The 136,984-nt window shown below is 35.9% G+C and overlaps 16 protein-coding genes, 1 long non-coding RNA gene and 1 other non-coding gene across 41 annotated transcripts; 11 read left to right on the top strand and 7 right to left on the bottom strand.

The window, feature by feature from the left end:
• Positions 1–2,022: 2,022 nt before the first annotated feature.
• LOC113727988 (ribosomal lysine N-methyltransferase set10-like) lies at positions 2,023–9,851 on the bottom strand. Of its 4 annotated transcripts, none has more exons than XM_072076472.1 (16): positions 9,508–9,842; positions 9,298–9,388; positions 8,708–8,882; positions 8,527–8,632; positions 8,166–8,248; positions 6,607–6,633; positions 6,361–6,500; positions 6,086–6,199; positions 5,768–5,848; positions 5,601–5,665; positions 4,799–4,855; positions 4,566–4,637; positions 4,190–4,417; positions 3,333–3,448; positions 3,057–3,152; positions 2,023–2,297 (listed from the first exon to the last, which is right to left on the bottom strand). In XM_072076472.1, exons 1-16 carry the CDS (start codon positions 9,556–9,558, stop codon positions 2,156–2,158), a joined length of 1,644 nt encoding a protein of 547 aa, XP_071932573.1. In that variant the 5' UTR covers positions 9,559–9,842; the 3' UTR covers positions 2,023–2,155. The 4 variants fall into 4 exon arrangements, 3 of the variants coding, with proteins under 3 accessions (XP_071932573.1, XP_027108225.1, XP_071932574.1); XM_027252424.2 differs by having other exon boundaries at positions 4,169–4,417; positions 9,508–9,830; XR_003457947.2 differs by lacking the exon at positions 2,023–2,297 and adding an exon at positions 3,554–3,678 and having other exon boundaries at positions 3,119–3,152; positions 4,169–4,417; positions 9,508–9,847.
• Positions 9,852–10,903: 1,052 nt separating this feature from the next.
• LOC113723743 (uncharacterized) lies at positions 10,904–15,755 on the bottom strand. Of its 9 annotated transcripts, none has more exons than XM_072076471.1 (5): positions 15,369–15,746; positions 15,190–15,260; positions 13,262–13,356; positions 12,953–13,178; positions 12,331–12,888 (listed from the first exon to the last, which is right to left on the bottom strand). In XM_072076471.1, the coding sequence occupies exons 1-5, from the start codon at positions 15,395–15,397 to the stop codon at positions 12,440–12,442; spliced, it is 870 nt and encodes a 289-aa protein (XP_071932572.1). In that variant the 5' UTR covers positions 15,398–15,746; the 3' UTR covers positions 12,331–12,439. The 9 variants fall into 9 exon arrangements, with proteins under 9 accessions (XP_071932568.1, XP_071932569.1, XP_071932570.1 ...); XM_072076464.1 differs by having other exon boundaries at positions 13,262–14,577; positions 15,369–15,745; XM_072076466.1 differs by having other exon boundaries at positions 13,262–13,795; positions 15,369–15,745.
• An 816-nt stretch (positions 15,756–16,571) lies between these two features.
• On the top strand, positions 16,572–20,606 carry LOC113727987 (uncharacterized). Of its 2 annotated transcripts, none has more exons than XM_027252422.2 (6): positions 16,572–17,079; positions 17,916–18,050; positions 18,133–18,223; positions 18,481–18,575; positions 19,861–20,028; positions 20,115–20,606. In XM_027252422.2, exons 1-6 carry the CDS (start codon positions 16,713–16,715, stop codon positions 20,273–20,275), a joined length of 1,017 nt encoding a protein of 338 aa, XP_027108223.1. In that variant the 5' UTR covers positions 16,572–16,712; the 3' UTR covers positions 20,276–20,606. The 2 variants fall into 2 exon arrangements, with proteins under 2 accessions (XP_027108223.1, XP_027108224.1); XM_027252423.2 differs by having other exon boundaries at positions 19,972–20,028; positions 20,115–20,511.
• Positions 20,607–25,958: 5,352 nt separating this feature from the next.
• LOC113727985 (zinc finger CCCH domain-containing protein 48-like) lies at positions 25,959–28,751 on the top strand. 2 transcript variants are annotated; one of them, XM_027252419.2, is made up of 5 exons: positions 25,970–26,109; positions 26,853–27,666; positions 27,797–27,943; positions 28,051–28,328; positions 28,447–28,751. In XM_027252419.2, exons 2-5 carry the CDS (start codon positions 26,869–26,871, stop codon positions 28,598–28,600), a joined length of 1,377 nt encoding a protein of 458 aa, XP_027108220.1. In that variant the 5' UTR covers positions 25,970–26,109; positions 26,853–26,868; the 3' UTR covers positions 28,601–28,751. The 2 variants fall into 2 exon arrangements, with proteins under 2 accessions (XP_071932564.1, XP_027108220.1); XM_072076463.1 differs by having other exon boundaries at positions 25,959–27,666.
• A 1,473-nt stretch (positions 28,752–30,224) lies between these two features.
• LOC113727986 (zinc finger CCCH domain-containing protein 48-like) lies at positions 30,225–34,557 on the top strand. Of its 2 annotated transcripts, none has more exons than XM_072076462.1 (9): positions 30,225–31,969; positions 32,080–32,175; positions 32,262–32,351; positions 32,516–32,617; positions 32,780–32,926; positions 33,679–33,798; positions 33,910–33,969; positions 34,078–34,160; positions 34,274–34,557. In XM_072076462.1, the coding sequence occupies exons 1-9, from the start codon at positions 31,436–31,438 to the stop codon at positions 34,422–34,424; spliced, it is 1,383 nt and encodes a 460-aa protein (XP_071932563.1). In that variant the 5' UTR covers positions 30,225–31,435; the 3' UTR covers positions 34,425–34,557. The 2 variants fall into 2 exon arrangements, with proteins under 2 accessions (XP_071932563.1, XP_027108221.2); XM_027252420.2 differs by having other exon boundaries at positions 30,227–31,969; positions 34,078–34,181.
• Positions 34,558–41,407: 6,850 nt separating this feature from the next.
• LOC113727984 (SPX domain-containing membrane protein At4g22990) lies at positions 41,408–50,608 on the top strand. 6 transcript variants are annotated; one of them, XM_072076459.1, is made up of 13 exons: positions 41,408–41,600; positions 41,927–42,126; positions 42,818–42,890; positions 43,235–43,330; positions 43,972–44,092; positions 44,267–44,578; positions 44,777–44,881; positions 45,636–46,090; positions 46,602–46,909; positions 47,092–47,261; positions 47,919–48,109; positions 49,493–49,626; positions 50,242–50,608. In XM_072076459.1, exons 4-13 carry the CDS (start codon positions 43,278–43,280, stop codon positions 50,478–50,480), a joined length of 2,088 nt encoding a protein of 695 aa, XP_071932560.1. In that variant the 5' UTR covers positions 41,408–41,600; positions 41,927–42,126; positions 42,818–42,890; positions 43,235–43,277; the 3' UTR covers positions 50,481–50,608. The 6 variants fall into 6 exon arrangements, with proteins under 6 accessions (XP_071932560.1, XP_027108216.2, XP_027108214.2 ...); XM_072076461.1 differs by lacking the exon at positions 42,818–42,890 and having other exon boundaries at positions 41,409–41,600; positions 45,636–45,827; positions 45,933–46,090; XM_027252415.2 differs by lacking the exon at positions 42,818–42,890 and having other exon boundaries at positions 43,238–43,330.
• Positions 50,609–51,157: 549 nt separating this feature from the next.
• LOC113727983 (ATPase GET3A) lies at positions 51,158–56,108 on the top strand. Its single transcript, XM_027252411.2, has 7 exons — positions 51,158–51,744; positions 52,051–52,175; positions 53,360–53,510; positions 54,580–54,690; positions 55,031–55,169; positions 55,270–55,385; positions 55,641–56,108. Exons 1-7 carry the CDS (start codon positions 51,484–51,486, stop codon positions 55,815–55,817), a joined length of 1,080 nt encoding a protein of 359 aa, XP_027108212.1. The 5' UTR covers positions 51,158–51,483; the 3' UTR covers positions 55,818–56,108.
• Positions 56,109–57,307: 1,199 nt separating this feature from the next.
• TRNAL-AAG (transfer RNA leucine (anticodon AAG)) lies at positions 57,308–57,388 on the top strand. Its single transcript has one exon. It is a non-coding gene; the product is annotated as a tRNA-Leu (tRNA).
• A 1,119-nt stretch (positions 57,389–58,507) lies between these two features.
• On the bottom strand, positions 58,508–60,677 carry LOC113727982 (ubiquitin-related modifier 1 homolog 2-like). The gene is made up of 6 exons (XM_027252410.2): positions 60,538–60,677; positions 60,359–60,429; positions 60,168–60,216; positions 59,144–59,219; positions 58,951–59,033; positions 58,508–58,743 (listed from the first exon to the last, which is right to left on the bottom strand). Exons 3-6 carry the CDS (start codon positions 60,188–60,190, stop codon positions 58,626–58,628), a joined length of 300 nt encoding a protein of 99 aa, XP_027108211.1. The 5' UTR covers positions 60,191–60,216; positions 60,359–60,429; positions 60,538–60,677; the 3' UTR covers positions 58,508–58,625.
• Positions 60,678–61,554: 877 nt separating this feature from the next.
• On the top strand, positions 61,555–66,068 carry LOC113727981 (peroxisome biogenesis protein 16). The gene is made up of 8 exons (XM_027252409.2): positions 61,555–61,970; positions 63,434–63,491; positions 63,940–64,156; positions 64,253–64,548; positions 64,637–64,905; positions 65,301–65,368; positions 65,504–65,565; positions 65,684–66,068. Exons 1-8 carry the CDS (start codon positions 61,902–61,904, stop codon positions 65,743–65,745), a joined length of 1,101 nt encoding a protein of 366 aa, XP_027108210.2. The 5' UTR covers positions 61,555–61,901; the 3' UTR covers positions 65,746–66,068.
• Positions 66,069–70,752: 4,684 nt separating this feature from the next.
• LOC113724682 (uncharacterized) lies at positions 70,753–71,985 on the top strand. Its single transcript, XM_027247560.1, has one exon. It carries the CDS (start codon positions 70,753–70,755, stop codon positions 71,983–71,985), a length of 1,233 nt encoding a protein of 410 aa, XP_027103361.1.
• Positions 71,986–74,309: 2,324 nt separating this feature from the next.
• LOC113727978 (uncharacterized) lies at positions 74,310–77,812 on the top strand. 3 transcript variants are annotated; one of them, XR_003457946.2, is made up of 4 exons: positions 74,310–74,562; positions 74,915–75,587; positions 75,687–76,642; positions 77,407–77,812. XR_003457946.2 is itself a non-coding variant. In XM_027252407.2 (3 exons), the coding sequence occupies exons 2-3, from the start codon at positions 74,981–74,983 to the stop codon at positions 76,559–76,561; spliced, it is 1,482 nt and encodes a 493-aa protein (XP_027108208.2). In that variant the 5' UTR covers positions 74,310–74,562; positions 74,915–74,980; the 3' UTR covers positions 76,562–76,676. The 3 variants fall into 3 exon arrangements, 1 of the variants encoding a protein (XP_027108208.2); XR_003457945.2 differs by having other exon boundaries at positions 77,387–77,812; XM_027252407.2 differs by lacking the exon at positions 77,407–77,812 and having other exon boundaries at positions 75,687–76,676.
• Positions 76,909–77,499, bottom strand: LOC113727979 (uncharacterized). The gene is made up of 2 exons (XR_011839665.1): positions 77,360–77,499; positions 76,909–77,104 (listed from the first exon to the last, which is right to left on the bottom strand). It is a non-coding gene; the product is annotated as an uncharacterized lncRNA (long non-coding RNA).
• Positions 77,813–79,501: 1,689 nt separating the features above from the next.
• Positions 79,502–89,608, bottom strand: LOC113727977 (phospholipase D gamma 1-like). The gene is made up of 10 exons (XM_027252406.2): positions 87,068–89,608; positions 85,574–85,690; positions 84,370–84,564; positions 83,279–83,527; positions 83,111–83,179; positions 82,875–83,022; positions 82,069–82,217; positions 81,616–81,792; positions 81,017–81,214; positions 79,502–80,136 (listed from the first exon to the last, which is right to left on the bottom strand). Exons 1-10 carry the CDS (start codon positions 88,751–88,753, stop codon positions 79,843–79,845), a joined length of 3,282 nt encoding a protein of 1,093 aa, XP_027108207.1. The 5' UTR covers positions 88,754–89,608; the 3' UTR covers positions 79,502–79,842.
• Positions 89,609–91,484: 1,876 nt separating this feature from the next.
• LOC113727976 (subtilisin-like protease SBT1.1) lies at positions 91,485–94,981 on the bottom strand. Its single transcript, XM_027252404.2, has 2 exons — positions 94,860–94,981; positions 91,485–93,884 (listed from the first exon to the last, which is right to left on the bottom strand). Exon 2 carries the CDS (start codon positions 93,872–93,874, stop codon positions 91,556–91,558), a length of 2,319 nt encoding a protein of 772 aa, XP_027108205.1. The 5' UTR covers positions 93,875–93,884; positions 94,860–94,981; the 3' UTR covers positions 91,485–91,555.
• Positions 94,982–98,831: 3,850 nt separating this feature from the next.
• LOC113727975 (subtilisin-like protease SBT4.14) lies at positions 98,832–104,992 on the bottom strand. The gene is made up of 11 exons (XM_072076458.1): positions 104,818–104,992; positions 104,636–104,736; positions 104,401–104,498; positions 104,127–104,270; positions 102,533–102,638; positions 101,380–101,893; positions 100,917–101,014; positions 100,601–100,825; positions 100,366–100,474; positions 100,062–100,275; positions 98,832–99,829 (listed from the first exon to the last, which is right to left on the bottom strand). Exons 1-11 carry the CDS (start codon positions 104,920–104,922, stop codon positions 99,279–99,281), a joined length of 2,265 nt encoding a protein of 754 aa, XP_071932559.1. The 5' UTR covers positions 104,923–104,992; the 3' UTR covers positions 98,832–99,278.
• A 1,891-nt stretch (positions 104,993–106,883) lies between these two features.
• LOC113727974 (CRS2-associated factor 1, mitochondrial-like) lies at positions 106,884–111,282 on the top strand. The gene is made up of 5 exons (XM_027252400.2): positions 106,884–107,524; positions 108,560–108,687; positions 109,091–109,316; positions 109,397–109,524; positions 110,570–111,282. The coding sequence occupies exons 1-5, from the start codon at positions 106,969–106,971 to the stop codon at positions 110,777–110,779; spliced, it is 1,248 nt and encodes a 415-aa protein (XP_027108201.1). The 5' UTR covers positions 106,884–106,968; the 3' UTR covers positions 110,780–111,282.
• A 4,105-nt stretch (positions 111,283–115,387) lies between these two features.
• LOC113727973 (lysophospholipid acyltransferase LPEAT2) lies at positions 115,388–125,166 on the top strand. 3 transcript variants are annotated; one of them, XM_027252399.2, is made up of 14 exons: positions 115,388–116,005; positions 117,870–118,050; positions 118,232–118,291; positions 119,304–119,467; positions 119,596–119,659; positions 120,487–120,555; positions 121,319–121,414; positions 121,810–121,854; positions 122,069–122,139; positions 123,003–123,069; positions 123,504–123,554; positions 124,296–124,406; positions 124,507–124,554; positions 124,645–125,166. In XM_027252399.2, the coding sequence occupies exons 1-14, from the start codon at positions 115,569–115,571 to the stop codon at positions 124,813–124,815; spliced, it is 1,635 nt and encodes a 544-aa protein (XP_027108200.1). In that variant the 5' UTR covers positions 115,388–115,568; the 3' UTR covers positions 124,816–125,166. The 3 variants fall into 3 exon arrangements, with proteins under 3 accessions (XP_027108200.1, XP_071932558.1, XP_071932557.1); XM_072076456.1 differs by lacking the exons at positions 119,304–119,467; positions 119,596–119,659 and having other exon boundaries at positions 115,417–116,005; XM_072076457.1 differs by lacking the exons at positions 123,504–123,554; positions 124,296–124,406; positions 124,507–124,554; positions 124,645–125,166 and having other exon boundaries at positions 122,798–123,068.
• Positions 125,167–136,984: the final 11,818 nt, after the last annotated feature.

Here is a 136,984-nt window from a genome sequence, read left to right as displayed (position 1 = left end):
ACTGTTATCCATTGGCATATTAAAGTATCATTTTTCCATCAAATACCAGCTCTTTAGTACCCATTTTTCCATAAACAAATTTATTTATTGGATAAAATGAAAATAAACCCGTTTTTCAATAAAACATCAGCTATTTATTGGAAATAGTATTTTTTCGAAAACGGGTATATTTTTATTTTATCGGATAAATAAATTCGTTTATGAAAAAATAGATGTTAAAGAGCTGGTATTTGATGGAAAAATGATACTTTAGGATACCAATGGATAACAGGTAAAACACATTCACAGATTTGATATTTTAAATAATTCACAGATTTTAGATGGTTTGGCAGATTACCAGAACTAGAATTGAGCAATGATTCGCGGGTCTGTACGAAAAGTTCAGTAAACTTGAGATTTTAAGAGGGTTAGGCAGATTACCAGAACTAGAATTGAGCAATGATGGTGGTTTAGTCCAAATAGAACATGCATCTAACTGTTAAAGAACAGAATTGGCCTTATTCCATTTGCATTTCTGGTCCTTTTGGTCATTATTTGGTCATCAAAGACGAGGTCAAGAATGAAAATGAATGCTAATTTTATGAGAAATCAGGCTTGATAATAATAATATGTATTATCCCTCAATTCTCAAAATACCAAGGATATACTCCGCAGCAGATCTCGCGTGCCTACCTTACTTTGACTAAAATAAAATCAAGAAGAATATATGGAATTGACTAATTGAGTGTAATCTTGAGAAAAGTATACTCAAGCAAGAACGTTATTGTTTTGAAAATATCACCAACATATCTGAATTGATTGAGTGACGCTAAATCATTTAACCAAAACTTATTCCAAAAAATAAGTGATAAGTAATTTACTTATCACTTAATGTGATATATAGTCAAATATATTGGTGTTTAATAATTTAGCATTTCAAATTTTAGTTTTTAGGTCTGAATTTTATCAGACGCACCCTTAATCTATATTAAAGTCCACTATAGTGTCTATATATTTTTTTTCTTCTTCCACCAGTTTGCAACTTTCAACGCACTAGATTTAGAATGGTGCAGGAAATTAGAAATGAATGGTTGATTTTACCTGCAACTTGGCCCTTATTGTCTTTGGCAAAACAAATGAACGCAAAAATGTCCAACGTGATTCCCTGTGTAAAAGAGTGTTGTCTTGTGCATGGAGCAGAGTAGTCCAAGAGTCGCAGTTCCAATTTGTTGAGGCAGAAGAAAAGTGCCAATGAAGCTGCAGGGGAAACTTTGATGCTAAGAAGCAGATGAAGAAATTGACCCACTTTTCACAAACTGCCATTATGCCATACCTGTTCGTGTTGTTAGGAATTAGGATTGATCTTGAAATCAACGCACAGCACATGGCATGTTATTCTGGCAAACTTTTTTCAATGCTTGAATTTCCCTTCTTTCTCTTCCCATTTGATTGCGATTAGTCTTTTTATCCTTTCCAGTCAAGAAAAGTTACACCGTATACTCGTAGATTCGGACTCATAATCCAATCCGTTTTATTTAGTTTTGTCCTTTTTCCCACCTTCAGCGGGCTAAAGTTTTTCTATCGTCATAATTTTCTGAAAGGTAACTATCTCGGCTTCATATAAAATTTATATAGAATTTTTGAAAAAGACTTTCTTTCGTAAGAAAAGACTTGCTATCTTTGGAACCTGATCCTACACCGCTGCTCAAAACCACCTTGGTGGATCGACTCCGTTACATAGGTGGATTGGATTGCTCCAGGATTCCAAGAGAGACTGGGTCTGGGACAAGAAGAGCACATAGGTGGATTTGATTACAGTCTTCACTCTGGAAGAGCTCTTGGTCTTAAAGGGGCAATAGGGCGATAGCAAACAGAAAACAGGTCCTGTTTGCAACTTAGTAGTGTTGAGCTGAGGAGATCTTGTATAATGATTAAGATTTAAATCTCAGAAATTAAAAATTTTGGGTTGAAATCTTTCTCCCCTCTATCTGTCCTATAATGATGTTTTGTTTAAAAGAGAGAGGGTAAGGAGAAGACACAATGTAGATAAGCAAATCATGTAAATGGAAGGGATGTCACTGCATTTGTTGAAACTAGACATACATGCATTTTGTGAATATCTTGCTACTGTCATTCAAAAAAGAGAGAGGGAGAGAAAAAAAAAAAGAAACTTTTACTAGTTCCCCTCACTAAGCGCTAGATGCAAAGCTTGTTCTGCTTCCTTGAGAAAAAGGCGGGTGAGTTGCTTCTGCCCTCGCCTGTACACTATGCCACACCACCTATTCCTGCTTAGCAGCTCGGAACCATTCTTCTCAATCCTGCAGCAAAATGAAACGAAGACATTAGCTCTAGAATCAATAATCTAGAAAAGCATGCTGACTGGTTTGGAAAGTTGAGGCAAACATTCGTCCGAGCAGTAGCACAAAACCAGATGCTAGTACCGTATAGCAAGCAGTACAGGTGCGCTACAACAGGAGGACTAGCCAAGTATTCCTTGCAGCTAATGGTTTCTTGACATCCTTTGACATAGCAAGACTTCACCAACAGCTAAATAGGTAGGAAAAATAGCAACTTAATCTAATGCTCGCACATTTTCAACATTCATGTCATTTCAACAACCATATCAACACAGCAGGTTCTTTTTGATGAGCTAGTTGTATCTCTGGGACATCAACATTCAGGTTCTGAATACTTGTAGAGTTGAAAAGTAAAATGCCAGGTTCTCGGAAAAAGGGTTCTCCAAATATATTCTCCCTAATTCTTTCTTATATGCTGCTATCAGTCACGCATGAAGCAACATCGGACCCTGTGGAAACCACTTTGTTCTGGGGGAATCACTGAAAAGGTCTCACTACTTTTAATACTGAGACATTTTTCATGTAATAGGAAGAGCATTGACCAAACACGTGATTTAATGGGTTAACAAACTTAAGATGCCGTTTATAGGTTGGAAAAATCAGCAGGCTAAGGGCATAATTGTCTTTCATCATTTAATTGCATGCTCAAGCAAGACAAACTGCAGCGTTCACTCTCATCTTATAATCAAGTCCCAAGTCTGAACACACTTTACATGATACCTTATGCAGTCCTCAGGAACTTCAGCAAAGTGAGACTTCTCTAATAACTCAGTGTCACTATCTTCAGTCCCAGAACCCTCTTCAAGATCCATCAACCTTCACCATACAAAAAAAAAATTATTCAAAGTAATAGTTAAGGTCCAGGAAATTTCAAGCAACAGCAAGGCAAAAGTAAAGAAATCATAGACAAAATTCTTCTCTAATCAATTTTTGCTGTAGCATGGAAAACTGGTAATGCTATTGATGGAATCATATCCAGCAAGTTACAGAAATTACTTCATGTTCAGAAGATCAACAAGCAGTTGCATCGCTCCAGAATCCCCACAAGCCTCCCATATTGCAGCTCGAACTTCTGTGTCAGATGGTTGTCTTTCCCCTTCTGCTCCAACAAGCTACCAAAAATAAGAGAAATAATTACATGTCAAGTAGGGTTAATAAGGTCCAACAAGCATATAGCCCAAAAAATTGTTCATCATATCCCTATTTGAGAAGCTTACATATATATAAAAGTCTCAAGATCACCACAGATAGAAAGAGAAACAACCCAATATCCGGAAAACAAACTCCACTTAATTACTGGCTATCTGTACAATTTCAAGTTAAGTTCAGCCTTCCCAATATCCTGAAGGGAAAGGTAAAGGTCGTAAGCTTCTAATCAATACATTGTTCTAAATGAACAATTTCAATTAACATATACAAAAGAAAATTTTAAATTTTCTTTTCTTTAGAGTTACGATGAGCATATAAGCATTTGCATAGTTCCTTTTAAGACATGTTACTGCTGTAGCTTCTATATTGTCTCTGGACATTGGATTTCTGCAAACAAGGTGCCTGACAATAACTACAACCAATTCTCAGGAGAACTTGGCAGTACTCATTTCTCACGTTCAGGAACATACATGGGGATCATAGCTTAAGAAATTACACAGAGCATAATATTGCTTAAGAATCCATCCAGACAATTCAATCTAGCACTGATCTCACATTGCATGACATGTAGCTTTATATCCCTGGTTCCAATCGACGAAATTGTACTTTGCCTGATAAAAGTATGGAACCACTAATCCAAGATGAATAATTTCAATTATTGACAAGGACTGGACAAAACAAACCTCCTCAAGCAAAGATATGACCTGGTAAAGCTCATTTTCCTTCATGGCTATTGTTCTCAAGGCAGTCAAGAAATCCTCTGGAAATACAAGTGTATTGACATAAGATGGTGACTTGCGCTGACCACTCCAACTATGGCTACAAACCTGACTTCTCAAGTGCTTCTCATTGTTTTCTCCTTGTGGAGTATGTGGAGGGAAAAAACCATGGTTTAACAAACTTCTAGGTAAAAGACATCTCCACTCAGCTTTCTGTTGAATGAGATATAAATTTATCAAAAACACATATTAACACATATAAAACCGCGTAGAAATGAGAATATGTGGATTATGTGCACTTACTCGTGAATATGAATAAAAAATTCTAAGCAAATTTAAGGTACCCAGGCAAATAGCTGACCTGCGCTTCGAGAAGCTGCGCTTTTTGCTCAGAAAAAGTAACATCCTGAATAGCCTCCACAGGATAATTAATCTGTTTTAGCAAGATATATTAATTATATGTAGATTATATATTGTACCCTCTTGGAACAGAATCACAAATCAATGCCTTCTCTTGGCAGCGTTTCAAAATTAATCATCTCATCAAAATTTAGACAGCAGAAAACATACACGAGTAAATTTTTTCATAATTACCATTAGATAGTCATCTGGGTTATCCCTTGTGACAAATCCATACAGATAGAGCAGCTCCTGCAACAAAGTTGAACTCATTAAAAATAATAGAGACCGAATATAAGAGGCTTAAGCTGCTCAAGCTACTGTTTTAGTTAAGCATCCAACCATGAGAACACCATTTGTCAAACACATGGTGATTAACAGTTGATCAATCTATTCTTGTCATTCATAGCTTGTCAAATAACCAGGGATTAAAAGTATCATCACTTTTTGAGATGTATGTCAAAACAAGGTCAATGAGAAGATGACCGGTTTTCAAGTCATTAGCCAAAATTTTGAGCCAGCACACATAGATTGTTCCTAGGATGCCATGAATCAGCGTAGGAAGTATAAATGATTAATTTTATATAATTGGAGGAGGCAGTTGGAGCTTTCAGGTGATGTGATGGTAGTAGTGTAGCACCAGACAGAGCTAACTTGAGCAGAAAGTAGAATTGAACAGTGTTTGACAACAATTAGAGGATTCCAAATTAAACAAAAAGATGGGTAGTGCTTATCATTCCTAACAAGAATAGCAAAACGAGTAGCAAAACCATAAACACTGCTCTCTTCTAGAGCTCCATCAAGCATAGAGGGATATGCCCATGCAATCATGATAAAGAGAAAAAATTAAAGTGACTTCAGTTTCATATATAATTCTTAAGGCACTGTTGAAAGCAGGTTCTTTAAACTATTAACAGTACCACCTGTTCTGCTATTTCATCAGGGCACAGATAATGAAAACTAATGTAGCCCAATTTTTGCAAAAAACACAAAATACCTCATTTCCTTTGTTTCCATAGCTGATGGATATCTCTGTCTCCCTCTGGAAAGAATTCTGTCTAGCTACTCAAATAAAAAAAGACAAGCACCTCACTGGTCAAAGATATTAAAAACTTAATCTAAAGATCCCAGAAGCAGTGCTGGACATAGGGTGAAGGATGCTACCAGAAAGAAGGTACATGGAGAAAGGAATTCCAGTCTCTAATCCTGTTACATCAACTTCCCATGTTGCTAGGGCCTTCAAATCTAAACAGCAGGAGTACCAATAAAAAGGGATGCGTGCAAGTAAAATCCTCAAAATCCAATTTGAAATACATGAAGCTTGCCATACGATAAAAGACATAAGCATTTGCTCCATGTTACTAATTAAAATTTGAAATGTTAATTATTTGCCAACAATTTTACATACTTGATGCATGGCAATTTTTCATGAAAAATAAATACATTAATATACTATATTTATATCAATACATATCATATTACCGTGGTTACAGAAATCTATGCCTGGGACAAGACCTTCAACCCAAGTTGTCTCTCCTAGTTGTTTGGTAGATACAACTCCATCAACTTCACTATCAGCCCCACTTTTTTCGGGTTCTGAGATCAGAGGCTATTTTTAGTGAATCCAGAAATTTACAGTACAAATATGTTGAAAAAGGCACAAATATTTAATCAATAAAGTTCACTTCTGAGGGGGAAAACAATACAAAAGAAGACAAAAGCAATTGATATCAATTTTCAATTAATCAACTACTCACTTAAAATATAATTGGTAGATGGCTCATCCTCTCTGCTGCTACTTGAGATGGCGTCGTCTTGTTTTTCCTCAGCTTCTGGAGATACATAGGACTGGGGAAGAGGAATATTTTGAGCTCGAGTCCAGAAGACAGAATTTGCCCTATGAGATTGTCCCACTTGCAAAGTCAGCATTCCCATTAAATGAGTATAGAGTCCACACAAGGAATATCACAAGAGCAAACACCCATCCTTGGAAAGTACCATACCAAAGGAAGTCATCAAATGTCACCTCACTGCCAAAAGCAATAGGGATCATGTTAGAATTGTTGACAACAATGGAACCAATTTAATATTTCTACTAGAAAGTTTTGTAGGTTACATAACCTACGATTACATGATGCTCACACAGTTGTCAAAATCAATTACCCTGGTAACTCAATACCAAATCAATAGTGAGAAATCACAAAGTCTAGCATAAAGTTGTAATGTGTAATATTGCCAGAGTTCTGGGCTAAAACTTCCAAATGGAGGTATCTACAAAACAAACATGACAAAGTCCTAAGATTTAGTCAACATTTTCACTTAACTTAGGACAGTCTAGCATCCTTCCATAAAGTTTTGGGCTGAAGCTCAATTTTGAATTTGAGCTCAATACGAGCTCAAACTTGAGCTTGAGTCTCATTTGATACTATGTTCGATATGTTCAAGCTCATATTTCAAGGATTGATCTTTTATTTTTAGTTTAATTTTTTCGGTGAATCTTATATATCAGTAATACCTATTACATACTGCATCTAAAACTTAATACGTATTATATATAACATGACAAAAAGTTGCCTTATCAAGCTGACTTTCATAAGTTCAACCACTAAAAGAATAGCCTAATCAAATCTTAATTGTTATTCGAGTTCGTTGAGGTCTGAGGTTGAATCAAGCTCGAACTACCAAAAAGACTTTGGCTTTTCAACAACCCTACAACCAGACCTGACCCACATAGATGCAGCTCAACCTGGAGAACTGATACAGGCATGCTAGCAAGGGAATAATAAAACAAAGAATCTCTGAATGCCAAAAGCTGAGATGAGAATTCCTATTAATCAAGTCATATAATTTCTCCAAATATGCAATATATTGGAGCAATATGGTTTTCAATGCACTGTTTCATACGACATTCGTATCTGAAGAGTAAAGCACAATACAGCTTCAATTTTAGGTTACTATCTGCACTTGAAAATACACTAACACACCTTCATACCCTGGTAGTTTCTTCGGTCAGGCAAAGCATATAGGAGCATGGAGGAACATATTTTTGACCGGCTTCCTTTCTTTGAATATGATTACAAATAATTGAGCAGGAAAACCTTCTCTTCAGGAGCTACTGTTCCTATTTCTACAATGCAATTGTCCTTTTCCAAATTCATCTTGTCCATCTTTTGGTTGAGAAACAGAATTTCTAAGACCTATAGCAATTCTATAGATACCAAATTCACTGGTTTTATAGAGAAGTGATAAGACAACAGTCATGACTATTGGATAAAAGAACTCTACCATAATTTCTCCAATACAACAGACTCCGGAAAAGAGCTCAATATAGCCACAGCATTAAGTGAATATCCTCTGTGGAAAGTTATGGTTCTCTACAGAACAAAATGATCATTTAAACTTCACAATAGTGCAATTTAAACATCAGAGCACCATCCAAATACATGATAAAACAGGCAATTAGAGATATTTGCTTTTTCTAAAATGAGGACAAACTCATTTTAAGGATCTCATCTTTCTTTCTGGAATGCAATATGAACTGATTTGACAACTTCACATATACCTTTCTGGGTAGCCGTCAGCAGTCAAAAGCTTCTCAGCCAAGTTCTTTACTTTCTCATGAAACAGTGACTGCAAATTCTTCTTCTGCAAGACAAATCTGTCTTTAGTAAGGCATGATTACGGAAACTATGAGAAAGCAACCAATCATGTATGGGAAGTAGGTAACTAGAGAAATAATCATCTAGAAGCTACATCTCCATTCAATTCAATCAGTAATGAAGAAATGCAATCAAGTAGATCAAAAGTAAATCAGAACTTCCACCATGGAGTTTATTGTAGGAACGCAAAAAGTCACCTATTTTCTGACAAGAAATCAGGATGCAATGGAAAATGCTTGCATATGTATATCATGGACCCTATACCTGCAACTCAGTTGCTTGATACAACGGTGTCCCCTTCAGCTCTAAAAGCTCTTCATCAGAAAACCAGAGGGAACTCGTGAATGTGGTCGGAAGCAAATCAAAATACCTGACAGAATAAGACAAATGATCACTTCAATGTCATTCTAAAAGTCATTTAATCTCCAGAAAAGGCTGTACATACGGCTTCCAAGAAGAGTTCCTCCGCAGACGTTCCACAGTTAGAAACAAGATAACCAGGAACCTGTCATCCACCGCTTCTTCATCACACATTGCTCTACATTCAGGTCCAAACAATGGATCTTGTAGTACCCTCGTTGGAGTTATTGCTAAATTTAGTGGAACCACCAATAAAATTCCTAGATCCATCCACAACAAGAAATGGTACACATGAAAAGCCTATCGCCTGATATTTTTTTAAAAAAAAATTAAAACAAGAAAATTGAAAGTGGTTTGAAGTTATTACTAGGTTCATTTTCAGCAAGACCAAGATATCATCTGAATCATAACACTAGTCATATTGGTAGATAGTTGAGTCCGTGATAACCAAAAAAATGACAACTTTCCAACTCCCATCAACTTGAAATCGGTGTATATGTTCTATAGGGTCTCAAGTTACAAACTTTATGCTTATTCACTTAACTTCCTTTCTTTTTCTCAGATTTGTCTACGGCCATGAGCAATTAAACCAATCATTTTGAACTTTTGTGACACACTAAAGTACATAGTTTAAGCCTAAAGGAAAATCAGCATACAAAGAAAACAGAAAAATACCATCAGAAACATTGTCTGCAGAAAAAATTCCGAACCCTTTAGTGGAATCACAGTATTTGATATTGCAGCCACGTAGCTGCGCACCATTCACCTAAAAATCACACTTTTACTTTGAATTATCAAATAAATCAATCAATAAATGATATACAATCGGGGATTCTCATGAACAGAAACATTAAAATAGAGAATATTCCAGGTTTTATTAGGGACCTGGAGCCACTGGAGGAAATATTGGAGCTTGGGTTCTTCTGGGCTCGCCATTGCTTTGTTCTAATGAAGAAACTCTCAGTTCATCAGTTGAAACGTGGGTTGGGTTTTAGGCCATATCCACCACGAGAAGCGAGACTGGAGTTGAAACTTGTAAGAGGTTTTAGGCCATCACGCCAGGTGAGAGAAATGGGGTTTACAGATCACAAACGCGCAGCCTTGGCACGAGTTCCTTTATTACTTTAAAATCGCTAGCCCGGGGGGTCTTTTTATAGCTGAAAACGTGATCAAGTTCCTATTTACTGAAAATGAATTGCAAATTCAGATACTCAATATTGGCTTCCCCAACATTTCGGGAGTTTATGAAGGAAGAGAAAAGAAAAGAAAAGATAGCTTAGGAAAGAAAGGAAGAGAAGGGAAAAGATGCATATTTCGTTTGGGAGTTTAATGAAAGAAAAGAAAAGAAATCTCTTTCTCTTATTTGAGAGTTGGAGAGATATGGAAAGAAAGGATTTTATGATAACACAACTTTACATATTTGCCCTTTCTATTTGTAAATCAAAGTCCAAAAATTAGCTTTTTTGTTCCCATAAATAGATTATTTGGACAAGACAAATTTCTAAAACAATTGCATATGCATTCCCACAAGGTGAATAATACAACAAATTTCTTGCTGGATTTCGATTCTCTTGCATGCATGTAAATCGCCTCAAGTTTACCAGTAATTATTCGATTATCTCAATCTTCACTTCTTCACCACTTGATCCATCCTAATGTTTATAAATTTTTATTTGTTGATGGTTAATGCACTGACAAGCATGACGTTTGGCATTTAATATTGAAAGTTTTCATCATTTGATTTTTTTTTTAAAGAAAAATCATTCCAATAAAGGTATTTGAGAGTCAAATATCAAATAAGAACTTGGGACTCTCAAATAGCCAATACGTTTGCAATAGCCTGGGAACTTTGGCTCAACTCCAAATAGCCTGGGAACTTTGGCTCAACTTGGGACTCTCAAATAGCCAATACGTTTGCAATAGCCTGGGGACTTTGGCTCAAGTCCAGAGTAACCACATCCCAAACATATAAACACAGATAAAATATTTTTCTCAAAAAAGAAAGAGACTTTGGTTGTTAGCAAGAACCAATAAGTATGTTTATTGGTTGAAATACAATATTACATCCCAAACATATAAACATAGATAAAATATTTTTCTCAAAAAAGAAAGAGACTTTGGTTGTTAGCAAGAACCAATAAGTGTGTTTATTGGTTGAAAGACAATATTACTAAGTGTGTTTACTCTGGAGTTGAGCTGGTACCATAAAATACATAAACAAGATATACGTGGAATGCAACCCAAGTCAATAAAATGCCATGCAACCAAGTAACTCAAAATATACATAAACCAGGTTTACATGGAATTCAACTAGATTTCTTGTAGCATTCATATTTCCGAAATTCACATGAGCATTTACTCCTGATACAAAATAATTCTATCAATTTCTAAACAAAAATACACCCAATGATCTACATATTTTCAAAACATGAAATGTCCAGTGAGTAATTGGAATCATCTCCAATTTCCAAAACTAGCTTATATCTTCAAAAGTATTTCGAACATCTGATAACATGCTCATGTAGACAAAAGTGGCTAAAATCCATTCATCAATTTGTTCAAAATATTCCTACGCCTTTCCGATGGGCACCCAAAGAAGCTTCTTACTTTCTCGGTGTTTTGACAAAGGAACACATAATAATCATCAATCAGGTCTGTCTCAACTCCAATATTAACAAGTTCATCATAAATCTCTTTCTCTGAATATACCCGTGGCCTAGATTTTTCAAGAATAGTATTACCTTCTCTTAGTGCATCAGCAACATTGTGAAGTGCACCCTTCAAACTTTCAAATTCTTCATCACATGTGACTTTTTTTTTCTTACCTTGTGTTGCTGTTGTTCCTTGAGATTGTTTGTTGTTACATGCCTTTGATCGTTGTGCATCCAACTCCTTACTTGAATTATTGAAGTTCTCTAGACTGATCTCATTTTGACATAGCATGTCGTCAATCTCAATAATACTTTCAAACTGCACTCCATTTGGTTCATTCATCCAACGCATACGTTTCTCTTTCGCTGTTTCATCACCCTGTCCTGTTGCCCTATCTTTAGCAAAAAGTTCTTCTAAGCTGTCATAATGGTTGATAACTTTAGTCTTCCACCTTATAGCTTCAGGTTTTTCCTAAGAACATGAAAGAAATTTGAAAAACAAGCATCATTTCAATGATAAAATAAAAAGCAATAAAGAAAGTAAAACTGTCAAGCTAGCATATACCTGTAGAAGTTGTTCCCAAACTTTAGGTTCAGCGCACCAAGTTTTTGTGAATGGATTCCAAGAAAAACCACTCAATTTTCCATTTCTAAAGAAATCATAGGACTCCTTGAAGTGTTCCTTGAGTGTCTTCAATCGATTCTTCAAATGGCTTTTGGTAAATTCTATTCCAAGTTTCTTCTTCAACTCATTGATAATATTATTGTATGCAGTTGGTGTAAAAGTTCCGTCCACACGAAATCCTTTATAATGCTGATCCAAAAGGGCCTGAATGAAGACTTCATCCATTGCTAGAGTCCATTTCATGTTTTCCTTCATAATGCTTGGATCTTTCTTCATGCTTTTCAAGTACACAAACTATATTTGTAGAAGAAAACATAACAAGAACATAATTTATGTACGTGCAAAATAACAGTTTTATATTAATTCTATTATGAATACATGGTTCTATAGATCCAAAAACATACAAAATCATATTAGACAAAAGAAGATTCATGTGGCAACTTGCATTTATAAACTCACACTACTAATATAAGAGTACAAGTTAACAAAAGAAGGATCACATGACCACTTAAACAAAAGAAATTAGCATCAAGTCAAGTTATCATAGTATATAATCATTCCACATTTGCATTGCTATTTCATTCCTTAAACTCTCTCCTTGAGCATGATCTTTTTCAGCAGATATATCGCCACTTTTTTCCTCCGATGAAGATTGACGTGCCAATTCCTCATCCACTTCATTAATGTACTCCAAGTCAGGATCAAACTCCATGAGAAAATTATGTAATATACAACAAGCAAGCACAATTTGTGATTGTATTTCAACACTATAAGTTGGTTGAGTATCTCCAATGATTGGAAACCTTTTTTTCAAGACACCAAATGCTCTCTCAATTGCATTACGCAATGATGAATGTCGCAAATTGAATAGTTCTCGAAAGTTTTGCGGTTGTTGACTTGAGTATTCCTTCAAGTGATACCTTACATTTCTATAAGGTGTAAGAAGTCCCCTTCTCAACATGAATCCAGCATCAACAAGATAATATTTACCTATACAAATATCAAATAGTTACTACTTAATTAAATGCACTAAGAATAATTAACTAAGTATTACCATTAGGAATGATTAATTTATCTTCTCTAGTGAGCGCATTTTTTATGATCCTCGAATCCGATGCAGTTCCCTCCCAACCGGGTAGAACATATGTGAATCTCATATTCAAAGAACATGCAGCTAGCACATTTTGTGTTGGATGCTCTTTTCTACCACGATATTTTGCCGCATCAACGCTGGACACTTTAACGCGAACATGGGTTCCATCAATTGCACCCACACAATCCTGATAGTTATACACTATGTTAAAATATAATTTCTATATGAATTTACAATTTTTAAAATAAGGTGTCGAAAAATTGATATCACCTTAAAATATGGATAAAATCTTGCACTATTAAGTATTTCCGGAGGAACTTGTTCTCCCGTAGGCTGGTGAAGAAATTGATCCTCCAATGCTATAACTGCTCGTAAAACTCTATGAAAATGACGACTAACAGTTTCTCCGGAACGACGATAAAAGTATGACATTGTGATATTTTTTGAGGGAATTGTTAATATATGGAGAAATTTAACAACTTGCTCTTGCACCGTGGCTCTTTGAGTAGGTTGTAGACCACCATGTGTTTGCAATAAGTCACATAAGTGCCTAAAAGTTTCTAGCCCCATACGGATAACCTTACTCAAATATCCATTTGTACTAAGTTGCATCAATAATTCCTCTCGTACTAAATGGCATTGTGCAGACCGATATCCAATGGGTCGATCAACATAACTTGCATGACTTAGTTTTCGAGCAAGTATCATCTTTATTACATGACAAACAATTTCAGTAGCAATCAATTGTCGCTTCCTTTGTTGAATGTCAAATTCTCCATCGACTTCATTTTGTTCCTTATCCATCTAAAAAGATTTGTAATAGGATACTAAATTTACAAATGAATAGATAATTAAAAAATAGATTTTATTTATTTACAAAGGTTATGGCATCATTATCAAGTACAATGCTAAAACTCTAAATATCAAGTACAATGCTAAAATTCTAAATATCAATAGAAGAAGGAGTTCTCTAATAGTAATGTTTTTAAAGTGTTGACATAATCTATAGTAAATAATAAGAATAATGTAACATCCTAATACATAAAAGATGTTTTTAAATGAAGGTATTGAAACATAAATACTATTTTGTCTATTCAAACTTTATTGAAAAATTCTTCTTGCTCTAAATGAAGTTGATCACGCAATATAAATGATGGTCAGTCCTAGGTTCAGTTCATACATTGCATAGAGAGAGAGAGAGAGAGAGAGAGAGAGATGTTTGTGCATTGTGTCTCTGTGTTTGGGCAGGCTACAGAGAGTTGGTCTCGGTACGGCTTGGTTTGGCTGCATGTGAAGAACCAATATCAAGAAAAGCAATGTGGTGCCTTTGAAGATGTAATGTTCTCTTGGGATTTTGCACGTACATAATTTGTATGACCATTATAGCACTCAATTCTTGTGAAACTTTTTTTTTGCACCGTGAGTATCTATTAACAATGTAGGATTCAAAGTTTTTTTTTTATCTACTATATTGTATACTTGATTAATTTATTTGTAATAACAGAGCAAGGTATGAAAATTTAAAGAATGTGTCAAGTTTGTCGAACTCTGTGGGTTTGAGATAATTGAATTCCGAATTTTTGTACCTACATAAAGACAAAGTTTACATGGTCAGACTTGCAGAAGCTTCGGCAGTTTTAAACTTTACTATTACCAATCCTTACTTTGGACTGTTTTCAAGGCAATTTAAGGCTTATTATATACCCAGGATCGTAACTTGAGCAGGGACAAGCATGAAACCTCTTGGGGATGATGAATAAGGAGATCTCTAATTTTGTTTTTGAACATCAGCCTCCATTCAAAACAATACTTCTAGTATTACTATCTTTGTAATCATTTCAAAGAAACATGCATTATTACAATAACAGGGGCTAACATATTGTTTATGGACTCTGTGTTGATCATTTTACACTTTGAAGCTTACACAGGCAAATAAACAAACATAATGTATGCATTTAAATTTTATATTCATGTATCACCACCGAAACTTACATGTACCATAACCATGCAAGATATAATCACAAATCAATAATATAAAGATCAAGATTTCCCGCAGACAAGAATTTTATACAGAAAGTGAACAAAAAAATTTAGAATATAAACAATAACAATCTACAAAAAAAAATGCTTTTTCCATAATTTTCTAAAGAAGATTGAGCAAAGAAAGAAAGAAAGAAGAAATTGAGTCAAAGAAATACCTGTTATTGAATTGTAGGTGTTGAACGGAAGAAAGCCAAGTGAATCCAGTTGGAAGTATTGAAAGTAAGAACTGAGAAAAAGATGAATCGGTGGTTTTACAAATGACCTTTAGGATATATTGGGAATAATAAATTTTTGTATCAGCTTTTAAGGAACAAAAATGTCATATTAAAAATACCTTTTGCCGCCTAACAAGTTTCCGTCCATTTCTTCCCACTTTTGGGCGGAAAAATTTTCACCAATTGGAAGGGGTCCTATCCGTTCATTTCCCTTCTTTTCTGTCCATGGTAAAACTCCCAAATGAAGGAAATGGTACGGCTTTCTCTCTGGTCACTTTCTTTTCTGTCCTTTTCTCTCCATCCAAAGGAAGCCTTCAGTTGGTTTTGCTGGTCAGTCCACCTTTGGGGCTTCCATGGAACTGATGGCGTGCATATGATCTCAAATTTGAACTGGGTGGTTCAAATTTTATTATGCGTGAATATGAGTTTTTTTTTTTTTTTAAACCGTCTTTGGGCTGGTAGCCACCACCTAACTTGGTGGGGTGGGAGGTAAGAGTTTGGGAGGGGCCCTTGCCTCTCAAACCCTTGCTTCCCATCAAAATGTTACATTTAAGTTGTTTGTTTCAAAAAATTCAGAGGGGTGTGTTATGCACTCATTTTGTCTGGTGATGGTTCAGTCCCCTCCGGATTATTTCTGGACCTCCTTAGGTCCGCTCGCTCTCTCTTAGTGCAGAATAGATTAGGTTATACAACTGTTGTCGTCTCAAAAAAAAAAATGAATACGAGATTTTTTGTCCCACTATTTTGGGATTTATATTGTATTATTTATATATTGCATCCAAAAATATTCTCCTATTACAGTATAAACATCAATCTTGCAAACTGAAAAAATATATATGTCTTGCAATATATAAAATATATTCAAATCATTAATTGACTACATGTTTAAAAAGAAAAGAAAATAGAAACATATATAATTACCACCAAATAGTTGTGGGTATAAAAAAAAAAGTGAAGGATAGTTTCGCCCATTAAATCACAATTTTGCAAAGAAGGAGCGTCAAAAACATTTTCAAAAGTGCGAATATAATTTACCAAAGTTAGAATTACAAGCAACATTTTGTTTGTTTGGATAAAATACTTTTGATAAAATAAATCGTAATTAATATTTACCATACTTTAAATAAAAAATGTGAAAAAGCATATAATTAGCTACCATTAGAGCGTTACATATTTCCTATTTTCTGTTTTCCAAACATTTCCATAAGATAACAAATCCAGAAGTTTTGAGGATGGAATCATATATATCAAAAAAAAAATTTCAACTAAAAAAAAAGGCAAATCTTGTATTTTGACATTTTCCATACTAAAAATATAATCCAAAAAAAAAAGCAAGAAAATTACGCAAAAAGCTAGGCAAGTTACATGCTTCTGTTCCACTGCTCCTCCCCTCCTTACAGTTTCCAGACATTCTGTGGAAATCTGAGTCGTCGTGAACTGCAAGATTCACTTCCATCCAAAAGATGAGGAGGGTTAATTTCAGTGGACTAGCCGCCGTCTTCAGAGCCGCAGGGGGCGTTGCCGCGGTGTCCCCGGCGGCATCTACAAGCGCCACAGCCAGCCACCAATTTGCTCAAGTTGCTCTGTATAGTAGTACTACCAGCAACAACAATTCATATTCCAATGCAAAATCTCGCTGGTTTTTCGGTAATTATTCTGATACGGCTCTGAATTCCGGTTTCGCCGTTGCTGGAGCCGTTGTTTTCTCGGTGGCGGCTTCGTCGTTAACCCAAGAGGTTTATGCTAAAGAACCGTTGCCGCCCGATGTTCGCCCTGATGACGTCGTTCTTTATCAGTATGAAGCTTGCCCCTTTTGTAATAAGGTTAAAGGTGATGTCTTTACTGCTTCTCTATTTTTTTTCTCTTCAAAACCAAAAAAACAAAAAGTTTAGGGTTTATGTTATGGGTTTAAGATGTTGTATTCTAAAAATGGCAGTTTTGATAGAATAAAAATGAAATGATGTGTTTTTAGTTATTGATTTTGATTTAAGCTTTTTTGTACTGGATTTGCACCAATTCTGGTGATCCGCCATGAACTTTATGAAACTTTTGTTAGTAAAGAAATATTACAGAATCTAGAATCCAATCAACCGAATGGTTAAGGGACTATTTTCCTTGTCTTTGAACAAGATTTTGCACCCTTGCCCCTTACGAATTCTGATTTCATTATGGGAAAAACTGGAATAAAAGAGTGTTGTTGTGCATTCAATGAATTTGATGGTGTTGTTCAGAATGTGAATTGGGTGAGTATATATATTTGATGGTGTTGTTCAGAATTTGATGGAGGTGCTCAAGTGTCTGGCAATGAATAATCTATGACCTATTTGACTGTGGATACCTATGAGAGGATACATGATCGTTTGATTGACTTGGAAATCTACTCTAATAGCTGGGTATTCCACAATAGTTTTATGAAATTATTGGAGCCTGGATCAGGCAGCTCTGGTTGTTTGACCCACTGTATTAGGAGTTACACTTTGATTTTGTTCTACCAAGTGCCTAAAGTATGAACAAACATTGAGAAGCGTCAGGGTATAAATCTATATTTTGCTTTCTGAAAGTTAGTTGAGAATTTCTTTCATTAGCTACTTTTGCGTAGCTATGTGTGTTTTGTACTTAGTCGCTGCTTTGCTATTCTGATGTTTTCTTGCATTCTGTTATTGCAGCATTTCTCGACTACTATGATATTCCTTACAAAATCGTGGAAGTAAATCCTCTCAGCAAAAAGGAAATCAAATGGTCCGCTTACAAGAAAGTGCCTATACTTATGGTAGATGGCGAACAGATGGTTGATTCATCAGGTCTTTAGAGCTTTAATCTTAATATCTCTCTGTTGTTTACTCAGTAGTTCAAAATTTTTGAATAAGATCTCTTTGTATGCAGCAATTATTGATAAATTGTTCCAGAAAACTCATCCTAATGTACCTGTCAAACCAAGTCCAGAGGCTGATGATGAAGAGAAGAAGTGGCGCGAGTAAGGGTTCTTTTGATTTCTTTTGACTTCGGTGGATGCAGTTCTCAGAACTTGCTTTTTGCTACTCTTCAGACATGCTACTTCTTGTGAAATTGGATAATTTGGCTGAATTGTTTAATGCCCACCAGCTAATGAGTTGAGCTTTGCCGTACAATAGAAATGTTCTTGTGTTTCTCTTTATATATCTTAAAACTGTTTTAATTTCATACCTTTTTGCTTGAAGATCTGATGTCATGTATGCAATTGGATCCCTGTAGGTGGGTGGATAACCACTTGGTGCATATGTTGTCACCAAATATATATCGGAATACTTCAGAGGCCCTTGAGTCATTCGAGTACATTACCAGTCATGGTAAGATTAGTATCAGTTTTCTAAAAGATAATTTGTTAGTCACACGATTTTCTATGACTGAAAGTAGAGTAAGCAGATAAGAGCCCTCCTTTTTATCAGATATTTGTTTCTTTGTCACCTCCATGGAGGGCTTCTGTTCTGAAAATGAAAAACTATTGAAGGGAAAGAAACTTAACTTCGGTTTAATTCTCTCATGAAAAGTAATAGGCTTGTTCTCTTATTGAAGTGGCATGTGCAATTATGTTCACTTGTCTAGGAAAAGCCATGAAATTGTTCACCTAGCATGACATGCACAATGTAAATGCTTGAATTGAATGGTCCTATCTTTCAATGGACAGATGACAATACATCAACCTGTACTGGTCCAATGATATTAGGCCTCCAACTTGCGTGTTCTTGGATCATGTTGTAGTGGACGTTTATTAAGTATTGTATTGAAATCATATGTAGCTTTTATCTGATCGGACAGGTTTCTCTGATGTAGGATTTATAGCATCGATGTAACTGGCTATTTAACTTCAGCACCTCTCTTCTTGGTTTTTTGCATCCTGTTGCTATGTAGCAAGGTGCAAGTCTTCTAGAATTCGATTGTACCAATTAGCTGCAGTATCTCAAAATGAAATACTGATAAACCATTTCTCCTTTTTGGCCATTATATCTGTTCTGTGTTCACTGAACCATTTGAGTCCTGCTTCACATAGATATTTTAAATGAGTCTTAATAATTAGTTTTATTAAATTTGGTTTTTCTACGGATAAACTAACATACAATAATAGAAATATCCTGTACATGACTTTCATCTTTATCCATGAAACTAGTAATGGTAAATTGTGAAATTCTGTTAGGGGCTTTCAATTGCTTGCTCTTTGTTTAGGACATTAAGGATATTGTTATCAATTTATTTTTAATCTGCGTTTCAGTTAGAGCAAGATGGACATTGAATTTAATGGTACTAGCAAAAGAATCTAAAAATTGTCGGGGAGAGAGTATTTGTTACATATGATGAAATAGTATATCACAAGATTGGTAAGATAAGGCAAACTTTAGTCTTTTACTTTTGACACGAATTGGGATGTTCAGAACCACATGCTAGAAGGATTTACTGTTCCATTCATACTTTGACAGAAATTTTTATTGTCTTAAAATGGCTTTGTTGCCAGCATCAAGTAATTGTATGTTATCTTTGTTTTTGCTGAATTGCTTCTGTATTTTTTGCTTGTTTAGTCTTTTTTAATCCTGACCGTGTATATCCTTTCTTTGTGCTTATACTGCTTACTTTGTCTAGGTAATTTTAGTTTTACCGAGAGAATAGCAGCAAAGTATGCTGGAGCTGCAGCAATGTATTTTGTGTCCAAGAAATTAAAGAAAAAATATAATATAAGTGATGAACGTGCAGCCTTGTATGAAGCTGCAGAGACATGGGTTGATGCATTGAATGGCCGCGACTTTTTAGGTTTGTCCGCTTGCTACAATGTTTTTTGGTGACCAATGCCAGATACAACCTGCAAACAAAATCACTGACCACTGTAAATTCCATAGGTGGGGCAAAACCCAATTTAGCTGATCTGGCTGTGTTTGGTGTACTGAGACCCATCCGCTACCTCAAGTCTGGGAAAGACATGGTAGAGCACACGCGTATCGGTGATTGGTACTCGAGAATGGAAACTGCGGTGGGGATACCTTCTAGGATTCAGGCTTAACTGATAGATTTCTCCACCGTAAGTTAAAAAGTGTTTCATCAGCTAGCAATACGTGTCAAAACAGTTTATCTGGGCTGAGAACTGGAGCCAGCCAGTAATTCTTCTTTGGTTCTTATTGAGACGACATTACAATTTTGTTTAATTCTCAGGGAGAGTGGGTGCACTTGTTGAGTTAGGGAATTATTTTTTTTAATCTGTTGATATATAGCATAATGTGCTCAACATATGATTGTGCAGGGAAGGTTGTTTCATTTTTTTTCCCCTCTTGTGCTAAGACATCTGACATCTCATGTTTACTCTGCCAAATTGAGCACTCTTAATTTCCTTGATAGTACTGTTTTTGGGCTACATTGTTTGGAGTCTTCTACTTGTGTAATCCTACGTCAAAACGCATGCTTTTGAGTGTACAGTGTGTCGGTTTTGCCGGGTGTATTTGGCTATACAGTGTGTATCAGCTTTGTTGGTCGTGGAGACATATTGGACTTGTTAATTTGAAATCCAATGCATGGAACTGTTCCATTATCAAACTGAAGTTTCTGAATGCTGAAATTGTCAAAGACAGAGTAGATCTTGTCATCATTTCTCATAACCTCTGGCAGTGTTCCTGTTCCATGCGGGGGAGGTGAATTTTGCTTCAAAATGTTACCCATAGCACAAGAAGCCACCTAATTCACAAATTTGAAAATTTAAAAAAAATATATTATTAATAATTAAACCAAAAGCACCATATGTTTCCTTTCCAGATAAGTAGTGACATTCTGTAGAAAGGTAATTTAAAAGAAATAAAAGAAAAGGCAAATACTAACATGCTAAAAAATACACTAGTATTTAACTTGAGAATGAAGAAATTCACACACGTTTTTTGGTTTCTTCCGTTTGGAATAGTTATTTTTGAAAGTATTTTTAAAATATTTTACAGTATTTTTTATTGTAGATGTTTTTCATGAAGTTTTTGAAGGTAATTCAGGATATATTTTGAAGTATTTTTAAATTTAAAAATTTTTGTATTATTTTTTAATCAACTACCGCTACCATCCCATCCCTCATCCTCCCCCTTCCTCTTCCTCCTCCCTCTTTCTTTCTCCTCATCTCTTTTTTCCTCCCTTTCTTTCCTCCCCTTTTCCCTTCCCCTTCCCCTCCCTTTTCCTGCCACGTCTCACTCCTCCTTTTTCCCTTCTCCCCTATCTAGCCCAGACCCAGATCAAGGCCTTTGGTCATGACATCGTGGCCAGATCATAGGAAGGGGAAGGGAGGGGTGGGGTGTGGCAAGAAAGGGAAAAAGAGAGGAAAGAGGAGGAAGAGGGAGAGAGGGAAAAGAGAAAAAAGAAGGGGATGGTGGCGGTGATGAGTAAGGGTGATGGTGGTAGGTTATGGTAATAAATGGTAGAAAAAAATTGTGTAGATTTTATTTATTTATTTTTTGTGTATATTTGAAGTTTTTTTGATATATTGTATGGATTTGATGTTTTTGAAATTATTATTTTTTGTGTGTTATACAGCATTGTATATGAAAAACTTGTTATTCAAAAAATGAGGAATCCAAATGGATGTATTACATGCTTGTTATTTGACTTATAAAATATTAAGGTGTGCAAGGAGCTAAAAATTGTGTATAAATATTTTTATCTTAACTTAAAAGAGAAAAATAAAATTGCTCTAACAAGCGGCACTATAAAAAAAAACTAAAAAGGAAAAGGGGGAAAAAAGAGTACGTGGAGGCCAAATTTTAAAAGTTTATCCCACTTCCTCCGGCGAATTTCTTAGAATATTTGTCAATTTTGAAAAAGTTCAGAAAATTGGGGGTATTGGGGGAGGATTGCTGAATAAGGAGTCGCTGCAATTGAGAGGCGAGGCTACTAATACAAACACTTTTAATTTTCATATATTTTGGGGTACGTTTGGATTGGTGTTTTTGAGCCTGTTTTTGAAAAACTGTTTTTCACATTCTAAATGTTACAGTAAATATGTATTTCAAAAACAACTTCAAAAACACCAATCCAAACAATATATCAAAAACAACTCCAAATATATTTCAATTATGCATATTTAATTTGTATATTTTAATAAGTATATTTCAATTTGTATATTTCAATTATGTATTTTATATGTATATTTCAATTATATTTTAATATATTTTAATTATATATTTTAATATGTATATTTCAATTATGTATTTTAACATGTATATTCAATTATGTATACTATATATATATATATATATATTATATTAATATAAATATATTTATTTCAATTATGTATAATATTATATATATTATGTCAATTGAAATAAATATTATATATTTATATAAATACATTTATTTATATATAAATTTATAAATATATTTATGCAATTTTGTTTTATAATATATATTAATATGTATATTTCAATTATGTATATTATATATAAATTATATTAATATTAATGTATATTATATATATTATACATTTCTAATATTATATATTTACATATACATATCATAAATATTTTATTTTATTTAAAATATATTTTTATATATTTATAATATATTTACATAAATATTATATGTTATATAAATTATATATAATATAATATATAATATATTATACATTTATATAAATGTATATTTTTATACATAATATATTAATATTTATGTATATTTATAATATACATTTATATTATATATTATATATAATATAATACATTTATACATTTATATTAATATACATAATATTAATACATGTATACATTTATATTAATTATATTAATACATTTCAACATAATATTAAAACATATTTATAATATATTAATTTATACATTTATATAATATTCATTTATAATTTATACATTTTTAATAACATACACTTATACATTTAAATATACATTTATATTATGTATTATATATAATATAATACATTTATACATTTATATTAATATACATAATATTAATTTTACATTTATACATAATATTAATGCATATATACATTTATATTAATTATATAAATACATTTCTACATAATATTAATATATATTTATAATATATTAATTTATACATTTATAATAATATACACTTATAATTTATAATATATTTATAATATTCATTTATAATTTATGCATTTATAATAATATACACTTATACATTTATAAATATATTTGTATTATGTATTATATAGAATATAATACATTTATATATTTTTATATGAATATATAAATATATTTATTTATAAATGTATTATAAATGCATAAATGTATATTTATATAAAAATTATAATTTAAAATTTATACATTTATATAATATTCATTTATAATTTATAATTTATAATAATATACATTTATACATTTGTAAATATAAATGTATTATAAATGCATAAATGTATATTTATATAAAAATATAAAAATTATAATATTCTAAAAATACTCAAAAATATGTTTCAAAAATACCTCTAAAAATAATCCAAAAAAATCTACAGTAAAAGTTTTTCATATAGTTTTTGAAAAACAACCCCAAAAATAACTAATCCAAACGGACTTGTTTTTCAGATTCGAAATGCTACAGTGGTGTTTTTGAAAAACAATCCCAAAAACAGCTAATCCAAACGGAGCCTTGGTTTCATATATTTTGGGTCGGCTTTAAAAAAAAAAAAAAAAAAAAAAAAAAAACCCTTCGCCGCTCAGGAATGAGCGGCCTGAGCGGCGAAGGAATCTTGGTCAAATTGCAGTTGAGCGGCGAAGCTTTGGTCAAATTGCTTTTGTCCTTATGTGCACATTCTAGTTTTTTTTTGCCGGAGCATTCTTCCTACCTTTTTATTATTTCATATGTAATTTTTAATAAGTTCTTTATTATTTCAAATGTAATTTTTAATAAGTGTCGCCGCTCATTCTAGTTTATTTTTTTTGCGAAACATTCTTCCTACCTTTTATTATTTCATATGTAATTTTTAATAAGTTATTTAATATTTAATAAAAGCCAGCGCAACCAAGTTTTTTCCTGCCTTTTTTACGTAACCTTAAATAGGCGTAATTAGGATTTTATGTTTTACATGAAATACTTAAATCATATTACTAAAATTCTATTATAAACCAAAATTATTAAAAATTTAAAATATGATATTAGAATAATGTGAAATTTATAAATTAACATGATAATCGAGTATGCTATTAAATTACTAATAAAATTTACTTAACTCATATTTTTATTATTTATAATATTATTATCGCAATCAATAATGATAAATAATACAATATTTTATAGAATGTAATAATTAGTATATAAACTTAAATAATAATAAATTAGGCATAATTAGAGTTTAGGATTTAAATAATTGGTATGGTATTAAAAACATTCTAAAATTTACCTAAGTCATATTTTTAAAATTTTTAATGGTAATGCTAAATTGAATAATAATAAATAATGCAACATTAAACAATATTTATAGAATGTAATAATTATCAATAAAATGAGAGTTTCGATAATTATTTCACCCATCAACCCGCCTCTTGCCCTTATCTCGCGGAGTGGTAGAACAACTACATTTCTAATGAATTCTCCCATGTGGTAGATCGTGTCCTAATTGTAATCGTTCAGACCTCCGAGGTAGTTCCTTTCCTGCAACCGAGATTTGCAGTTTTATTTTAAAAATATTTTTTTCAGTTAAAAAAATTAATTTTTTACCCAAATAAAGCCTTCTTACTTTAAATAAAAAAAAGAAAATATTTTGGCCGACAACGTCCAATGTGATCAACGGTGGAAAAAAATAAAAAATTTATTAAAAAAATTTTTTTTTGACACCGCAGCTTTGATTTGCGGCATCCAGAAGGAAAAGGAAGCTTTTTCACCTATACAAAAATACATAAATAAATAAAATGCCTCCTGCCGGAGCAAATAATTTGGGCTCAACCAAGAAAGTAAAAAAGTAGTATGGAAAAGTCAAAAAGGTACTCCTGACGTGCAGTTCAATCGTGGTCACGGTTGTTAGTGTCGGCAATCTTTCGCTGCTCATCAGTGTTTTTTAATAAAAAGTAAAAAATTGAACCAAAATAAATAAAAATTAAAACGCTTTTTACTAGTAGCCTCTACTTTCAATTCCGACGACCCCTTATTCAGCAACCACCCCCACGTAACCCCAATTCTCTGAGCTTTTTCAAATTTAACAATTGGAGTGTTTGGATACCTCAATTATTTCAAATAATATTTTGCTTGCATCACAAATACATTTTTCAACCTATCTTTTTATATTTTCAATCATCTTTTTATCTCACATATATCACATCACAAAAAGTGTTACAGTAATTATTCTAAATAATATTTCAAATAATACCCTATCCAAACAAGGTCAATATTCTTAGAAATTTGCTTCCTTCCTCCCATTATGATATTAATGGGATAAAATTAAAAGAGGTGATATGACTATACCACATTACATTTTTCCTCCCCCTTAAATTTTGGAAAGCTAAACGATTACAAAAAGCAAATATGACCTATCTTTTCTACCCTTAAAAAAAAAAAAAAAAAAAACTAGACTTCCTAGGATTTACTTGGGAAGGAAAAAAGAAAAATACAAAAATCCTAATCCTAGGAGACATCGACTACCGAGTAACCGAGATGCCTTGGAAGTTCACCTACTTGAGAAGTCAAATTTAGGAAGCAACAATAGCCTATAAATAAACAAGCCTAGAAGTCATCGATGGTTATTACCTCTGTTCTCATATCGTTCTCTGTCCTTCTATTTCTCTCTCTGAAGATATATATTCTCAGTATTAAGATTTAGGGTAGATTTGGGCGTCTCCGGCTGAAGAAAGATAGGTTTTGTGCAGTGTCGAGTTCGCCGCATAATTGCAATATATCGTATCCAGACAGGTTTGCTATCTCTCGCGCGAATTTAAACGTTCTTCAATACATCCTTCTGGTCAGTTTGGCTTTTCGGTTTGCATAATTTTCGTTTTCTGATTATTTAATCGGCGCCAATGGGACTTCGGGAATGGATCTGCTATGCTTCGACTTCGATTGCATCGGATTTTCCCGCTTGTCCGCTGTGGATTTCTGAGCTTTTCCATCTTTTACTGTTTAGGGTTTCGTGATTGTAGATAAATATTGGCCTTTTTCAAAACCAAAAAAAAAAAAAAAATTTTTGCTTCGTTTATTTTTCTTGCTGATTTTTTTTGGGCACAACGGTTTAGCTTTACACGGAGTCTAATTGACTGGGGAAATCGGGGGTTTTGACGGTTGGAATTGAATTGAGGCTTCCATCAAAGGGCATAAATTTGGGAGCGAGGATCCGCCTCGCCTTTCCATTAATCTGTGTAGCTTTCCCTGTATCTCTTTAGTATCTAATCAGCCGATGGTGGAGTTTTGGTACTGTGAAGGTGGATTTCTTTTGTTGGATAATTGGTCAGAGGCGAGTTTTGGTTCTTTTAAGCTCTTTAAGCTAAAGAATTTATTTTGTGCATCCGCATGCAAGTTCGGGTTCTACATGAGAATCAGAGATCAAGGATGAAACTTGATATGGGATTTAGTTGTTTTAGTCATTGGTTCTTGAAATTTAGGACTTTGAATTTGGATGGAGTTATTAATACTTGGTGGGTGATCGTCGTTCTCTTCAGATTTTTTTGATTTAGAATGATGGATATCGAGTCCGGAAGCTATGGGAGGACAAACAGACCAGTTTTTGATCGACTTGAAGGACAGCAGTCGCAGCACCTCTATGTCAAGAATCAAGTCTGTAAATTCTGGCTTGCTGGAAAGTGCAACAGGAACCCGTGTAGGTTTCTTCACTCACATTCACCAAACCCACAGCCACAACCTAAACAAATCCCACAGCCACAACCTCAGCAATCAGATGACCCAAATGCTAATTTTGGGAACAAAATTAAATCAACTTGGAGGAACCCCAACATCTCTGCCTCCAAGAATGTGAAAGTTTCTTCTCCTATGAATGTGAAAGCTTCATCCCCTGGAGTGCTGAACTCTGTTGTTAATTGTGGTCATTCGGGTCAGAGGGCTCAGCAAAAGCTATGCCAGTATTGGGTTACAGGAAATTGTGTTCATGGCGATAAATGCAAGGATCTGCACTCATGGTTTTCTGGCTCTGGGTTGGCCTTGTTGACGAAGTTGGAAAGGCACAATAAGGCTGTTACTGGTGTTGCCCTTCCATGTGGTTCTGACAAGCTCTTTTCTGGCAGCAAGGATGAATCTGTGTGCCTTTGGGATTGCAACACTGGCCAGTGTGTTGGTATTGTTAAACCTGGTGGGGAGATTGGATGCTTGATCAGTGAAGGTCCATGGGTGTTTGTGGGTCTGCACAATGCTGTGATGGCATGGAATATCGAGACGCAGACTGAGCTTCTCCTTAGGGGACCAGTTGGCCTAGTTAAGGCCTTGGTTGTGGGTGATGATATGCTCTTTGGTGGTGCACAGGTATATACGTATACTATCATATTTGAACAATCTGTTGTTCAGTAGTTTTTTGCTTCTAGTAATGACAAGTTCTTGACTTAATTGTTGTTCACTACTGAATTTTAAATGCTTGTCAACTTGTTGGTGGCAGGATGGTTCCATATTGGCTTGGAAGTTCAGTTCAGAGTCCAGTTGCCCAGAACTTGTGGCAACTCTAAAGGGCCACAAGCTCGCTGTTCTATCCCTTGTTGTGGGAGCTGGTAGGCTCTACTCAGGGTCCAAGGATGAAACAATAAGAGTATGTGTCATGATACACGAGATTTTGAAGTTAATTCCTGCGTTTCTGAATTATAGAATTGTTGGGCTTATTGAATTTTAATCTTGAATTTCGTGTTCAACTTTCAGATGTGGGACCTAAAAACCTTGCAGTGTCTGCAGACACTAAGTGGTCATACTAATTTTGTGACCTCTCTCATTTGTTGGGACTGCTATCTCTTATCCGGATCATTGGATAATACATTAAAGGTGTGGGCAGCAACTGAAAGTGGAGATGTGCAAGTAGTTTATGAATTTAAGGAAGAAAGTGGTATTCTTGCTCTTAGTGGAATAGAAGATTCACAGTCCAAGCACATCCTGCTTGTTTCATGCAAAGACAATACCGTTCGCCTATACGACCTGCCATCGTGAGTGTCGTCACGTTCATAGATTCTTGATTTATTTGTTTTTTTTTTGGGTGGAAAGATTTTGTTGATGTTCCTTCCTTCATCTGATAAATGGATTCATTGTTTTGAACTTGTACAGATTTTCTGAAAGAGGCAGAGTATTTGCTAAGAGAGAAGTTGAGGCCATTGCCGTAGGTTGTGGTGACCTGTTTTTCACTGGTGATGCTACAGGACAGTTATCTGTTTGGAAGCTGCTTGGAGGGTCATCTGCAGAGGAGGCTAAATCGTCGTGAAAGCCTCTCCTGGAACTGTAATAGAGCTTTCACTTGTAGTTTTAGGAGGGGATTTGATAAGAACACTCTCTCTTTCGGAGAGAATGAATATGTAAAAAACATGGAGACATCCATTTATCTATCAAATGTAAGATATTATCTTTTCGATTAAGTTGTCGAACTTATCACCAGTGGGTCTTTCTTTTTTCCTTTGATGATGATGATGCTACATCCAGATATTAAACCCAACAAAAATGCATCCAACTTTCCAGACTAGCATAAGTTGTTTACTATTAAACTTACAATCCAAATGAAAATAGAAGTGGGTGCAGTGCTATTACTACAAAAAAATAAAATTGATCAATTTCTACCCTTATAATCTGTATTTTTGGTCGCCATGAATAAAATCATCGTTTCGATGAACGAAATAAAAAATATAGGATTATCATTAAATTCTAAAGATTTATAAGTATTTTTTAAATTGATATATTATTGGCAGTAAGTGTAGATCTTGTACAAGTGGTGGCATCGTATTGAGAGAGGAAATGTTACCTATACGTTAGTCTGGCATACCATGCATTTGCTTGCTTCATTTTTTGAATTGCTTTTCATATATATATACACATATACAAGGCTTTCTTTCCTAGCTAGTTTGGGAGTTTATGATAGAAAAGAAAAGAAAAAAAGAAAAATGACATGTTAGAAAGGCAAAGAAAAGAAGAGAAATGATACGATCTTCATTTCAAATCGTTGGGAGTTTAGAAGAGAAATGAACTTATGTAGTTTCATTTGTTTCTAGTTGAAGACAAATGAAAAGAAATGATGGTTAAATAAGTTTCTTTGCAAATATGGCCTTTCCATAAACAAAGTAAATAAGTAGTAATCTTTAGGAAACTAGTTCATTTGCTTCTGCATCCATCTAAAATTATTGCTGATTATAGATTTACTTTATGAGTCAATTTAGTAATAAATAAATAAAGTAGTTATTAGTAAATTTATTGTCAAACCACCATAATTCTCATGCCTTTAATGCTTAAGTCAAGCAAAACTAAAGTGAACGGTAGAAAGTAAAATAAGAATGAGAGAAATTTGATCGCTAACCTGTGAAAGAAAAAGAGTCCTAGATGAGCCACTTACTTCTTTCACAGCGCCAAAAAAGGAAGAAGAAAGAAGGTGGTATTTCGCGAAAAAATCAACTAGAGCAGTTGGTCACCAGAAAAGTTTTAAACCCCCTGTTTGGATGGCTGTGTTTTTTAAAAATTAGTTTTTTAAATACTATTAAAATTTATAAAAAGTATTTTAAAAGGTACTCTAAAAAATAATTTAAATTTTTTTAATATTTAAAGTATATTTTAAAAACTCTTCTACTTTTAAATAACTCAATATTTTCTAAAAATATTTCAAAATATATTATAAAAACTCTTTTACTGTAAAATTTTTTAAAATATTCCTAAAAATAGCTAATTTCATCACATTTATTTAAGATTTTCTAAAAATTTCACTGACAAATGCAAAGTTCTAGGGCGATGAGTTCCCCATTGACCCCTTAGATGATAGATCCACCTATTCACTCGGTGATAGGGCGTATGTGAAAGGATTTTTGTTTAAAAGGGGGATTCATCGGAAATTAAATACATCTGTATGGCCTTTTTAAGGGTAAATTTGTCATATTAGAAAATTGCACTCAAATCATTAAAGAGGAGCGCATTCATCCAATTCCAAATCCCTTCCTTTCTATTCATTCCCTCCCTCCCTCGCAAACTAGCTGTAACTGTCCAACGCGCTTCCCTCTGAAGGAAAGATAGAAACTTTAGGGTGTGTTTGGATTATTTTTTCATCATTTTTCATGGAAAAATTACTGTAACGATTTGATACATGTGAGGAAAAAAGGTGATAGGAATATGTGATCACGGAAAACGATAATATTTTTCGACGAAAACAAGCAATCCAAACACACCCTTAGTTATCAAAGTTGTGAGTTTTCGTCAATTATCTCCGATCGATCGAAGCAAAGGTTTTTAGCGGAGTCGCATTCTGTCAGGGGGCATTTTGAGTTTTTGCATTCGCAGTCTCAGGTTTGCTGTTATCTTTTTCAAGAATCGATACATAAAACGTTGTTTGTATTCATCGCTCAGTTTGCCTTGGTTTTAAGGATGTTAATTTGGAAAGCGGGCCGTTTTTCTTCACTGCTGTGGCCTTGGCGTCCGATTTTCGCACATTGCGGCCTTGGAGTTTTTGGGTTTTCTTGTTTAGGGTTTCGTGATTGTGGATGAATTTTGTCGTATTGTTCTTGGGATATCCGTGATGATTCTGCAGAGATGACCGACTAGATTATCTGGAGTTCTCCTCAAAGATTGGGGAAATTAGGGTTTCTGAGTGATGGGTTTGAATAGTGGTTCTCATCAAGAGCTTACTTTTCAGAATGCTTTTTGGCCATTTTATCTGTTCCTCTTATTGTTTTATGGGCCGGTATTTAGTTCTTAGATTTTGGCGTCTGATTTAGCTGTTATTTGGAATTTTTGGTGCTGCTACGATTGAATTCTCTTCCACTCTGCTCGGTTGATTTAGTGATCAGAGGGGAAAATTAGGATTGGATTGCTTTAGCTTAAGATTTTCTACAGCTATGTGGTATTTTTTGTTTGTGCTTCTGCTATGGAGTCTGCCTGCAACCTGGATAGTTTTGGGATATCCGAGATCAAAGATCAGTGGTTTGGGGTTTTAGTTGGTCTATTGCATCGGATTGTTGCGGCCGGTTCTTTGCCAGAAAGCACAAGTTTTTTTCTTTTAAATGTTCCAAAGAGTTCTTTTTGCCTTTTTGAGTAATTGTGGTTTCTGCAAATTCTTTGCATTAGTATCATGGAAATCAAGACAGAAAGCAGGCCCATTGAGAAGCCAAGAAAAATGGTCTTTAATCGTTCTGGAAGCCTGCACTATGGCACCAATCAAGTCTGTGGTTTTTGGCTTGCTGGGAAGTGCAATAGGAACCCCTGCAGGTTTCGCCATGTAGATTCACTGAAACCACGACAAGACCAGCCCCCACAACGACAAACACAACCAAAGCGACCCCCTCGGACATCATCCAATGGTCAAAGAGGCAATAAGTTTAGATCCACTTGGAGGAATCCCGACCTCTCCAACCCTAAGATTTTAGCAGTTTCATCCACAGAAGGTGTGGGTGCTGAAGGTAAAATGGTTCACGTGACAAAGAATGAGGTTTTGACCTCCAGAAGAGCTTGTTCTGTTGGTGGAAGTTGTCAGAAATCCCAGAAAAAACTATGCCCATATTGGGTCAGTGGTAATTGCGTTGATGGTGAAAAATGCAAGGATTTGCATTCATTATTCTCAGGCTCTGGGTTCTCACTGTTGACAAAGTTACAGAAGCACAGTAAGGTGATTATCTGATGAATTTTTTATTTCTGGATTTTAATTTATTCTTTTCTGTTTTCCTGAAGTATCTTCCATCTTTCGCTTTTAATCAATTTATGAAACTTTTGGCATAGGCTGTTACTGGCATAGCTCTTCCTTCTGGGTCAGACAAGCTCTTTTCCAGCAGTAAGGATAATTCTGTCTGTGTTTGGGATTGCCACACTGGTCAGGTTGGCTTCTGTCCCTTCATCTGTGAAATTGATTCACTTTCTCCTAAATAAGGAGTGCTTCATTGGTATTCTATCTCTTGATGCAGTGTGTTGTGACTGCTGAACTCGGTGGTGAAATTGGATGCTTGATAAGTGAAGGCCCATGGGTATTTGCAGGTTTGCAAAATGCTGCACAGGTATGACCGTCTGAGAGCTTTTCACCAGTATGCCATCATGATCAATTTTTAATATAGCTTTCCTGTTGGGACGTCTCTAATGATCAGGGCCCTGTTTCTGCACAATTATTACTTGGTATATTCACTTGTATTGTATGATAATTGTACGTATGTTCTTGTTGTAGGCATGGAACATCAAAAGTCAGACTGAACTTGTCCTTAGTGGACCAAATGGCCTAGTTCATGCCATGGATGTGGGTGAAGATATGCTTTTTGGCGGAGTGCAGGTACCTACCATCAGTTATTTGAGTTATTCCTAATTTTGCTAGCATTAGTTCCTTAGATTGTAGATTTGATAATTTTCTTAATTTGTATATCTAAGTTTTATATTGCCAAGTGACTAGAGTTAGTGTTGTATTTCTATGTTTGTAATAATTTGTTTGTGGCAGGATGGTTCCATATTGGTGTGGAAGTTCACATCAGTGTCCTGTTCCCCTGAACCGGTGGCTTTTTTAATGGGCCACAGATTTGCTGTGCTCTCGCTTGTTGTGGGAGCTAATTGCCTCTACTCAGGTTCCGAGGATGAAAGCATAAGAGTATGGTCCCCTTTTATGATATTCTCCCTGTTAGAGTACCTTTAATTAAGGATTATCAGTATCAGTAGTTCTTTAGTTGAATCTCTTAGTACTTTTTTGCGATGACATTTTGCATATGGATGCAAATTAATCTATCCTTAGTCTAAAACATAAAGTTTCTCATATATTTGGATGATTGTAGTCCTCTTTAGTTCCAGAAATTTGTGCTTTTCATCCTTTCTCTCGTTTGTTTCATTGCATCTGATTTTTATTGTAGATAACGTTTTATTAGCTGATCTTTGCATGTTGTTTTCGTACTTTATATATGTTATTTCAACCTTGGCATCTTCAAGAAAAATAGTACTGATGAGCTGAAAAATATTGTGACACGTTTGGACCTAGACCAGGTGGATGGTGCAACTGGATTGAAGATTTATGAAATTTGTTTTGTTTCTTATTGGATGTTTAGTTGTTTTCAAGTTCAGAAAAATTAGAACGACCCTTTTCCCCATCATCCCCTTCAGCAATTAGAAAACAACAATGATAATTGAACGTTGTCCTCCTAAGTCTTGTAAATATGTAGGTTTCCCACCCTTCTTCCCCTTCCCCCCAAAAAAAAGGAAAAAAAAATTAAAAGAAAGAAAATAATCCTTAATGTCTGTGGCCGCCATTGGCTATAGTTGCTGACAGTGCACAGGATTTTGTAGTTTGGTGTCTCCTTTACAAAGTTGCACTTTCTTGTCTCATTCACTTCTATGGTTTTTAACTTTCAGGTGTGGGACCTGAAAACTTTGCAGTGTCTGCAAATATTAAATGGACATAAGAATTTTGTCACGTCTGTCCTTTGCTGGGACAAGTTTTTGCTGTCTGGTTCATTGGACAACAGATTGAAGGTGTGTTTTGTTGCCTTTCCGCTTAATAGCCACTTTCTTGATTTAATGATAAAGTTTTATTTTTGTTTACGTGCATTCTTTGATCGTTGGTATACTTTGTGCTTTTTGTAGGTCTGGGCAGCAAATGAAATTGGAGACTTGGAAGTAGTCAATGAAGTGGAAGAAGACAATGTGAGCACATTCTACTTTGGGTGCATCCATAGCAAACTGTATTTTATCTCTACATGAAGCTAATTTTTAATATGAGATCCTAAATGTGATGATTTTCCTCTTATTCAGGGTATACTTGCTCTCTGTGGAATAGAAGATTCACAGTCCAAGCACATCCTGCTTGTTTCATGCAGAGACAATACCGTTCGCCTGTACGACCTGCCATCATATTTGTAGGAAAACTTAAATACCTTTTTTTTTTTTTTTGGGGGTGGGGGGGGGGGGGGGCTCTCATCTGGTTAAATATTTTCTTTACGATTTGCAGTTTTGCTGAGAGAGGCAGAATATATGCACAGGAAGAGGTCCAGACAATTGCAGTTGGTTGTGGCCCCCTGTTCTTCACCGGTGGTGCTGCAGGGGAGCTGTCTGTTTGGAAACTGCATGGAAAGGCAATTGGAAGTGTTGGATCTTCATGAGAGCCCTTAGGTGGCTTTCTTTTTTGGGAATTAAAATTATTGTCGCATATATGGAATTTTATTTACCAAGGTTGTCTAACAGTCTTGTAACGAAATTGTACAAATCAGGCTTTTTTTTATTCTTTTCGTCCTACTTTGATAGTCCCGTTTTCCTTTCAATTGAAGAAAGTAGTTGTATTTTAATTTTTCTAAAATACCCTTATTCAAAATAAGTTGTTATTATTATAAATTTACTTCATTTAATGAGAGTTATTTTTTTTTAATCATCAATTTAAGTTTTCATAAAGTTGTACTCTAATTAATGTGAGGGTATTTTAGAAAAATAATTACTTAAATTGATCGTTTCAATAAAGTTAATTATTTTTTTTAAACTGTGTGAAAAAAAAAAAAACAGAACTATCGAAGTGGGACGGAGAGTATTTACCAACCTGCTTTTATATTCTAATTGTTGAAGTTTCCTTACTTCTGTAAAGCTATATGCTTATTTCGATAACCACTTTATAATTGTATCAAGGCTTCATAGAAAGACAAGTTGGTTAACCCGAATAATGTTTGAGTGTGCAATAAATAGGTGTACCTTTGGGAAAGGGTGAATATTCACATTTCACTATCAGAATCTATTTTCCGTTACTTGCATTCGCAGAATCTATTTTATCGTATAATTTAATAAATGAAAATTATACGAAAAAAATGATAGTAAAAGTGTAATTAACAGAAATGGAAGTGCAAATGACATTTACCTGAGACAGTGAGTGCGAGTAAGGTATTACACTATTTTCTTTTCCTTGCAAAAGTGTTACGTACATTGAAGTATTAGAGATGTCCAAGTATCTCGTCTTAGATTAAGAAGACATTTACCATATGCTTCAGTTTTTACGGTGCAAAAATAAGTGTTGATTTTCCAATAAGGCTTGCTGGGCATTAATATCCCCTGACTAAATAAGTACAGTTTCTAGGAGTTTTCTGCTTCAGAGTTGGTGACAAAAGGTCTGCTTGAAACTTTGACAGATTCAACCCACCTCCTATTCAAAGTTGAACTCCAGCATCCATAGAAACTGGTCAAGATATATACCTTTGCAGTTTCGTGATCAAATCCTAAACGAAATTGTGCTATTCGTAGCAAGCCAGCTGATTCAGTTGATTTTTAGCAGTTGGGTCCGTCCAGCAAGGAAGGTCAGGTCACGTTATCGTATCGTGGCCCCTAAAGAAACCGCCCATCTAAAATACTGACCTACGTTTCCAAACTGCACTCAAACTCTAATCTTCATTGCTCCCCCTTTTAATCTTCTTCCGCCGACAAGAATCAAGATGGCTTCCACGGAAAATACTCAAAAAATGAAGCCCAGAAGAACCACTGCATCGAGATCAACTATATTAGCCCGTGCAGCCTTGTCTTTTTCTGCTGTTCTTCTTGTGATGATCTTATTCTTCAGCACCTTTTCTTTCAGCTTCAGAGAATATGATCATCAGCTTCTGGGGCCAGTCTGTGATGAAATCTACGTAGTTGCAGAAGGAGAAACGCTTCATACCATCAGTGACAAGTGTGGCGACCCTTTCATCATCGAGCAAAACCCTCATATTCAGGACCCTGATGATGTTTTCCCCGGACTCATCATTAAGATCACTCCAGCAACAGCTTCTCCTACCGTGTAATTCATAATCTGCTTCTTTTCCTTTCTATTGTATTTGTCATGATTAAGATTCATGTTGAAAAAGTTTCAGCTGCCTCGATCCTACATATTTACTTTGAATTGGATCCCAAGAGCTAGCTGTATGTGTTACATCAATGGTATTGTTCAACCATTGTCTTCTTGTAAATTGGTGCCTTTTCAAGCTTTTGCTTTGCAGCAGTATGTTACACTTTCTGCTCTTATTCATCCTATCCTATCTTCTGTACATTTTAAACAATTCTTTCCACAGGGTTAGGTAAACTCATGTATGTAAGTTGTTGACCTTGTCCTTTTAATTTTCTTTGTAGAGTTTGTCAGAATTTTCTTTATGTTCATTGAAAGTTGCGGGCCGGATTTGGGGCAGGGACGGTCACACGGTTAAGGGCCAAGATTTGCCCTCAAAATTTTGTGCGGCTGAGATTACACCATGTAACTCGATTTCCGCGTCAAGTGTGGGGCCCACCACTATCTGTTCTGAAAATACATCCTATGAAAAAAAAGTTACATCGTGTTTAACCAATGTTACGCGCAGTGCAAAATGAGGACAACCGGCACAAACGGTTGCAGCGTATCCGTTGCGGGCCATATCAAGCAAAAATTGCTTGCCCTCTCCCATTAAGTAGACAAAAAAGTACTCTAACCCAGTTGGGGCTCAGTTTATTCTCAACTTCTAGTAATTTCTGTCCTAAATATGACAGTTTATTCTTGTCACTCAAAGACAACACAATGTATGTAGCTTCTCGATGGTGTTAAAATGTACTTGTCGCTTGATTAAGCCAAAAGGCCGAGAAAGGTTTAAAGGTGCTTTGTCACAAAGTTAATTGAGTTTCCATTGACTTTTTGGATAGTATTTCGCCGAGCATATGATGATAAAACTTTAGACTAAAAGCACAGTTAAAAACGTTCTACACTTCATCGCGTGTCTCCTTACGACTTGCAAGTAGACTTTGGGGCATAGTAACTTGTTTCTTCTCCTCGTGTCGTCATTCCCACCCAACCCCTACTAATAGAAGAACCCATATAGTGCACCCACCAATGGATTAACAGAATACCGAAATAGGTGCAAAATTTTACAGTATCTTCTTTTTTTAGAGGCTGTTTGGATCGTTATTTTCTAGAGTTTTTATATAAAAAAAATATATTATAACGACTTGATATATCATAGTTATTAAACCCGATTCGAAACTCAATCCGGAGAGGTGGTGATCGGGTCATTGGATCACTGGTTTAACTGCGGGTTGTACAATATATTCTAAATTATAAAAATAACAAAAATTTTTAAGTTGGTGGCTCAACCGGTGGTTTTATTTCGATTCACCAGCTCACCGAGTTGATTAATTTGACCATCGGGTCAGGTCGAGTTTTCTAACTATGTGATATAAGTGAAGTAAACAAGTGATTGGAAAATAGATTCATGGAAAGCGTAAAAAAATTTTTGGAAAACAATGGCAATCCAAAATCTTTTGGATTTAAGAGGGAACTATAATGGACCCTAGGGAGAGGGATGGATTGGATGGTTCGGAAGGAGGGAGTGTAAGTAAAAAGTTTCGAATTTAAAGCCTCCCACTTGTGTTTAAAAAAAAAAAAGAATGGACCCCAAAATACATGACACATATCGAATCTATTGGAGGAAGAAAATTCTTGTGGGATCACTGTCTATCTAGTGACCAGGCTGATGGATCGCCTTTGTCAAAGCAACTATCGTTGGTGACAATAATGACATGGGAATAGTAAACAAACTCTGAGATAAGGTTCTTGTATTTTGTCGGTGGCGTGATGGTAATCTTGTTCTGCAGAAGAGTTTGGGAAGTAAAAAGATGGTTAAAAAATAAATAATTGTCAAAAAAATTGCAATCCAAACATGATATCAAATTTTTTTTTTTCTACAAAAGCATGTAAGTTTGGTGGTAATTTTAGAAGTATTGTAAATAAAGCTACTTCTAGTTTTGGGAAAAAAGTATGTTTTATTTTTCTTGTCTAATTCTAGCTCAGAGTTTTATGTCCTTAAAAATATGGTATCTGGAGCATGGGCTTTTAGCTACATTATACAAAATTTGATATTATGTGAGTGCATCATTACATGCGTTAACTGCCTTCTCAAATTCTAACAAAACAACAGAATAACCATAGCCATATATCGCGGATTACATCTGATGATCAAAATTTTGGGAAAGACGAACAAATTAAATGGTCCTTGAAATGAAAGCTACATCCAGCTATATCATAAAGGAGAATAGTTCAAATATTTCATTTTCACAGAAAATAACTTCTACTCTTCTAATTCATATACTCTCGATCTCGACTCGCGACCGGCTCGAGTTCAAAATATTAAGCTCGTGAGTCGGCTCGTGAGATCGAGTTCGAGAAAACTAAATCAAAGTTCAATTCGATTAGACTAAAAGTCGGCTCGACTCGGCTCGTTTGGAGCCCTAGTGTATGTGTGTCTGCGCGCGCATGTAAGGACTGAAACACTTGTAACCTATAAAGTATGCGTTTGAAGAATAGAGACATTTTATTCTTTCACCTAATAGAAAACGAGAAAATGTGCATGAAACCAAAAAACGCATCATTTTCCTTATTTTCACGGCCAATATGTTTAATTGCTTTAGGGCCACACCTGGCAATTGTTCTTGATCATGTTGAAGTCCTCATATCTCCCGTATGGCATCTGTAACAATTGGGAGAGTTTTACGGTCCCTTTTTGATACTGTATGGATATTTATTTACCGGAGGATGTAGAGGTAAAAATATATATATATATTATACAGGTCGAGAAGGCGACATTCCACTGGTGGCCAAAATCGATATGACTGAACAAGAATCTTGATGCAGAGCCTCAGAGAACAAAGTTAAAACTAAACCATTCCTTTCAATTGTGGTAAATCTGCCGTCGAATTATCTTGCAGTTTTGTGCCAACCACGTTCAAAGTGGTTGCTATCTTTATCGTAACAATCAGTTAGCAATATTCATTAAGCAATCTAATATTGTGTAGGCATTAGACCTAAATTAATGTTAACTTTTTTTTTTTTTCCTTCTTTTGTTTTGGATGAAAAGAATCAAGAAAGTGATTAAAAGTAAGGGGATCGCGAGAGCAAATTAAACATATATATGAGGGCAAATTACATTTTACCCCTTTGTGGTTTAGCGTTTTGTACATAACCCCCATATGGTTTCAAAAACTATACATAACACCCTCATGGTATGAATTAAAGTGTCAAAGTGACGTAAATAGTCATTCGCAACGGAACTTCTAAAAATGTCAAAATTACCCTTATAAGTACATGACACATTAATCCCGTATGATTTTTATATTTACTATATAACTTCCTTATGGTTTAATACTTTACCATATAACCCCCTTATGATTTTCAAAATATACACATAACTCCCCTTGGTTAATAAATAATTTTCAACTTAACATAAGGGTATTTTTGACATTTTAGGTGACTCCGTTACGAATGGTCATTCCCGTCACTTTGACACTTTAATCCAAAGTATAAGGGGGTTATGTATAGCTTTTGAAACCATAGAAGGGTTATGTAAAAAAAGGTTAAACCCCAGGGGCGTAAAGTGGAATTTGCCTTATATATGACAGTGATGGCAACATAGGTGACAAATTTTGTGTATTAGCATCCTACAACACAGAATAGATTTAGGTGCTCATTAATCGAGAGGAGAAATTTTTGTAAGATTGATGCGGTTTCATATTTCTTTCAAATTTTGACCTAATCAAATCCTGAAATCCACCTATTTTCTGACTTTCTATAGCTTAATAAATTAATCATATTGGAGTTGACATAAATCCCAGCTTTGTAATTTAATTTTGTATGCATCTGAAACATTTCCTTGATTGGATTATCATATTCACACTTTCCGTGAATACACTTCTCAGTCACTTTTTATCTCACGTATATCAACTCATTACATTACATTTTTTTAAAAAATAAAAATTTCAAAAAAAAAGTAATCCAAACGGGCTTATAACGTCCTTATAACTTTTTCTGACTAAAAGCCCAAAGGACTTTTCGGCATTTTTACTAACCCTGAATCCCGTGAGAACCCCAAAAGCCGGTATCTCCTTATAACTTGATCCACAAAAAATGACTTTAAATTGTAGGGCTACAGTTTAAAGGGCCAAGCCAACAAGAAACTAGTCGTTTTCCTCGTGCCTAAAAGAATCTTTGAGTGGTGGCTATCTCCATCAGATACCTAGACATAACAATAGATACAAGTGCCCTTCATTGTCACATATTTTTGAAGATCAAGTATGAAGCTTAATAGGCAAACATATATGTCAAGAATAGAGGAAGCTAAGTATTAAAATGGTTAGCTTTATGCTAATATATAAGCATTTCCTAAGCACAGCTAGCTGTGGAAGACAATCCAGAATCCTCTCTTAAAAGTCTTGGTGAAAATGAGATTTCAAGCTATTTTTTAACTATTGATAGTGAAAGCTTCTGCGAAGCACCGATGGAACTTAATTATCTATTATGGTTAAGACATTATGAGACCATATATTATAATAGATTAGTAACATAATGAGGTTTGAATCCGAACCATAATACCTAATTTTAACCTTATATGATGGTGCAAAGAGAATTATGTAATTGATGGTCCCCTAATAGATTGGCATGTTAACAAAAAATTAAAGGACCCTCAAATCTTCAAACCCGCAATGACTTTGCAGTAGCATGCCTCCTCCGAATCATGTCTTGGGATATGACACCCTTCACAGGGAAAAGCCAATGCTACAACAAAGAATTCAACGTTAATTAATTACGCATTAATGAAAATGAATTAAAACTGAACAATTTTAAAGAAGTCATCCGCACAAATAATAGCAGTATCGATAACTTTAGTTTTAAAGCAACTTCAATGACATTACACGACGATGTTGTCGTATAATTACTAATTTTATCATATCTTTCAGTTCCTTCTATTGTTCGTACAAATCAGGGGATCTCTAGTTCATTCAACTCAAGTCGATCTAATTTTTATAAATTCGTACGATCTTTTGATGTAATCGTAAATTCCAGACACAAGTCGGCAAAATCTCCATTCACATCAAAATTATACATTTATACCATTCTTGTATGAATTACAACGAGTTCTTTCTTATCCAAACTCATCATATAACACAAGACTAATAATAACAATAATAATAATTTGTATGGTGTTTCTCACTGAAAACGACTTCTATAGTTCTATTTGCCATCACTCGATCTGGTACAATATTCCTTTGTACGACCGTGCCAATACTTGTACGACCGACCAATTTTCCCTTAAATCACTTGCCTCAGAAAGTGCCCTCCAGCATATGGCCCTTGCTCCATTGCCCATCCCATTCATACCTCCAAAACTCGCACAAACACGCCTAGCTAAGTTACCATCTTCCATGTCCACCAACCACATATTGTCTCTGAAGCTCAGGGAGATGTCTTCTTGAAGTTTTCACGTACTCTGGCTTGAAGATTCGAAGGCCTTCAAATTTCCCATCTCCTGAAGGTACGTACCATACTTGCATTCATGTACTGCTACTGCGTGATTAATTAATTCAAACTCTAACTTGCTCTGCATGTCCATGCAAAATTTACTTAATCTACACCATGTCGACTCCTTGCCAGCCTATCTTGATTGCTAACTTCAGCTACTGTTTGGGTTCCCTCAATTATTGGATTTCCTAAATATGTTACTATATATGCACTATTCTTTCTTTATTTGGACATCACCCCCTCATCATGAATACAGAGACAAGATTGAGCATGATTCTTCCTTCCTTTCATAAATGCCATCATGTTCACCCCATTGTAAATCATGTTCTCTCTATGCAGTACTTACACCTTGCAAAAAGGAATTCCACTTGCAGCTTTTAGTGGATTAACAAGGGGCACCTTATATTGAGCCATATGTGCTAAGGACGATAACTCACCCGCTGAAACTTTGAAAATCGCAATCAAAAAGATTTCTTGGAATTTTATCCTGACCAAAAAGGAAAGCGTGAGCCGGCTTTTGGGGTTCTCACGGGATTCGGGTTAGTATTCTATACCAAAAAGTCGTTGGCTTTGGTAAAAAAAAAAAAAAAAAAAGGAAAGCGTGATTGGAGAAAGATGACAAATGTCTGAGCTGCTTTTCACAATCATTTACTATTGGACAATCTTATGAAATCAATCTGCATTTTTAGAGTAGGAAATTAGGGGCATTGAATTTGGTAGCACAATAAATAAATAAAGACTGAAAATTTAGAAATCAAATTGATATCCGGATTTTGGTTTAGTGTACAAAATTTCAAGAATCCTCATTGCTTAGCCGTTTCCAATGCTTCATATTACAAAGTCATAAATTATTCAAGTAACAAAAATTAGCAGTAAAAACAAATTGAGGATTTAGAAAATGAATTTCTGCTAATAATTTCTTTTATAATTACAAAACCCTCAACCTTTAAAATATTTTAAAAAATTATAAAACCCTCCAAACAACCTTAAAGAATATTTTAAAATATTTTAAAAAATTATAAAACCCTCCAAACAACCTTAAAGAATTACAAAAAAAAAAAAAAAAATCACTGAAGCAAAATTAACTACTTTAAAAAAAAAAAAAAGCAAAGTCGTTTGAAAATTGCTATAGAGTCCTATACGTTGTCACTACTATCACGTGAAATTACGTAAGTTTATGTAAGCATGTCACCGTACCTTTTCTGAGGCTATATTTTCGATATGTCACAGACTCCACACTTCTGTTCCAATTCTACTTACATAAAAAAAAAAAGGTTGCAGGATTGCAAGGAGACTGACTTAGGTGCTGGATTCTTCTCATTTCTGGTTATCTTTCTCTTCTTTTCCATATATACACACTTGCAATTAAGCTTTGTATGGATGTAAAGCATAAATTTTTCCGGGCTTATGAAGTGCAAATTCATGCATGAGCCCCTTTGTTAGTGTGTGAAGTGTGTGTGTGTGTGACACTTCAACGTCAGGCAAGGTCTGCAATAGATTCCTGGCAATTGTGGATTGTTTTCTTGTTCTTGCTATCTACTTGGTTGCCTGATTGATTGAATTGACTTTGCATGTGTTGCATGTACGTTCGTTTATGAAAAAAAAAAAAAGCAGTTTTTGATCACATAACTTTCTTTCTGATTGCAGTAGTTTTTGGGTGTTTACACAAAATTTAAGCTCTTTTTAAGGAATGGTGACATTCGGGAAAACGCTCAGACAGAAACAAATTCAAGAATGGCAAGGGTATGTGTTTGGAATAGTTGTTATTGTGCTTTATAAACATCACGTAAAGGAAGCATTGTAGTTCTTTTATTTTCTTTCTAGTAATTCTTTTTCATCAAAGGATCCATTGTTAGTTTAGATGAACTAGTTACTGTAATTTGTTTTCATTTATTTTTGTTTGAGGTATATCGCAATAAATTATTAGTCAAGTATATTCAGGGCTGTTAGTTCATTTGCATCTACTTCTAATCTGCTCCCGCTTCTGATTCTATTGATTATAACATCTGCCAGGATGTGAATAAAGGGGCATGTCTTATGATTTTAGTTACCCTCTACTCTTTGAAATGTATAGAATGCAGCGTATCAGTTATGGGGTTAATGCCATCCTCAGTCAAATTTCATGGATAAATGGTATGGTTTCTCTATGTTTAGGGGAGTACAAGTATCATAAATGATCACTATCTGTTTCTGCCACAAATTTAGATTTTTAACTAAGACCAATAAATTGTCAGCAGTTTTGTGTACCTTTACTTTTTATCAGAAGTGGTGTTTTACGTCATAAAGACATGCTCAGAATGTATTCAGATTAGTAGCATACTGTTGCAAGTCTTATTGCTATCTGATAATGAAGCCACTATGTGTTTGATATAATGTTTGTTTAGATACTACGTTGACTACAAGTTGTTGAAAGGGAAGGTGAAGCGATATGTTGAGCAAATTGAGGTTTCAGCTGAAAATCCAGAGAATGTTATGAAGGACTTTTCCAGGATTCTGGATAAGCAGGTACGAAGCGTGTCCAATGGAACTTGCCAAGTTGCTTAACTAGGCGATTGAAGTTAATAGCATGACTGTTTTTTAAGAAAAAATCTCCCAAATCAGTGACGATTATGCTAGCAAATCAACATTATTCGATTGGTGTTAATTGAGTTACTGTTTTATCTCTTCTATAAATTTCAGATTGAAAAGATTGTCCTCTTTTTAATGGAACAACAAGGTGAACTTGCAAGAAGATTATCCGGTCTTGGGGAGCAGCATGATAGTCTTATACAACAAGCAGATGGAATAAAAGCATCTGAACTATTGGAAGCTTACAGAAATGTAGCAAATGATCTCCTAAGACTTCTGTTTTTTGTTGAAATGAATGCCACTGCTCTGCGCAAGATTTTGAAGAAGTTTGACAAGCGGTTTGGATATCAGTTCACTAATTATTATGTTAAAACCCGGGCAAATCATCCTTATTCTCAACTGAGACAAGTCTTCAAGCATGTGGTAAATACAACTCTTGTTGTCTTGTCTTTCCCGCTTGCCAAGGCTTTCTCAAAAATCTAGTCGTCAACCTTTATTGTTCTGTCAATGTGATATTTGTTTGAGGGTATAATAGAATGATTCTATGTTGCAGAAATTAGGTATAGCAGTCTATTTATTATGAACATCATCATAACCAGCTAGGAAACACAATTCATGCAGGGCATTTCAGCAGTGGTTGGCACCATATCCCGCAATATTGCTGATCTCCAAGATCTTCATGGCTGCTATACTTCGATTTATGATCAGCCTGATCTGCTCCCTCTGGTATTTCCTTGTTCATTTGTTCAACACAAATCTGTTCAGTTAATCAGATACCTTTGCCATTCATTCATTGTACAACCAACGTCCCAGAAAAATAGTTTTTCTTTTGTGAAATGGTTTTTAAAGAGCTAATGCAATGAAAATAACTATCTTTCTGAATTCTATGCATAACTTGAACATGGATTTTGTCTACAGAAATCTGATTGCACGAATGGATTTATCTACCAAAACCTTAAGCATCATGCACATTAGGATACAGCTTTCCTATTCCAATTACTAATAGATTACATCTAAGGGGAAAAAAATAGGAAAAGAATCCAAGCCACTTCTGGAATATCTGTTTCTATGGTCCAAATCTAGAAAAAAAATTAGCTAATGTGCATCACCATTCAAATTCATTTAACTAGAACAATGAATGATTGCAAATAGAGGGGTGGCAAAACTGTGCCCTTTTTACTTGAAAGGTATATAATTAACTTTTTCTTCATAATTTTGCTACTGATTTAGTGATTATATTGCTTACCATTTTTTATTTCTATTTTGGAAGATTTTCTAGCTTTTTGTTCTCTTGTGGCAGTTTTCTAGCTATGAAGCGTAAAAAGGATATACTTTGAGAAAACATTCCAATCTTGTTGCCATTGTCGTATTCTAGCTACCACTTATCTAGGGTTGTAGTTGTTTTGAAATGATATCATAATGTACTGTGTTTTCATTTCTTTCCTATGTATTTAGATATTTTCCTTGCCATCATTTGCAGGACCCTGTCATTAAATCTATTAAAGCAGCAGTAGACCGGCTAATGGATTCAACAGATTTTCTTCATTACTTGGGAAAGCATGCACTTATCATTCCAGATGAATTATCAAGTTCTTCAGAGGATCATGTGGCTGATGATAGATATCACTTTCTATCTCTTCTTTTGAACTTGGCTAACACATTTTTATATATGGTAAATACCTACATAATTGTCCCAACGGCAGACAACTACTCTATGAACCTTGGAGCTGCAGCAACAGTTTGTGGGGTTATAATTGGATCCATGGCTGTTGCACAGGTGTTCTCTTCAGTATATTTCAGCGCATGGTCAAATAAATCATACGTGAAGCCTCTCCTATTCAGCACCATTGTTCTTCTGATTGGAAACACCTTATACGCCCTGGCTTTTGATCTAAACTCTATATATGTACTTCTAGTTGGGAGATTGTTTTGTGGGTAAGTATATATACTTCTTTGTTCTTGTAGGATTCTTCTCTCACACTTGCACACTGATAGTCAATTGAACACGTACTTTGATTATACCCTTTTTTAGATAGACATGTGACAATGTGATAGCATGATTTCCCTACTTCAGCAATTTACTTTGGGCATGCTTTTCCCTCAAAAATGGTCTTCTGATACATTGAACTTGTGGCCACCTAGTAATAATTATAGATATACCTATGCCAACCTTACTTTTCTAAGATAATACCCAAATAGAGACCTGTGCATCCTTGATTAAGTTGGAAATTACTTTACCCATTAAAATTGACCTATTTTTTTCAATTTCACGTTACAAGAAAAGTATGCTGTTATTTCTTGTGGCAACATTAAAAGTTCTTCTGAATCAACTAGACAAAAAAGGAAAAGTGAAAGAAAGAAAAGAAACCAGTTGTTTACATGCGTTACATTAGTGATTGTGTAAAGAAAAGAAACCAATTTCCAATGGTGAATATTTTTGTCTCAGGTTGGGTTCTGCTAGAGCCATTAACAGGCGTTACATTAGTGATTGTGTCCCTCGTAATTTGCGGATGAAGGCTTCTGCTGCCTTCGTCTGTGCTAGTGCACTTGGAATGGCATGTGGACCTGCCCTTGCTTGTTTACTCCAAACCAATTTTAAGATGTTCAAATTAACATTCAATGAAGTCACGCTACCAGGATGGGTTATGGCATTTGCATGGCTTCTGTATCTGTTTTGGTTATGGATATTCTTTCAAGAGCCCTCAAATGAAAATAAGGAGAATAAGAGTACTGCACAACAGACGATGCGAAGTGGTATGTTACATGACTTGATGAATCTTTATTGTGGTTGTACTTGTACAGTTTTAACTCCATTCTGCTTCCATTATCTTTCCTTCCACAAACAACAGTTACACTTTTTATTGTTCTCATAATGGAATATGAACACTAGCTGTATAGGAACCAAAGGCATTATGGTTTCATTGGTTTGTCTACAGAGAATATATTCATAGAGAACAGTGTTGCTCAGCCATTGATTTTAAGCTTGGAAGAAACGCAAGAAGATGAAGACCGTGAATTTGATGTTTCAGAGGAAGCTGCTGAAGAAAGTCGCAAACCCGTCACTTCCCTGATGTCTGCATACAAGTTGCTAACTCCATCTGTAAAGGTTTGCCTGTTTCCCTTTTATGTCAGACTCATGTCTGGTCAATAGCATACCATGCTTTCACTACATTCTCAGCTTTCAGGAAATAATTGTTATCTATGTGGTTTTTGGGAATCATGTGACGTCTTAAGCTTACACTATGAAAATAAGCGTTTAAAATATTCTAGTCTTATTCATACCCTGTGCTAAGTGTTTCCCTCAAGTTAGGCCGGTAACATCTTCGTATTGTGCCCATGGTTTGCCATCGCGGGTCGCGGTCACGTCACAATCTCGGTTGTTCCACGTCCATCGCGGCATATCGATTGAATATTAGATGACACGCACATTATAGCACATGAAGGTTTTCAAAAATTTTGAAAAAATTACTAAAATTAGAAAATATCGAAAAAGGCACAATTTAAAAAAATATCCGAGTCGACTCCGAATGGATTCGGATATATCGGCCGATATCATGCATCACGGATTCGAATCGGCCAATATCACCCGAGTTAGAGCGAGTCGTCGCCGATATGATAATATCTGCGATTCGGAGATTGATATCGTACCGGTCTCCTCCGTTCTGGTTACGACTCGGTCGATATTGCGAACATGATTGTACACTTTTGAGTATGATTTCCATAGCTAGAATACTGCTTGATATAGTCTTTGCCAACTCTGCAGGTTCAACTATTTATATACTTCATGCTCAAGTATGCGATGGAAATTTTACTGGCTGAATCAAGCGTCGTCACAACATACTACTTCATATGGTCTTCAAGCAAGGTGGCAATTTTCCTGGCATGTCTTGGATTAACTGTTCTTCCGGTGAACATATTCGTTGGAAGCTATCTCAGCAATATATTGGAAGAAAGGTAAGCACACTATTTCTTATAAAAAAAAAAAAGAAAATGGTATATCTCAAATCTGCAAATCTTTATTGTTTTATGTTCGTTTGCAAATTAAAGCACACAAACTTGGGCAAACAAAAACTTAGAGACAGAGAAATGAGAGACAAAAGGCAAAAGGAGGACAAAAGGTTCTCGTTGGTTGGTATGGAAAAAGAAAGACAGAGGACTAAAACATAAGGAGAAAAAGGAAAAGAAAAACACAACGTTTTTGCATGTACATATATGAAGAAGGAACATGGAGAACTGGAAAAGGAAAGCTAAGTGAAATAACATTATCAAATTGTCATTTCAATACATAGGCAGAGGGACTCTTCTCATTAGGGTTCAACCTTGAAACTAATCCCTGCGTTTGGCTAGTAGATGTTTGAAAAATCATTTTCTTAACTCTTAAGCTTCGAATCTAGCATCATGACTTCTATCACCGTTTACATCTGAGAAACTAGCACGAAGATCCTTTGAAGAGATCATAGTTCTGTAAAATTAATTTTGTAGAGCGGACGCCATGAAGCTTTGATGTCTGGCCCGGAAGTATCTTTCCAGTGTATTCACACATGGTGGTCAAGGTCTAATAGATTGTTTCAAAACTTACAAATGTTTACCAGCACATATTGGCCTGGTGTTCACATAACTTGCAGCTAGTTTGTCATTTTTTTCTCTAGCAGACATTTAGATAATAGAGTATTGTTACGCGTATAAACATTTCTTCCTTCCTGGATGGAGAATCTAAAGTTTCTCATTAAGCTTTATAGCAAATTTTACCATTCGGCAATAGTCATCTAATGAATGATGATGCAACAAATCAGAAGAACAATATGATTGACCTTGAACATTTGAAAGCTCTCAGATCACAAGTCTTCAAGCTTTTGGTGACAAGAAAAACTCTGCAAATATTGACTTGATCAATTGATAGAAAATAAACACTCACAATGCCTGCCCGTAAATGTTAGAGAGCAGGAAGTAACTGACACAATTTGGAGGACTTGTGCAATGAGAGACAAATGCAACAAAAGGAAATGACTCTGCAAATGACATTCCATGAATATATGATACCATGGACCTAGCCATTATTCTTGAAGAGTTAATGATGGGTAGTTAATTTTTTCACTTTAAACATACTTAGCTCCATTATTGTCAGTTTAGTTGGAAGTAATATGGAAGGGTAGTTATGAAACCAACAGAGTTCATATATTTGTCCACCTAGATTTTGACAACTAGATGCTACTCTCACTTGCATTGGCTATACTACCATGTATTTGGTAACTGATCATGCATGAACGATATCATTTGCTATACATTTCCATTTCCGTAAATGTAGTATTTTGATTAACTTGATGATTGGAACTACAGGCAAGTTTTACTCGCATCAGAAGTTATGGTATGCTTGGGGATATTATTTAGCTTCAATGTGACGAATCCTTACTCTATTCCTCAGTATGTCTCCTCAGCCCTTGTCACATTTGTATCAGCTGAAGTTCTTGAAGGTAATATGCTTTTTATTCAGCACTCCTGTGCATGGTGAGTGCCAACCTTAAAGCTTAATGTTACGATATTGTTTAACTTTATGGACTTGTGTCATTAGCTAGCTAACTCTCCTTATTTATGCCCAATCCACATAACAACTGACCAGAAACCTAGTGACAAAAAACTACTGATCTCTAAATCATCAGTCTGCGCCTTTAGGAAAGTTACTGTTCATCCCGTAGATGGCATTCAGGGCACGCTGCCAGTTTACTGCAGAAACTTATCCTTGATAACACAAATATGCTCTCAGTTTTGTTTTCCTATGCTCATTTTAGGAACTGAGCGGCCACTTAGGTAACAATGGCAGTTAAGTGCATGAGCTGGCAAGTTCATTGTACAGGGTATTGTTAGATGTTTGTCTTGTAAACAATCCACTGCATTTGTCAGATGATAATATCACTTTAGTGACGGTCTAATGTATGGATGATTGGCCATTAAAGATTAGCAGGCATGTACCTGACTTGATATGTGTGCCAAATCCAACAGTTGATGGCCATAAAACAGCCTGACACAATTTCGGTACTGCACTCAAAATCAAAGTGACAGTTTACTGAATGAGTCCAGCTCTCTTGCAGGTGTTAATCTATCTCTACTGTCTCGAGTTATGTCATCTCGGCTTTCAAAAGGGACCTATAATGGTGGACTTCTATCAACAGAAGCTGGGACTCTAGCGCGAGTAATCGCAGATGGTACAATAACCCTGGCGGGTTACTGGGGAATGAGTAGGCTCTTGAATATCACCCTACTTCCTTCCCTTGCAATTTGCATTTGCTCAATCATAGGCACCTGCTTTACTTACAACTCTATGTACTGATCATCAATCAGCATATACGTATATAGAGGATAACAATATATGCACCTATAACCAAACTTGTAAATGAACAATTATTACTGCAGATCAATGTAATATAGCTTCTAAGCCCCTTGTGGGCTTCTCCCTTACTGCAGAACATCGTTGGAAATTATGTTCCAGGCATGTAAAGTAAGAAACAACTTCATATCAAAAAAAAAAAAAAAAAAAAATGAAAAAAATAGAGAAAGGTATGATAATGTCGGAGCTTCACCAAATTAATGTTCCCATTCATTAAGACAACAAACTTTACTTACTAAATCCCTCTTTGGGTTTGTTTTAGTGCTATTCTTTATCAAACATTGTCTGTTGCTTTACCAACAATTGCAACGAAGGAAAATCATAGAGCATATGTTTCTAAGAAGTGCAAAAGTATCTATACCAACAATTAACAAAAGAGAAATTGTAAGAAAATTGCAATCCGTTTTTGGTTGTTTGGAACATAATTTTCTAACAAATTTTTTTTTGCTTTTTCATGTATACTTTTCAATTACCTTATTAACGCATATATATTAAATTGTTACCGTTTATTTTTTAAAAAAAAAAGACTTCAAAAAAAATAACAATTCAAACGAGATTGATTAACCTATAGTATAGTATAGAAAAGAAAGTAACTTGATTTAGTAATTCTACCACTGTTAAGGGGTTGAGTGCAGAAAGAATCGGGACCCTCAAATTTCATAACGATTTGATCGGTGCCGTGAACCATCTGGCACAGTTCTTTGTCTGATATTGAGGCGGCTCTGTCGTTGTCTGAAGTCGTGGGCAAAGTGGTTTGCAACGTGAAAACGCTCCAAATAAACGCTTGTGCTCTTCTTCTACCCAAATCAACAAAACTTTTTGTTGGTATTAAAATTTTTCTGGGTTTACCATAAATCTCAAGAAAAATAAGAACTTGATGGGAGAATAAGAAGGGGAGGCATAATTGATTGAATAAGCGTTGAATTGTCGGTAAATAGAGTGATAGATGGATTCAAATCAAGAACTACCGGAGGGAACGGTACAGAACATCCTAGACCAGGAAAGTCTCAAGTGGGTTTTTGTGGGAGGGAAAGGTGGAGTTGGAAAGACAACTTGCAGCTCTATATTGTCAATTCTTCTTTCCAGAGTCCGATCTTCTGTGCTTATCATATCTACCGACCCTGCCCACAATCTCAGCGATGCCTTCCAACAAAAATTCACCAAGAATCCTACCCTTGTCAATGGCTTCTCCAATTTGTATGCCATGGTATTTCAATTATTCAATCACACTTTTGGCTTTGAGTTCTTGAACTTTTTCAATTTGTGTTTTTTTTTTGTTTCCTTATTATGTAGATTCCAGATGGAAAATTTCGAATCCTATTCAGTGAGTTTTTATTGATTGCCCTTTTCTTGTTCAGTTAGGTTTTCTATGCTGTAATTGAATGCACACTAAGGACAAAATCGTTTTTTGTAGAATGATGGGGTTCAGGTTTAATTGGTAATTGACGTAAATAATGTGAGGTTCTATTGAACCATTTTTGTTCAGAATTAAATTTGAGGTTTTGGCGTGTAGGAAGTTGATCCAACAGTGGAGAACGAAGAAACAGCTAGTTCAGATGGGATGGACGGTTTTTTGTCAGATCTAGCGAATGCAATTCCTGGAATAGATGAGGCCATGAGTTTTGCAGAAATGCTTAAGTATGTCTTTTTAAAATTGCTGCTAATGTCCTGGGCTTCTACATTCTTCAAACATTTACTGCTGCTATCTCTCTTGCATTTTAATCTAATCAGAAGCTAATTTGTATTTAAGTTCTAGAGATGTTGGATCTACACTTTATTCATTTTGAGATTGTGATGCTACATAATTAATTGGTAGAGGTATAAGAAAGAAGATGTGAACACTATGTTCCCTGAGCCTAAAAACCCTAAAAAAAAGGTTCCTTTTCAGCACTTCTATGCTGTGAGTGGTGGGGAAAAGGGAATACTGGTTCAATGTGCTGAGAGCCATATTAATCTCCTTGTAAGTTTGTTATGCTGCATATATCCTCTAGTGGCTACTGTTCAATTGTTTTTGGGTTTGTAATGAAAAGTTCACGTGCACTGACTACACATCAAAGATTGTATAGAACTGTCTCTGAGAGAGAATGAGTGTTTTAGTTTTCAAAGTTGTTGACTTGTATCTTTACTAGAGTTGATTTTGGGATACAACAAATGATGCAAGATCAATGTACCACTTAACTGCTATGAGTTCTTTTGAGCTATGGAAAATCTTCTGAGCTGGCTGCTGGGTTTGTCAATTCTTATTATCTAGAGCCTATTCCCTACCAGCCAACTTTTTTTGGCGCGGCATGGATGTTGAGATAAAAACTGGACACCTGGACTTTTCATGAGTGTTGGAGGCAGGTTCTTCTATTGAAAAGAGAAACAATCAAGGACAATGATTATAGTTATCTGAATTACGAAATGCCATATCTAAGCAAAAGACATGCTTTCTGTTACTAAGATGTCTGAGCAACTGGTGCTCTCTTCAGTTTTTCAAAATATGTTAAGCAGCATGTGTCACTGGCTTTTAATATGACTGTATTTGCTGATGTTCTTTTTTGTTTTGGGTTATTAGTCACGATTATTTGGGGCATTAAAATATTTGTTACATGTGAATAAGTTTGCCATTATTTATTCCTTTCACTCTTGAAAATAGATTGGCGGACATATCCAGTTTTGAGAATTAAATTACTCAGTAAACTTGATTGATATGTTTCCTTTGATGTGACTGAAGATATTGTTTTACAAATTGTTGTATGACGTGAGTGATGATATTGTTTTATGAATTGTCGTCCATTTCATGTCAATTCCTAACACATCTTGCACATTTTCTTCTTCAGATTAGTGCAAACAATGGATTATTCCGTTATAGTATTTGATACAGCTCCAACTGGACATACACTTCGTCTGTTACAATTTCCATCAACATTAGAGAAGGGTCTGGCCAAGATGATGAGCTTAAAAAGTAAATTTGGTGGTTTGATAAGCCAGGTGTGTTTGTGGTTTGTCTGCAGGCTTAAGTCAACTGAACTTTCTCTTACTGCTTGCTTCATTAGATTGGGTTATCTTGATTTGTTGCTGACTAGATCATAGTTATTGCTTTATGTGTATTGGTGTAAATTTTGGATTTCTATTTAGTTAATTATATTACTATGACTTATCTCAATGATTTTGCAACCAATTTTACTGCTGTCTCAATTATTTATCTCTTCTAGCTTTTTCCATTTTAAGTTGAGACTAAACAAGCAAGCCACATGTTCAAATAGCTAAGCAGCGAGCATGTTGGTTAATATCTTTTTTTTGTTTCACTACATGCAACACTCCGTTTTAGGTAGTTCTGTTGAAGGTTGATGTTGCATGAAAGCCAGAAGGTGAAAGCAGGAACAGGGTGATTTGCAGGAGGAGAGGGAGGAAGGAGAGATGAGAGTAGAAGCTAGCCCTAATGTTTAATCTTGTGATTTAACATCTTGTAGGATTGCATAGCCTCTAAATAGCCTACCAATAGGCATGGGTATTGAGTGAACATAGTCGATATGTTGCTGACAATAAGTATTCAAGTAGTTATAGACATGGGCTATAAGGCAAATAGATGATGCGAGGACATGAGCATTCCCTAACATATGTCCATTATTGAACCCACCGTAAGGTGCAAAAAGCCATTTGTATCGCCGAATCAGGTATGAGAAACTAAGAGAAAAAAGTACCAATTATTGGTTGAAGCATCTGACTGACCAAGAAACCACGTGGTACTAAATAGGCTCCCTCTCTTGTGCTAGCATACATTACAAACTAGAAGCCGTGGGGTGAGGTGTTAAAGGGTGAGTATTTGTTGTATGCCTTCGATTTAGAAGAACAAAGTCCCTTCCTACTATTAAAGGATAAGGTTCAGAAACTTCTGTTTTAGGCCTGTATAATGAAAGTCTACTGCTTCGGCTTGATGTAGATGGTAACTGCTTATGGACCTTTTTTCACTTTTCTCTTGCATTTTTGGTGTGTCTTTCATGTGTGGTTTATTTCACTCATAATGTAATTTATTCATATTAGAAACTATTTATGGCAGATGTCACGTCTCTTTGGTGCTGATGATGAATTCGGCGAGGATGCAATTCTTGGAAAGTTGGAAGGCATGAAAGATGTGATTGAACAAGTCAATAAGCAGTTTAAAGATCCAGTAAGATCTTACTCTTGAGAAGCTTTTCTGTTACCGATGGCTTGTAAATAGCAAATTCCTTCTGCAATAATAGTCATCATGATTGAGCTGCTTCACATTTTGGAGTCAATTTTTGGGCAGAAAAAATAAAATAGTATTGAAAAGCACTTGAGACCATATTAGACTAATGCTTGATTACTATTGCTTTTGCTACTTCCTCTCTCCATCTTGAGTGAACTGGCTTGAGGCAACTGGATGACAGCACACTGTTGCTCATGCATGCTACCTTGTTTTGGCTGCAAGTTTGTGCAACTCTTCCACTTAATTAATCATTCCACTAATGTCTATTTTATTGTCGCAGGACTTAACTACATTTGTTTGTGTTTGCATCCCCGAATTTCTCTCTCTGTATGAAACTGAAAGACTCGTTCAGGAACTCACCAAATTTGAGATAGATACACACAATATTATTATTAATCAAGTACTGTTTGATGAAGAAGGTACTTTTCCATTTTTCAAATGTGTAGTTTTCTTGACTGAATAACATGTTTACTTTGAAAACAATGGCATTCCACTTACGTGTCTGTGTTTATGATTTAGCTGTGGAATCCAAGTTACTAAAGGCTAGGATGCGGATGCAACAAAAGTATTTGGATCAATTCTACCTGCTATACGATGATTTTAACATTACCAAGTTGCCCTTGCTGCCACAAGAGGTATAAAGATTCTCTTTTTCTATTCTTCTTCCTCGATTGTTGAAGTGTCATGACTTTTCTCATCAATTCATTTGACAAGAATTGTCATTATCTAAAATGGCAAAATTGGGAAGTCTGTCATCCTAGATGTTCTGATCAACTTGTAATTGAGAAGATCAAAGCCTGATGCACACTTTTTTGCAGTCATATTTCTTACCAGAAATTATATTTGATTATCTTGTGTGGTCTGACTGAACAAGCAATGAGGTTTTATAGGTTTGTGGGGTTGAAGCACTGGAATCATTTTCACGCCATTTTCTATCACCATATCAACCTTCCCTTGTTCGAGGAACTGTGGAAGAGTTACAGGAGAGGATATCAGCACTGAAAGAACAGTTGAAAGATGCTGAAGCGCAATTAGAAAAAATCAGAAAAGGGAAACAGAAGGTTTGATTGAAAAGAAAAAGAATCAGAAAAGGGTGCATTTATGGGGCAATATCGTCAGTCACAAAAGCATTCTGTGCTTTTGTTGGATTTTTCAGACCGTTCAGATGCATAAACTTTTTTTGATTGTCATTATCTTTATTAAATTGATGCATAAACTTTATTCATATAAGTTATTTGTGCCCTTCAGGCAGAAATACTTTTCATATATTGAATGTGTTGTAGCTTAGCCAAAACAGAATTGTAGATTTTCCATGGACATCAATTTTGATTAAGCATCTCGGCATAATTTTTGTTGCTCGTCCGATGACCACTTGTTGAATGCTTCGTTCTTCTCCTCATTTAACATTTCATGTTGTGTCACGAATTTGTCAGGTTTGGGAAGTTATTTATTATTTCAGCTGTGGAGAAAACATACCCCGTTGTCTATGCCTGGATATTTTTGTTAATTGAAGTTATTTTTCTCCTGGTTTTTCTACTTGCTTCAGTTTACGGCCACAGATCTTCAGATCTATATATGTTGTTAAAGCCTGGTTTTGACGCTTACTTTGGATTGAGAGTGTAAATTAACTAAACTACTCGACCGAGACTTGCGAGTAACTTGGTCAAAGGTTCGGCTCAAATTTGGTATTGATCAAGTTTGAGTCAAGTTCGAGTAATTTGGTCAAAGGTTCGGCTCAAATTTGGTATTGATCAAGTTTGAGTCAAGCTCGAGTTACTCAGTAAAATAATTCAGGCGAGTTGAGCTTGAGTAAGAAAAATTAGGCTCTGAGTACTTGCCGAGTTTCATCGAATAGCGTAATTATAATGTAATTTTTAATTATTTATTTGTAAAATTAATTTGTAGATAAGATAATTATAAAATTATCAAAAAAATTGAGTTTGAGAATTTGATTGAGCTCAAATGAGTTTGATTTGGTTGAACTCAAAGTCGAATAGGATGAAATAAATTCGAACTCGAGTTCAAATTTTAAGAACTCAACAAACTTGACCTCAAGTACTTTTATTTGAGTAGAGTTTGAGTGGTGCATTATTCGATCTCGATTTAAGGTGCAATTGAAAAAACTAGTGTAAAAACTGAAATATGAATTCATTAAGTTATTGAATTGTAAAGTATTAAATTTGATATATTTGAGTGTATATCACATTAAGTAATAAGTAAATCACTTATTGTTTGGAACAAATTTTGATTAAAAAATTCAATGTCATTTAATTAATTCAAATATTTTATTTTTTGTTATCAAATGTGTTTGAACATATTAAGATCTAAATCTATAATTAAAATACTGAATTGAATTATTAAACAGGGCTTCAATATCAGTCTTACTCTTGGTAATGGGGTCTAAAGAAAAACCCTTCAGATTTCTGGGAATTGCTTGGTGTGGTTGGCTTCAGAATGCATGAAAGAAAGGGAAAAAAAAAAAAAAAAAACACTTGGGGTGCTCTACAAGTTAGCAGAATCAGATAATTAGACATTTTCTAATGATTAGAAGCAAGTTGTTGAGATGGCCGAGTTGGTCTAAGGCGCCAGATTAAGGTTCTGGTCCGAAAGGGCGTGGGTTCAAATCCCACTCTCAACAATATGCATTCACATTTTTGTAATTTTGGTCATTTTTAAAATGAATTTTCACACCTCTGTGGAAACTTGTGCAATGAAGAACCTTTTAATCTAGAAGTGGCCAAATGAATTCATATCCACCAATCCATCCATATAAATCAACCTAAATGGATTTAGATGATTCATATAAATTCAATGGTTTTAAATGGATAACCATCTAAATCCAATTATATTGGTGAATTTAAATGGATTATCCATATCATTCATATACATCCACTTAATTTAAAAAATAGAAAACACACACAGTATTTGCAAATATTCATAAAAAAGTGAAATAAAACCTCGTGGAACCATCTATTCTTCTCTTCATAACTTCCTCATATGCCAGATTAATTTTATAAGACCGCCTATTCTTTCTTTCGTAACTTCCAAGTTACCAATAACATTAATTACATTTTATTCGCTTCTAGTTCCTAGACTTTTCAAAATTATATTTTAGTCTCTACTCTTGTTTTTTGAATTAAAGTTTAATCCAACGACTTAGTTGAGCCAATGGGCTCCTTTTTGCATTGCAGGTAGACCTATCCAATGTAAGGAAAGGAAGAACGAGAAAGACCAGCGAAGGACAAATCACCACCCTTCAAATCTTGCGCAGGAGTCATGCTAGTCTTCTCCATGTCGTTCCAACTTATCTGAGATGTCCTCTAAGGGACAATAATTTTCTCTGTATTGCTCAAATTTTATCAGATGCCCCTGAAGGGACAATCTGCAGGAGCTTCTCGTCGTCATTCATGAGTCCTGAACACTAACAAGATGTGATAAAAGCAACCTAAGAGGGGTTTAAACCCCAAAAACTTTCCGATCAATGGACTCTGTTTCTTGGGCTTCAATAAAGAGAAAAGTAGGGAGGAACAATCTACCAACAAGCAAATATACAAGTATTTCATTCTGATAAAAAACCAATTTGAAGGAAAAATAATAATATTTCTAGATGATCATACTAGTGCATTGTCATACAGATGACGCATTCATAATAGTATCCACCTTTGTCTCTTTTTCATAGCTCAGGAAGAGCTCTATAATGCCTGTATTTTTTTTTTCTTGAACAAAACTAGATAGGGGTTGGGGTGGAAGGAACTAATGAACGACATAACAGTCCTGGATTGGCATTCATAAAAGGAGGTCACTACAACAGTTCATGATGGAGATAGTAAATCATTTCTGCTCAACTGCAATAATTACACAATCATCACTGGCAACTATCCACCATGCAATGTTGAAATGAAAACCACGATATCTTTATCTTCCAAATTTGTATCGAGCTGACCGCTTAGCTCCCAATCGCAGTCATTTACAAGGACTAGAACTCCAGGTCTCCTGCATAAAATAAAACCATAGGTTAACCAACAACATCAATGCATTTAAGTCCAACGGCCACCTAAGGGCCGTTAGAAACAATTTCTAGCAGCACCAGAACGTTGTGTTGCAAATCTCGCAGGTGCAACTAGTCCTGCTGGAGTTCCAACTCAGACCATATACTACCAAGTTTTTAAGCCACCATCCAAAAAGAGAAAGCATACTTACACAGAATCTCCTTTCATGAACATTTCCGGCCTCTCCTTGATCAAATTGGTGCGAACCCAAGAGAGCAAGTGTTTCATTGTTAACTGGACAAGAAGGAGAACAAGTACTGTGTGATCATTCTAAACTATTGTTGGAGAAAAGATTCTGTATAATATGTCTTACTATAACATCTATCATCAAGAACGAAATTTACCTTTGACTCTCCAGCTTGTGGTTCAACATTAACATGGTGGATCTTCACAGAATCACAAAGAAGTTCCAGCCCCCCGCTTGGAAACAAAATGGATAGCAAATAAGCATCTTCAAGGTCGTTAAATATTGAGGAAAAATTTTGATCAACCCTATTACAATAAATTCCATTTGTGCCTTTTTTTAAGGACCCTTCTTTTCCATCCCAGAACAAAATTCTGCCACTTAACTAAGCAAGAAGTGAATAGCGATAGAGCTGGAACACCTTGTTAAGGTAGCGAGTGTATGATATGGACATTGAGGTGCTCTAGTGGTAGGGCCACCCAGCCACAAGAATGCAAAAAGAAAAGCAATTCATATTACTTGAACAAATATAACCAGTGTAAATTCTGACCATCTAATCTTAAATGCTCTTTGAGTATATATCTTAGATGAAACTTTAAGCTAGCATCAGAAGCTTGGACCTCTAACTCTCTATTACTACAGCCTAAACTGCCATAGACTTGGCACAATTAATTAATGTGTCCAGCAAAGATGCTGGTTTATTGCCTCATCCCCATTTTATTTAACCATTGGATGATGTACTACGATTGTGCCAAAATTTTGAAAAACAGAATAAGTCATACTTCAGCATAGAAAAGGTTCATTAATTAAGAGGTCACAAAATCTTTTTTTTTTTTTAAAAAAAAAGTGAGCTGCAGCACAACGAGTAGCATATGACCAAGTCACAAAAGGGCTAGAAAGACTAATGAAATGAAACTTTTGATTTTCTCCTACCAAACAATTGTCTCTTCATACAAATCTTTACATGCAAAGGATTATCAGATGTTTTTGTGAGATTCTCACGAAAAAGGAAAAGTCACTTATCGCATTAATTTGGCAAGAAATCAACTAAAAGATGGACAAAAAAATCAATTTTGAAGTTGTATAGAAGTAAACAAGTACTCTTGACAAAAATTAAACACCCTAAACTGAAGAAATAAATATGTAGACAGATAAAAAAGAACAAAGAACAGAAGAAATATTACCCAAATTCAAGGGTCAGCTTCATCTCCAACTAACAATATTTGAGCAAATCTGCGACAAGAATTTTCCTTCAGAGACAATTAAAAAAAAAAAAGGAGCGAAAAGAAAGAGTCCTTCCTTTAACGATCAAACAACAAAACAAGTTGCTAGATCTAAAACCAGAAAATAAAATAGGTAAGAGAACTGTGTATACCAGAATAAACTCCTTCGCTGAAGAAGATAATCCTCCTCAAGAAAGAAAAAAAAAAAAAAAAAAACCTGCAGCTGAAGAAAAAGCTAAATCAAATTTCCCACAACCATTGCAACCAACAAAAACAGAGATTCCTCATATGCAGGAACAGAAGCACAAATTAGGATTCGAGCGGAACCTACTTTTATCGGGCTCGGGTATCAAAAACCCGGGGATGTGATTTCGGGTGCACCTCGGAGAAGGCGGGTACCATACAGTTGATTGAATGGTAGTTTGCCTGCTCGGGGTTTTGGCCGCGAATATATTGAAGTGTAAATTGGACTGGCCAGCAATCTGTGTTTATTACTGTATTTTAAACTAGCCCTGCAATTCCTAAGGCATTCAATTGAAGCCCCTAAAATGTCAATCTCTTGGCTTAGCCCTTGGCCCTTAGTTTACTTTGTTGTTGGCCTCTTGGTTACCATGAATTATTGCCATCATTCATCAAGCTTGAGATGCATATAATTCCTACCTACAAATGGTAAAGTCCACAAAGTGAAAGGGTAGAAAACACTTTGGTTTAATTAAGAGGTTCTTTAGACTTTATATACTATAAATTTTTTAATCATCATACACGGAATGTTCGTCTCATAATTGGGTTGTTCGATGGGTGTAAAGTGTCAGACCAAAAATTATGATTATTTTAACACGACTAAATTTAAGAAGATTTTGTTTAATGGGTACTCAAATAGACACTTTTTGATTTTTTTTTTTAGGAGATAGACACTAGTTAAGAGGGTTTCAGATGTTACGATAAAACTTATAAATGCAAAGAAGCAATGAATGTAAGCGAAAAAGTTGCGTATATTTATGTATTAACAGTATTTTATGTCTACCTATTTAAAAAGTCTACCCATAAAAAGGCAAAAAATGAACAAATAAATTGTTTGACATCATATGCTAAAAGTTCTATTGGGAAAGCATGTTATTTACAAAATTGCTTTCATAATTTTTCTTAAATATCTTTCCTAATCACATTTTTAATTTTATTTGCAACAATTTTATCTCACATGTATCATATTTATAAAATGCTACAAAAAAATATTGGATAGCTAATGACGCTAAAAATAATTTCTCAATATCAATATTGAGGCCAAGTCTTGTACAAAATTGTAATAAGAAATATTCGCAAGGTAGGAACGTGTACATGTTAAAAACCTCATCAGGATCCAATTACAATTATAAATAAATTTCAGGGGAAATTGGGTAAGTCATCCTCAGTCATCACGCGTTTCTCCTCCTCTCTAGGAATCTCCTGTAATTTCATTGTCGCGTTCCTGCATTCAAGACACTACCTTGTAAAATGAACCCCAAGAAATCAAAATTGCCGGAAGGGTTTTATTAATTGGGATATTTTGTCATCTGGGCTCGACTCAAAACTCAAAGCTTTCGAAGATTTAGCCTTGGTTAAGTTGCTGGCATCACCAAGATTAAGTTTTGGCTTTTGACTTTGAGAGAAAAAGATAGTTTTCAATATTTTTGAATATTTGGTTTTATTCTTCATCCAATGGAGGCATACAAGAGATGGGTTCGGAGAAATAAAGATTATGTACACTCTATGGAGTCGCTAGCAAACGTAAGCCCCCCTTCTCTGGTGCTACTAGACTTTGTATTTTGCTTAATTGTTTAGGCTCCTTTGGGCTATTTGGATTTTAGTATTATTCAAAGTTTTCCTTGTTCTGACAATATCTTGCAGCCGTGAGGCCTGAAACTATCTTTTACTGTTCAGAAGTAGAAGTTTGGTTTGGCATTGAACACTATAATTTTCATTATATTTGGTTAGTTTTAACTTATTTCGATTGCTGGCTAATTGAGATCATTTTTTACGATTTTTAAGGATAGGTATTGGCCTAAACGGGTTTCTTTGGTACATGATGGAATGAAAGATCAAACAGTTGAAACAGTTTATGAGCTATTTTTCCTTTTGTTGACATAAGTTTGTCCGAAAATCTGATGTTGTTCATGGAATTAGTGAACTTTGGGGATGTAATTGATTTGAATCAAGAGGAATACTTGGTGATGGAGGGATTAGTACCAATATCAGATTTGCTTCTTAAATATTTGATTGTGTACGGATGCTTATTGAATTTCCAAAGAAGACAAACTTCTCAAATATCAAATATCGATTGTAAGGAACGTCAGTGCATATATGTTTAGTTATTCTTCCTGTAATATAACGTCTTTGATGTTCATTTGAAAAACTCTGCCATCTGCGTGAGCCTTACTTTTTAGTCTTATTTTGGCCATCAAAAGTTATTTTAGGTTTTTCAGTGGTGCTGCTTTCACTTGGTTGAGGAGTTCAGGTTTCTGGTTCTGAATATCTTACAAACCATATTATATCTGCTTAATATCCATAAATAAGAGTACATTACATTATGATTACATTATTTTAGTGAGATCAAATTCAAATGTACCTTCTATTACTGTATACTATGCTGACCTTTTCATGTTGTTTCTTTAAGAAAATGTTAACATGCAGAAATGTATATACATAGACACACAAAGGCATGGTTATGTTTTCATGTTCTTTCAAAGGTACAACAAAGACAGCACCAGTTAGAGGCTAAAGAAAACAAGTTTTTAGTTTAACTTGTGCACGGTCAAGACATTGAGTGAAGCTAAAAGTACTTATCTTTCTGATTGATCATGTTCTTTTTTTAAAGTTCATCAGAATTTGACGAATTTCTGAGTAAAAATCTGAAAGCTCAGGAATAGGTTGATTCTTTAATTGGTAATTCGAATAATTGCATGTGAAAACATTTTTCTTTTGTCAAAATCTGAATCCTCATTGAGAGCCATATTCTTTACTTTGTGATTTGACTTCTTCTACCAACTATACAGATACCTGGTTTTGGTGAAGATGCGTACTGACATTAGCAAATACTTCTATAGTGGTCATTGGCCAATTAATGTGCATTGTCTTTTCACGAATATTTACTCTATTTATATTTCCCTTCTAGTAAGCTATCAGCTTTTCTCATTTGAGGTTCAGATTTGGCTAGATCTTTATTGATTTTGGTGTGTCACTGGAACCTTCAGGGGTTGACATGGCTTCTTCCGGAACGGTTTTCAGACTCAGAAATTGGGCCAGAAGCAGGTTTTGTGATATTTTGGTAACATTGGCTTCTTCTTATTACTTAAAAATGCTACACTCGAGTAGAAACAATTTTGTGTTTTGAAAAAATAGCCTTTTGTACTTATTGTTGAATGTATAGCTTTGGCTGTATATCTTTGAGGTGAAGTTTTTTTGTTAATTTGGATAGTTCTATACTCCACCAGATCACCTTAAGTCTAAACTTATTCAAATTTATTTTACCCGCTTGATGCCCCTCCCCACTGTCCCTATTCTGTAACGAGCTGAATTTTGGAATTCGTTGACATCAAGTTCTTATAATCCTACTTATACTACATTCCTCATTGAGCCAAACTATTTTAGCTTTCTATAACTTTCTGTTGCTTTGTCTATTTATCTGGGTCTATTTTGTTGTTATCTTTTGCTTATGGGTGCCTTTTTTTTCATTGAAAATGTTGTAATCTATCTGCAGTAACATCATTTTTTGGCATAATCACTGCTATAAATGAACACATCATCGAGACAACTCCAACCCAAAGAGTCACTGGCCAGGCTGAGACTTCTTCCTTCCCTTACTCGTTGTGCATAACTTTGCTTAAGGACTTGGAAACATTGGTTGAAGTGGCAGCTCAACACTTTTATGGTGATGACAGAAAATGGAATTTTATTGCTGCCACAGAAGCTATCAAGTAAGTGGATTCTATAAGTATATTAATTTTCTTTGTAATTTGGTTCATTGTGTTTCTACTCTTTGTAAAATTGGCTTGATGTCCAGTATGTTTCAGGGTATTAGTTAGGCTAGCTATGATTAAGAACAGCGGATATAAAATGCTTTTGCGTGGTGGGGAGACTGTATATGTTGAGAAGGGATTAGATGCGGTTAACTACTCGAAACAGAGACATGGAGAGTTGGTTGATCCCAGAAGCCATAATTTGAAAAATCATTTTCAGCATACCCCATGGAATCTTGAAGGAAAGGCACTGTCAGCCTTGTCTAGGTTTGGTGAAAATGCCAGAATGGTCTCTGAGAGAACTTGGTTGAGTACGGTCCAACACCAGCAAGCAATTATGGAGCCTCCAAGTAAATATCTTCCACATGAAATTGAGTGCAATAATTGTTGGGATGGATCTAGTCATTTTGAATTCACTTCTTTGTTAAATTATTACAGCACTGATGGTTGAGAAACCCAGTCTATCCACCTTCTTGTCTGAGAAGGGTGTTCCTGGGGGCTTGTTTGTGATGGGTGAGGTGATGTTCGTTGTAAGACCCCTGCTGTATGTCCTATTAATAAGAAAATATGGGACTCGGTCTTGGTTTCCTTGGGTTATGTCATTGGGAGTTGACCTCATCGGGAACGGTATCCTTTCAGCTGTTGCAGTGTCACGGAACAGCAGGAAAGGCCCTCTATTCTATCTTTCCAACGACGAAAGGGATGAGGTGTGTTGATTGTTACTTTGTCGTCAGCTACTGCTGCATCTCATAACTAGATTGTCTAAAAACTGTTGTTGCATCCTTCTCATCCTAGAGGTAAACCAGGAGAGTTTTACTTTCTTGAGGGTGGCAAATAGGGTTAAAAAGAAAATTCTCCCTGGCTTATGCTCCAATTCATCTCATAAGAGATCTAGATACTTAAACCTGTGTATGCTGGGTTGTGCCCGTTGGGGTGGAGAGGATAGGAGTTTTAGTTTCCTGGATGGTTCATTTGCAGTTTGCCTTTCGGTGTTTGATGGTTGAATGTCTTTTCTTTTCTTTTCCTTTCCTTTCCTTTCCTTTTTTTTTTTCCTTTTCTGGGGAATTTTCTGAAGCGGTTTGTTTCAATGGTTATGGCTCAGCTAAAGAGGAGGAAGCTTTTGTGGGCACTTTACCTTATGAGAGATCCTTTCTTTACCAAGTACACACGGTAATATGTGCTATAGTAATTCGTATTGAGTTTTTTTTTTTTGCCCTTATTATCGAGTAAACCACTAGCAGTTGGGGGGGGGGGGGGGGTGGGTGAGGAGAAGGCAAAGATACTAATGCTTTTGGCTTATTTCAGGAAAAGACTTGACCATACCCAAAAGCTATTAGAACCTGTTCCTGTTATCGGGTTCTTTGCAGGTTTGTTTTCCAGATTCAGTTGAACTTTGATTTTTCTTGACATATTATCTGTTAGCTCATAGACAGATAAGAATTTCGCGACCCCTTCCCAATTGAAAATATTCTGTTTGATGTGCAGAAAAACTCATTGAACTTCTTGTTGGAGCTCAGACACGCTACACCTACATGTCAGGTTCATGAAATGGAAGCTGCTGCTTCTTATTCTGCACATTTTTTGGTGTATTATTCCCGGCGCTGGGGGCAACACAACACACTCGTTTCTTTTTCAGCAGTACCAGCACCTGCACCAGCACCAGCACGTATAATTCTTGTGCAACTTGTTCCGAATGATGTGACCCATGGTTTAGTAAACATGCATATATTTTGTAATCCACCTCTCACCTAAAGACAAATTTGGAATGAAATCGTATTCTCTCTGCACATGTTTAGGATGCTCATGCTCCATGTGGCAAGAATTTCATCATCTTGCGAGTAAACTAATAAAGGCTCAATATCTCTAGCAATGATTAGTTTTTGAGTGCACTAGATGCCTAGTACAATGCCCGTAATCCGTTTTCAGAAGGCAGCCCTGCGGGGGGCGCGGCGCGGAATTCATCTTTCACTCATCTGCTTTGCTCATTCAAAGCATACCCAGCCATTAAAGACAGGGAGCTTCCCCTATAAGCATAAGGGGCTGAGGCTGGGCTCAACAGTTATCTTTGGCCTTATGAGAACGTTAATCAGTCGGTCTACTGATTAACCACAATTATGACGAGTTGAGTTAGTTAATTGCGATGCCTAGCAACCTCATCAGGTATCAAGCACCTCTCTCTCTCTCGAGGAAAATCTAACTAAAACTCCCCTCTTCAACTCTCCCATGAGAGAGAGATCAGTTTTTTCTCATCTTTTTTCATGAGAGGAGTCATGTCAATAGTGTCTTTTCATTTGTGTAAATAAAATCTCTCCTAATATTTTCTAGTGAGAGTTTCTTCTCTCATGAATTTTTTTAGTGAGAGTTTTTGATAATTTTTGTACTTTTCTTTTACTAGATCCGATTTTTTTTTTCAGATTTTGATTATCAGATATGAAATTTTTTAGATCCATTCGGCAGATATCATCATAATATCTGGACTTGAAGTAGTTAATCAGTAGGTCTAACGATTGGAAGCATGCACAAATGCCCCGTGGAATTACAATTATTTTATCTCATTTTTAAAATTTGGAGTTTTATAATGTAATTTTTATTGTTTTTCATATCTGGAGTATTCTTTCTTCGGATCTATTCTTTGATATCTGTGTATGTTTGGTAATGTAAGCAAATTTTAATGAAATTATGATATTTTATAAAATAAATAAATAAAAAGGTAGCACCAAGCGACAACCTCAGCATATATTTTCCGTGGTTCTTGTATTTTTTTTCCCCCTTTTCACATTTACGAAATTAAATTCTAAGAAATACCGAGATTAAAAACTAGTAAGTTACTCATACACATCCGAAATATATATATGGTTAATGCTCTTTTTTTTCACCTTCAAAAGGGTTAACGTTCTTCATAGACACTTTTTGAATGGTTACATTACATGCTAGCATGTTCAAAAGGGATAAATAACATCGTTGTGTTTCTGTGAAGATGATTACGAGTCTATGACCGTGGATGAGGACATCAGACGCGGCAAAAGATTGGAAGTTTATCCACTTTTTTTTTTTTTTTTTTTTTTGCTTTCCCAAAATCTATTATATATGATCTCTTTCTCTTACTCTTATATTTAGGTGTGCAAGACTTGTGTACATGATTATTTATGCTCCTATGTGATTGGGTTGAAAATCCTTGTTTGGAAAGCAAATTTTCAAAGAAAAATTACTATGTTTTTCGTAATTACATTTCTCGATCACCTTTTTACCTCACGTATATCAAATCACTACAGTAATTTTTTTACAAAAAATTCAGAAAAAATGCAACCCAAACATGAATAATCTTGTTAATGGTTTTAAAACGTACTGTAAACGTTGGAATTACTAAATATCTTATGATGTAAATTATGGATTCAAAAGTGCTAGTAATTAATGATTTACTAAATTATGATGTAAATTATGGAATTTCAAAATTGCACTGTGGATTGTGGACTGGGGCATGTGGGCCGCATGGTTAGGCTGCCTAATGTGCAGGCTCCAAGAAGGGCATCACATTTTACGTGCTATGGTCCCCACTAAATAAAAGCTACAAAAAAAAAATGTAAGTCTCAAAATGAAGGCGTCCACTATTTTTAAGTATTATCTGTTGTGTTAGATGGGTGGGCAGGCAGGCTTTTGTGGGCACCGCAAGTGATGCCCCACATTAATATGCAAGGGTCCCCATCTTCAGCCGAACTTTCCTGGGCCCGCTTAAAGCAAGTGGGCTGATAGTGCTGTTCATCAGCAATCTGTCAGCTCACGGGAAGTGGGCCCATCTATTTAGGAAGGAATGCACACTGGCATAAGATGTTAGGCCCACCATAAACCACCTTGGTCCAGCACCTAGAGCTAAAAGGGGGGGTTTTGGGGGGACGATAAGGGGGGGGGGGGGGGGGTTGGGGATTGCGCCCACCAGCACTATGGCCCCTGTCAGGCACCACCTTGGTTGTTAATTGTCCTAGGGCCACCGTAGAAGAAGAAGATAATGTGCCCACCAATACAATGCCACACTCTTCCGGCACCACCTCGGTGGTTGATGGTTGAAACTCCTAGAGCCACCAAACTTCACCATTGGTCCACCACCTAGAGGGTGTTCTCACTTTGTACCATCACCATGGCCCTCCCTTATGAGGCACCGCACCACCAATATTTCTACTTTGTTACACCAATCCTCACGGCATTGTAAGGGATCAAGTTCCTACAGAGAGTGTTTGGAAAGTTAATATTATAAAATCAATGGCATTCATATCTATTGTCTAATAGATCACTGAGAAAATTATTTGATCTGAATGTATGTGTTACTCTCTCTGTTTCAAATTGTTTGCTGCGTTTCGAAATTTCGACTTTTTAAAAAGTAGTGATTTGATGATAATGTTAGTGGATGTGTTTTCAAAATAACCTTCGAAAATTCAAAATTCAAATTTAATTTTAGTATGAAATGCAAATAAAGGTGAAGATAATGCTCCCTCCGTCCCACTTTGATAGTCCTGTTTTTTTTTTTTTCCGGTCTATCCCAAATTGTAGTCCATTTTCCAATTGAAAAATGTAGTTGTATTTTAATTTTCCTAAAATACCCTTATTTAATGTAAGTTGTTGTTACTATAAATCTACCCCATTTAATAAGAGTTGATTCTTTTTTTACCATCAATTCAAGTTCCCCATAAAATTATACTCTATTTAATGTTAGGGTATTTTAGAAAAATAGCAATCTAAATTTACTTTTTCAACAAAATTAACTAATTTTTCTTAAATTGTGTGAAAAAAGAAACAGGACTATCAAAGTGGGACGGAGGGAGTATTGAAAAAGAAAAGGATCAAAAGTAATTTTGATTTTAGCAAGATAACAAATATTTTGAGACATTTCAAAATAACAAATATGATACTTTGAATGAAACGAAAAAAAAAGTGAATTTTATACATATCATTCCCCATTTATATCTTGGGTTTCGAATTAATTAGCTTTGCATCAGAACGAACGAACGAAGAAGCACGTTCCACTTCCAAACCAAACAAGGAAGGGAGAATGACCAGAACCCACTCCGGTTGTGAGGGTTATGATTCCAATTCCAGAATTTGAACCAACAGCTCCTTAAATATGTAGTAGTACTTCATAACTTGGGGAGAGACCTGGTTCTATTTGGATGCTCTACAAACCCTAGAGCAGTAGCTGATTTCATTAGAGTAAGCCTTATCCACGTGCATGGGCTGAGAATCCAATGTCACTTCCTCCTTTACCCCTATGCCGTCGGTACGATGGCCACGCTGGGGTGTAACCAAATTCCTCTCAAACGTTGCAATTAAAGGAGTGAAAATTTCGATATTAAGAAGAATTATTTTTCCTTTCGGTTTCTTAACAGAAAAATGATTACTTAGTGAACATACATTTCATGAAGCTCATGGATGTGAATTTTCTGAATTTGGCCCTTTAGAAAAATCAAATGTTCTCGTAAAACTTCGATGAAAATGGTCAACTTTTGTAAACTAGCTCGCATGGCCTATCGGGAAAGATTGAATTGAATGGTAAAGAAAAACAATTATAAGTAAGAGATCATATATTTAAGAGCTCCAACCTTGTCTCCTACCAAAATGCCACATTTAAGTAGTTTGCTTCAAATAAAAATTCAGACGGTGTGTTGTGCACCCGTTTGGTCCGATGGTAGTTCAGTCCTCTCCGGATTATTCCTGGACCTCCTTAGATTTGCCCGCTATCTTTTAGTGTAGAATAGATTAAATTATACAACTGTTATCGTGTTCGGAAAAAAAAAATTCAATAGCTCCTATTTATATATATATATATATATATATATATATATATATAACGGTGCAAGTAGTCTTCTTGTACAAAATATTTTAATGTATTTCGTACGACAAAGATATTTTATTTACTATTCTACTTTGAGAAACAATACTTAATTTGAGCAGTCCAAAATTTGCTATGTGGAAAGGTGGCACGACCTTTTGTCATCAATCCTTGCCAATAGTTTGGGACCTCAGCTTTTGGGGTCCCAATTGCTACTAATAGCATCTTTTTAGCATAACACAGGCATCTTAAGTTCATTGGCATCTACATAATACTAACCTACAGTGGTAGAAAGTTGAAAGTGACTTTGGTGCAATACAATTCATTCGTAAGCAACTTCTCATTTGATCTCGGACATGTGCTAATCCGTCGCGGTGATGATGATCGGAGCTGAATCCACTTAATTAACATTAAGAGACCATTTAACTCTAGCTCCTTCCACATTTACAAGTCCCTCCTCTCTCTCTCTCTCTCTCTCTCTCTCTCTCTTTATAGTTTATACTCTTCTAATCCTACTATTTTACATCTCAATCCACAAGCTTTAAATGATGTTGTGTTCTATAAAAAGCCAAACACCATCTCTTTTTTTCTTAGCCTCCAAGGGGTTATTTTTTGTCAGCATCCTCTAGCAGCTACTCCTCACTCCTCAGTCCTCATCAGTCCCCAATATTGTTACCCTCCCTTATCTCCTAGCCTTGTTCTCTTGGCTTTTGCTACCACTTTTGTACATAAAACCATGGGTTCAGCACAAAAGCTAGAACTACACGGGGATCAGTCAAGAAATGGGTCTAATTTGAATAACCCATGGCCGCGGCCACCTTCGACGGCGGTGCAGCCACTGCGCATGCCACCTGCACCACCAATGGCAATTCCATTGATATCCCTCAAAGAAGAGCCTGATGATCATGGGGAAGACAAACCGCCTATACCGATGGCCAGGTCGTCACAGCCGCTGCCCATGCCAACGCCTTTACAAATGAGACAGCCGGTAGCTCCACCTACGCCGCCGAAAAGAACTTCCACAAAAGACAGGCACACTAAAGTGGAAGGGCGAGGGAGAAGAATCAGAATGCCAGCCACTTGTGCAGCCAGGGTGTTTCAGTTAACCAAAGAGCTCGGCCACAAGTCTGACGGCGAGACCATCAGATGGCTCTTGGAGCATGCGGAGCCAGCCATCATTGCCGCCACCGGTACCGGCACCGTTCCTGCCATTGCCATGTCAGTTAACGGTACCCTAAAAGTCCCCACCACCTCCCCTGCGGCTGCTGATAACAGTAACACCGTCAAAAGGAAACGCAAGCGTCCATCCAATTACAGTGCTGATCAGCACGTAAATATGCCCACCAACACCGACGACAATGTTGCCACCAGCACCGGTAATACTAGCACCAGCAGCACCACCACCATGTCCACATTTTCCAGTAACAATCCCTCCATTTTGGCCCCATTAATGGCAATACAGCCTAGTACTAGTACTACTAACGCATCTCCAGCTATGGTTCAGAACCCGGCGATTCTACAGGTCCCGTTGGTAGCTGCTATTCCAGTAGTAACAAATATTTCGCCAACATTTTTCATCCTCCCTCCTCCTCCTCAGGTGCCATCATCATCATCAACCAACGTTCCCAGTCATGTTGCAGCGAATCAGTCTCAAATTCTGGCGATTCCCCCGAATGTGAATGTGAATGTGACCCCGTTCATCAACGTTTCCGCCAGGCCAATTTCAGCATTCATTGCATCATCATCTACAACACCATCCGCTGCAAATGCGTTGAATATTCAGCAATTGCCAAGATTTTTAAATGTGGTGAGGGGCCCGACAACAATGGAAAACCTTCGAGTAAATTCTAGTGCTACGTTGTTGCCTTCTTCTTCTTCAACCTCGTCCGATAAATCTCCTAGCACGAGAACACAGGTTTTGAGGGAATTTTCCTTGGAGATTCATGATAAGCATGAGCAGCAAAATTAATTGAGCATTGGGGATATTTTTTTTTTTTTTTTAAAGATATATTTTTTTTTTGGGGAATTTGGATATTAATTTTGTTTGGGAAGTGGGCACGGAATTGTACGTCCATAGAGGCCCATAAATTTGGAGCACGTGAGAGGTGGTTGGGAAACCTGCACGTGTGAAGAGGATCATGTAAGGTTAGGCAGGTGTAGGATGGGGGAGGGGTTTGGTATGTGGGGCCTTGAACAGGGGTGGTCCATTTTTGGGGCGGGGGGGATGACGCTAGTGGAGGTGGGAATGGGCCCAGAAAATTGTATTTGCAGGGCATGGTGGAGAATGGGACCCATGCTGCGGGGGTGGTGTGGGGGTAAAGAAACTGATGAAGGAGCCCAAGGCGGCTACTAGTGGTCCCATTAGAACTTTGGAGTTTGGGCCCGATCTTTGAATCTAGTGGTGGACGGTGAAGGTTTTCTTGATGTGGGTCCTCACGGCGCGTGGCGTGGGCCCCGGCCCTTCTCCTTCTTGATGTGAATTGCAGAATTCTGATGATAATGACCCGGGAATTGGAAAAACTTTTGGCATGCTGGACTCTGGAGTGGAAGAAAATTTGATACTTTCTTTGATTTGCAGTTATGCTTCTTCCTGGTGGTTGTTGCTTCGTTGGCTATGGTTAAAAATACTTTATGATGGACATTTAACTTTTTAAGTGGGATTGTACCTACATTTTTTTGCATCAATCTTCTTATTTGTTTCACAACCTACGTAATCAGCAGAATTCAATTGGTTGCACTTGTACCCCAGAAAAGTATAGCCTTTCTTTTACCACTACTACTTTGTTATTTTTGAATGGTTTCTCCATAATGAGTTGGAAAAATGGTTGATCTCGTGACTATTAAGCTAATGGGGTGAATGATATATTTGGAGAAACTTAATCGATACAGTGAATGTTGAATTTTTTATGATTGAAATCACTAGCAGGTTAAAGCCCTCGGGGGCTAGAGCTGGTGGTAGTACCCCGGTTGGAGGAGTACCACCGCACAGGTTCGAACCCCGAGTAAAACGATACGTGAAAAAGTTGGACAGCATCTCCCTACTCGCAGAGGATCAGTTGGGTCATTAGGTATTACCAGTTCGAAAACTCAGATACCTCTGTGATAACAAAAAAAAAAAAAAAATCATCAGCAGGTTAAAAATTAGTTAAAAAAAACTTTTTCACCGTTGAATGATGCTTGATGTGAAGCCACTCTTGCTATCAAAGAGCTTTTCTCCCCGTTAGGCAATTCTTACCAGGCGAGTTAGGCATTTTCTGCCCACTCAACTGATGAATGGTGGAGCCACGAATGAATGGTGGAGCCACGAAGGACCGTAGGAGTGAGGTGGGTAATTGGCCCCCTCCCCCCCAAATCAAATTTGATAAAAAGTATGCAATAGGTTTAAAACTTTTAAAAATTTTTAAGTTTACATCGTATTTGTACTGGAGAGGGGAGGCGGGGGAAGGCAAAGAGTGAGGAGGAGAGGAAAGGGGAGGGAGGGAGAAAGAGAGAGGGGAGGGGAAAGTGATAAAAAATTATAACAAATTTATGGAAAAAATACTCACAAAATTTAAGTTCTAAAAATACCCTAAAATACAACTTTAAAAACATTAGTGTTTGGATACCAAAATTATTCTAAATAATATTTCGCTTGCATCACAAACACATTTTCCAACCTACCTTTTTATATTCCCAATTACCTTTTTATCTCACATACATCGTATCACAAAAAGTGCTACAGTAATTATTTCAAATAATACACTATCCAAACAATTTATAGTAAAGTTTTTGAAAATACTTCCAAAATCACGTAATCCATAACTTAGATTTTTTCCCTTTTCTTTTGTAAGGATTGGATTCTTTTTGGAAAAAAAAAACATCTAATTTAATTTGTTACTTTAGGATGATACTGGAAAATGAACCAAGGTGTAAACTTTGGCTTTTGACTAATATATATATATATATATATATATTAATCTTTTTTGATTTTTTGAAGAAAAAATTACATATTTTTATCAAACATTCCACATTAATTTACATAATTGACTATGGGATGAATATATTTAATACAATATTTAATTGAAGAAACTCTTATTTTGTGGTAATACATTTTTAGTCAATTTATCGCAGTAATGTACCCTAAAACTGAATAAAAAAGTAAACCATGTCACAAAAAAAAAAAAAAGCTCAATGAATTTGTTGCCAAATATATTTTTCTTTTTCTCCTTATAGCACATATTTCTACCATTTTGTATTTTGTACAAATGGACTTGAGCTAATGGTTCTGCTTATTTTTCGAAAAATTTTATTTATTCAACAAATAACCTTTTGCCGCCACCCCCAAGAACGTCCCCTTTCGCCCCGGCAGCCCCCACCCGTCTTTCAGGAACTGAATTTTAACTGCGCGGTCAAATCAAAGAATCAGCCGCCCCCCGCCGCCTACTTCTTTCTCTTCAATCAGCTGTTCCCGCTAATTACCGCTGTTGCTGTGAAACTCTTCTCCAGCTGGTATACCTCAAGTTCCACTCAGGATAATCTACCTTGCGTCGAACTATACTACTCCTCGGTAAGTTCCGTTAGCAAGCTTTTCCTGCATCTTTCGATTATTTTACTGAGAAGGTTCTCCAATTTTGTCATTTTGTTCCTGTTATAATCTGCCATTTCGTGTTCTGATGCTGGGTCTTTGTATATTTATGCATGCATGTATTGGTACTGGGGTGCTTGCTTTGTTGCTTTTTTGGGATTATGCCCATCATCCGTTTGTGCAAATGCCCATGTTAAGAAATTTCCTGTTTCTGGGTATCTCTGTTTTTTCCGCATTATAACTGCTAGCTTTTATCATTTTTGACACTTCCAGTGCCATCCCTTTTGTCAATTCGTTGGATTGAGTATTCATTGAATCTCGTTTGACACTGCAGGACATAATTCGAATAATAATTGGATTGGTGTTGCAATTTCTTTTTCTACTTTGAGGCGGGTAGATAATGGATGATAACAGCTCTGCAAAAGTTTTTGTCCCAGCAGCTATTATGCAACCATTGCTAGATGCATCAAACTTATCTGAACTGGACCAGGCCCTAGAATTTCTTATACAAACTGCCAAGTCTGCTGATGGTCGTGCAGACTTCGCTTCTAAGAATATGGTAAATGCAGTCCTTCAGCTTTGCCAAGTTCTTGAATTTCCCTCCAATGGCGATCTTCTTTTATCTTCACTAAAGCTTCTTAGGAACTTATGTGCTGGCGAAATGCGTAATCAGAACTCATTTCTTGAACAAAACGGAGTTGGAATTATTTCCGGTGTTATTAGTTCCGTTAAACCTTCCCTCGAATGTGGTTGTGATATTATTCGTATGTGCTTGCAACTTTTAGGAAATGTTGCCTTGGCTGGAGGAGAACATCAGGGTGCTATTTGGAGTGAATTTTTCCCCCGTGGCTTTTACAAGATAGCTGAACTGCGAAGTAGAGAAACCTGTGATCCTTTATGCATGGTGATTTATACATGCTCTGGGGAGACTGATGAATTACTTGGGCAATTATGTTCAAGTCAGGGGCTGCATATAATTACAGAAGTTTTAAGCACTGTTTCATTAGGTATTCCTTTTGATCCTCTTGCATAGTTGTTGCTTCGTGAACTTTTCAGTTGTTGAATTGACTGTGAATGAACAATCTCCTTCTTTTGTGTATGGGCAGTTGGTTTCAGTGAAGATTGGTTTAAATTGCTTCTTTCGAGAGTCTGTCTTGACAAATCATGTTTTGCATCAACTTTCTCTAAATTACACCCTGTCAGTGAAGTCGGGGATCATGCAGATATCACTGCCAAAAGTGTGCATTTTTCAGCTGAGCAAGCATTTCTGCTGCGTATTCTGTCAGAGATCTTAAATGAACGAATCGAAGATGTTGTCATTTCCATCGATTTCTCTTTATGCATTCTTGAAATCTTAAGAAGTGCAGTTGAAGTGGTTGATTCTGTTCCCAAGGGGAAGTCAGCCCTTCCAACAGGTCACACTGGTATTGATGTTCTAGGATATTCTCTGACCACTTTGAGAGATATCTGCGCTTGTGCAGATTTAACAGGTTTGGAGATAGAGGGATCAAATCGTGTTGTGGATATGCTAGTATCATCTGGACTCATTGATTTTTTGTTGAGTTTGCTTCGTGACCTAGAACCTCCCACAATCATTAAGAAGGCAATGAGAAAAGATGAGACTTCTAATGAGGCAGGCAGCTATCCATTGAAGCAATGCCCTTACAAAGGTTTCAGAAGAGATATTGTTGCTATTCTTGGAAATTGTGCATACCATCGGAAGCGTGTTCAAGATGAAATCAGAGAGAAGAATGGGATTCTTTTGCTGTTGCAGCAATGTGTACTTGATGAGGATAACCCATTCTTGAGAGAATGGGGAATTTGGTCTGTAAGAAATTTACTGGAAGGGAATGCAGAAAACCAGCAAGTGGTAGCCGATCTGGAGATCCAAGGATCTGTAGATGTTCCGGAAATGGTTAATCTTGGCCTGCGAGTAGAGATGGATCCCCAAACACGGCGTGCAAAACTAGTCAATACGTAGTGAAACATTGCAGTTTTGTTTTACTGTTTAAGTCGAGCCAAAAGCTGACCGACTTCTTCAAGGAGTTGCAGATACTACCAGGTTAATGCAATTTATTGCTGCAATTCCATTCCAAGTATGATTATTTGATTAGTTAAAGATAAAATTTCCTGACCAGAAGTTCCCCACTCCTTTTTCCTCCGTTTAATCCTTTAAGCAAGATTCGTATGGATGCAAACATATGTGGCAAAAAGAATGTCAGAAAAGAATAACTGTGGGTTAGTGTGATCCACCGATATTGCAAAGACCAGAGCACCAAAAAAGCCAGACGAATAGGCAATCTCGGCTTTTAATGGCATCGCAACAAGTATAAAAAGAGCTTGAGATATTTATTTCAATCATTAAACGTACATGGTTGTGGAAAGAAAAATAAAACTTCAAAGAAGAAAAAAATTTTCTTTACACCACTTTATTGCTCTCACTGCTCTAGTTTTATTGGAGACGAACATGAACCCACCCTTTTCCTTTGGTCCTTCATCAAAGCCTACTCGCCCAACAGTTTGGCTGCACCGGAAAAACAAAAAAAAGAAGGTTTTATGTGTCATCATTAAGGAAGTGCAAAATTTGGAAACCAATCATAATCAAGATGCTAATTCATTTACCAACGAGATGGATGAACATCAGTTAGGGGATTCACCCTCAACTACAATCTGCTATGCTAAGTTTTGTCAAAACATAAATCTTTGAGGGCAGCAATTTATTATTGTTTGTTCGAAATTCTGAACAAGTTATAGAAATGTTTTGAGAGTTGATACGTACCTTTGGTTTCTTTGGCGACACAATCAGCATCACACTTCATCTCGCAGAAGGTGGCGCCGATGCCCTTTCCATCCTGATGGCACCCATTGTAACAGCTGTTATAGCAGTCACTGAACTGCTGCGCGGTGGTGGCTTCAGCCTTGTGAATGTGCACTGCGGCAACGACAACCATGCACATGAGAAACACTGCAACAAACTGCTTTGCCATCTTGTTTATCTTTTGCTGTTCTTTCTTTCTTTTTTTTTTCGGATCTTTTTTCTCTTTTGCAGATTTTTTTTTTTACTTGTTGTCAGTGCTTCCTTGGACGAGTTTGGATTGAGGGAGGACGAGGCTATTTGTAGGAGCTTTTTCTTGTTTTCTTTCGATGGTAAACCTTAAACTACGGAAACTTCATGGCTTATTTTTGTTTTTGAAAAAGTAAGTGGCTTGGCTAAACATAAGGTTCCTGCTTCCTAGAATGGTGCTACTTGGTACACATTTCTCGTTTCCATGATGGTCCCTTTATTCTCTTATTTGCTATCCTCCCCCCCCCCCCCCCCCCCCCCCCCCCCAAAACACAAAAAAATGTTCTTTTTAAAGCTTATTAGTCTATATTTGAAAGTTCATTTTGCTAAATTCCGAGGTTTTCTGCAAAAGAAGCCAAGAAATGCCAAACGTCCCTATGAATATTTTTGCGCCAAAGATTTTACAACTAGCTAGGATGGTTTACTAGTTACTACCGCAAAATTTTCTTTGCGGAATCAAATCTCTCAGGTGTCGTGTCACGATGTTAGTAACTCACGTTTCATGTATCATGTAATGATTGTAGTTATACATATGCTATTTAATAGATATATACATGGGATTAAATCTAACAATTTTATTTTAAACCCATATATATGTGTTTGTGTGTGTGTGTGTCAAATATATATATATATATATATATATATATATTTGATTTCACCATGTGAATCTATTCAATATTTGTAACCTTTTTTATTTTGGTAATAATTCATTTATTGAATTGTGTGTAATAAAACCATCTAATTAATCGGTCCTAACTTGAATTCTATAGTCCTGCTACCAAATTGCAGTTTAAATCTAAAATTTTTACTCACAATCTTTAAGACCAACAGTTAAATTTCTTATCTTGTGATTATCTTAAAATTTAAAAATGTCAACCACTTACTTCTTTTTGTCATACTTTTCCTTTATTTATTTTTTCTACCCAAATTTAATTCAATATAAATACTTAATAATGTTTAGAATTAAATGTCTTCTTTATTTTTAATTTTTGAGTAATTAGAAATAAATATGAGTGAAAAATTAACCAATTTTTGAACTTTGTATATATCTATTTTAATTTTACTTGAACAGTACGTTCAGACGAAATCAAATAGAGATATATTGCATGCTATTCGTATTATTTATCTAAAATCAAATAGATATATACATGAGTTTAAAAAAAATTATTCGTACACATGATCAATAAGGGATGAAAATTTATGTTGTAAAATATAAGGGATAAAGAAATTCATTTTGTGAAATGTGAGGGACAAAACAATTCATTTTATGAAATGTGAGGAACAAAAAAATTCATTTTGTGAAATATAAGGAACTATAGAACGGATTATGTAAATTTTAATTTAACAATTTTACCCTTAAAAAATGATTACGTGCAAAGTACGTGGTGAATTCCCACTAAAAACTAGTCGGAAATCTAAATAGAGACCAAAATTGATCAATATGAATTTATAAGGAACGTAAAAGCGCACTTTTAAAAGTGAGAGATGAAAAAAATTATTTTATAAAATGTGAAGAATGTTTTGAATAATTTTTCCTTGGAGTTAAATATACTTATCTACCTGCTCACCTGACAAAATGCCGGAGTCAAATATACTTTCTTTACTTCACAAGCTCACTTTAACACTAATCCATCTAATCGTTTCCACGTTCTTCACACTCTCAAGCACCCTCAAACTCCAGCTTAATGCCTTACAGTGCATCTTTCCCTTCATTATGGTCAATTTCAAATATTACCACTAATGAAGTTTTTTAGTCTCAATCAAAAGGACCTTTTGTTTCAATGTGAAGATAGAAAACTTTCATAGTAAACTTTCATCACTGCCCTAATTATAGGCAATCGTATGCAAAGGGTACAGTTAAACGAAAAATTCTTCACTTGCAGGCAGATTATAAAAAGCACAACTAGATAAAAGTTAATACAACAAGCGCCATACCTAAGATATCATAGCAAAAGAAGATCTATACAGCGACTCTATGTACATTGCACTAAACAGTAGTATCTAAATGCAGCAATGTCTTGCTTGAAAAACATGTCAAAATCAGCCCTTGTGATCATTCCAAACCCTTGTAGTTGCAAAAATTTACCCAACCTCATGCCAACCACTGGAATAGCAGCATGTGATCAGAGCCGCAAATTGAGATAAATATAAGAAGGGGAAGGGGCTATAAATTGTGATCTATGTAGCAAAGAGAGAACTTAGATGGTAAGATTTTCTTGAATGGCAAGAAATGATCCCACAATGTTGCCTCCGACATCTGGGAAACTTTCATGTCCTGGAAGCGCCCTCACCTTGCCTGTCCGGTCTACTTCCACAGGGTACTTCAGCAGGTGCGCCCTCATTTCTGTTACCTCTGGAGCAGCATATTGGTTCCAATTTGCTTCGCCCATCGTTTTAACCCGTCGGACACATTCTACAGACTCCGGTTGAGTAAAGCAATCCTCAATAACTCCAAGATGTTCAGCCCACAGAGACATTCTATACCCATAAATCTACAGTGCAATTAAAAAAAAATGCACAAAGAATTGGTCAGATGACACCAAATTTTAAGCTGTCAAACGAATGGCATTGTCTGGAGGGGGGGTTAAATTTTTTTTTTTTGTTTTTAACAAAACGTGTGTCATGGAATCACAAAACCTCCAATAAAAAGGGAATACAGGATTTTTGTAGCTGTCGCAATTGTTGGTTAATAAATAAAGCACCTCAAAATGGGCAGGCTTGTCAGTTCACCAGAATAGAAGTTTTGAAATTGCAGGAAAGGCCAAGATATTACTTAAAAATTGCACATTAGAGTATTTAATCCCACCAGAAAATCCTACATTATTAGTTCATTGCATCATGTCATGGAGATTTGTATGATATATGAGAATGATAAAATCAGCAAAAGCCAAAATTATTAGGAGAAAAAATGTAGAACAGCAAGCATTAGTCAAAAAGCATCAACTATCATGCTCGTGTCTATTTAACAAGGAATCTTTTTGTCCTCTCTGATCACTTTTTAACTGTAATGAAGTTGCAAACCAGAATTCACATACAAAAAATCCCCCTCACTCCAAAATTGCCTGGTCAACATGTTGAAGAATGTGTTAAATTAGCAGTTATTCATACTGGCTTACACTTCATCTCTGCTGCTATCATACCCAAGCTTCAGGAGTGTAGCGTACAAGGTACAGCAATATTTAAAATCTTCAAGATATGAGCTCTTAAATTGTTAAATATAGCAGCTTTTCCACAACAGATATTGTAGAAGACAATAATATAATCCCACACAAAGATACCTGCTCCGACATTGTGTATGTATATGTAGATATAGCGTGCAAATGCATACAATTACATGAACATTGATATTCAAACTGCTCCTAACATGGTTACCTGTCCATGTGGACTCGACCGATTTCTTGCCCACGTATGGTGAGGCTGATAGGCACCCATTGCAATCTCCGTGTCTCTCATGCCCTCCATGGACCGCTGATTAATGTTTGCAGACCCTATAATAATATATTCATCATCCACTATCATACCTTTCGAATGCACATAAATCATGAATCTTCGGCTTTTACGACTTAGTGCCTGAAAATAAGGTAACAAAAGTATTGGTAAGAGGATGTTAGATTTGGAATATTAATAGCTAGGAAAAGATTGGGCAGGAATTTGTAGGTATGACGAGGGAATTACATTATATGTAATATAAATGAAGAGAAGACAAAGAACCAAACTAGTTTTCCAAACTGACAAGCATGTCAATGCACTGGTATATTTGCCAGGACATGGCATCACACTCTGAATGTGTAACCAGTTAAATCTCCAAGCAAAAAGCTTAGAGAACCAGTCGATTCTCCATATCAGACCAAAAAAGCCAAATGTAAAAAACCAAGAAGAAGAAGAAGATAGGATAAGGAGGAAAGTGGTAGCCATCTGTAATTCCTTGAATGTGAGGCCCCTCATAAGCACAGTAAAAACTTGGACATTACCTGAGGAGTGTTTGCTGGACCATGACTTTCAGTGCTTGACGCATCACTCGTGTCAAGAACCTCTCGATTTCCAAGGCAATAAAAGTTTAAAAAATCTTGTGGCGAGAAGGCATCCTCCAGCCCAACTTCCACTAACGCCTTGTAGATCGTCTCATACATCATTTGCATTGTTTTATGCTGCAAATGGGAATTAGAACCAAAAAGTTGCAATAAAAAAATTACACTATGCTAGTCCAATGTTGAATACTGATGAGCAGATAATAATTTATCATCCAATTGGCAATAAATTTGTAATGTAATAAGTGCTTTAACTGCCATATACTCAACATTAACTACGCTATCAGAAAATCAAAAATCACAAGACAAGTGGAAAATGTTTCAGATGCAAGTTGATGTCATAGCCTGTTTTACTTCCTATCTAGGACTAGTATATAGCAGAGACAGCTGAATCACCTGCCAAAATAGAATCCTTTGTGTAGCAGCACCAGTTGGATTGCCCTCTGGCCACATTGGGATGACAATATATGCAGCAAACCTCTCATGTGCCCTGATCTTGTTGGCAATTTTAAGGGCGATTTCCATTGGAATCAAATTGTTTGCACCTGAAGAAAAGCAAACCTTTCCTATTACCTCTTATTTGTAAATTTACTCGTGAGAATTGGTGCTAGAACACGAACTATGTATCTTTTGATTCTCTTTTTCGGACTAAAATGGTTTTACCAAAAAGATAGATGACATGTGACAAAATAACTTTAATACACAAAGCTCCTTCGCAACCATTTAAATCAGTTATATGAATCTTTTTTCTCAATAAAATAGTAAGCAAGATGTCTTGAAAGGAAGCTGTGATGTGGATACCAGGCATTTCAGAGACAGCCAAGGTCACTTTGAACAACTCATGCGCCATAGAAAACAGTGAAAAGCAGCTGTTTTCTGGACCAAATATTGACTGGAGTTCTGGCAATATGATTTTGCAGGTAGAGACTAAATAAATAGACAGTCTTCTCATGCATTATTTACAAGTCTGAACATGCATTTCATGTTGCTTTGACATTAAAATTAAGATGCATCACCACTGTTTGTAAATGTATTGTCAAAATATATCTAAAATTCTTATGCAATGGACAGGTTAAAACATTGAAGTCATTGTGATTGCCAAAGTAAAATATACTTTGTCAAAATATCAAAGCATGATAAGCATGTCCCCAACAGCTTGTGGCAATGAACACAATAATCAGGGACAAAGCAGTATTCCTTACCAAGGTCCCTATGTTGACCCCAATTGTACGAGGAGCCAATGAAATACTGATTTTCGATGTAAATGAAATGTTGGGCAGCACGAATGGCCTTTACATATGCTGTATGTATGCTCATATCAATAAGTACATTCTTCCCACAAACCAAGTTCTGTAAAACAAAGTACAAATGAATTCTATGGAAAAATGTAAAACAAAAATGACAAATTTCAGAAAAAAGAAAAAGCAATTTTCATCACCTTCAGTGTAGCTTCTTTAGGATCCTTTGGAAAGCGTTTTACAGAATTTGAATCAATTGATCGAAAAACCTGCATCAAAAAAGAATGTCAGGATACAAACAGAATATTATCAATTCACTAATATTTGTGTAACAATTCAAAGTTCAGCAAGTTGAGATGGATACTTACCTGAACGTGCCAAGATTCAGGATTATTGTCAACAATGCAGGGGGTATCAGATGCCCCCAGTATGTCTGGCAGCCTTTCCAAGCGAAGCAAAGAATCGTCATATGATACTTTCAACTTCTTAATGCCCTGTGGCTTTGACGCCTTCATCCAGCGCTCTTCAAAGTTTGTAAGAACATCATATGCTGCCGGACCATCAATTTTGCAGTGCATGTCATGCCATGCTTCTCTAGGACAACCAGCCACACTTCCCTGTTTAATGGCAGGATAATAAACAAACAACATAAAGATTTGTTAACTAAACAAGCAGTTCCTGGTTCATCTGAAAGGATTAACAAATCCAAGACAGTTGGACTCTTTGAGTACAAAAAAATCTGGGCAAGATGATTTATCACATCATCAACATAAATTCAAGGATTTCTTGAAGTAAGCAGTCTAACTTGAATCAAATTTAAGAAGTATAGTTAGTTAACTTAGTAACTGCAAAAAAACAAAAAAAGCTCATTACTTGGCATCTCAAAGTGCAGCAATTTTTCAAAGATGATAGGAAGGCCTAGATACTTCACAAAGCTGGGACCTTTTTTCAAATTAAATTGGCATTTTCTTTTGGGCTTGTAATCTGGGAAATATCACTCTGCCAAAAACTAATTCATGCCTAGCAAACTTTCTGAATGTTCAAAAGCTCATACCAGGCACAGCTTCACTTATTTCCTTGTTTCTCATCCAAGAGATAAGCTTGAGATTTAGTCTTCTGAATATCTTGACTAATAGCAGCTAAACATTACTAAAGTGCTGTACTCGAGTTTCAACTTTCTAATGTACCTTACAATAGAAGAAAATCTTTAATTTTCTTTGACTTAAACAGAGGGTTATATGATAAGAAAGCAAATCAAAGCAAAATAAAAGGACAGCAAGTGCTCAGACTTAAAACACCAGGATAAATGTTAAACCAGATTTATCATCAGTAATACACTGCAGACACAACACACTTTACTTGCAAGTATTCCTAAGCAGTATTGCATAATCACAAATATCAGTGAGGTAGCAATTTCAACATCTCCAAATTCTTCTACTACATGTATATTAGCAATTACCGCAAAAGTAGGATTATGATAGTCATCCACATGAGTTGTTTGCAGAGTTCTGAATATGGGATGCTGTGGAGTATCGTATCGCCCATCACATATGTCAAGTCCTCCAATGAAAGAAATGATTCTTCTTCTATTGTTACCAGCATCAGCATCTACTATCACAGACTTCTGATGGTGCGTGTAGATTACTCCAACTTCCTATTCATAAATAGTGAGTAATGACAGGAACCAGAATTTCATATTACAATAAAAAATTGCATCAGACAACAAATAATGGATAACAAAATATGCTAAAAAGCTGGAAAGGAGGACCCCAATCTGTGTTATTGACCAAGTGTTGCCTTTCTCTGTAACTTTCATTTCACCCAAACATAATTCTGGTCCAACCATCCAAACAGAACATCTGGAGATATATATTGTAGATGTTACAGCAAGGGGAAAGCCAAGAAGAAAATTGACAAGGGTGTAACAAGACAATTGAATATTGTGCCCAAAGACATTGTGCAGCTGGCTGAAACTTGTTATACCTGTTGTCAACTTTGATAACAACACTATGCTTGGCCAAAGGATGTTTTGGGCAGCCAATTTATTTCTTCATTTGGGTAAACAATACATTAATTACCTAATTTGTTTGGTATGACTGAAAAGTGGAGGAGAGAGGAAAGAAGCAAGAGAAGCTTTAACATACTAGTCTCCATCTACCATTTTATACCTTAATTGTGGATGAAGGAGATCTCATTCCATAATTGCTTGATACAAATGAAACATGGAGGATACAGGAAAAAATAAAGAGAACCATCAACATACTTATTCCTATCCACCTTTTCATCCCCTACTGCAGTTTTGTAATCTAGAATGCAGTCAATGTTTTGATTTGGAATATCACCTTCCCAACCCCTTGAATTAAAAAGGGGAGGACAAAAAGCACAATAGAAGGGGCTAAATATCCCTCAACTTCTACTTCTATTGTTCCCTTACTAAACTAGGAAAGTGAACCATTTCGACCCATTTTCACATATCTTCCTCCTTAAATTTCTCTTTACACTGTAACCATACATAAAATACGGACAAGGTTTTCCCTCACTGAATTCAGTTTCAGTTTTTAATCAAAACTACAAAACATTTCAATTGGATCTTGCAAAAAAAAAAAATCAGACATTTAAATAATACAGAAAAGGAAATATTCTTTTTTTGTAATCTCACTTACCCTCTGTTTGTACCAGCTGTGACGTTTTCCAGCCACACGTGGGCAAAGTAGAACTTGCACAGAAGAGTGTTTAAAGAAACGGCGAGTTTCTTCATCGTGAGTTTGCATGACTCCATCCTACATATGATAAAATGTCGTAAGGGGAAAATGCAATATCAGGGTATGGCACAATTCTTTAATTGGAGAGAAAGCAACAGAATCATTATGAATGGGAGGTGATGAGCATTGATGATGCAAAGTACCACTGAGAAAAGTCATTATTCAGCTAGTCCACAGAAAGCATGTGCATGACTAAAGTACATGCTGATTCATCAAAGCTCATGAGAGACCATCAGAACAGTATTGCATGTACGTGCATTTGTTTAAAAGAAAATTTCGTGAAATTTCTGAATGATACATTGTAGTTCTGAAACGGAACCGAATCTTAGGGTTATACACCCAAATATTCACTATATTGTTGGAAAATTAAAAATAAATTGTTATTTTAATAATTGCAATAATATAGAAGAAGCCAACTTGAGTTATCCGAAACCACAATCATTATTTCTTGTTCCCTTCACCTCTTGGCACCTCTTTCTTCAACAAACCTCAGTATTCTCCCTCTACCTTCTTTAACAAACCGCAATCTTCTCACTCTTCCTTCCTTTCTCCTTCATCAGTTTTGTATCTGCCCTATGTGCCAGTGCCTGTGCCGTTTTTCAATCAATTTCAGTTCTTATTTTTTCGGGGTATTTTAGTTACTCTGCTAGCCTTCAAGGGGAAATTTTGAAGGCAATGACTGCTTCATGATGATTTTTGCCTCAAAATTGAAAACTGCTTAGTCATTGTAGGAGGATAATACAAGCATAGCAGTGTATTTTGAGTTTGTGACTCTGACACCATCATGTTACCAGAAGATTAATTTTTGATCTTGTAGTCTGTTGTTTCCTTGACCTTTGTTTTGATAAGAATAATTATCCTCTAACCCTTTTGGATCTGTTTTGTTTCTTTCACATGGGAATAATGAAAGCCTACTTCTACATTTTTTTCAATTCCATTAAAACGAACAATGGTATCTTAGTCTCTGATAAAAAGGCATTTAGATAAATAGTCAATCTGATTTTCTTGTCCAATAGGATCTGTTTACTACTTTTTCAGGTACATACCAACTGAAAAAGTCAAATGACATAACTTTAGTGGATACCATGAACCTTTTACTGGACACCTACAAAATTAATTGAATAATTGGAAGTTGATGTAGAAGGTGCACAGACACATATGGAACACACCTTCTGACATGACAGTAGGATTATATTTCGTCTTAGTCATTATAAATGTTATATGCAAATAAGTTAAGATGCAGAAAAGAAACAACAAGATAAACTAAATAATCATGACCCAGATTTATCACACATAATAGAAACACCAATGAGATTCAGAAGATGTTTGTATGGCTATGCAAATTAAATGTCATAGAGTTTCAAAATTTTCCCTTCCTAACAACTAATTACTTACAGTTTTGTAACCGAGGATGCTTCTTGATGTAGGGTCGTCCCATACAAGAAGCAGAACTCTCACTCCTTCCTGTGACTTTGACTTCAGCAGCTCCCCCAAGGTGTACCCAGCGAGAGAACTTTCATCTCTAACCAGTCTAACCTTGTGCCATACTGACCATCCGGTAATGTATATCAGTCTACGGGCTTGCCGAATTGCATCAAATATGTCATGCCAGCACTTTCCATGGGCATATTGCATACCATTCTCTAGCTTCAGATTTGGAAGGTATCCATCAGGCACATGAGCATCTTGATAAAGAGTAACGGTCCCTCCCTTTCTAAGCGGAAAGTATGTACCAGGAACACCGCTATACTCTGGACCTGCTCCGACTCCATAATGATAAATGCTCAATTTCTCTATTGGGGTATATTGGATTGAAACACTCAAAACAGCTCCAGCCTTGCAGGGCTTTCCATTGTTACCAAGGATTGGAAAACGCCCTTCAACTTTCCCTCCTCCATATATATGCTCCACTGGAATTGTGACAGTTCCAATAAGCTGAGATCCCACTACATCATTATCCTTCACCACAAAGTGAACTTCAGCAGCATAATGAGCAACTGGTACATTGAAATGTTGCATCCACACAGGATTTTCGCTATTGCTGATTACATATGTCCTTCCAACTGTAGCACCAGCTACTGCAATAGAGACATAGGGATCGCTTGTTATCTTATGGTTCATGTGCCCTTCAATCTTGGTGTTCATATTGCCAGGTAATCTGTTAAACATATCCCCTATTGTTTTGTGGAACATGTCCATATTTGGAAGATTTTTTGCTTCATAGATCCATATATCCAAATTTCCATGCAAAAGCAGCACTTTTAACGATCCTTTAGGAGATGGAACTGGCACAAGCTGCAGATTTGGGCTCTGAGGTATACTAACATGGATGTTAGGGCTGGGTGAAGAAGGATAAGGAGGAGTCTCAATCCGACCACCAGAAAAGGAGTGATTTGGGACACCATATATCGTCCCTTGATCATTATACTTTGTAGTAACTGGTAGTGGCCCTGAATGATATTTCTGAGGGACACCAGGGTCCAAATGTGTGGCAGGAGCAGGAGGAGATGCAGGGGCAGAATGGTTGTTTAGAGGTTGAGATGCAGCAGATGGTTTATTGTTTGACAGGTGCACACTGGCTAACAGGTCATCAATAGGAGGATAAACTGGGGGATAGGAACTAACATTGTGACCTCCATGATCATAATGTGCTGATGATCCAGCCGCAGATAGTGAACTCTCTCGGCGTTCGAGTATGGGCACCTCATTAACGTGAGATGGATGACTCTGATGTTGAGGAGATGGATTGGAATAAACCGGATATCCCTGGTATGGATATGAAAGATGGCCAGAATGTGATGGGGAGAGGTATCCATATTCAAAAGGGCGTGGATGTGGTGCTCCAGAAGGAGGTACACTTGGTGCCGATGATGCTGGGGGATATCCATAAGTATGAGGGATGGCATATCCGGTGCCTGATGGAGGATAATGAGGGTATGGAGGATGTGGATACTGTCCAGAAGCTGGAGGTGGATATTGAACAGAGCTGGAAGGAGGGTATGGTTGATTTGAAGATGGTGGCATAGAAGGATACCCATAACTCCCATAGGGATATGGAGATTGAGAATTGTAATTATCCATCAACGTAGAAAAGTAAGCAGACTGCTATTAATATTCTTTTACATAAAGATCACAAATTTAGGATACAAACTTCCCAAGATCGACAAGACACAAAAATTTAGGTACCTTTGCTGAGCTCAAATAATATCTTTATTCAATTCAATCGCGAAAAATGACCAAACAATTCAAATTCACCAGAAAGTATAAAAAACGTATCTCAATTGAGCTCAAGTGAACGTTAATATCGAATTCAAATTCCCAGAACTGACCAAAATGCTCAAATTCAACACGAGATAACAAAAGGGTGTGTTCATTCAGCTGAAATCACTATCTTTATTGAGTGCAATTCCCAAACAATGAAGAAAATTATCCAAATACCCCACCAGATATAATGGAGGAGAGAAACTCCTTATTCAGCTGAAAAGGTGACAAATTTACAAATTACAATGAAAAAAATGGTCGGGTAGACAACAACATACAGAAGAGGGATCAGAATTGAAAAGGGCTTCTAGATATTCCAATTCTTTAGCTTTCTGGAATTCAAGATCAAGAAAATGCAAAGATTCCTCGAGCTTGAATCTTGCACATAAGAAAAATAGAATATGAACAAAAGGAAGAGTACCTTTACAGGGTTGATTATTCAATTGAGAATAGCTACTAGTATTGCTTATTGCCAGATTCTGAAAAAAAAATTTAGAAGATGATGAAGAATAGATAGATTCAGAAGGAAAGAAAAAAAGGGTAAGAGAACTCCTAAACCAAAATTGGGTGCCAAAAATGGACCTCCTTTCAAACTTATACGTGTAGGTAACGTGTATTTTACACAGATAGAAATTCTTGTTTATTTTGAGAAAGACGGAGAATAGGCAGTTTGAGGTATCGGATTGTACTTTCCTATCCTTCGACTGTAGGCGGTTACGTTTAGTCCGCTGCTGACGTGGAACGCTGCTATTGGTTTATTTTCCATTTCAACCTTCCATTTTCCACCAGGGGGAAGAAAGGAAAAAGACAATTCCAATAGAAATGAGAAAACCCAAGACAAATCACTTGCCAAACTTACACTGCTACTGGCTCACACCCACCAGAAGAAAATTTGGTCCAGTTTTCTGTTCTGTCCAAAAGAAAAGGAAGGAAAAAGAAATGAATTGGTTCTTGCTTCTCTTTCTTTTTGCTTTTAAGAAAAAATAAACAACTAGTCTTAATTAAATAAGAAAGTGGTTTAGTATGCTGGGGTCCATTTGATCTTCCTGAGTTGTATTTAATCACATTAAGAGGTGTTACTCTCTTGGATTTTGGTGGATTTTTCCCCCCCGCCCCATCCCCCGCCCCGCCACCCGCAAAAAAAAATTATATATAATTATATATAATATGTAATGTAATTAGTTATAAACTTATGATAATGATATTATTAATTACATTTATTATATAATGTATATTAGTGTATGTAATATAATTAATATTATCAATTATACGAATAATTAGACATGTCTACTAATAGAATTTATTAATTAGTTATACTAAATTTACTAATACATTTATACTAAATTTCTAATTATACTTAATAGAATAACACTTTTTTCTATAAAAAAAAAAAGCACAAACACAATAATGAATTAGTGATTGTATTTGTACCAAAAGTGAAAACTTAACTATTTTAGTTGTATTTATTTGATCATGTTGGATTGTATTCAAATAATTTTTGTTTGATTGTTTTTATGAGTTTTAATTGTAAAATTAAAATGAATAATAATTTGATGATGTGTTGATATTTTAGTGCTTGATTATTTATTAAAATTTAACTATAATAAAATTTTGTTAACCTAGCGGGAAAAAGGCAGCTGTTGGATCTATGTTTCATGTGGGAGATGAAGTCAAGTTTGACAACAAAAGTAATGTTAGTGGAGTTCTGATTCTACTAGGAAAGGTCACCAACTTTGAACAAGTAAGAAAACAAAAAGAACAGGAGAAGGTTCCAAAGTCTGACCTTTTCTTGATAGTGTGGATAAATACACTCAATTCACTCTTTCTTCTGATTTTTTTTTTTTTTTTTTTTTTTTAGTGTTTTTGGGTCTTTGTCTGTATCAAACAAATCTACTCTGGTCAAATCAAGCTAAATTTGTGGTATTCTTTAATATTGGATGACGAACTAAAAGTGAGATTCTGGAAGTGAAACTTTTCTCTTTAGTTTAGCAATCTGGAACTGCACTTTAGTTTAGTAATGATGATTGATGCACCGCCTAATTATTTGTAATTAAGAAAAACCAGCTTCAATTATCAGACCTTAGTGCAACAAAAGAATCAAACGGACGGGTCAACATGCCCCTAAACAAATAGATTGACTCCTTGCTTAGCATTGCAATTTCTCAATACCAAATTTTATTGGCGTCTTTCCACAAGGACTCACTTTGACCTGATAATCCTGACAAATGACTAGTGGCAAAGCAAAACTTTGATCGTCTTCTAGTTGGCTATAGTATTTTCCAGGCCAAAAGGAAAAGAGACGAAGGAACGAAGACCATTTTTGCAAGTTGGAAGTTCCATTTCTGTTTTTTGCAATAAACGTGGGATTGTATTCATGTGAATGTAAAATTATGACCTTACCATAGTGGAAAATGCCAGTACATGGGTACTCACTTTAGTCATATATGACTTTGACAATCATATTCTCAGCTAGCAATTGAAGATCATACTAACTTTCTACGTTTTATGCAACTATAAGAAGCCACAGTTCCTAGCATAAAACCATCAGGTACACATGGAAAAAAGTTTGAAGCAGTTTTTGAATTCTTGGAACATTCCAAGGTTAAGATTTGTGCCCATGATTTACTGCCAGGTGACAGCAATTGGACTAGTAACAGTATGTTTCTCTGATATCCATACAACAGATCCAAATGAGTAACTATCTGACAAATTTCGACCCTCCAATGTGGTGACACTCACTTTATAACTCAGTTTCTGCCCAATGCCCTGAAAGTGAAGAACATTAGGCTCGACGATTACTGATACCCCGTTAGGTTGCATGACCCGTGCAGCATAGACAGTAACTGGGATGCCAACATTTGTCACAGTTCTTTTATATGTAGCTGTAATACTCTCTGAATTATTTCTGAAGAGCACCGCAAATGAAGGGTAGTTCAAATCACCAGGCTGAAGTATCGCTGCTTCATCAGGACAAGTGAAATTGTTTCTTGAGAATAGAGCCACTTGGGAAGAGTTGTAGTTCAGGCTGCACAAGTAATTCAGGTAATCCAGGGTGGAAATGTCATATACAAGCCCCGGATCAGCTGCCCTCTCAGGATCAACGTGACCTGAACCAAATGCAAAAGGAGTTGCAAATTTGGAGCTTCCAGAAGCAGCATCTGATATTGGAGCCATTCCAGTGTCAAGGGTACAAGCAGTTGTCATCAAAGCAGACTTAATCGCTGCTGGTGACCAATCCTTGTGGACAGATTTTAGAAGCGCAGCTATGCCACTAACATGAGGACAGGACATTGAAGTACCAGAAATGAAGTTAAATTTGACACTTCTTTTGTCGCTCTTTAGCCTTGTTGGACTAATATTAGGTGGCCATGCTGCTAATATGTCCACACCAGGTGCAGTAACATCAGGCTTAATGATGTCGGGTCCAACTGCGCTAGGTCCTCTGGAAGAAAATGCTGCCATAACTGGTGCAGGATTGCCATACGCTGTTCCGTAAAATTCAATCGATGCTGTTGCCTTTCTTGTCGAATTCATGTATCTTTTGATAGAAATGGCAGCTTGAGCTCCCAGCATTGTGGCTGGCAGGATGTGTGGATCAGCAAACCGTTCTTCGCGTCCAGTTTCTGTGTTTACTATTATCATTCCGGCACCACCAGCCATCTTCACTTGCTCTCCCTTTTCAACTCTTGAATTTATTCCTCTGTCACAAACAACAATCTTCCCCCTGACCAACTTTGGGGACAGCGAGCCATTAATGCAAAACTGAGCTCCCTGGGCACCAGCAGTTTCACCATATACAAGTGGCAATTGCTTAGTAGCCTTGCCATAGTACAATGATGCCCCCATAAAAACTTGTCCATCTCCAAGTTTTACACCACTTGGAAAGCTGCGATCCATGTAGTTTGCAGCAACGGTCATCATCCATGGTGCAGTGTTGCCAACAGTTGAGCTTCTAGGGCCTGCATTGCCTGCTGAGCTGGAAACAAAGACTCCATTTGCAATTGCACCAAATGCAGCGATAGCCATATTGTCAGCGTAATATGGCCTTGGAGAACCACCCAAAGATAATGATAAAATGTCAACGCCATCGCTGACTGCTTGGTCAATGGCTGCTAGTATATCAGAGCTTGCACAACCTAGGGGATAGCAAGCTTTGTAAGCAGCAATCCTAGACGTGTACCTCATGCCACTAGCTGAACCCTTAGCCAAACCAAAGAAGTTGGCATTCTTTACAATGTTACCAGCTGCAGTTGAAGCTGTGTGCGTTCCATGCCCTTCCGAGTCACGAGGTGATCTATAATCAACTGTTTCATTAATTCTTCCTACTAAAGCTTCATATGCTTTAGAGAAAACTCTTGCGCCTATTAGCTTCTTGTTACAATTTGAAGAAGAAAACTTTGTACCTGCTTCACATACGCCTTTCCACCCAGAGGGAACTGGTGACATGCCAGAGTTGTGGAAACTTATATGCTCAGGCCATATTCCAGTATCAACAACACCGATAATTACATCAGAAGCCAAACTTGGAGCGCTCCAAAGTCCTCTGCCACTTCTGAGGCCAAGAAACTGAGTGGAATGAGTTGTATGGAGGCTCAGCAATTCATCCGGGGTGGCAGCAAGAAATCCATCCATTTTTTTGAGTGATTCAAGTTGTTTTTTGGAGAGTTGGGCAGCAAAGCCTGTGATGGCAGTTTCATAAACGTATAGAAGCTGAGGAGCTAAAGTTTCTTGTTCTTTTACTTCTTCCTCATCTATTGAACATGAGATTTCCGTAATAGAGTCTATGACAGTTTCGTACCATCTTTTGGAAGCTCCAAGAGAATCATCCAAGGAATTCATTCTAGCCTTATCCATGTGAACCACATAAACAGCAGGTACCACTGAAGTAAACATTGTTGCAGCTGCTAAAGCCAGAAAGAGCAAGCTGTTCCTGAAATCCATCGTCCGTTCTCTAAGAACGTAAAATGTGCCCAAGAAATGGACATAAGATTAGTAACAATTATGTTTTTTTTTTTTTCTAAAATAACAAGGAAAAACTGCAAGAACAAGTTAATGGGTATCAACACGGATTCGAGAATGCTTTAAATAGCACATTATCACAAAGAAGCATGTTAATGCGTACCAACAATAATTAAAACCGAGGTGTAAGTGAATACCGCAATATAAAGTCCTGTGCCTCATTTTTGGGGGACAGCAAAAGGAAAATCTAGGAATCTTTACCATCCAAATCTTGGAAGACAGAAAATACCTCATTTTAAAGAGCAAGTACTTAAATTAAAGGTACATGAGCGGCTTCAATTGATTGACTTACTATTAACACTTAAGCTGTACGGCTAACGAAATTTAAACTCAAATGGGGCATTAAAACCAAGATCTATACCATTATATGATGACTTCCTCTGCCAAGCAAAAAATATAGTACTTGTATCCAATTGCTTAGGCACCACCTTTTGGTAAGTTGTAACTCTCAAAGAGCATGTCCTTATTAATCTATTGGATAAAGCAGCAGGGTTCAAAAAGTTATGAAAAGATAATCTTAAATTGCAATCTTTTACTACTTGAGTTAGAGTATCAGTCGAATCAGAATGTTCTTGCCAGAATTGCGAAGCCAATGAGTGACTTACTAATGTATGAAAATGCTGATGCACTGCCTAGCACGCTGCCTTCTTGACCTAGGGGATATAGTAATTGTACCAGACTATTGAACTAGCACTTTAAATCCATCCCTAAGGGTATTTAGACAAAAAAGAACTCAACAAACAGAAAAAGAAAGAGGATAAGTCATGCTCGTGCTTTTGTTTGTGATTAAAGTACTGAGCATCTGTGATTGTAAAGGGATGATTCGAGCACTCAACAACTAAAGAATGATTATCACTTTTGTAGTAATCCTATAACATTCAAGCAAATTAGCAGACAGAGAAAGTACCTCTTTCTTCAACTCAGTCGAAGAGCACGCAAACTGAGCAGTGGATAAGTTGGAAGAAAGAGTTTATATAGGCAAAGGAAACAGGGCGACACGTTCACTTAACATGTCACCTTTTTCTCTAGAGTGCAATGGCTGGAGGAGAGAATTTTGAAGCTTCTTGAATTGTTGACATTGATAGATGGACAAGTTTTCAGAAGATATCATTCAACATGTGGGCAGTGGAGAGATGCTATACAACATTGTGGAAGTACTTTTAGTGTATTGCTAAGTCACATCAATATGATAAGGTGTGTTATTACTGTTTTGCACGTAAAATCAGGTGTTATAAATTGAGGCATTGAGGAGGGACTGAATTAAAGCCCTGAAGGACTTGCAAGCCTTTTATTACAGCAGAAGCATGTAGCATTAGCAATTTCTTTTCTTGTGTTGTATAATTAATCAGATAATGTCTTGAGCCAGAGGCTTGCCTCATTTTTCATCCAAAATCTGAACGAATATGATAATAAATATTAACTCTTAATCCAGATATTACATCAACCAAAGATTAAGAGGTGTTTCATATCTTTGCATTTAATTATCAGGAAAACCTTGGATCTTTGTTCAACTTTCTCGTTGAAATTTATGCAAATAGTAATACTAATCCCAAAACCTTTTCTTACTTCTTAAAGATTATCTCCCGAAACTCTAACCTGCATAACTCCAACTGCTCTAACTATTTGTTATATGCTGGTGTTCTATGACTTCAGATCAACGAGTTATAAGTCCCAATAAACACTCAATAGCAATGGCAGACATTGAGACTAGTCAACTTTGCTTAAGAATGAAGTTACTTGGAATCCACTCTAGTTTTGGAAACACAGTCCTTTTATGTTTGTGGTCCACTGATTGTGCTGAACTCATGCGTATCGTTAGGCCATGCTGGCAATCTCCAGAGCTTCAGCAATTACAAGCATGGTTAGCAACATCATGATTCCAATACGACTCAGCTGAACTGGTACGATACCGATTCCCGAATCGCAAATAATATCATATCCATGGTAACTTACTCTGACTCGGCCAATATTGACTGATTCGAATCCGTGATACATGGTATCAGTCGATATATTCAAGTCAACTCGAAATCAATTCGAATATTTTTTCAGATTGCGCCTTTTTTGGTATTTTCTAATTTTAGTAACTTTTTTCAGATTTTTTGGAAATTTTTATGCGCTATAATGTACGTGTCACTCGATATTTAATTGATGCGACGGATGAAACAACCGTGACCTGCAACGGCGAACCATGATTACGAGAGATCTTTTCTTTTGGATGTTCGCATTATTCAATCGCTTGGAATGGAATGACAAAATGTCAGTTGACCTACAATTGAAAGAAAAGTTGGAAATAAAGTTGGCCTTTCCTCCCTCAAAGCAACAGCAGGTGGGATTTTATATAATGTGTCTGAACAGATATTTTCTTTTGTTCTTTCAGCTAATCTGGAAAGTTTAAAAGTTCAAGACAATTAAAACCTGATTTCTGCGGACAGTTTTGGTGCAGCACTTTTGGAATTATCGGACAGTTTTATTTTGGAAAAAGCTTTCCCTAGAAAGATTAAAGCAAGACTTGCTACGTGCAAATCATTCCTTATGGAAATGAAGGAAAACTTCTCAAGTTTTAATCATGGCCACCTTCCCATTTATGCATATTTCGGCTCTGTTTGCAATTCCCCCATACCAGCTCTCCTGGTTGGAGCCACAACAGCAAAAACAAATCCAATCATGGCGAAGAATTTATATCTACAGCGTGCATGATAAAGTAATCTGTAAGCTAAGTACACTTTGTTTTCAATTATGTTGCTGCATCGCTGGCGTGCTTCGCCTGACTTGCATTCTGGAAAACATACACGGATGCCTCGGATTAACATTCAGTGGGATCCTCAAAACGGGATATTAACATTTTATCCATATTTGAGCAACATCTTACTCTACTTGCAAAGGGTGAAAGAATAGCATTTTCGACATACTGGAAGCCAGAACTTTCCCTGGTGCTAGTTTCCTAAGTTACACAAGTAAAATTGAACCAAATACAGCCTCCTTTGACGTTGTCTATTTCCTTCTAATTTACCAGCAGTTGCATTCTCTGGTAGTCAGGCTAATTTCCTTCTAATTTCACGTTTTTCTTTAATGGATTGTAAATTTCCCGTGCTGTAAATGGATTATAGTTGCAGCGATTTGTTAAATTGATTTTGTTTTGCCTTTTCACGTACAGTGATAGCTGATATCATGTTTGCAGGATGTGGATTAGCTGCAGAATCCCACTATTTCAGTAGTGCCTGGAGAGCGTTATACATAGTTACAACTTAGAATCCATCTTTACACTGGCTATCCATTTTCCAAGGCTAAGCCAAAAGTACGTGGCTCTGCTGAGTTTGACAAAGGACAATGTCAAAGACTGTTCTGGTGTAACGTCCAATAACAAAAGGAGACATGGCAAAAGAAGTACTAGCATGATTCATTAGTGATTAGACCCACAAAACACCCAATTGTGGTAGCTTCATTGCTGGTTTGGAACAGCAAAGAAGGGGTACTTTTAGTCCATGCAAAATTGCAATTCTAGAGTCATAAAAGTCTAGGCCATTCCTTCCCTTTTCTACTGTCATCATTCATGACAGACTTGACTCTTCTGGCAAAATAGGGTAGTGGTAAAAAGGCATTAGCCCATCGCTCTTTTTGTATGCAGTTGACGAGATTTAGTAGTAGTGGATCATAAAAGATAAATCACTAAGGCTAACTAGACACAAACAACAAAACTAGTGACTCCTTTAATTGATTAGTCGCGTGCAGTTTACATGGTGATTGTCTAATCATCGCAGGTCTTGCTTCCACTTGAAGATGTGCACCACTGTTTCTGGTGCCTGAACGGAACCACTCGACAGAATTGAGTAATATGGAGATGCATATGCGAGGCATGGTGCAATGTTGCAAAAAGAAAGAGGCATGAAGCAATGGACCCAGAATTAATGTGCCCTGTGGTCTTCTTTATAGTGGTAGTATGAGATATAAGTGGCCCTCCAGGGCGTGGACTACAGGTAAAGGCAACTTGGATAGATTGATCCACGAGATCTGAAGGTCCAAATGCTTTACACTACAGCAATCCGTTTAGGCTGTTTCGATTCAATCTGTGTCTGGTTAAAAAAAAAAAAATTTAAATTCTCTGAATCCCTATGCGCTGACGAAACAAAAGTGTCTGCTACTTGCTAGTAGGGGTGTGAATTAATCAAACTACGCGACTCGAACTCACGAGTAGTTCGATCATAGGCTCGACTCAAATTCGTCGTTAACCAAATTCGAGTCGAGTTCGAGTTACTTGATAAGTTAATAAAAAATCATAAATTTGAGTATTCATCAAACCTTATCTGAGTAGTATATTTATAATGTAATTTTAAATTATTTATTATAAAATTATGAAATTGACTAAAAAATCGAGCTTGAAAACTCAATTGAACTCCATTGGGCTCAATTTGGTCGAGTTCAAACTCGAGTAGGGTAAAATTAGCTTGAGTTTTCAAATTCGAGTTCAACTTTGAAGAATTCAATAAGCTCTTATTCAAGTTTGAGTTCAAGTATTTTTACTCGAATCAAATTCGAATAGTACACTACTCGAACTCCTACTTCCTAGTGCTGTTCAACGCCCCCCAAACCTCCCAACCCCACAAAGAAAAATAAGGGACAACATATCGAAAAAACAAAATAAATTTGATAGTTCTTTCTGGACCACAGTTCCATGAAACACGGATCCGGGGGCCTCTCCAAATCGAAGTGTTGTCCGCAGCCCTTTCAGTATTTCCTCATGTTAAGATATCAAAAATTTTTGAGTACACAAGAAGAGATTCTTCACAAGACTGGGTCATTAACACGACAGTCTCCAATCCTCCCGAAACGGGCTGTCCAATTCATATACACTATCAGAAAATCTTGTAAACAAATCGCTGCGTTTAGTATGCATTAAACTGATAGTTATTAGCATCTTTTTGTACAAAAACCTTGAAGAGTGCCTGGTCTATTACATTTACATTATGCAGTGGCAGGTTATTTCTCCAATACATTCTGCAAGGCCTTTAGTTCAGAATACCTGAATAATGTATATGGAATCGCTAGTTCTAATCAGGCAGAGAGCTTGTCCTTGCTCAGCAGGATTGGTTGGAACATGATATTAATCAATTCAGTTATCAGGCACTGTTTTTATTAATATTCTCCACCACACATCTCTTTTTCAATTCTTAGAGGACTGGTCAATACTCAATAATATGCATCTCAAGTATTTTATTCTCCTTACACTGGATAATAGATATTAGTTTCCTATTTCTGATTCCGTGCATTCTTCATCTTCTAACATGCTATCTATTTGACTGGCTTGAAATTTTTAGGTACATAGTTCATGTTAAAGTCTCAGCGATGGATTAAAGATGACAATTGGACTCCTCACGGTATGACCGGGGCTTCTCCATGTGAGTGAACCTGATACCATTAGCACCTTACTTGACATGGGGTTTGCCTTCACCACAACTTTAAAGCTTCTCTTTTGTGATACACGGGAGAAAGACAGACTTGTCGGTTTCACCGTAATCACCACTCCTTTTGGTGCTTTAATGGTGGCATTGTACACCGACTGAGAAGGACCGACATTGGTGACTACCCTTCTGAAAATCCCTGTAGTTGGCTCTTGATTGCTTTTCAAACTGAGCTGCATTGTTGGATAGTTGATAGCATCTTCTCCAGTTGCAGGAAGCAATTTGGAACAATTTATTTGTTGTTGGCCAGCTAAATTAGCCAAGGACGAATCATTGTAGCCTTCATGACAGAGGAACTGAATGTATGAGAAATCGTCCATGTCGTAAACCAGTCCGGGGCTCAGAGCTTTCACTGGATTCACTTGACCAGCACCATGGGCAAATTCAGCATCTCTGTCCGTTTTGGAGCTCATAGGGGTAGCTTTTTCGGAAAATTTGCATGAAAGGTGAAGGACAATAATAAGGAGACTATCACAATTTGTAGAGTAAAAGAGTTGACAGAAAAACCCCCATAAATTCTATTTAAATTCCTTAAAGTATTACCTACAATAAGGATTTCCAGTAAGTTCGATATTAGCATCTGATGGTGCAAGCCATTCGGCCAATGTGATAATTAGTGAAAACTACAGAAAGAGAGGTGCTAGCCATTTTACCAGTGGTCATGATGGCAGACTTGATCGCAGCTGGGGACCAATTCGGATGGAATGATTTCACATATGCTGCCGCCCCACTGACATGTGGACATGACATGGAAGTTCCAGACATGAATGTGAAATCCGAGTATTGGGTGTCTCCTTTTAATCCAGTGAGGGATCTCAGACGAGTGTATGATGCCAAAATGTCAATCCCGGGAGCTGAAATATCAGGCTGCATATTTCGTTTTAGAGAAGGCAAGCCAGTTAAGCAGTTTGCTCTGTTTAGTTTACTTCAGAAACGAAATATGGAAATCATACTCACCTTGAGAAGACGTTGGCTTCCAGGATTTGGACCTCTGGATGAAAATGAAGCAGCAAATGGTGCTTGAATCTTGAGTTCCTGGGATCTGTAAATCACTGCACTTGGCGATCTGCATTTGCTCAATACTGAAAATTGTCATCAATCATTTCGACCAGAATTTTTCAACATTTGCACAATCATGCTCTTTTTTTTTGTTTTCACGTTCTTGGTTACAGAAGGGTAAAAGAAAGTTTACCTTGTTGAGTGGATATAATCAGTAATGCTTTTACCCTTGCTTGAGTTCACCATGGTCGCTGGAGCCATGAAAATTTGGGCAGTGTCCAGAAATAGATCGCTTTCAACAATGGTGCCTATACCTCCAAGAGCTTTGACAACAGAATCAACACCCCACACAGCAAGCTTGCAAAACACAATCTTTCCCTTTACCTTCTTAGGGTCCATTGATTCTTCAATACATAGGCTGCAATGGCGTAATATCAACACAGTTAAGCTGGTATGTTTCTTGTGATTTGAAAAACCTCAAATGGTTAAAGAGTACAACTATTTAACACCTTGAGAGGTTCCTTCTCTTAGAATCTTTTGCTACATCCATCCCACTGGTAAGGGGATAGGACTTCTGCGTTGGTTCAAAGGTATTGACTCCAATTCCCTGCATATGCAACTTATTTCACAAGTGATAAAGTGAAAAGACAGGAGGAGCAAGTAAAAAACTATATCATCCCACTGGATTACAAACTTATGTCACCTGCATATGCAATAGGAAGAACATGATTAACCTGCGATTCCTTTCCCATTCCTTTTGATCCTAAATTTCTAGAATTTAAAACTTCTGACTCCTGCACTGTGGAGCGGGTATTCGACCTCTAGGCTATGAGGCAGTGGCCTTTTTGTGCTATTTTGGTTGTAACTGGACTCTGAATTACTAATTCAAGATGCTATTTTACACGAAAAATAGCAATTTCCAAGTGATGATAGTTGCTACATCAACAAACCAGAAGCAGCTACACAACTTACTGAGACTGTCTGTCCATTTCCAAGTGCAATTTTGCTCCTGAAGCCTCGATCAATGCCACTAGCAGCCACAGTAAAAACCCATGGAGCATGGTTTGTGACACTAGCAATGTTAGGCCCTTCATTTCCAGCAGAAGCCACGGTCAAGATCCCTTTCCTCATCGCATAAAATGATCCCATTGATATAGAATCAGTTGTATAATTGCCCGATAAACCGCCAATCGAGATAGATATAATGTCCACGCCATCAGCTATGGCTGCATCAAATGCAGCTAAAATATCCATGTCTGAACAACCTGTACTCGCCCAACAGACTTTGTACATTGCCACTCGAGCAGATGGGACTGCCCCGCGCGCGGTTCCTTTAGCAAGGCCGTACACATTTGCATTAGGAACTAGACTGCCTGCTAAGGTGGATGATGTATGAGTTCCATGGCCATCAACATCTACTGGTGATAAAATGTCGTCCGGGTCTGGAAAATCGTCCAACTTGAAGTATCTTGCTCCTATAAGCTTGCTTCAAGAGCAGGAAAACATATGGCAAAACAGGTCACAATGTAAATTATTAAAACAAGAGAGCACTCTTATGTATAAGTTGTTCTGGTGCATTCAAATGTACACTTTTATTGCTATGGTTAGAAGAAAACCAAGTTTTTAGGAGATCAAATCTGCTTTCTGCGAATAAATCATTATTTGGATTTGGTAACATATCACCTTTTTATTTTTCAATTACCTTTCTATCTCATATGTATCAAATCACAAAAAGTACGGCAGTATTTTACTAGAAAATTTTTCTGAATAACCTTCTATCCAAACACAATTTTTATCATTTATTCTGATGTTGATTTCTGCAAAAATTAGTTGATGCACTTAATAAAATGAACAATAATCTGAAAAGAAGCCCATTAATATAATTGGTAGTGGGTTATCCAAAAGAGAAAGTATTGAAAATATTTACTTGTTGCATCCTGAAAAATTTGCAAAATGATTACAAGTCCCTTTACAAGTCCCTTTACAATTTTTATCATTTATTCTGATGTTGATTTCTGCAAAAATTAGTTGATGCACTTAATAAAATGAACAATAATCTGAAAAGAAGCCCATTAATATAATTGGTAGTGGGTTATCCAAAAGAGAAAGTATTGAAAATATTTACTTGTTGCATCCTGAAAAATTTGCAAAATGATTACAAGTCCCTTTCCATTTGGCTGGTGGGGGTCCTAGACCGTGATCCTTAAAGCTCTGTGACTCTGGAGTAATTCCTGTAGAAGGAAATCTGTAAGAATACCAGATGTATAGACACCAAAGTGCATGAAAAATATGCAATTCTATAAATATTAGGAAAAATCTAGAATAATTACTCTTCATAGTTAAGTTCAACTTTTGGATGATTATTTTATTGAGAAAATTGCCCATTGAGTCCCCCACATTTTTGAAATAAACTTTTTTAATCCCTCACATTTAAAATCAGCTAAAATAGTCCCTCAAATATAAAAATTTTGCCCCTTTGGTCCTAGAGCTCATTTTTGCTCCTTTTTTTCAATTAAAAAATAGACGCTTACCTGATGTGCCAACTTTTGGATGGTTATTTTATGATGCATGAGAATATGAAAAATGCTAAAAAAAAAAAAAAATTTAAAATTGTCTCTTTGCAATGGTGTATGTGTTATATATACATAGAACGTGTAATAAAGTAAAATAAAAGATGTGAATTAACTTTTATCCATCAGTGATACTTGTTTCAAGTGTAATTGATCCAATTGAAATTAGGACTTTTGGAGTATTACCTTCTCTTTATGGCAATATTAAGTAAAAATGAGAATGAATCAGCAAATCGTACTTGTTTTTTGGTGATTTTATTAGCAACTTCGAGAGATAGAATGGTGAATCGATGTTGGTTATTTTGACAAGAAACATATTTTGTTATAAAGGTGACTTGCTTTTTCCTTAGTTGTCGATATATGAACATAATTTACTTTAAGTTAATTTATTCTTTTTTCTACCTAAAAAAAAAAGGAAAGAAAGAGATTACTTCCATGCAAATTTAGTGGATGAAGATATTGAAACTAATTTTAGGATTGAATGTATTTTTTTTTCATCCCTTACATTTTATCTGCCAAAATAAAGAAATGATATGAGTTTGAAATAGTCCGAATGAGGCTCATAAGTCGAACATTTTCATGAGTCAAGAATAAGCCACACGTTTATGAGTATTGCTAAGCTAAGCATGAGCTCAACAATATAAATTTTTATGCGAGTTGAATTTAATTATTGTCAAAACTCAACCACCAACAACCATAAATAATACACACACACTATATAAGAGAAACCCACAGCCCAATTTAAAAGGCATGCTGACTTTCAGGCTACACCGAGAACCTTAAGTAGTACACACACCACTCACAATCGATGTGTCAAAACTCAACCGATAAAAATGTCTTTTTATCATTCCAATGCTTTTGCAAAAATGGAAGGAGGGCTTAATACCCATTTTTCTTTGAATTAATACCTGAAATCTATGTAGTAGGTTTAGAATAGATTCTATCATGTCTGAAAAGAAAAAAAATACTTGAAATCTGAACAGGGATAATGTTAATATGCACCAGAAGAACAAGGGCTAAATACGAGGACTTGTTTTGGTTCCTGTTGAGGATATCAGTAATAACCAATAGGCATATCGATCGCATGTAACATTTCTTTAATCGATCGCAAGAAGAATGTAGTGTAATTTTCTCAAAATAAACTTGAACCTGTATCTAGTACACCAACAATGATGTTGCTCTCGACTTGCAAATTTCTTTTTGCTGTTGGAGGCAGTCCAATAAATTCCCATGATTTGGTAGTATGCAGCTTGTGATATCTATTTGGAATCACTGAACCAACTCCATCCAGACCTGGACGTTAATATTCCACATATTAGTTACTATTTCGTTCGACTAAACCTATCATGATCATCAACTATTGAAATGGCACTTAAAACTAGCCAGAAACTGTAAGATCCATGTTCTGGATTAATCTTCATACTTGATAACTTGCCAACTTCATCTTCAGACAGCTTTGCTGCAAACGCGTTGAAGCTTTTCGTATAACTATGAACCAGGGACCCTCTAGCATCAGCTTCACTGTTTCATTAGGAATAAAATGGTTAGAAAAGCTTCTGGTCAAAGTTTACTTTGTACTTAATTTGCTGTCTGCTTTGACATATTATGAAATTCTGTTACTACTCGGGATGTCAGGAGGGCCACAGCCAATCACTCACCTTCCTTTAAGGGATGCGAGAAGATCAACATGTGTCTGCTGAACTGCAGTTTCTTCTTTATCCAATATCGAATGATCCGTCATGAAAACGATATAGAAGTCCTGCAAAATATATTGATATAAACAAATTATTTCGAAATGTTTAAATCACTGGTGTAGTTGAAGCTGAGTAATGTTACGCACCTTCTTGACGTCTCCATTTGCAGCTTGAAGAGCTGTCAGTGCAATCAGGAAAAGCAGAAGATGACGAATAGGGGATGAACAGATGTAAGTATGGTACCCTATCATTGTATTTTCGACATTAAAGGAATTGTTGGCTTTGTTTTCTATGTTATGTGCTGAAGTTATATATAAACAATAGGAATTCAAGGACAATATTATAGAACAAGTAACCTTATACTGGATCAAAAGTGGAAAGTTGATAAGATTTCTGAGATGATACTTTAACTTGACTTCTGTGTTTTATGCTGAGAGACGTCCGCTGAGAAATCTTTAAAGAAAGATAATGGTTCAGCTATCATATGCTATTGACAAGAAAGCTACGTGGGCTAAGTTCAATTTTGTTTTTAAATGTTCCTTTAAAGATTAAAGCTAATGTTATGCGACATTGACCTTATAAAGTTTCTTTTTCCTGCTAAAATGCTTGGTTCTGAAAATGGTCATTAAGTACTTCCCATGTTGGATCAAGTGCATCTGAACCATTACGAAGTCTAAACCTCGTCCTTGTTGTAATTCATATGATTTAATACAATTTAGATATTCTGAGGGCCTCGTGATGAAAGGCACTTAGATCCATTTGGTTCTTTTTGGTTTAAATGGATGATGGGAAGATGCAATATAACCTACTACTAAGTACTAAATAAGATGGTTAGGTTTTAAAATTTATAGGTACAGGCCACCATAAGTACATCCATCTTTCTCTGAGACTTTGCTTATTTGATGAGTTGGGCACCAATCAAAGGGTTACAACAATTAATTCTGTGGGCGTTCTGTCATTTCAAAAGCTTATATTATCCAACAAACAAGTAGTCTCAATTTGCCTAATAATTCTGAGCTATCCAATGAAACAGGCTTATAGTGATATGGTGGTTTGGGTAAACCAGCACTAGATACTCCATTTGGTGAAAGATTAATGTTTGGCCTAATCAAGATTTGCTTTTCATCGGAACTCTTAGCTAATCAATTCAAAACTTTATGATTACCCTTTCTGGGAGATCATTTTCACAATAATATAGTAGTGGCTTATAAACAAAGAGCCCTCTGCATTAAGACCCCTTTTCTTGGACTCAAATGCAAGTCTTCTACTTCATTACTATTAGTTACATCTTGACAGAGAGGTTTCTGAAAGACTCTACACCTCAAGGCAAACTAAAGTTCTAAAGGGGTGATGATTAAAACGTAGAGAGTCTTGACTTTGAGGAGCTAAAATTGTTGAGAATTGTATTACTCATTGGGTTTGATGTGACTCTGTGATTCATCAGAGACACATTTAACGCCTCATATTAATTCATGAAGTTCTACCATGTTATTATCTACAAATAACAATAATTAAAAGTTTTTATTTGATGTCTCTTTTGATTTATTTGATGTCTCTAATCCCTTTTCTTTCCCCTTTCTTCCTCTTCACCCCCTCTAGCCAAAAAAAGTTATCTTAAAATATTTTCAATTTTACCTAGACAAAAGGGGTGTAAAGTATCAATGTTAAAATACCACTCCCTCCATTCCAATTATTTAGTTATGTTTCGAGAGTCCAACTTTTTAAAAATAATGGTTTGATTGTTATGTTTATGCTTCTCTTTTCAATTTTACCCCTATAAATTTAAAATTTAAATTTGAATAGTAACATGCATATGATCAGAAAGAAGAGTTATATTGACAATAATGAATAAAAGGTGTTTTGATTTTTCGAACATGACAAATATTTTGAAACATCCCAAAATAGAAAGTATGATATTTTCAATGGAATGGAGGGAGTATAAAGGATTGAATTGAGACGAGAATATAAGATGAGTCCAAAGTTTAGAGGTTTTGAGTTTCCATCCTTTTTTTCTCCGCCTCGCCTCTCAAATTCTATCCTTTTCCAACTATTAAAAAAAATTCAATAATAATAAAAGTAGCTGTTTAAGTTGAGAAAGTTTCAAATATAAGAAACTAAAAACGAAACTAGTGCAAAATTTAACAATTTAAGGGACCAAAAGTGCAGTGTTTTTTTTTTTTTTTTTGGTGTAATGCCTTCTATAGAAATATTTCAAACTGGGTTTTTTGGTCGGGTCCGCCCGAAAAGCCTTTAAAACATTTCCCGTAGCGGGTTCTGTCCGGCGAAGTCGCAAAACCATGTTTGTTTGCATTGGCCGACTAAGTCGCCGGAGAAAACCCATTTCTTCCTTCACCGCCCTGCACCTGTACTCCACCACCGCTGCCACCTCCACCGCCACCTCATCAAAACTCCACACAAAATACTCCTTCATTCCCCCACCTTCTCTAAAACCCCAGCAAAACCCTAGTTCAACCCAGCCCACCAAAAAACCGCCCAAACCACGTTACCGTCCACCTTCTTCGCTGGATCGAGCTGGGTTAGACCCGGTAAAATCAAACTTACCATTTGATTTCCGGTTCAGTTACACTGAGAGTAGTGCGAGTGTGAGACCAATTGGGCTCCGTGAGCCCAAGTACTCCCCCTTCGGACCGGGTCGATTGGACCGGTCATGGACTGGGGTTTGTGCACCCGCGGTTGACCCGAAAGAGGCGTCTATCGAGAGCGAACAGGAGTTGGCGGAGAACAGGAGGGTGATGAGAGAGAGGATTCAGGGAGAGCCCTTGAGCAATGCTGAGAGGAAAGCACTTGTGGAGACCTGTCAGAGGCATAGAACTAAAAGGCAAATTAACTTAGGTAATAACTTTAATTGCGTTCTTCATATTACTTATTAGAGAAACTTTAATGCAAAATTATTCGTAACTATACTTGGTCGAGTGGGCTTTTCTTTTTTGTCTGATCGTGTTTGTCGTTGTGTCAAGGTTGGATTTTTTGTGGAAATTTGTGAAAATTGGGGTGAATGCTGAGTTGGATTGTTTGAGTCAGTATATATGTATAGGGACTTACATTTTCATGAACTGGGTGTTTGAAAAGGCTGTTGAAGAATTATATTTCGGAAGAATGTGAGAGAAGGGGGAAGGACAGAAAAAAAAATCGGATGATGTACAATTGGATTCCCAATGGAAATATGCGATAGAGTTGGAAATGTTGCAAAGTTGGATAAAACTATGATCATGGAACTGTAAGATGGTGGCTTGGAGAATTTCATGTTGTGCTTGTTTTAATGTTTTGCACCAAAACTGAAGAAAAAGTTTGGTTTTTTTTATTAAAAAAAAAAAAAAATTCCCTTCTCTTCTTTATTGTGGGGATTGGTGGGCCAGGAGGGTGATTTTTGGTAAATTGAACACCTTGATGTTCTATCTCCTCTTGTGTGTCTTTTTTCATGTGTGCTGTTTGAGGTTACAAAAAAAAAGAGCTTGTTTAAGGACAAAGGTCCAAGCAGGCTTCCATTTAACTTTTATAAAAGCTGGTTCAGTGCAAATTATTTAGCATACATTAATTTTGCTGTTTCTCCTGTAGTTTCTGTACATGCCGCTTGTCCATTTTGAGCTTTTCCAATGTGTGTCAATTAACCATGAAATGGCTTCCCTCTCCTGCATATTTAGGTAAGACACAACGCCTCTCAAGTGTTGTGCCAACTTTTCTTTGTTTAGCATAATAATTGAATAGCGGGTTTTTATCTGTTTTTCTGCTACTGAAATATTTGGACATTCTGACGCTAACTTTTCTGGAGGATTAGTTAATATGCGTGCTGATTACTTGAAACATGATTTGGGTTCATTCTTTGCAAAACCAAATCTAAAATTAGTGCATTATTATCTGATTTTGTAGGTAGAGATGGTTTAACACACAACATGCTGAATGATATCCATAATCACTGGAAACATGCTGAGGCTGTCAGGATAAAGTGTATGGGTGTGCCTACTGTTGATATGAAAAATATATGCACTCAGTTGGAGGTACTTTTCCTCCCTTGTTATACCTTTCATCTGTGAGTATGCTGCAGTGGTATACGTCTTCAGGCTTTATAGCTTCACAGTATTACTTTGTTCTGGTGCACTTGCTGCATGAGTTAAAAGTGTTCCTTGCTGTTTTCTTCTTGGTTGAGTTCTGTGTTTTGCTGCTTATGGTAGATTGCAATTCTACTTTTCACACCATCATCTTGATTCTTGATCTACCGTATACAGTATTCTACCTGTTATTGTGAAAAGTGCTATTCTCTTTAAATTAATCAGTAGCTCCCCCTTTTTTCCCCCTGTTGATTATAAAACCCTTCTTGATCTTGAGGTCTCTTGAGCTTAAGGATTTGTCCTCCTTTTTTTTGGCCTGTATGCCAATTACCTACCGATGTATATCTCCCAGGACAAGACGTTTGGGAAAATTATCCAGAGACACTGTGGTCTTCTTGTGTTATATAGGGGTAGGAACTATAGACCAAAGAAGCGACCAATCATCCCACTAATGCTGTGGAAGCCTCAAGATCCTGTATACCCAAGGCTTATAAAAACTACAATTGATGGCCTATCGATTGAGGAAACTAAGCAAATGAGAAAGAGAGGATTAGCTGTTCCTGCCTTGACTAAACTCGGTATGGTTCCCTCTTATTCCACATGAACCATCCCCAGCTCTTTGTACTTGTCTATCTGACGTGTATGTTTCAAACTGTAGCTAAAAATGGTTACTATGGAAGTCTTGTGCCTATGGTGAGAGATGCATTCATCACTGAAGAGCTGGTTCGTATAGACTGTAAAGGGCTTGAAAGGAGCGACTACAAAAAAGTTGGATGCAAACTTAGAGTGAGTCTTTAGACTTTAACCTGCTCCTTTACATGGATTTTTACAGTTTAATCTGTATTGGATGACCATTAGCTAATTATCTGGAGAAAATGGAAATTTCTTGCGCCCTCTTTCTCTTTTGGGTTTTTCCCTCTTTTATTTTGGGGTTGGGGGTGGTTCATAATGGCCCAATCTCCATAATTTTGGGGGAAATCCTGAACAATTTGAGTTTGAGGTGGACATAAGATAGATATTAATGCATGATCACTTGACTGATATTCTTGTCTATACTCTTTCAATCTACCCAGTTGTTGCTGATGTATGACAGTCTTGTAATCATGATGTAATGTGTTCAACCAGCGATGGTAATCCTGCATGGAAAAGGTCACTTTAAAATTCGAAATTTACATTCCTTTTTGTTAGAAATATTTTCATTACAGCCTGTATTTATAGCAACATTGTGAGTTCACAACCCACAAAATGTTGGCCAGGTTCGGATCCTACAGGTATGTGTCCAACCAATATCCTATGCTTTTCAGAACACTCCATTCACTAAGGCTTTAGGCCACCCTGATTGACAATTACTCTGTAGCTAATCTTTTAGCTAGGATGGTCTTGTTTAGAACAACTGTTAATAGAATGGTATGTTCTATCCATACATTTCAGTGTAGTGGGGGGTTAATGCTTGTGCTGCTTAATTGTGTAAAAGTTGCCTATCATCTGTTGTCTTTTGACGCATTTTGTAGGCTATTGCAATGTTGCAGCGCAGTTGCATTTCATTTTTCACTTGTAATGGTTTATAACTAGTTAGTTTAGTTAGCGAATTGCTTGAAATGGGAAATTTTTTAGGTATATTGTCTGTAGTATATGGGAAAATTTTCTTTTTGCACTAGAATCATATGCTAGCTTGTCAAATTGAATCATTTCTTCTCAAATAATGTATATGGAGTGGGTGGGGAGTCTTTTTTTTTTTTTTTGGGGGGGGGGGGGGGTTTGGTTCTGGACTTCTGATGTTCTGCCCTTGATGCTTTTTTACCCTTAATTGACTGTGTATTTCATGATGCAGGATTTGGTTCCTTGCATTTTGGTGACATTTGAGAAGGAGCAGATTGTCGTATGGAGGGGCAAAGACTATAAACCTGTACAGGATGGATTTTTTATTGCAGATAGAGAATTGTTTGATGATCTACAAAATGACACGGTTCAGGTGGTAGATCAGAATGAGAAAAGGTATGCCCTTCAGGAAGCACAAGAGCTCTATTCAGGTGATGAGTGATCCGAGCAGTTAGTCTGCTGCTGCAAGCTGGAAGAATTGGTGCTTCTTCTTTCAGGACGGTGCTTGTGCTCCTCTATTCTGAATATGTGGAATTCAAGCAAGGGGCAAAGAAACAATCTGCTACCTTGATGGCTATGGAGTCAGAGGCCCTTGTCCCGGTTGTTCTTTTGAATACAAGCCTGGAAACCTACTCTTGATACAGATCAAATGCACAGCTTGGGGGGGCACATCAAATTTTTGTCATTGGTTGACCATATAAACAAAGGAAGCTTGGGAAAGATGGTAGATGTGGCGAAGGTGGCTGTTTGTCATGTATAAATGTAGTGTTCACATGATTGGATCAGTAACTGAGGAGGTTTAGCATACCATTTGTATACATCTCCCGCATTGTTATCTTTTTGCCACATTAAATACAGAGTTGCAGGTGGAGTGGAATATACATGTAGCAGTATAATTCTGATTGCTTGATCTGTTCATCAAAGATGGATCATCTTTTTTTGTTACATGGGTTTCTTACGTCCGCTGACATTATAACATATTGGCTTATTAGTCATTGAAAATGGTGAACCAACACTTGGACAAGATTTGGTTCCGATTCATGCACATATTGGCATCATAGACTTGTCCTTTTCTACTTATAAAGAATCTCTCAGATTTGCTTTTCACTGGATCCAATCTTTGGATAATGCATGGACAGCTGCGATGGGTGTGGTAGTCTTTTGATTACTTTGCTAAACCCGGTTTATCGCCCCATTTATGAGTCCTGCGGATTATAAACAGCCACGTCACTACTCCTAAGAAAAGTTAAAATATTTCGTTTATATCATAAACATATTTTATAATTTATCTTTTTATATTCTCGACCACTTTTTATCTTACATATATCATATCATAAAAAGTGCTACAGTAATTATTTCAAATAAATATTTGGAATAATATTCTATCCAAACAAAGTCAGAGTTTCTTTCCTGTCGTTTTTAGCAAAAAATGAAAATGAAAAGGCAATTTGAAAAAGAAAAAACTAGTTTTGAAGAAGTAAACCCGACTCTTCTCTAGATTTATGTTTTTTTTTTTCTTATTCTTCAACATTCAAGTTTTTTTTTTCCCTTTAGGCAAATTAAATTACATAAATTAGACACTTCTTAAAGCTTTTGCAGCGTTTATGAAGATCTCTCTATAATTGATCAATTAAAGAGAGAAGGAGTAAAAATTTTGAAAGATTGTTAAACAAAATTATTCAAACACGGAGAACGTAGGTTATCATATGAGACATTTCCAGGTGAGTATTGGAAATATCTGTGTAATTATTTACGCCTCAAATGTTTCCTATGTCTTTGCCTTTTTGATCAAGTGATGGAATTTGGCCTTTTTAGCATTAGTAATTGCAAGATCCTCCAATGATTGGTTAATTTTGTTTTAGATCTTAATGCAAGATTAACAGCTAGTTTTTTTTTTTTTTTTGTGCTTTTTCTTTGAAACCCAATAAAAATTTCTTGATTAAAAAGGTAAATTTATATTCTTTTTCTCTTGATTGTTCCTTTTTTCTTTCTTAGATTATGACAGTGAAATGAAATTGGCAATTAGGCATGATGAAGACTGAAGGTTCGCGGAAAGAACTCTTCTGAAGAATCAATAATAGAAGAATTTTATAAATTTTTTTTTTTTTTTACTTTATGGAATTGTACATTTTAAGGATTGAGATTCATAATAAGTTGAAGTGGAACAATTCACAATTTAAATTAGTTTCATTACCAATATATGGTTCGTTGTTTTATTGTTTTTTAAAAGAGTTTTTCTTTTGAATTGCTATTTTTTAATATTTTTTTTAAAAAACAAATATACCGTAACGATTTAATTTACATAAAAATAATAATAAAAAAAGAGTTGGCTTTCTTCAGGATTCAACCTTTTACACGTTCTTTGCTTTTTTTTGGAAGAAAGTGTGGTCTGCCGTTATCTAACCATGGTTAGTGAACGGAGAAATCAAGAAAGCGGACTCCCACTGTGTTCAAAACAAGAAGCAAAAGTTTTGCCGTTGGCGTGGCTGATTGATTAAAAACAACAAGGTGGTCCAGGGATGGGGCCGTGAATCAGGTCCACCCGAGTTTTTGACCTTTGCGATGTGGACCGCCAGGACCGGGGCCTTTCGGTGCGAAGGTGCTTTCCCATCCCATGCATCTACGTGGTGCTGTGTCGATTAGTCGCACCACCATCTAACAACTCTGCCCCGTTTTGTGTGCAGAAAATACGACTAGTAGGAATGCAAACGAATTGAGCGACTTGTGAGTTGATTGGTCAAATGATCGACTCGACTTGGAGTTGATCAAGTACAAGTCGATCTCGAGCGGCCCGTTTAGTCACACTAGTCGAGTATCAATCATTTTTAATCAAATTGAATAGTTCGTCAAGTTTTATCGAACACGTATTATATAATATGTATAGTAAATTACATATATGTGTACTGAGTTCTTGTAAATTTTCCAAATGCCTCCTTTCTAATTGAGCTCAATACGTTGAATTTGAATTCGAACTTGATTAGACTTGAACTCGAGTTTGCTCGAGTCAAATTTAAGAATATCAGAAACCGAATTCAATCTCTAAAATTTCAAAACTCGGGCATGATACTAACTCAAAATTGACTCGACTCGTTTGCGCCGTTGCCTGCTACTGTGATAAGGATGAGGAAGCATTACACGACTGGAGGGCGGAAATTGGCAATGGTGGGGGAGTGATAATTGTGTTGTCGCTACCCATTTGGGGCTTCAGTTTTGGACCATCATAAACGTGTACTTTGTTGTTGGCACTGCCGCTGGTTCCTTTTAGGTGCTGATAATGATGCTGGCTTCTGCCTCGGTTTCATTCCAGACATATGGTGGACTTGGGACTTTTATCCTTGGACGGAAAGAAGAGGCCAACGCAGGAACGTTCCTTTTGGACTAAGTTTCGCTCGCCATCTGTGATCAAGTTCTTTACGTTGCTATGGAAATTCAGGGCAGTTGGGGCCAGGCGAAATAGGAAAGTTCCATCATAAGATCACGTCGTAATACAACTAGTAACTAAGGACCATTATAGAGCTTTCATATACTGAAAATTTCAGTGACAATTTCACAAGCGCTTTTCCTTCTTCTCCTGTCGTAATCTCACTTATGGCTAGTTTGGGAGATAAGATTTGACCAGAAAAGAAAACAAGGAAAGAGAAAGGTAAATGTTTCCAATGTTTGAGAGATCTAGTAAAATGCCGGCTTTTGAGGTAAACACCTGAGATTCATGATTAGTAATTTAATTCTGATTTCTTCGTTGAAAAAAAAGAGATCTAGTAAAATAGAAAAGAAAAAAAGCTACAGTTAAAAAATTTTTCCATCCCAAATCGGGCAGAAAGCAAAGGGAAGTCATGGAGAGCCTACAAAAAATTTTGAAATTGCTCCTTCTATCCTTAAAAAATTATTGAATAAAATTTGTATTGACCAATGTGTTCAAAATCATTTCCTTTCTTTTCTAAACTCCCAAACAACGTTAAAATCTCTTCTCTTCTTTTTATATCCTTTTTCTTTTATCTCATAACTTAACCTTTCTCATCTTTTCTTTTCTATCCTCAACTCCCAAACTAGCTATTAGTACTTCCTCCGTCCCACTTTGATCGTCCTGTTTTTTTTTCACACAGTTTAAGAAAAAGTAGTTAATTTTGTTGGAAAAGTAAATTTAGATTGTTATTTTTCTAAAATACCCTCACATTAAATAGAGTACAATTTTATGGAAACTTGAATTGATGGTTGAAAAAGAATTAACCCCCATTAAATGGGGTAAGTTTATAGTAACAACAACTTACATTAAATAAGGGTATTTTAGGAAAATTAAAATACAACTATATTATTTAATTGGAAAGTGGACTACAATTTGGGACAGACGAAAAAGAAAAACAGGACTATCAAAGTGGGACGGAAGGAGTATTTATTATCCTTCCCATTCCCAAGTTACTACATTTAAGATTCGAACTTGAACCTTACCGTGGGAATAATTCTAAGCGCCTCTTTTGGCTATTAGGCCTGTTTCAATGCTAAAATTTTAATTTATCTTTTTTGAATTGATATTTTATATAATGTTTGTAAGCCTTTTTGAAGAAAATGTAAAAGGGATAAAATTTTAGTTTCAATATTACCATTTTTTTTTAGTATAAGCAAAATGGTTTGAATTTGTTATGATCAACATAAACAAGTAATAATTGGTTATGATGGACATAAAACTTTCTCGTTCATGTACTTATGCTACAAAACTAATAGTTATAACATACAATAATAACATACAATGGGTTTATTCTTAATTGATTTTTCTTGGATTTATTTCTTTTTTTTCGATTTTATAAAATCAGTTAGACATTTGTTTAAAATCATATTACTATCTTTTAGCATTTTTTGTTGGCTCTTTTTTTTTTTTTTTTTTAACCATGAAATGATGGGAAAGGATCGGATCAACCCAAAGGTTAAATGACAAAAAAGGAAAGGTGCGATGCACGTGGACGGAGCCAATGAAATAGTAAACAATCCAAAAAGTCCGCGCACGATTTTTCCATTTTTTTTCTTTTCTTCTTAAAAAACAAACGCAAAAGAAATCCACAGACCACCGCTAACCACCCGCATATCCCGGAGACCTGTCTGAAAACTGAAAACTGAAAACTAAACCAAAATCACTTCCTCCCTCCCTTTCTCCGTCTCTGTCTCTCCACCTCTGTGTTCCACTCGTCTCACGTCTAGTCTTTGACCTCCACCAACCACCGCCGTCCACCACCTCCTCCATGGCAGCAGACCAGACCCTCTCCGCTCCTCTTCTCGACAACGTGCCCCACACCGTCATCACTGTCCATGAAAACCCACCCTCGCAGGCCCAACCGCCATCCGATAATCATCATCAAGATTGGAGCTTTGATGAAGAGAATCTATATGGATTTCTTGGGGCTCACGGATTTGAGGTGCCTGGGCCCACGACGGTGGACCCTTTCAAGAACTACACTCCTGGTATTGATGGGTTGTATGAATGGGTGAAGATTGTGGTGTGCTTGCCCATAGCTGCGTTGAGGCTGGTGCTGTTTGGGCTGTGTTTGGCGGTGGGGTACTTGGCCACTGTCTGCGCTCTTCGGGGCTGGGAAGATAAGCAAAATCCAATGCCTAAATGGAGGTGTCGGCTCATGTGGGTCACCCGACTCTGTTCCCGTTGCATCCTCTTTTCTTTTGGGTATGCAACTTCTCCATAATTTGCTTCTTTTTTTTTCGGGAGGGAGGGTTTTTGGTGGGGGGGGGGGGGTTTTGAAGGGAAGTTATTACTTTAGTTGCTGACTTTATTTTGCTGCAAATTATTATCTTTTTTTTTTTTTGTCAAACTGCTGCAAATTATTATCTGGTTTGGTAAGATTTGATTTCCATTTGTGGCAGTGATATTGGGGAAGGGGACCAAAAAAAAAAAAAAGGGGTACAAAAAAGGATTATTATGTTCAGTGGAAAGTTTTGTAATTTTAGGTAACAAGTTTGTCAGATAAGAAATTTGCCTAAAATTTTTTTTTTAGAGTTCTTGAGGGAGGTAGTGTAAAGAAGACGTTTTTCTTCTTTTTACTATTATTTTTGTTAGTAGGAAATAACCAGAAAGAAGAATCGGCCTGGCTATTAGAGATATCTTTTTGCGGCTTGGTTGTGCAAGGTTGAATTGTCCTTGTTATTGTATTTAGTCATACTTGGATTTAGTTTATTAAAAAGTTTTATTTGTGGATAGACGTTGTTGCGTTTATTTGGGGAGTTACCCAAAAAGAGAATTAAATGTTGATACAAGTGAAACCATTTTTATTGTTGGAATCACAAAGTACCGAACATAAATGTATGGGGATGCTGTCCAAGATGTCAAAGTGTGTCTTAGACCAACGTCTCCCAAGAGTTGCATAAATTGGAAGATAAGATCAAAGGGCCTAAAGTTTTCCTGATGCAATTAGATTAAGAAAGGTTTGATTTTGTTGAATAAATATATTTTTGTTCATTTAGTTGAAGGCAAATAGCGATGAGGAATTTTGTCTGGAACCTGATCTTGTGGCATTGCACTTGATGCAGCTGAGGGAAAAAAGAACAGATTGTGTACATTTGTGATATATGTAAATGGAAGTTTGCTATGCTTCCTGAGGTACACATAGTTAAAAGAAGGGATTGTGAGAGAAGCAATGAATTTTTGTAATTTTGAATTTGAGGTGTTTCATTAATGGAATGAATACATTTATGCTTTGCCTTCAGTGATAAGCTACCAATCTAGACTTGAGAAATTGTCTACTTGTGGAAATCCTTTATTTTGCACTTGTTTGAAACGAGTTGTGTGCTGAGTGGGGAATCACTTTAAACTACAGCATGTCCAAATGATCTTTTTAAGGCTTTTTCTTCCAGGAGATAATTACAGTCAAAAGGAGTAGCTACTACTACTTGAACCTGCAGATATGTATCATTCTGGTGTAAAAAATCTGCCAACTGTTGGAAGTAATTCAATGTTTTAAACTTTTCGAAAGAGTGGATTTTTTCTTGGTGGGAGCCAGTTTGATTTTTTGAAGTGTTGGGTTGAAGCTTTTTCTCTTTTTAGGATGGTCCCTGCATTTTTCTCATTGTTTTAGATGTGTTTTAGGAAAATATTGACCATCTGTGAGAAATGACTGCTATGTTGATCCTTGGCTGTTTAGTTAGAAATCTATAATGTCAATGTCTCAGCTAACTTGGAAGTCTTGGCATTTTTAGCGTCTGAAAGCATTGTAAATTTTCTAAAAAGGAATTTTTTTTGAATTGTGCTTGTTCAGCTGTGACTGACAACCCTTTGCTGATTCTAGATAATGCCAATTGGTTGAGCAGTTGAGAATGCATATATATGACCAATTATGGTATAGGCAACAAAACTTGGGGAATAGTGGCATTCTCTCTCCTTGTCGTCCTTTTATAACCACACTTCCTTGTTTAAACTTTTTTCCAGAAATGAAAAGTGCATTGAAGTTTCAGAACAGAAAAAAGATGCTTGAAGTGCTTTTCCTGCCTTCTATTTGATGAAATCTTATTAAAGTCTGCAATTTTGAATACTGCAGTTACCATTGGATCAGACGAAAAGGGAGACCTGCTCCGAGAGAGATCGCTCCTATAATTGTATCTAATCATGTATCATATATTGAACCTATCTTCTTCTTCTACGAGCTATTTCCTACCATTGTTGCATCCGAGGCCCATGACTCCATGCCTTTTGTTGGTACCATCATTAGAGCAATGCAGGTAACAGGACAAACAATTAACTGATTACGTGTAATTGAGAACTTTTATATGATTGCACTGTTAGGTATCATCAGCAAATTCTGAATTCAAGTTCAAGATTATATACTCTGTACTTGTTGAATTGAACTTTCTTATTTGAAAGAATGCATTGTTATTTTTATTTTTTTGCCTCTATTTTCAGGTTATATATGTGAATAGATTTTCACACTCATCAAGGAAGCATGCTGTAAATGAAATAAAGGTAGACAGGTTTTACATAAACTGTTCACCTTTTTTTTATGGGATGAGTTATTAATAGGCCTCTTCTATTTGACTTGGCTTGACTTGCCTTGCTTCCATGGTTTGCAATTAAACGTAGTAAGGAACTGTTAATACATGTTTCTCTTGCTAGTGAAGTTTCCGGGTGTAGTTTATGCAAGTATGAGGGCCTTGTTTGAATGTTATCTTCTGAATATTGTAGGCTTAATCTGAAGAACTTTAAAAAATGTAGCATCTTTACGATTAATGACATGAATGATTTAGTAATTTTGTGAATATCCAAGAGTATTATTTAGGAAATTCATTTTAAGTTGTTCAATAAAAATGCACAACAAATTGACTGGAACAAAGTATAGTTTGTTAAATATTTGAATGGGAAAGACTTCAACTAACTAAGTACAAAAATCTTTTCTGACACTTGAAACTGCTTTTCACTCTATTTCATTCTGTACATGATCATAAGCTAACAAAAGCTCTATTTGTGTCAAATTTGTACTTGCTCATGCTTGTGGTGATTTTAAATCTATCTGATCAATAGTACATGCTTTTTAAGGGTTCTGTGATGGTTAAATGCATGGAGCTGTTTTATGGTTTGAATAGTTAAGAGTCTTTTTATAATGCAATAGTGCTAATTGTTCACAGAGTTGATGTTTCCTTGTCTGTTCTCGCCTGGATAGAAACTGGGTACTTCTTCCATGTGTTGGTCTGCATAGCTTCCATGTTTAGTGCATTGTTTTTTGCTTAGTAAATTTAGGAACGAACTTGTGGTCTCTCTCTCTCTCTCTCTGTATGTGTGGGTTCTATTCATGTAGGTCACATGATGAATCTTGAAAATAGCTATTTGGGTCACAGATTAAAATAACAAATTAAAAAATGTGTACTGAGCTTGTGTGAATCTTTTAGTGTTTATGGGCAAATAATGTTCATGCTTTGAATGCTCTATCAATGTATAAGCTATTTGATACAGATGTATGCTTTCGAGGATCTGAATACAGAGAAAGGCTTCTTGCGATCAATTTCCTCGACTGCTTTTATTTCCCGAGGGAACGACCACAAATGGAAGAGCTATTATTTCTTTCCAACTTGGTGCTTTTATCCCTGGTTATCCTATACAGCCAGTGATTGTCCGCTATCCCCATGTGCATTTTGACCAATCATGGTATACTTTTTCCAAGAAAACACTTTCAGAAATATAACTCCCCAATCCCCTCATCCTCACAAAAGCAATTGTATTTTGAAATAGCTTGTTGAAGACTATACTTCATTTTGCTTTATTTGTTTGTTTAGGGGAAATATTTCATTGGCAAAGCTAATGTTTAGGATGTTCACACAGTTCCACAATTTCATGGAGGTACCCCCTCTTTCGCTATCTCTGTGTGTGTTTCTCCATGTCATTGCCCTGTGTGACTGTCTGTCTTGGGGATGCAAGGAGGTGTGGGTGTGGAAAAGAGGGTGCTTCTTGTCTCATATCAAATATCTCACCTGACCATTTATCCTTTATTCTGGGCCAGCTTTTTGTGGTTTATATTTTGAGTAAAAATCTTTTCTCTCTCCACTTTTTTTTTTTTTTCCTTCACAGTTTTTCTATATGCTCTACCTTGCTTGCGTGATGCATCTCTATGTATTGACTTGACTCCTGTAAAGACAACTACTTAACAGATGTTTCATTATCTTGGTTTGGTAATTCTTTCACTTTGGCTAGTAAAGTTCCAGTTGGCTTCAGTTTGACTTTATTTCTTGCAGTTCTTTTCTCTCACAAACTTGGTTTTTTATGTCCTTTACTTAAAGTTCCTAGTGCAGTATTCATCTTGCCTGTTATGTTTAGCAACATGGTTGTATAGTTGTTTCAAATTCTACCATTGTTTTTGACGAAAGATTTGTCCTCCTTGTAATCATTGAAGTGTTAGTATTTGATGTATTCAACCTATATCATCTGCTAGCATTTCCATATGAACTACAATAGTTATTTTGGAAAAATCTTCTCTGTGAAGACAATGATAGGAGAGTTCTGCTAACAAAACACACCCTGCACAGACATATAAATTGGATCTATTCGAACTTCTTTCTCATATCTGATCAATTCAATTTTGAAATCTTTCTTTCACTCTTTTCTTTACCTCTTATTTACACCTTCTTTATTGACCCAGTGTGATTTCCATTTCTTCTTAAAAAACACAGGTTGAATATCTTCCTGTTGTGTCACCACTGGAAAATGTGAAGGAAAATGCTGTCCAACTTGCTCAGAGGGTAAGTTAAATCTTACATTTTCTTTTGATACTTTAAGCATGATGTAAAAATTTTATTCTTTTGCAATTTTGTCATGCTGGTGAACTCCAAAACAGCATTTGGATTTTGTTGGATCTCAAGATTTGGTACATCTGACACATGGTTTGCCACTGCCCAAGCTGTAATATTAATTGGAGATCTATATTGTGCAAGAATTCTAGTGGTTTTTGCTAATAAAATTGTACCTTTCCAAAAACCTTTGTGAATAGAAACTTATTGCATTGAACTTCTCCGTAAAATTTGAGCTCTGTATTACTCATTCTTATTTCCCTCAGCGTAGTTTTTTGTTGAATAGTTTTTCTTTTTAGTCTCAATATTTTCTTAATCATATCCAATCACAAGTACATTTTATATCTGCTGCGGGTATCATTTTAGCTGGGTCCATGTCCACTAGCATTTCACTTTTGTTATGCATAACTACAGGAAGCAGTATCTTTTGTAAGAGTGTTTCTAAAGGTTGAGATCCAGCAGTCCCTCTCATGGGCTGTCCTTTTTGCTTCAGATGTTATTACCTTCTTTGTGTAGCTCCTGGATGGAATCTCTAATTACCCAGTTAAAATTATTATATTACTTTCCATCATGGACAATATAAAAATGGCATATGAATCTGTCTTGGGTTTGTAACTTTATTTTTTCTAGAAATTTTAGTAAATAGTTTTATTTATATATCATTTATGGCTAAAAATTCATTACTTAGCTATCTATGAACATGTTGTTGCTGCAGACTAGCCATGCTATTGCAACTGCTCTCAATGTTGTTCAAACATCACACTCTTATGGAGATTTGATGCTTCTGACTAAGGCATCTGAATTCAAGCAGGTCTGCGGTATGCTTGTTTTAAGTTTTAGATCATTGTATACTGTAGAGAAATTCCATAATGAATCTTTGCATGACTTGTTTAGGGTGAAAAATTATCATCATCATCATCATCATCATCATTATTGTTATTATTATTGTTATTTTATTTTTTCTGAGGTGGTTGGAAAGAATAGATTGTATTCACATCTAAGTGGCCTACTGTTCTGCAGTTTCATAGAGCTAATGTTCCGATTTCCAAATGCTAAACTTTTGCAAGATCTAGGTCCATGTTCCTTGCTTTGCTTGATTGACCAATAGATGGAGAACAAACTCATGTATCTTGTTGTATATCGAGTTGCGTTTCTTTCCGGCTAACTTTTGTGTGTGTTACCTCTGACATTCATCTGCTTTGCCAGGACAAGCCCTCTCTCTATATGGTTGAAATGGCTTGGATTGAATCAGTGAGTCTAATTTTCTTGACTGTCTCTACTTGTCTCAATTTGGAGCAACAAGAATTAGTTTTTAGCGTCTACATCTTTTGTTGAGAAACAGAGATTTGATGCTTTTGAATTCATTGTATTAATTCCACTTCCTACTCGCAGTATTTAGGAACTTGTATACCTAATAGGCTTAGATGAATGTTTATCATAAATTTGTTCTGTTTACGCTTCTCAGTCGTTCCGTTTGAGCACTTTGGCAGCTGTTGACCTTCTGGACAAGTTTCTTTCAATGAACCCTGATTCCAGGTATACTAGATTGATTATTGATTCTACCTAAACTCAGATAGACTGATCTTTTGTAAACTGTTTCTTTTGGATTTTATGAAACCATGCGTATTGTCAGTTGAACTAAGCTACCTTTCTAGTTGCAACGAAAAAAAATTTTTTTTTTTTTTTGGTTGACACTTGGATACAACATGTACTTCACATGACAACTCTGTCTAATTTGTGCGTGTCCTTTGGGAAATCCAACTTATATTATTGGAGTATAATACAATGACCTCTGCCATTTGCGTCATAGTGTCGTATATCAACCATGACTGATGATGTATAATTGATGCTGTTTATATTATTCCTGTCAGTGGTTGCAAAGGAATTCGGTTGATGTTGTTTTAAGGACTTCCAGGAAGTTGTTTACAAGAGAATTTTGTTTTCTTTATGATATTAGATAAGTAATTGTTGTCTTTGCTTTCAAGTGTACGAATATGTTATGGCATGTCTCTGTGGATACAATAATAGCAATGGCTATTGTACCAGTTTTTCTAGGTGAAGTCTGTACCGCAGATCTGTTTTCTCTTTTCCCATTTTCTGACTATTAAGTTTTTGGTATATGTTTTCCTTGATATAGTCTGCCTGTTTCTTTTCATTGTTAAAACTCTGGATTATTTTGTTGCTCTATCCTTAGCTGCTTAGGTCGATACTACTCAAGGATGAGACACGGCTACCATATATTTCCTTCCCTATCCTCACCTCTCCACTCTTCATGTCTTGTTCAAGACTACCTGGATTTCTATTTTTTCAAGGGAAGGAAAAAAATGAGCGTTTATTTATGAACACTGGTTCTTTAACTTGAAATTAACACTCTATTAATTGTACTCAATTGTTCGCAGTGGACATGTCACATTTCATGACTTCCTCAGGATTCTCAGACTAAAACCTTGTGCTCTTTCTGAAAAGGTCAGTTACCAAGCATATTGCAATCCTCTATTAACTACAACTGAGTTTCATTGCTTTTGTGATTTGTGATTTATTAAGTTTTGATGGTTAGTGTTAATTGATGGTTAAAGTTTCCAATGGATTGTTTGGTATTATTGAGTACAGGTGTTGGGAGGGGCTAGTTACACGAATCTCTAGATGTTACCTTGATTGTGTTCTGGGGGTGCTTTTAGATTAGAGCCCACCGCCTCACTCCTACTTATGCTGATAGATTGACCATTATTGTGTTTCATATTGATTTGTACTTTTTCAAATGCAAGAACACGTGACTTTCAACCATGTATCACTCACTCACTGATCTTTGAATATGGAATCCAATATTGTTGATTATTTGAGAGTTCACCTTCACTTATTGGCTTCATTTGAAAGAATCTAAGTGTATCACTGGCTTGCAGATATTTCAATTCATTGACGTGCAGAAGAGTGGTAAAATAACATTTAAACAGGTAACCACTCTTAAATCTGGTTATTTATTCGTCAATTCACATGTTCTATTTCCCTCTTAGACACATGTATGGAGTTTGAAATATATTAGTAGAACTTATATCGTAAGCATAAACTGATATACCCTGATGTAAATTGGAGATCATCTTGGTGTTATGATCAAACTGATTACTCACTTTAGGGCTCATAGGTTTCTGATATAGAAAGTTCATTTTCAGCTTGCAATTCTTTTCTGAATGTGTCTCTTGGTGGTTTAATGTTAGGAGGAGTTGTTTAGACTAGAGATCAATGGTTTAATGTTTAATAGAAGCAGCAACTTTCTAACAGCATCCACTTTGTAAGATATACCTGCAGACTGCTTGCGTTGTGTCCCTTTTAACTGTTTGCTGCAAAGTGTATGTATTATAGGATTGATTCTTAACGTATTTTGCGTAGCATTTGGATATTTCGTTTCATCCTGAGGAGGAGAAACATGAAATTTATGTAAACAATGAACTTCATTTGCTGCTTCTATGGGCTCTATATCGTTTATTCTCAGGCTATGAAAGAAGCCATTGATGCATGTTTTTCGGATTTGATGATCTGCAAAATTGTTAAATTCTATTAAAGATGAAGTTTTAATAAAGTCTCAGTATTTTGTCCGGGACTAGCTCTTGTGTATCTCCAATTTTGGGCGGAGTAACGTATGAGCTAGTCCACTTAGTTCAAATTACAGCTTGACGGTGTATGTTGATTGCTTTCAGTTCTTGCTCGGATCAGCTCACATTCTGAGGCAGCCTTTATTTCAACATTTTTGTGAATTGGCATTTGTAAGATGTAATGTCGAGGGAAGAGAGTATATATCGGAGCAAGAGGTATGCCTTCCCCTACTGAATTTTAGCCTCTGGCCCTTACATTGAGCATAGACTTCCCAAGTACCTGATTCAACATGTAATGTAACTTCATTTTGCACAGCTTGGAGATGCGCTTGCATTGGTAATGCATAACTTAGATGTTGATGGGGTAACGTTTCAAAACCTCTATTTCCTCTCTCCCTCTCTTTGACTCAGCCCAAATTTGTCTTCCCTCATTGTTAAAACTTGAAATTGGCAGATCCATGGGCTTTTCACCTTATTTGATACTGATGGCGATGGGAGAATCAGCAAGGATGACTTTGTGACATGTTTAAGGCAGAACCCATTGCTTATAGCGCTCTTTTTACCCCAGTTATTGCGTAGAGAACTGGCAGCAGCTGAAGCACAGGAGGGCATGCATGATGGATAAATTTTGAGATGCCTGAATGTTCAGATGCAGTTTTGCTTGCTTGTGATCGTCCTACTTCAATGCAGTTTTGCTTCTGAACATCCTACTTGGTTTGAAGAGAGGGGGAAGTGGGATTGAAGACAGTTTAGAATATTTTTGTGATTGCGCTTTGCTCTGCAAATATTTTCGTGCAGTACTCAAAATTTTGCCCACGGTGTTGCGATGTAATATATTTGAGACAAAAAAAAAAAAAAAAAGATTGAAAAACGTATCAGAGGAATAGTTTGGAATTTTGAGAAACAGCAAGACTATTCCGCAGTTTTGGCCCATGAAATTTTAGAACAATTGATTGCCTTGTTTAGATTGGGAAAAGTTTTTCTTGAACATATTTTTCGATAATTTTCTTAATTTTACGTACATTGATAAATCGCTACAACACCGGTGTTTTGTGTAGCTTGTACTCATTAGTGCGTGCAGGTGGTGTTTTTCTTGAACATATTTTTCGATCATTTTCTTAATTTTACATGCATTTATATCTGGTCTATAAATGCAAGGCTAAATCCTGCCCCTTCCAGAAGGCTTTTTACGTGGACTAATGTGGTGCTTTCATTAAACGATGCTAAAGCGAAGCATATATGGAGCCGTCATTATCGCTATGAGTACAATCAAGAAGCAAGAGGAGTTTGGCAATAATATGCTATTTTGAGGAATTTGAGCTGCTGATTCTTCTTTTGCAGTGAATGGAAACTCGTTGCTCTAAACCGCACAATAATAAAATAGTACATCACCAAAATTAGCAAAAGCAAAAACACATCATCATTAGAAGCCAAAAAAAAAAAAAGGAGAAAGCAAAAAGTGAGTCAAACATTATTAAAATGCTAAAGAAAAAGAAACAATCCCAAATTGGAAAAGTCATGCCTTTGCCCTATAAGTAATTAATAGGAATTAATAGTCTTTTCAAAGAATGTGGAGAACTTTTTAGCACCGTGTAATAAATTAGATTAGGAAAACGTGTTTAGTCGTTATTATAAGCATAATTTACAGAAAATCTTGTCTTGCATAGTTTGACACGAAACGGGGGAAGTTTCCTGCTTCAGAATAAGAAGATTTGTCTCCGATCCTTATGGTCATCAAATAATTAATTCCTCTCTTTTTTTAATAGAAAAGTTAGAAGTTAATCACCGACTTACTATTAAAGGTCAACTTTAATTTATGTACAGATTTTGCACCCAATCGTAAACAATGATATGGACATAGGGAGGGACTAGGGGTAAGGGGGGGGGGGGGGGGGCAGGGGCAACCGTCCTCAAACTTTCAAAAATATCAATTTGCCCCCCAAAAACATATTTATCGTCGATTAGGTTATTAATTTTCTTTGATATCTCCTTAAAAAGAGTGTCTCACAATAAGCTAACTCTAGTTTCCTTAAATTACAAAGTGTCTCGTAATAAACCAACTCTAGTTTTCTTATAATATATGATAACTATAAGTTTTAAATATCATCTTAGAAAAAAAGTATTAATTTCACTTGTGTAAGTTTTCTAAACAAACAAAATTTTAGATTCGTATAATCACTTCTACATATTTGTGCCTAGCCTAACCCTTTTGGAACCTTAAAAACATGATGATAACGTATTGCACACTGAAACAGTTACATATCCTAAATTAGAGTTACCAATAAAAGATCGCCAACATTCTTTTCTTTTTTTTTTGACAGGAAACATTATGGAACACCCTGCACGAGGGGACATAACACTTCTCTATGGTTTTAAGGGTAAACTCTTGGCTCAATGAGAACCACGAGCCCAACATTATGGAACAGGGGATGTCACAAGGCACCGCACCAGAGGGCTCATTGCAATTGTGATGCAGGCTCGTTCGTAAATGGCCACGCGCTAAATTATGTGGAGGTGTTGTATCGCAGGTATTCTCTGTATATCTTTTTGTAGGATATGATCAATTAGGTGTTTATGATGTCAAGCAAAGTGGTTGCAACGTCAATTCCGTTTCGTGAGGTGATTGGCAGCGACAATCCAATCCAATTAAAGGTTACCGCAGTACGAATTTGTCACGCTTGAGACAATTTATTGGGACCTGCAGTTTGAACACGAAGGCCAATTGCTGAGTTTCGCTCGCGGCTGAATTTAGAGACAGAATTGGCTGTGGAAATTGTTAGAAGATATTTTGGACAAACATGTCATTCATTCAATTGGATCTATTTGGATTGACTGACGTGTTTTTTTAAAGATCTTACCTTGTTTGGATTGCTGTTTTTCGTCAAAAATTCTATGATCACATTTCCCTATTATCTTTTTTCCTCGCATACATTACATTAAATCGCTGCAATAATTTTTTCATGAAAAATACAATCCAAACACAATCTTATACAAATGTTACGTACGTTAACCCAAGATATTTTAAAATTACACTTCCATAGATTTATAAAAGGATCCCACTACCACCAAATGACAAAATAGCTGACTTCACACCACACATCAAGAACACGAGTACAGGACGTCAGGACCTATATGTGCTGGCACTGTTGAAATGCAAAGCAGGATCAAATCCTCTCGCGACGTACATTTGACATCTTGCTTGGCCCGTAGAGTACATCTATTGTTGACATCCAAACAGCGCCCCCTCCCATAGTCCCATCCCAATTTTGGAAAACTGCCTTGTTGTCTACTTCCCATGGGCGCCCCACATCCCCGGTTGAGCTGAGCTGTGATTTACTTCCAGAACCAGGAGGAGAGAGAGTCCGTGGTCCCTCCCCATCGGCCCAATCGGCAATCACATCTCCATAATTTCCTCGCAGAGCCATCATCAGCCACAGCCTTCCTCGGTGTCATTGCTTCTCACCTCCTAGAAAGTCTGAACCAGATAACCTAAAAGGTTCACAATAAACCTAAGCCACTTGACATAAAAGCAATAACCCCCACCCACTCCCTGACAGGTGTCGCCACTACCAACTCTTTTTTTAATGCACTTAAAAAGTAGTGCTAGTAATTTCTCCTCTTCTTCTTGTTTTCGGTGGAAAAATGTTTGGTTGGATTCGACTTCAGGGTTTTGTTTGGATAGAGATTTATTAGTCAAAATTTATTTGCTTACATCATCATTACGATTTTCAATGCACCTTTTTATCTTTTCAATTATCATCTTTTTATCTCACAGACATCACATCACAAAAAGTGCTACAATAAAAATATCTCAAATAATTGACAATCCAAACAGAGCCAGTGGGAGGATCAGAATATGTCTTTCGAATCAAACAGGTCGTTTACAGGAGTACTTACAGATCGCTTATCAACATAAACCTCACATCCGTCAATAGCGAAATTTAAACGCTCGACGTTTTGTGAAAAAGCATTCTATTATTATCAATTGAGTCAACTTGTGTTGGCTTATTTCTCTTCTACTAGTTTGGATTCCTTTCATGTATGTTACTGTTAAGTGAGGATGATAATACCGTGGAGTAATTCACAAGACGAGTTGGTGAATGAATACTTTTCAAAAATCTACGTACTACTTACTATTTATTTTCTCTCACCGGGACCGTTTTTTGGTGACCATCATGATTCTATCTTTGAGGTATGATGACCTTATTTATAGCTGTGTTTCCAAACCCCGGATCAGACCACACAATTGGATGAGCTCTTCCATCCAGTTCAATGTGAAAAAATTAAGCAACATTAGGAATCGGTATCATAGACCAATTATACTATCCGTTCTCCCTTCATACCTAGTGTACCAAACGCCTCCTTACAAATTGGCCTCACGTGCGTGAAATTTGGTCCATTAGATTATTGGACTCGCTTATGAGTTTTTTTTTTTTTTTTTTTTTTTAACTCCCTTCATTATTTTTTATATGCGTCATGACCAATTTGGGAACTCAATTCCAATTCTATTTTTCTTTTTCCTCTTTTTTTGTGCGGGACAGCTCAAATCTCAGGTCTTGTTTGGATTGCTAATTTTTTGAAATTTTTGTAGAAAATTATATTATAATAATATAATGTACATGAGATAAATAAGTGATTAAAAAATATGTTTATAAAAAATATAAAAAAATTTTATGTTAAATTCTTCAAACTTGCATTTGTTACCTTAGGTGAGCAATGACAGAAGCAGTACCACGTTGTGAATATTAAATTACTAGGCCCAGCTACTTTTTTCCCTATGTCACGTAGATGTGTTGCCCCACTTCTTGGCTTCTTTAGCTGTAATGAATTGAGTTCCCTAATTGGTCTTTTTTTTTTTTATTTTAAGAAACGAGAGATAATTTTATTAATAACTTAGGCTTATAGTATTTAAATAACGGCTCAATCAATTATATAAAGTGTACGATAACACTTATTCTCTCCTCATCTTGGAGTTCCTTAATTGGTCACATGCTTTTAGGCAGTTCAGACTAGTCCAAAAGCATATGGTTAGCCAGCCGCCTTAAAAATGATCTTATCTTCTTGGATTTAATAAAAATTCTAAAGATTCCAAAAGGTCCAATTGGCGTCCTCATTGTTTTTCTATTTTAGGAAAATAAAGCTATAAATGGAAAATTTTTTATTGCTTTTAGGAAAATAAAGCTATAAATGGAAAAATTTTGTCTTAAAAGTATTCACTTATGACAATGAAATGAAAAAAAAAAAAAAGACTTTGAGTAAGATGCATTTATTTATGTGCTACAATGGAGTAAAAACATCAAAATGAATTAAAAAAAGGAGCAAAACCAACCCACGGCTGCTCCGGCACCCAGGAACTCTATATAGTATACATTTTGGATAAAATACAAAGAACCCTCGTGTGGTTAATCAAGTGTACATGTTAGCTATCTATGATTTGAAAACTTACATTCAAATCTTTTATGCTTTTTATTAAAATAAAATGTTAGTCCGTTTGGATTGCTATTTTTTTTAATTTTTTTATGAAAAAATATATTATAACAAATTGATGTATTAATATATGTTAGGATTCAAGCGCGAAATAAAACAACTATTGAGACATTAAATGCACAACAATTTAATGAGGAACAAGTCACAAGTATGAAAGATAAATGACACATAATGTTTAACGTGATTCGGTTCCATCATTGAGCCTACATCCACGGAAAGTCTCTCGTTCTTTATTATGAGAGGAAAACCCTATACAAGAATACAACTTGAATCTAAATCTAATTCTTATATACCATTTCTCATCTCCCAAAAACCCTCTCACACCCCATGTATAAGGCTACATCTTGCTCTTGGGTGTATTGTATAGTATGTCAATCCACCTATTTATAGATAATATTATTTGGCAAAAACCCAAATAATAATAGGAAATCAATTCTAATTCCTAAACTTATACAAAATAGGAAATAACTTCCAATTCTAAACTAAATAGAATATTCCTTGGCTACTACTTCAAGTACCTAAAATTAATTAGAAAACTAGTTGCTTCCACACAAAACAATAATTCTATCTAAAAGGAATTAAGCTAATTTCCTGACAAATCTCCACATTAGCGAAAATTTCTTTTAACAACCATTTACTTACAACTACCAAATAATATGGTACCAAACTACACATTCGAATCAATACAGTCCTGATACCAAATTGATTCAATCGACAAATGAATGTGTGTAATTGACAGGTGTCGAATCTGTGCAATAATAATAAATAAAATCTAACTACCACTAAAAGCAGTCAATAATCAATTCTAAATACTGGAGCAAGGACTTTAGGTGTGCAATGGATTACTTGATTCACCATGTTCCCGAAAAGTTTACTTAATTCGATATATCAGAATTAATTATCTGACTAATTTCACTAATTAGTAAACAGTGACAAGTAAGGTCGTCTCCTCAGGGACTGGAGAGAAATTTGTTTCCTTTCAAGTCAAACAAATAGGGGGTTTTAGAATTAAAAACTAACTAAATAATTTAACTACAGAAAAAAATTAATTAAAAGAAATAATTAAGAGAGCTCTAGCCAAGGGTACACTTCAGAAATGGTTTAGCCACTGATAATTGATTCACAGATAATTCCACATTTATTAATAGATTGGTTATAGTTGTCATACACGCGATAAATAATCAAGTTTTTCTTAATTTCTTGATAGTCAAGGTACGACCGTTAATTATTCTTCTAACTCAAAAATAACCCTAGGTACGACCGTATGATTTAATTTCTATATTGCATTTATAATTAGAAAGGCCCAATTCTAATCAACAAACACACTACGAGGGTTTGTTTAAATTAGATCATACGTTTCCCTGACATAAACCCAATTACGCTAGTTGCTACTTAGATAGAGATATTCGAACAATTACGGATTCAATTATCCCTAATTAGCAAAATAGCCTATATGAATAATTAAATATTGCGCACTATTCAATTATACACAAAAGTTATAACAATTAAAAGCAAAAAACATATAAATACCAATAAATAGAGAAAATAATTAAAATAATTTAGATCTCACAATATTTGCCGAACCAAATCGTTAATTGTCCCCTAGACTAGAAGTATGAAATTAGTTATCCACCGTTGAGGGGAAGAGAATGTTTTCTCATTGCCTCTTGCGGCCAAAAAGAAGGAAAAGGAAAAAGATATGACTACTAGTCTGCCGCTCTCATTTAAAAGAAAGAAAAAGCCAAAAAAAAACTAAAACAGTAAAAGCCTTCCTAGAAGAAAGCTTGCGGAGCCGACCATCTCCAATTGATCTCCCGTGGTCGAATTGCCTTTATTGATTGGTTTCCAATCAAATTTCTAAAAAAGTTTCCTATTACACTTCAATTTCCTAAAAACTATCATTTTTCTTAAGAATGATCCCGCCAAATAAGGAAAATCCCGACAGCTAACAAATTAGGAATTTGACTTGGATTAGAAAACTGCTCAATATCAATCCCGACTTTTTGGCATTGAATATAGGTCCCGAACGTACCACCATCAAATTAACTGAAAATTTATCTCTTTTAATTACATTTGGCTCATTTTCCTACAATTAGCACAATTAACCAAATATAAATAGAATCCGACAATTAAAATAATATTTGGCTAAAATCAAGGAAATAATAATTATAAATTTAGCAACAAATTATGACCTATCAGTAGTTGCCCCGAGTATAACCTCCTGTTGATTCGCGAGAAGATGTCTCAATTTATCATTTCCTTTTGCAGGATTTTTTTTCATCACTACTTGCAATCCGGGATCCCCTTCTATGAGTTCTAACTCTAACCATTGAGGCAACTAAGTGATAAAATCATCATATTTTTTCTCATCCTCAAGATTGTCTCACCACATGTGGTTTCTAAGATTCCACCTAAAACGAAAAAATCGTATCTGTCAGAGTCTTGTGGCACATGAAATTAGATCTCTTTGTTCATTGGGACACGTGCCATACCACCAAAAAATATAACCAAAATCTAAAATTCACCAGGATGAAATATCAACCGTTGGACATATAAAAAAGTCTCCACCGATTCACGTCCAAAATCAATATTGGACTCCACCTTTTTTCTTAACCATTGAATCACCTGTCTAGATTCACCGTCAAGTATTTTCATGCTTTTTGACTTCTCATCCTTTACCATTAATATTTTTTTGCCAAACTATTAAAACAAGAATACCATTCATTAAATTGTTCAATTAGTAACAGCTACCAATCCACTTGATCTCAATAGTTAACAAAGATCCAATCACGAATTTTGTGCTATTGTCCGGTCTCGCAACCTGAAACTCTGGTACCACTTGTTAGGATTCAAACGCGGAATAAACAACTATTGAGACATCAAATGCACAACAATTTGATGAGAAACGAGTCATAAGTATGAAAGATAAACGACATACAATATTTAAAGTGATTCGACTCCATCATTGAGCCTACGTCCACGGAGAGAAACACGTTCTTTATTATGAGAGAAAAATCATATACAAGAATATAATTTGAATCCAAACCAAACCCTTGTATACCATCTATAATATCCCAAAAATCCTCTCTCACACCCTATACATAAGGCTACATCTTACCCTTGTGTGCCCTTGTGTGTATTGTGTAGTATGCCAACTCACCTATTTATAGATAACATTATTTGGCCAAAACCCAAATAATTATAGAAAATCAATTCTAATTCCTAAACTTATACAAAATAGGAAATAACTTCTAATCCTAAAGTAAATAGAATATTCCTTGGCTACTATTTCAAATAACTAAAATCAATTAGAAAACTAGTTATTTCCACACAAAACAAGAATTCTATCTAAAGGAAATTAAGTCAATTTCCTAACAATATATACAAGTAAAAATGTAATTAGAACATGTATTCATGAAAAAATGTAAAAGGCGATAATAAAAGTTGTAATTGCTATTAGGATTACGTGTCTACCATCGACTACCCTCTTCATTCCCATTCCCACTCCCTTTTCCCGCCAGCGACTCCCCAGATTTATAGTCTTGGCAAGTGGGGAAGAAAAACAAGAAGCTGCCAAATTCCACTTCTTCACACTCAATACTATTCATCTTTGTCAAATAAAATCAATAACAAAAACCAAACTCACAAATGACTAGCCCACAAAAATCCTAACCTGGGGTCCCATTTAGATTATTATTTTCTAAATTTTTTTGTATAAAAAAATACTATAATGATTTGGTATATTTGAGATAAAAGAGTGATTTTAAAATTTATTCACTTAAACGTAGAAATTTTTTGAAAAAAAATGACTTTCCAAACAAGGTCATGCAACAAAGAGAGTAGGAGAAGTGGTCGTAGCTTCCATCATGGTTTAGCCGTGATCTTAGGTTTAATTATTGAGAACTGTGACTACATATTCTTCTTGCTACTAGCTTAAGAATACTCTATTCTGTGGGATTCAAATTTCTGTACTCATCCACGGGGGGAGTTGAAGTTTGCCTGGATAAAAATATTTACGATCGGGTTTAAGCCAATTCAAAGAGAAGTTTCCTCAGAATATCTAGTGGCTATGAAATGTTTGTTAAAATACCCAAACGGATGAAAAAAGAATAAAATGGCAGCGCTCCGTTCATCTTGTTGGATTGTTGAGGTCCTTGAGGAAGAAGAAAACATGTAGGATTTTCAACCTCATGAAAAATTGGTAAATTTATCATTATTCTATTTAAACAAAGTTTGACTATTCTTACTTTTTTTTTTGTACCCTAACCTAGTTTAAGGAGAGGGGAAGCCAGTTGAAAAATTCTATCGACAGAAATCACTTGCAGTGACAATCACAATTAAGTAACAATTATATGATGGAAGATAAGATTTAATCCTTGACTCCTTACTATCACAAAGTCTTGAATCTTGATGGTGCCCAACAGTCTCTTGACTATTCCTACTTAAGTTTTAAATCCAATGGAAAAAACGACAGGTTCCTTTTTAAGTAGGGCTAAAGACTGAAAATGCAGGTTTCGAACCAACAGTAAGTAACAAACCTTTTCATATCTTTCCTGTCAAATTTCGACCTTCTCACATAACATGGGATTTTTTTTGAAGGACACAAAACATGAGATTGATAGCATATTTGCGTTATCGCTAACCATTGCGTGGTAGCCATCCCTTTGAGTTCAAGGACATCCAATAAAATTGGAAGCAAAACCTGGCAGCCATTAGTTGTAGAATATATGACTTTTGAAAGAACCGAATTTGATCCATGAATGTAATAGTTTCAGGGATTTCTAGTCCTTGGAAAGAATTTTTCAGGAACATTCTCTCAACGCATTTTTAATCATTTTTCTTTTTATCTCTACGCATCACATTGCAATCTATGATTACCTCGTGGCATAACTATTCACGGTTTTGGTAAAAAGCCCACAAGTAACGCGATGGTTTATTTTTGTTTCAGAAAAACCAAAATTAGAAAGTCCCGGTATACGTTTAAATCTATTTCAAAACTTTTGGGCATTTTAGGAACGCATGATATATTATTCACAGAATACTTTTCTGGATAATTTTTTTATTTCACATATATCACGTGAAAAATATCACAGTGAATAATACCATTAAATTTTTTCAATTAACTTTCAATCCCAAATTGTGCTCGTGCCCTGTTCAGATTTTCGAATGGGGTAAACATTTTAGAGCTAGGAAAAAGAAAAAAGGGAAAAAAAAGTATAAAGCAATTAAGTTGTTGCAAACCAACTAGACCTAGAGTAATTGGTCACCAAGGAGAGTTTTTAACTCTTTTTAGGTGTAAGTCAAGAGATCGAGTCTCTTGACCTGTATTATTGTCCAAGATTTCCTGAAAATTTCATCAGTGAATACAAAAATACCCATCTGGTCCGGTGGCGATTCAATCCTCTCCGAATTCCCTATTAGCTTGCTTGAATCCATCCTTATTCCTTAATGTAGAGTGAATGTAAATGTAAAATAGAATTTATGAATAATATCAAAAACCTCCATTGAGGTTTCTTACTATTTCACTTAGTTTCCTTGACATTTTAAAAATTATACTTACCTTTTTTGATTTGACACTTTGGTAACCAAACTTTAAAATAGAGTAAAAAAATTTAATAAATACCTTAAAATGCCCTTATCTTACAAAGTTCAATTTGCTCTTCTAAACAAAAAGAATGTTAATTTTTTCATGCCAATGTTTGTTATTTGATAATCAACTATAACAATAAATCTTTTGCTATAATAGGGTATTTTTCAGAATGTTTTAATGGGAATATAAATTCTTTTTACGATAGAGAAAAAAGTGCTAATTTGTTTCTTTTAAAGTTTATGGACTTTTTTTGAATAAAAGTTTATGGACTAGTTTGTTGATGGAACTATCATAATTTAGTAGTAATTTTGGTCTATTTGTTTTAATCATTGTTGACTAATTCTTGATTTTGATACCGAAAAAAGAGCCAAAAAAAAATTGAATGATATTAAAAGTTATTAAAAAAATATTACTAGTTTAAAGTTTAATTTGGATAGATATTCTATATTTCTAATGAATTATAAGAGAAATGAATAAGAAGGAAAAACATTAAAAAAATTATAAAATCCATCCTTTGCAAACACATGATAACAAGAAAGTTTTATTAAAATTACTAGGGTTAATATTGTCATTTTAAATGGACAAGGGAAGTAGGAATAATTTTTTGAAACTTTCCATGTTTGGATTGCTATTTTCTGCGAGAAAATTGCGTCGTTTTCCGTAATCACATCTCCCTATTACTTTTTTCCCTCACATACATTAAATCGCTACAGTAATTTTCCATGAAAAATGACGGAAAATGCAATCCAAAAGAAACTTCATGTACGTGAAGAAAAAAAGGTAATAGAAAGATGTGATTACGAAAAACGATGCAATTTTCTGGCAAAATATGGCAATCCATATAGAGAATAGTCAAAAACTCATTATTAGAAATCTCAGTAGAAGTTTCTATAATTATCCGTAGAATTTATCGTATTCCCCCCTCCCCCCACGAAAAAAAAAAGCTCTAGCAGCAGTAGACTAGGAGTGGTAGCAATAGTCTGTCTGTCCAACAAGGGAAGGCTAAAACAGCAACAAAGGCAGGTGACAGGAGGACCACAGAGGTCCCCCATGTGAAGTGACCCGTGAGGTCTGTGTCTTAGTTGCTGACTTCTTGCCATGACAAGTTTGCTTAAAAATTATCACAGCCTCATGCGCTTTCGAATTTTCATTGGTTGTTTGGACTACGTACTTGTCCTATGGACCTCGACATCTTGCTAACATTGTACGGACACCACAATTTAGTACTACTGCCCCCACTTTCATCCTGGGTATACGGGTATCCCTATTATATATCATGCGTACTAACGTAATACTTCTACTTTTTCTCTCTCTTTCACTTTTGATCTTCATTTACTAGCTAGTGTATATATATATATATATAAATATATTTTTTTCATTTAGGCTTTTAGTTATTAAACAAAAAAAAAAAAAAGTAAGAAGAACTTTTGTTATTATAAGTTCCTTTGCCTTTTTAAGAGGGCATTTTACCACCAACTTGGGGGTTTGAGGCGGATGTTACTAAAACAAGCAAAGGATAAGGTTGCGTTTGGATTGTATTTTTCATGAATTTTTCGTTGGAAAATTACTGTAGCGATTTGATGTATGTGAGGTAAAAAGGTGATAGGGAAATGTGTTCACGGAAAACAAGGCCATTTTTCAGTGAAAAATGACAATCCAAACAAGGCCTAAGGTTTTCTTCCAAAGATAAAGAGATATGCTTAATATAAGCATATAG

This window comes from Coffea arabica, chromosome 2c (assembly GCF_036785885.1).
Source record: "Coffea arabica cultivar ET-39 chromosome 2c, Coffea Arabica ET-39 HiFi, whole genome shotgun sequence".
Taxonomy (NCBI): Eukaryota; Viridiplantae; Streptophyta; class Magnoliopsida; order Gentianales; family Rubiaceae; genus Coffea; species Coffea arabica.
Note: the sequence above shows the minus strand (reverse complement) of the source record. Positions and strands in the feature narration are given on the sequence as shown.

What these genes read in the sequence shown, in the direction of transcription:
- LOC113727988 (XM_027252424.2), bottom strand. Translation starts at nt 9,558, where the DNA reads ATGGCGAGCCCAGAAGAACCCAAGCTCCAATATTTCCTCCAGTGGCTC. An exon ending in ATGGAAACAAAGGAAATGAG is followed by an intron (nt 4,856 to 5,600) that starts GTATTTTGTGTT and finishes ACTTTGTTGCAG; the next exon opens with GAGCTGCTCTATCTGTATGG. An exon ending in GTTCCTGAGGACTGCATAAG is followed by an intron (nt 2,298 to 3,056) that starts GTATCATGTAAA and finishes ATTTTGCTGCAG; the next exon opens with GATTGAGAAGAATGGTTCCG.
- LOC113723743 (XM_072076464.1), bottom strand. Translation starts at nt 13,795, where the DNA reads ATGGATAAGGAACAAAATGAAGTCGATGGAGAATTTGACATTCAACAA. An exon ending in GATTTTATCCATATTTTAAG is followed by an intron (nt 13,179 to 13,261) that starts GTGATATCAATT and finishes TATAACTATCAG; the next exon opens with GATTGTGTGGGTGCAATTGA. An exon ending in TAAATTAATCATTCCTAATG is followed by an intron (nt 12,889 to 12,952) that starts GTAATACTTAGT and finishes ATATTTGTATAG; the next exon opens with GTAAATATTATCTTGTTGAT.
- LOC113727987 (XM_027252422.2), top strand. Translation starts at nt 16,713, where the DNA reads ATGAGGAGGGTTAATTTCAGTGGACTAGCCGCCGTCTTCAGAGCCGCA. An exon ending in CGAGTACATTACCAGTCATG is followed by an intron (nt 18,576 to 19,860) that starts GTAAGATTAGTA and finishes TACTTTGTCTAG; the next exon opens with GTAATTTTAGTTTTACCGAG. An exon ending in GAATGGCCGCGACTTTTTAG is followed by an intron (nt 20,029 to 20,114) that starts GTTTGTCCGCTT and finishes TAAATTCCATAG; the next exon opens with GTGGGGCAAAACCCAATTTA.
- LOC113727985 (XM_072076463.1), top strand. Translation starts at nt 26,869, where the DNA reads ATGATGGATATCGAGTCCGGAAGCTATGGGAGGACAAACAGACCAGTT. An exon ending in CCAAGGATGAAACAATAAGA is followed by an intron (nt 27,944 to 28,050) that starts GTATGTGTCATG and finishes TTCAACTTTCAG; the next exon opens with ATGTGGGACCTAAAAACCTT. An exon ending in CGCCTATACGACCTGCCATC is followed by an intron (nt 28,329 to 28,446) that starts GTGAGTGTCGTC and finishes GAACTTGTACAG; the next exon opens with ATTTTCTGAAAGAGGCAGAG.
- LOC113727986 (XM_027252420.2), top strand. Translation starts at nt 31,436, where the DNA reads ATGGAAATCAAGACAGAAAGCAGGCCCATTGAGAAGCCAAGAAAAATG. An exon ending in AGTTACAGAAGCACAGTAAG is followed by an intron (nt 31,970 to 32,079) that starts GTGATTATCTGA and finishes CTTTTGGCATAG; the next exon opens with GCTGTTACTGGCATAGCTCT. An exon ending in ATGAAGTGGAAGAAGACAAT is followed by an intron (nt 33,970 to 34,077) that starts GTGAGCACATTC and finishes CCTCTTATTCAG; the next exon opens with GGTATACTTGCTCTCTGTGG.
- LOC113727984 (XM_027252417.2), top strand. Translation starts at nt 43,278, where the DNA reads ATGGTGACATTCGGGAAAACGCTCAGACAGAAACAAATTCAAGAATGG. An exon ending in CCAGGATTCTGGATAAGCAG is followed by an intron (nt 44,093 to 44,266) that starts GTACGAAGCGTG and finishes TATAAATTTCAG; the next exon opens with ATTGAAAAGATTGTCCTCTT. An exon ending in ATCAGCTGAAGTTCTTGAAG is followed by an intron (nt 49,627 to 50,241) that starts GTAATATGCTTT and finishes GCTCTCTTGCAG; the next exon opens with GTGTTAATCTATCTCTACTG.
- LOC113727983 (XM_027252411.2), top strand. Translation starts at nt 51,484, where the DNA reads ATGGATTCAAATCAAGAACTACCGGAGGGAACGGTACAGAACATCCTA. An exon ending in TTGGTGGTTTGATAAGCCAG is followed by an intron (nt 53,511 to 54,579) that starts GTGTGTTTGTGG and finishes TATTTATGGCAG; the next exon opens with ATGTCACGTCTCTTTGGTGC. An exon ending in ATAAGCAGTTTAAAGATCCA is followed by an intron (nt 54,691 to 55,030) that starts GTAAGATCTTAC and finishes TTATTGTCGCAG; the next exon opens with GACTTAACTACATTTGTTTG.
- LOC113727982 (XM_027252410.2), bottom strand. Translation starts at nt 60,190, where the DNA reads ATGAAGCTGACCCTTGAATTTGG. An exon ending in CACAAGCTGGAGAGTCAAAG is followed by an intron (nt 59,034 to 59,143) that starts GTAAATTTCGTT and finishes CTTCTTGTCCAG; the next exon opens with TTAACAATGAAACACTTGCT. An exon ending in TTCATGAAAGGAGATTCTGT is followed by an intron (nt 58,744 to 58,950) that starts GTAAGTATGCTT and finishes TATTTTATGCAG; the next exon opens with GAGACCTGGAGTTCTAGTCC.
- LOC113727981 (XM_027252409.2), top strand. Translation starts at nt 61,902, where the DNA reads ATGGAGGCATACAAGAGATGGGTTCGGAGAAATAAAGATTATGTACAC. An exon ending in AGAAATTGGGCCAGAAGCAG is followed by an intron (nt 63,492 to 63,939) that starts GTTTTGTGATAT and finishes ATCTATCTGCAG; the next exon opens with TAACATCATTTTTTGGCATA. An exon ending in GCTGCCACAGAAGCTATCAA is followed by an intron (nt 64,157 to 64,252) that starts GTAAGTGGATTC and finishes AGTATGTTTCAG; the next exon opens with GGTATTAGTTAGGCTAGCTA.
- LOC113724682 (XM_027247560.1), top strand. Translation starts at nt 70,753, where the DNA reads ATGGGTTCAGCACAAAAGCTAGAACTACACGGGGATCAGTCAAGAAAT.
- LOC113727978 (XM_027252407.2), top strand. Translation starts at nt 74,981, where the DNA reads ATGGATGATAACAGCTCTGCAAAAGTTTTTGTCCCAGCAGCTATTATG. An exon ending in TTTAAGCACTGTTTCATTAG is followed by an intron (nt 75,588 to 75,686) that starts GTATTCCTTTTG and finishes GTGTATGGGCAG; the next exon opens with TTGGTTTCAGTGAAGATTGG.
- LOC113727977 (XM_027252406.2), bottom strand. Translation starts at nt 88,753, where the DNA reads ATGGATAATTACAATTCTCAATCTCCATATCCCTATGGGAGTTATGGG. An exon ending in GCATCCTCGGTTACAAAACT is followed by an intron (nt 85,691 to 87,067) that starts GTAAGTAATTAG and finishes TATCATATGTAG; the next exon opens with GATGGAGTCATGCAAACTCA. An exon ending in GTCCAGCAAACACTCCTCAG is followed by an intron (nt 81,215 to 81,615) that starts GTAATGTCCAAG and finishes CCTTATTTTCAG; the next exon opens with GCACTAAGTCGTAAAAGCCG.
- LOC113727976 (XM_027252404.2), bottom strand. Translation starts at nt 93,874, where the DNA reads ATGGATTTCAGGAACAGCTTGCTCTTTCTGGCTTTAGCAGCTGCAACA.
- LOC113727975 (XM_072076458.1), bottom strand. Translation starts at nt 104,922, where the DNA reads ATGATAGGGTACCATACTTACATCTGTTCATCCCCTATTCGTCATCTT. An exon ending in GATTATATCCACTCAACAAG is followed by an intron (nt 100,475 to 100,600) that starts GTAAACTTTCTT and finishes GAGCAAATGCAG; the next exon opens with ATCGCCAAGTGCAGTGATTT. An exon ending in GTCTGCCATCATGACCACTG is followed by an intron (nt 99,830 to 100,061) that starts GTAAAATGGCTA and finishes TTTCCGAAAAAG; the next exon opens with CTACCCCTATGAGCTCCAAA.
- LOC113727974 (XM_027252400.2), top strand. Translation starts at nt 106,969, where the DNA reads ATGTTTGTTTGCATTGGCCGACTAAGTCGCCGGAGAAAACCCATTTCT. An exon ending in ATATATGCACTCAGTTGGAG is followed by an intron (nt 108,688 to 109,090) that starts GTACTTTTCCTC and finishes TATATCTCCCAG; the next exon opens with GACAAGACGTTTGGGAAAAT. An exon ending in TCCTGCCTTGACTAAACTCG is followed by an intron (nt 109,317 to 109,396) that starts GTATGGTTCCCT and finishes TTCAAACTGTAG; the next exon opens with CTAAAAATGGTTACTATGGA.
- LOC113727973 (XM_027252399.2), top strand. Translation starts at nt 115,569, where the DNA reads ATGGCAGCAGACCAGACCCTCTCCGCTCCTCTTCTCGACAACGTGCCC. An exon ending in TCAATGAACCCTGATTCCAG is followed by an intron (nt 122,140 to 123,002) that starts GTATACTAGATT and finishes AATTGTTCGCAG; the next exon opens with TGGACATGTCACATTTCATG. An exon ending in AGTATATATCGGAGCAAGAG is followed by an intron (nt 124,407 to 124,506) that starts GTATGCCTTCCC and finishes CATTTTGCACAG; the next exon opens with CTTGGAGATGCGCTTGCATT.